We start from the raw sequence: 123,143 nt of genomic DNA on the forward strand, positions 1-123,143 counted from the left end.
GTGTAAATGGAGATATGTATGTTTGTCCTTTTGCTGGTAGTAGTAATGGTAATGTTACAGATAGTATTGAAATTACACTTAAGAAAAACTATGAGCCTGAAATTGAACAGGAGAAGAAAGTAGAATATGCTGTTCTGGATGAACTTGAAGATTTTACCGAAAATGTTATGGATGTCGATGAAGATGGAGCAGAATTTGTATCGGAATCCATTCTCCAGAGAGAGAAGATTGATGAAGAAGCCCTGATATACAGCTATGAGGTATGTTTCTGAACATGATTACAAGTGCATTGTGGGAGCACAACCTAGGCGGTGTAGATGTTAATGGTTACAAAACATACATTTGTTGCCTAATTCTTTCATTCTGTACATTGTGTAGCATTTGGATTCTATTTTTATTTTACTTTTTGAGTTTCACAGCAACTGCAGCTTCCAGTTGAGAGAGCTGAAATCAGTGGTGACCGACTTGCTGCCTTTCAGATTTTGAAACAAATATTTTATCCCAGGGGGCAGCCATTCAAATGAGAAAAGACTCAAGTTACACAGCAGATAGCACATAATGGTGTTATCCAATATTTAACCTGTGCCATATAGCCTTTTTTCAATTTCCTCCATTGCTACACAGCAGCTTGTTTATATGAACTATAGTAGTGTTTCTGAAGCAAACACATCCGTTTAACCAGTGCAGGGCAACAGTGCATGATATTTTCATTACTTTAAAACACTTTCATTTTTTGGTGTTACTGTTGCTTTAATTATGTCTTTGCAAGGGATAAGAGGAAGGGGTTCTGTTTCCCCACACCGATGGATTTGGGGATGTTCCTGATCATTTCTCTTACAGGATGAATTTGATAATGATGTGGATGCACTTCTGGAAGAGTCCCTTCACACCCCCAAAAAGAGAAGAATAGATGAGAAATATGATATTGATAGTGATCACCAATCAGATGGAGAGTCAAGTGTTCAGCCCATGGTGACCAAAATAAAAACAGTGCTGAAAAGTAAGTTATGGCTATTTTTCAATCGAATTAAGTGGTACACAGTGTGGTAAAGGGGTTGTTCACCTTCCAACACTTTTTTCAGTTCAGTTGGTTTAAAATACTTCACCAGAAATAAATATTTTCTAAGCCAGCTCAGAGAAGGGATTGGAGGGGGCACTGACTCTGTAAACTGTTCTAAACGGACACTTTAGTTCAGGGCTGTCCAACTGATGGGCCACATGCGGCCCGCGGCCCCCCTTCTGTGGCCCCCACCTACCTGCTGTGTCTGCTGTAGTCCCCGCAAAACCTGTTCCGCATAATCAAAATACTTTAAACTTAATAACTCACTGGAGGTGCTCCATGTAGGCCCTGCTGCAAACAAAAAGCCTTCTTATACTCAAAACAAAATAGAACCTAGGCACACTCCACATACTGCTTCTACAAAAATTTTTGAAAAAAGCTTCTTTTATTTGTGAGATCCCAGATTTGCACTGATGTTGGGGTTTGGAGGATGCAGTCTAAGGAGAGCTGGCTGTTGATACAAGTAATAGTACTCAGTCAGCTCAGCAAAGTAGTCAGAAAGATCAGCAGAAGAGCAGGGGTCTAGGCTTAGGGAACTGTCATAAACCATTAAAAATCACGAAAAGTCTGCATATTTTTTAATTGACGTATATTGCACAGTTGCTTGAAATTATGTTTGCTTTTCAAAAAGCTTAAGTTATGTTTTTGTGGCGTTCCCCTTTAAACTTCTATTTTGGATAAACAGTCAAGTGATTGAAAAATTCTTTATTTCTGGTGAACAATCTGAAAACAACTGAACTGGAAAAAAAAGTGTTTGGAATCTGAACAACCCATTTAAACAATTGTGTCATATGTGGTCAGTGTTTTTTCGTACCGCGGTCTAGTGACATGGGAAGAAAGGTTAAGGCGTTGGTTTCACTGTTGTCCCAAAGGGTTTCAGGTTTTGTTGGTTGATGGACTTTGACCTTCTACTGTATATATAATATAAATTTTCACATGGATGAGGCATTGGTATCTTGTAAGTGTAAAACACCTCAGGTCTCTGTCACCTTCCATTCCTATATGGTCATTCTGATTACCTGGAGGATGAACATATTACTACTGTTTGTATGGATGTACAAATTACAGCTATTGAATTGTCCTGTATGCCATCTTAATATTGTCCAAAGTCAGCCCTAGTATGGCTACCTGAATTTCATTTCACTTTCCTAATCACATGGAGAAGGTCAGGTCTATTCTGGAGAGAGAGAGGGTGACTATGCCATACCAGGTAGCCATCGTTGATTTTGACAGTTCTGACATAGATGACGTGAGAACCTGCTCAAATGGGCAAGATTATTTTTTGGCTCTGTATTTTCCTGTAAGTTTTGTAAGGTTGACAAGCGTTGTGTGTGTGCCTAAGGGCTATAGCTCACTCAACAAGCATCCAAGATGGCGGCACCCCCATGGGACGCGCCAGACGGGAAAATTTTAAATAGGAGGACTCTGAGGTCACGGGTTCAATGCCCGATAATAGCAATTGCTGTCTTGTGTTCCTAATTTTTAGATTCCTGACCCACTGCTAAGACCCTGACTCTGATACTTGCTGCCTGCCTATTTAACTCTTGCCAGAACTTGACTACGCTTATGCCTGACCCCTTTGGATACCGTTATCTTGGAATTAACCCCTAAGCTTCCTCCTTGGTCCAGACTTCTCCGCTAGGATCCGATAGGCCCCTGACAGTTACTCATTTAAGATGAAACTGAAATCAGCAAGTTGAAGTTGACAACCCTAAAACTCAATTCATCTAATTGTCAGTGAAGAAAAACTTGAACTGATCAAATTGAAAAAGTTTTTGAGTTAAAGTTAAAAACATCATGAAGACTTTTAACAACTACAAATGGTTTAAAGGACCTCTGACTTTGACTCCTACATGACCTTGACAGTTTTTTAGATGGTGTATTATGGGATTTGAGTGATTTCCAGGGTTGGGGTATAAGTCTGGGAAAATTTTAGTTTTTTTTTGTGTTTTTAAACTAATATTTTTTGTGGAAAACACAACTTGAACCGTAATTAATTTGCCCCTTAGTGTCTAGGAATAACTCATATTTCCTGGCAAACATTACAGGGGTTGTTCACATTCCAACACTTTTTCCAGTTCATTTGCTTTCAGATAGTTCACCTTGTTTCAAATTAAGGGTGGGTGTGTTTGAATGGTCCCTGCCAGAAGTACTGTAGGCAAACACAGCCATGCAGAGACAGGATTCAGTTCCCTGTCAGGTCAGCCTAACTGCTGATTGGTTCTTATCCTATAGTGCAGTGTGCTGAGTGTCTGCATTCCCTGCGCAGCCTGGGAAAGGAGGCAGAAGGAAGTGGAAAAGATGGGTTGGACTAGTAAGGTTTTTGGAGAAATTGTCAACACATCAGCCCAAAGCATTACTTTTCTAAGCACAGTCTATATTTATAGGAGTATATAATGCACTGGCACATTTTTGTTTTCATGCGATATGTCTCCTTTAATATATCTGTTTCAATCTTTGAGGTCGAGGCCGCCCACCCACAGAACCATTACCTGATGGATGGATCATGACATTCCACAACTCAGGCCTACCTGTCTACTTGCATCGAGAAACCAGAGTAGTCACCTGGTCCAGACCTTATTTCCTGGGCACTGGAAGCATAAGGGTAAACTATTGTAGCTGTAATATTCAGTTGAATCATATTTTATTATGGTCTGATTATGCAGTTGTGTCACGTTTGCAAATTCAGTTAAAAAATAATAAATCTTTTTTCCCCCCTCAAATATCAATGCTGGCAGTGTGACACTTAATTGCATTTATTCCATCTTTGTCTTCATTCATTGGAGGGCTGAACAAGAGCAAGTTGGTTAAAACTAGAATTCTATCTAGGAATAATATATTTTGCTTATAAACACGGAATATTCATATTAGCCCTATTTGCCAGGGTAAGTCAGACTGGAATCCATTCAGTTTAAGCCATTCTCAGAGGTCCATTCGTTTATCAGCTGCAGTTAGAAGAATATTTCGAAAATCAAATGCGTTTTACCCCAAAGATCACCCTAATTAAGTTCAATATTGGCTCTCGCGTGTATCTAGTACCTGTACAGAAAATAAAAAAGATTTCCAAAATTGTACCCTAATAGGCCTTCAAGAGAGACCCCCCCCCCACACACACACACACAGACACACACTACTGCTCCAGGCCCCTTAGGGGGCTCAACCCCACATTTTGAGAACTACGATCTAAGCGATAGTAGTAGTCTGAGTAGCATGCATTGTAAAATCATAATATTGCAGCTCTTTAGACACTTTTCAAACACTGCATGCCATCATTTAAAAAGATCTATTTGCTCTTTCTGGCCTATTCAATATCTAACTGTGTGTCTTTATCTCCCATTAACTAATCACAGGCTGAATATAATTGTTCCTGACAAAGTTAAACATGTTACTAACTTGGTTGAAGGGATTAATCCTTAATATTTTTTTCTGAATTTTACAGAAACATGACCCACCAATCAGCAGCATTCCTTGCTTGCATTATAAAAAAATGAAGGATAATGATATCAAAGAGCAGAGCAATGATGTCACATCAGCCCTCGTTTCAGTGTCTTCTTCCACAAAGTCCTCTGATACAAGTCACAATTCTGAAGAGCCAGACACCACTGCTGCTGATTCTTTTGTTTCTGATGAGAGGGAGTCTGTGAGTGAAGTAGCCCAGGGAGCACTTGGACAAGTCAAGGCGAAGGTTGAAGTGTGCAAGGATGAATCCATTAGTGAGTAGAAAATCCTGACAATAGATTTTTAAACTTATATGGAATATCCGGATATGTTTCATGCTATCCTACCACTTGTATACTACTCATAGGTTTTTAAAGATGTCATGGCTAGTCACAATAAAGATATAATGCAGCAGTCATCCACATTTGGTTAAAGGGATACTGTCCTGGGAAAACATGTTTTTTTCAAAACACATCAGTTATTAGTGCTTCTCCAGCAGAATTCTGCACTGAAATCCATTTCTCAAAAGAGCAAACAGATTTTTTTATATTCAATTTTGAAATCTGACATGGGGCTAGACATATTTTCAGTTTCCCAGCTGCCCCCAGTCATGTGACTTGTGCCTGCACTTTAGGATGGAACTACTTTCTGGCAGGCTGTTATATCTCCTACTTAATGTAACTGAATCAGTCTCAGTGGGACTTGGCTTTTACTATTGAGTGCTATTCTTAGCTCTACCAGGCAGCTGTTATCTTGTGTTAGGGAGCTGCTATCTTGTTACCTTCCCATTGTTCTTTTGTTTGGCTGCTGGGGGGGAAAGGGAGGGGGATGATATCACTCTAACTTGCAGTACAGCAGTAAAGAGTGATTGAAGTTTATCAGAGCACAAGTCACATGACTTGGGGCAGCTGGGAAATTGACAATATGTCTAGTCCCATGTCAGATTTCAAAATTGAATTTAAAAAAATCTGTTTGCTGTTTTGAGAAATGGATTTCAGTGCAGAATTCTGCTGAAGCAGCACTTTTAACTGATTCATTTTGAAAAAAAATTTTTTTCCCCATGTCCGTATCCCTTTAACAGTACATGTATCCTTTAATATCTTGGAATAAAAAAAAATGAATGTACATAGCAAAAGAGCTTAGAATAGCACTCTCATCAATTTTACATTCACTTATTTTTAAGGTTTATCATTTAATGAAAATATTTCAGAACTACTTTTGTAAAATTAAATATCCACTTAATGGTTTTGTTCTTACTGTGTGTAACAATCAAAAAAATAAACCATGTTGAAATGTGTCTGTATTTACAGATCTTGAGGACTTCCGCAGCTATCTGGAAAAAAGATTTGATTTTGAACAGGTTACTGTTAAAAAATTCCGGACATGGGCTGAAAGAAGACAATTCAACCGAGAAATGAAACGCAAGCAGGCAGAATGTGAAAGGCCTATATTGCCTGCTAATCAGAAACTTATAACCTTGTCAGTGCAAGATGCTCCTACAAAGAAAGGTTAGGCATTATGTGAACTGAGCTGGGGTTCTCCAATGTATTTCATTGCTACTCAGTGAGGATGAACTTATACCTATCTGATTTACTGGGTAGGATTATATAAACCAAACTTAGTATTGATTTAGTTGATGGCAGTGTTACAAGTGTCACAAGTTACTGTAAGTAAGTCAGTGCGCAGTCCATTCAACAAGGTAAAAGCAGTCCTATACAGTCTTCAGTCTGGAACCCTACAGGCAAAGGAATAACCTGGTTAGCCATTAAATCTCCACTTATCGCCAGCTCTCCCATATTCATATTATATTATAATTAAGTTGTCAAGTTTAGTGTAGCTAAGAAGTACTTGGTTAACTAAGCCCAGCCAGTAAGATAATGAGGGGGGACTTTGGCCGCAGCCAATTGCAGAACTATTGCCATTTGGCATAAAAAAATAAGGTATGATGTCCAGATGTGATTGTGGGGATCAGTTAATCTCTGAACTTTAGGTCAATATCCTTAGAGATAGGAAGATGATGTGTCTGGAAATGCTCTGTGCAGTCTAATGGGCATGTAGTAGTAATGGTAAAGGATTTTAAAATGAATCAGCCTGTCCCTTGTAGAGATTAAAAACTGTACATAAGCCCATGGACTTGTCCCATACCTAATAATATCAGGCAAAATTGCTTGCTACTTGTGTTTGACATTGGCAAATGAAGAAGGTATTTTGCTTAAATAAATGACTAGATTTGAAACTAGGGATTGGTTTTCTCTGTTTTCTATCCCTCAGTAAGGGATATGTTCAGCATGGAATTGTGCCTCGAAGGCATGTTTCAGCTACACGTATCTGAAACGGTTGATCAGCTTGGATAGTACCTTCAACTGAACTTGACGGAGAGTGAGATAGGAGAAAATTTGCAGAATCACAAGGCTTTTGCCGGTGTCATGGTGCTTGTAGCACAGGGGATAGTGTTGGTATATTGTACCTTATTAGTTGGCTTCCACTGTTAAATAGCTCAGAAATTAAGTTCAGTTGAAGCTTTTTGGACCCTAGCAACCAGGTTGCTGAGATTGCAAACTGGCAAGCTGCTGAATAAAAAGCTAAAAAACATAATGCATTGTCTCCGAATAGCACTCTTGTCTACATGATACTAAAAGTTAATTCAAATGTGAACAACCCATTTAATTTTCTAAAAAAAAAAAAACATTTTGTGCCCTTTAGAATCTAACCAGCGAAGGGCACAGTTTCAATTGACTGGATGGAGTTATGGTTTCAGAGCAGTTATTTCTCCCTTATATATGAATACATATGCAAATAAATTGTGGTCTCTAGAATTAGCTATGCCAATAAGGTTTACTAATATGTATAGAAAAAATGAGTGTAAAGTCTGTTCAAAACGCTGTCATATTGTTCATTTTTAGAGTTGTAGCACACACAGGATAGTTGTAAACTCATACTTGCTAATTAAGCCAGTTAATATTTAGTTTTAGCTATTGTGCTACATTATTGGAAGTGAAAAAATGTATAATGGTACAGTTAAAAATCTTTAACTGTACCATGTAGTGAGAGCATTGCTGACTTTTGACAATCTTATAGGTGCAGATTTGCTTCTGTCCCGTAACTTGTTAAAATTGCTCTTGTTAAATTTGGTCATAGCGGACTTTGGTTGGATATTGTCCATGCCACAAAATCATCCTGCTAAACATGAACCTACATTTTATAATATATAATCTGTTGAGATCAAATATTGTGCTTTCTTATGTCTTGTGCATTCCACATTCAGCATGAAACAAAAATCTGAGTTGCGTAAAATGAAACTACATCATGCCGTGCTTAATGCTTGCAGCCATGTTGGATTGCAAGTAACAATGTAACAGATATTAAAGCCAGATTTGGACACGTGCAACAGCACCTGACTTGTAGCATGTGATTGGTCTGAGGACACCTGAGAAATTCTCCTGCAGTTCTTAGCCGTTATTTTAAGTCCAAATAAAGCTGGTTATATGGTTTTACCTCCATTTTGAGGAGGTCAGCAGATTGTAATGTTTGTTGGTAAGGTGTCCTTAAAGGTAATGTGCTCACTGTTGAGAGTATTTCATTAGTATTTAGCAAGAGGGACACAATATAACACTACCACTTTGTGATCCACTTGCCAATATTAAAACAATTTTTCATCATTTTAATAAATGGAAACAATTGTGAGATGGGCTTTGCAGTTACCCCTTGACAACAGTGATTTGTTTTTATGGTCAGTTTCTAAAAATCTTTGTCTTTCAGAGTTTGTTATCAACCCTAATGGAAAATCTGAAGTATGCATCTTACATGAATATATGCAACGGGTCCTGAAAGTGCGCCCTGTTTACAATTTCTTTGAATGTGGTAAGTGTATCACTTAGTCTTTGTTCCAGTAGTAAAAAAACGTATAAGCACATGTGAATCTTATGAATACCTGCTCCTAATTTACCTTACTTGGACAAGGACAACCTAATTTTGCCCATAGCCACTAACCAAAGTGGCTGCTGCAATAGGGGACATCATTCCCAATACAAATGACAGAAAGACCACTTAAAGGGCAAGTAAAGTCTAAAATAGAATAATGCTAGAAATTGCGGTATTTTGTATTCTAAACAAACATGAACTTACTGCACCTGTTAGCCAAAAATGTAATGTATAACGGCGGGAGTGACTGGATGTCTAACATAATAGCCAGAACACTACTTTTCAGCTCTCTGACTCAGTCAGAGACTTGAAGGTGGGCCACATGGGACATAACTGTTCAGTGAGTTTGCAATTGATCCTCAGCATTCAGCTCAGATTCAAAAGCAACAGTTGCGGCCCATGTGCCCTCCTCCCCCTCAAGTCGCTGATTGGTTACTGCCTAGAAACGAAGAGAGCTGAAAAGCAGGAAGTAGTGTTCTGGCTATTATGTTAGACATCAAGTCACTCCAGCCTTTATACATTACATTTTTGGCTAACTAACTATATTAGAAACATTTTTTATTTTGCACAGCCTATCTGTTCACCTAGTTTTTATTTTTACACTGAACAATTCCAATTTTTTATTATTTTGCATCTTCCAGGGTGTACACCACTTATTATGGTTTTCTTTATCTGTAGAGAACCCAAGTGAGCCTTTTGGAGCATCTGTAATTATTAATGGAGTGACATATGGTACTGGAACAGCAAGCAGCAAAAAACTAGCAAAGAATAAAGCTGGTAATGTAGCAGTATCCGGAGATGTTTTGTATGTATTGTTACTGTATATTTGAAAGTGCATTAAGTTTTTATTTTATCACTTTATCATGAGTGGAATGCTATATATGCTGTGAATTAAGTTTGTATGTACTGTATGTACTCGGCTGTCCTTCTCTGCAATTGCTGACCAGGAGCAGGTACAGTTGTAGTCAAGTCTTCACCAGCTTCAACTTGGGGACATTGGGTTCACAGAGGCTCAGTAAAATAGTGAAGTGAGGCCTCTAGAGTGGGCCTAGGGTTTACTGCTTACTTTTAATTTATTGCCTCCTGGCTGCAATTTTGTTCTGTGTTGTACATGTGTGTAGCAGTATGTAACTGGTGGTGATGCTAACGTGTTTGTAGTGAACGAAGCATGAATGTGATACCAAATATACTTGCCAATATATCTAAATCAAACATCACTAATTATTTTTAGCTCGTGCTACTTTGGAAATCCTTATTCCAGATTTTGTAAAGCAGACTTGCATTGAAAAGCCCAAAGACACTGATGAACTTGAGGTAAGGACAGCAGAATATTACCTGCGCTTTGCTCCCTACAGTATTAACATTGCTCAATTCTTGCTGTTTTCTGCTTTTCTATCGTATGGAAGTGGCATAACAGGTAGCGATCTGAAGTTTGGCAGCAGAATATTCATAATAATTGATCTCCCATGTACAGGCTTCGCTTACCTATGTTAAATTGATATTGTTTTCTTGTTGCACAGTATTTTAACCATATCAGTATTGAGGATTCACGTGTGTATGAGTTGACCAATAAAGCTGGACTGTTGTCTCCGTATCAAATTCTCCACGAGTGCCTTAAAAGGTAAATTAATTTCAAATTTAACTTCTTTACTCTGGTTTAGGTATACTGCAAATATAGTTCAGATTACTGATCGTTGTATTTTTTTTATCCAGAAATCATGGAATGGGTGACACATCAATCAAGTTTGAAGTCATTCCTGGCAAGAACCAGAAAAGCGAATATGTCATGACTTGTGGAAAGCACACTGTGCGGGGCTGGTGTGAGTACTTTAGACACATCCTTTCTCATATATATATATATATATATATATATATATCTATATATCTATATATCTATATATATCTATATATCTATATATCTATATATCTATATATCTATATATCTAAACCAAATTGCTGTACAAAAAACGCACAACCAGGTCTTTTCAAAGGTGTCCAACACCTTTGAAAAGACCTGGTTGTGCGTTTTTTGTACAGCAATTTGGTTTACATAATTTTTTGAATTCTGCACCCAGGCAGTTGTTGCTATATAACGAGTGCTCCAGTTTTGTGTATCTATCTATATATCTATATATCTATATATATATATATATATATCTATCTCTAGATAGATATAGATAGATATAGATAGATATAGATAGATATAGATATAGATAGATATAGATAGATATAGATAGATATAGATAGATATAGATAGATATAGATAGATAGATATAGATATATATCTAGATATATGATATAGATATATTATTTAGATATAGATAACATAATGAACATAACATAACATTGCTCTCACCACCATCTTGAATTTTTAAGGAGCCCACTTACTAACATCAGATTGATTAGATGAATGATCCAATATATCTTATAGGGGATCTCCTTTTGACTAGAAGATGTATTAGCGCTCACTTTATTAAAATCACCAGAAATCCTGTCTCTCTATATGCAGAATTTGTGCAAAAGGCAGTTATTTTGTTATATTTTTTTTGTACGGGAATCCGTTATTTGAGTGAGCTCTTTAATACATCTGCTAGAAAAGGGAGCCCCCCCTCCCTGTAAGATATATTGTATCATTCATTTGACACCCACCTGCTGGATGAAGACATAATGAAGAGAAACAGATGCTGAGAGAAGAATAGTGAAAATTAACTTGATTATTTCAGAAACAATGCAGAATTTTTAATCGATTGTATTTAGAAAGTTTCTTACTTCAGTATGAAAGAGTTTTTATTAAATGTTCATTTTCGCGATAGTATGGAACCTGTTATCAAGAACGCTCAGGACCTGTGGTTTTGCAGATAAGGGGTGATTTAAAAAGAATTTAATTATTTGGTTTAAAAAGTGTGTATGGGCAATGGCCTTCCCATAATTTGGAACTATATAGATAATAGATCCTATACCTGTATGTAGGCCTCTTCACATCATTCTGTCATTCTTCTTCTGCATAAATTTCTGCACTGTCAGCTAATGCTGTACTATTTTTTGTTTTTTAATTAGGTAAGAACAAGAGGGTAGGAAAGCAGCTGGCATCTCAGAAAATACTTCAACTGCTTCATCCCCATGTAAAGAATTGGGGGTCCCTACTGCGCATGTATGGGAGGGAAAACAGCAAGATAGTGAAACAGGTAAGAGACAAATTCTTCAAAACAGTTGACGGTATGAAAAAAGGAAAAAACTGACCATACCAACCAACATGAAATCATTTACCAAACATTCTTCCTACAGTTAACACAAGCTGCAGGATGGCTGCATTCCATTCAAGTAACATCACAATAATTATATGTGCACAAATTACATCAAGATAATCTCCAGAACATAGTTACTCAGCATTTTGAAGGAGGTTTGCCCTATTTAAACCTCAGACAGTTTGGTGTGCTCCTGACTCTTGAGGTGAGAGTGAAAACCATGGTGAGATCAAAAGAGCTGTCTGATGCCTTCAGAAAGAGGATTGTAGCAGTTTATTAGTCTGGTAAGGGATTTAAAAAGATCTCAAAATAATTTGAAATCAGCCATTTCACTGTCTGGAAAATAGTCTACAAGTTCTCCCCGAGAGCAAACTGCAAGATGTCTTCAAAAACCCTAAAGGCAGAGACACACGCTGCTATTTTGGGAGATTAGTCGCCCAGCGACAAATTGCTTCTTTTTTAGGCGATTAATCTCCCAGAACTGCCTTCCCGCCGGCTAGAATCTAAATCGACAGCGGGATGACACTTTGGCTTTCCGAAGTCGCAGAAGTTTCCCCCTGAGACCTGAGACAACTTCGGAAAACGAATCGTAATCCGGCGGGAAGGCAGTTCGGGGAGATTAGTCGCTCAAAGAAGAAGCGACTTCTCGCTGGGCGACTAATCTCCCGAAATAGCAGCGTGTGTATCTGCCCTAAAATGTCATCATGGGACCTACAGCAGGCTGTTGCTACTGTTGATGTGAAAGTGCATGCCTCTACAATCAGAAAGAGACTGCACAACTTTAACTTGCATGGGAGGTGTGCAAGAAGAAAACCGTTGCTGTCTAAGAGAAACATCAAGGCCAGACTGAATTTTTCCAGAGAAAACATAGACAAAGACCAGGACTTTTGGAATAATTTTCGTTGGACAGATGAGTGTAAAACTGAATTATTTGGAGACCAGAACAGAGGACATGTTTGGCTTAAACCAAATACAGCATTCCAGGAAAAGAACCTCATACCAACTGTGACGCATGGAGGTGGAAATGTCATGGTTTGGGGATGCTTTGCTGCTGCAGGACCTGGTCAGCTCACCATCATAGAATTCACCATGAATTATACTGTGTATCAGAGGGTGCTTGAGGAACATGTCAGACCATCTGTAAGAAAATTAAAACTGAAGCTGAACTGGACCCTTGCATACAGGACCCTGCAACACAACAATGACCCAAAACATTCCAAAACAGGACTGGCTGAACACTTAGAAATGGAGAGTCCTGGAGTGGCCGAGTCAAAGCCCAGATTTAAATCCCATTGTTATGCTGTGGGGTGACCCAGTGATGGAACTAGTTGGGGGCGGGCCGTGCAGCCGGGCCCCGCCCCCACCCTTGTCCGTGCGGCGCTGCAGCCGACTCCAGCCAGCGTGACTGCCGGGGGGCCCTGCGGGGGTGCGGGCCCTGGCCCAATTGCACCTCCTGCTCCCCCTGTAGTTATGCCACTGGGGTGACTTGAAACTGGCTGTACATGCAAAATCTCAAAGCTCAAAGAATTCTGCATTGAGTGGGGCAAACTTTCCTCAGACCGATGTGAGAGACTGATAGATTGCTACTAGAAGCATCTCATTGCAGTTAATTCAGCCAAAGGGGGTAACACTAACTATTAGGGGGTAGGGTGTCCTAATTTTTTCCTCCATTAGAATACACATTTTTGTTGATATCTTTTGTTTAATGAGTAAATAAAGGATGTTTTTTGCTGTTTACCTGCAATTAAATCACTTCCTTGTGTAAATCAAGGATATTTTTTGCTGTTTACCTGCATTTAAATCACTTTCTTTTCCAGAGATAAATAAAAACAAGATTAGACATCGAACACTTCTTAATAAAGAACTAAATATTTAATGGGGTGTCCTAATTTTTTCACAAGACTTTAGCTTTGCTAAAACACTCAAATTGCATAATTGCTCAAATATGCATGCACTTTTGGCGTGATTATCCAATTTGAGTGTTTTAGCAGAGGCCATTCTGATCATTATCTATGGCAGGGTATTTTCTGGCGTTTAATAGCCGCAACAAATAGCACCATGTGTAATTGCCCTAATCCGTCTCTCACCATCATATTTGGCTTTTGGGGGACACTGGGAACTTTAGTGCTATAACTAGTGAGCCTGCTTTTTAGTTAGACTGCTTTTTGCATTGTAGATCTCTGTAGTCAAGCCTATTTTATTCACAGGAAACCGCTGATAAAAGTGTAATAGAACTTCAGCAGTTTGCCAAAAAGAATAAGCCAAATCTTCATATCTTGAACAAGCTACAGGAAGAGATGAGAAGACTGGCACAGGAGAGGGTGAGTTTAAATGCCTGCTCATGGGTTGTTTTACATGGCTATTGTGGCAGAGGGTTATGTCGATTTAAAAAGCAAACACCTTTTACAAAGTTATTGTATTGTCTCTTATCTTTTTCCAACAGACATTGCTAAAAAAAATTATTGCAGTATATCACTATGAATTACTTATAGGAATTGTTCAGTGTAAAATTTAAAACTAGGTAAATAGGCTGTTCAAAATAAAAAATGTTTCTAATATAGTTAATCTATAAAAATGTAATGTATAAAGACGAGTGACTGGATGTCTGACATAATAGCCAGAACACTGCTTCCTGCTTTCCAGTTCTCTTGGTTTCCACTGATTGGTTACCAGGCAGTAACCAATCAGTGACTTGAGGGGGGCACATGGGTCATAACTGTTGCTTTTGAATCTGAGCTGAATGCTGAGGATCAATTGCAAACTCACTGAACAATATGTCCCATGTGGCCCTCCCTTAAAGTCGCTGACTAACTCAGAGTTAGAGAGCTGAAAAGCAGGGTATATTGTTTTGTTAGACATCCAGTCACTCCAGCCTGTATAGATTACATTTTTGGCTAACTAACTTTATTAGAAATTTTTTTTATTTTTATATCTATTTGCTCAGTTTATTTTTACACGGAACTTGTCCTTTAAAAGGGAATCTCATTCAGTTGGGCTTCTGTAGAAAACATCAAACATTTTTTCACACACACCTGATTCCACAGCTTGAAAGGAAACCATGCTAGACTGTTGGTATATTTGCTGGTTTCCCCACAAGAAAGTCCTGGGGGTGTTAAATAAGGGCTCTGATTGGCTATTTGTTTCATGTCATTTAAATATGGTCGGGAAGTTTGTTAGCTTGGTTATCCAACCACCCTGTATTTTGATCAAAGTTGATCTGTTCTCAGTGATTTAATTACAGTGTGACAAAACATTATTTTTAATGAAAAATTGTATTTATTTTTAATAGGAGGAAACACGCAAGAAGCCCAAGATGACCATTGTAGAATCTGCCCAGCCAGGCAGTGAACCGCTGTGTACCGTGGATGTCTAATGTGAACCTATAAAGAAGCAATTAGGGGCCTAGAAAACGCTCTTATTTGAGTATTTGTTGATTAATGTGGTACATAAATAGGGCTGATTTCATTATGCATTTTCCACGTTTGCATCATCTCAGCAATATTACCTCATATGATAGGTAGTTGTTTGTCTTTAATGTGATGTAAAGCAATGCTGAAGTTTGTGTTCTTATATATCACAAAAAGCACTTTCTTATTAGGGACTCATTCAGTGTCTTAACATTGCATGGTTTTTCATTCTAAACTGGAATCCAAAGTGTGAGTCTCTTATGCTTTCTGATGGATTTATATTGTATTTGATATAACCGATGAACTGCATAGATGGGAGGTAAAATAGATGGGCAGTTTCCTAATGCTTTCCTCCCTCAGCTTGTGCTCCAGAGATGCAAATACATGCAAACACGCGTGGCTTTTCTTTAGTCAGCCCTATTACATGTAGCCCCGGCACATTCAACCTTATTCACAGGGTAAGATAATCATTGGAATAGGCTTAAGAGCAGTAACTATTTATGTCTGTGACTGTGAGGGGTACTGCTTTCTTCCATAATAAAGTGTTTTCAGTTTAGCCTACTGTTAGATTGCAGTGATGGCCCATTTTTATTGTTTGTGGCGGTTACGGTCAGAGATGGAAAATGCAAAGCTGGGAATTTTGTGTGTGCAGGAATACAAGCAATTGCCAGAAGCTGCTCTTTTGTTTTTCAGTAGTTTTAAGGGACTAAGGTACCTTTGGTGTAGGAGCAGGTAATAAAGTGGTGCCAAGTTCTTTAGTGACGATTCCAAAACTTCAGGATTTAGTTTTTCACTGGAAAGTACACATAGTTCAGCTCTTTTATGCAACAGCAATATCTTGCTTCAATAAAGCACATTCTGCTGCTTAGTGTCTCATTATAGCACAGACTATATGAACACTCCATTTTCTTGTCTGGTACTTTATATTTTATTCGATATTCGCAGAATAATGCACTGCTGTGTCTGATAATGGAAATGCTTTATGTTGGGACGGTTCTCCCACCATGCATGTGTGTGTATAAAGTGTACGCCCGAATAATAGCTGCATCTGTCTGCTACCCCCCCCCTTGAAAAAAAATGTTACTTCAGTTCTATGGTACACCTAATGGAGCCTTACACTGCCTTTTAACGTGTCACATTAGCAGGAAGAAATCCCAAGCTAAGCACTCTAACATAGGACTTGCACAATTATTCATAAATATATATATATATATATATATATATATATATATATATATATATATATATATATATATGATGGGATGGATTCTCTTACTCTATAAAGAAATAAGTCTTGATTAGTTTCCTTTTTCTTCCTATCCACTGTGTTTATGTTTAAGCCATTAGTTGGCAGATGCCAAAGGGATGGCGTTAAGGACACACACGATTTCCCACACAATCATTTTTTTCTCTGGCCATGTCATCTGATTATAAACCTGAAATCTTTTGGCTCTGAAGTCCTGCCTTTTTTGTTAGGCACCTTGGCACCAATTCAGTAACACACAGCAGCAAATCAGACCCTTGTTTTTACATTTTAGCCACACTGAATCAGTAAACGCTTGCTTTGTGTCACTGCACTGCTGCACAGAAATCTCACAACATGCCAGGTGCTTTTCTGCTACAAAAGCATTATCTGCCATCCGCCATTTCTGTACGCACTTTTTCTGCAATTTCCAAATAGCAAGCGGCTTGAATGAAGCCAAGAAGGACTTCGTGTTTAATCCGTGGAAAGGTCCATGGAATCTGTGAGAATCCTTTGGGATGGATCCTTACTGGAGCAGTTACGATTTATCCGTGAATATGTTGAAGGACTGTTTGTATTAATTTGATTTATCAGTGGTGATAATGCATGGCCAACAGAGATTATACATTGTTTTCTTAGAGGGTTCTGGACTGTTCAGCACAGGGGGTTTGTATGGAAAGGCAAGTAGAAATGCAGTTGTGCCTTTTCCTACTTCATGCACAGCTTTCATTCCTGTAACTGCTTATCTATAAGATAGTGTTGCTGATCTTTATGCACTGGAGGGAGAATGTAGATAAATGACAGCGGGTGTGTATATTTAATCAATTTCACTTCTATTCGTAGAATAAATAAATGAAGGATTTCTTAATAATAAACACGGCGGGTGATAGAACTATAGGAAAACTGCTAATCAGATTTATGACAGAAAAAGCTTTATTTTCCTCATATGAAAGCAAAATCAACAGGAGATTATTGAAAAATGGCATATTATCTCTTTCCAGGATGACATTTAGTCCATTGGCTAGTGATGATATAATCCAATCAATTCCAAATAGGTGATCATTTTCTATATCTGTCATTGCTGTTGTTTTCATGTATTACTTTAGTTTGTGTGGTTCTGTTCCCATAATTAATATTGTGTTCCGCTTCCCCTGAAACCCTTTGTAGTATTTGTGTATCATCATAAGTTAAAAGTATTCTTACCTGTAGTATCTCTTTTATGTATATATCGCTAGTACTGTTTGCTTGGAAGTGTTGTAATGAGGTTGGCTTTGTTTTTGTCACCTTTCGACAGTAGCGCTTGTTGGCAAATAGCAATTATAGCCACTTAAATGAAAAGGCCAAAACATTAAAATGTATGTGATCTTGAGCCGATTCTGGTGATTAAATCTGGGGTTCTGCTATTTAGATGCTTTATAAAAGTGACTGCAGTTAAAAGATTACTTAAAGGGACACTGTTCTACATGAGTTTATTGAATAGGGCGTGGGCTGAACATCGCTTTTGCCTGTTGTTTTAAGTAAAAAAAAAAACAAATCTGTGTCTTTTATTCTTGAGCTATATTTGAGACAACAGCTACTCAATTTTGCCAGGTAGATGATTAGGTTCCCAGTGATCCCAAATTATCTCTATGCCAAGGACCAAACATGGAGGAGCTTCAATTTCCCTATTTAGATCAAGAAATAACAAAAAACATTGTTGCTTTTTTTTTTGTAACTAAAATGCAAAAGTATGTTCAGCACAAGCACTATTTATTCAATTCATGTCGAATAAGGGGTACACTGCCCCTTTATTATAGGCTTGCCCTATCAGTCATGGTCTGATTAATGCTGCAGGCAGGGTGTCATGATATGGGGTACCAGGAGACATAGGGGACCCAGCAGGGCACTAACCATGTGTATATGATCAATGTCTTGTTCCCAAAGGTTTAGGGGGGCCTTAAATGATTTTGTTGGGAGGGTGTAACCAGGAACGTCTAGTTACACCACCAATGTATTGGGCATGAAGCCTTGAAATGGAAAAACTTTAGAATGAAGCATCTCATTGAAATAGTAGGCCTCTTGTTCTAATCTGTTGTAATAATAATAAATAAAGTAATAAATATAAATAAGTAATAAATGCAGACTCCCAAATAGTGTCAGATTCTTGGCACAAGTGATGAGTCCCCCCCCCATCACTTTAAACATTGTATTGGGGGAAGAAGTGTTTGTCAGGTGTCAGCGCTGCTACAGTATCTCCCTTATCACTGGCACCAATGTCAGCTTTGATACCTGTCTGTTTTATTCTATGAATTTGATTGTGTAGAGTCCTGTGCAATAACCTTTTTATGTCAAAATTTAGTAAAAGCCACAAAGTTGTCTAATAACCCGGAGTAACCAATCATATCATTTTGTAAGCCTGTTGGGTATCTCTTTTTAAGCTGTAAACGTGTATGAAAAAACCAGAATGGTAAATGTGTGCCAGGAATACTGAAAAGCAACGATCTGTATTCTTTGTGTATATCTGAATTTATACTTGTGAGCTTGTGATGCCATATTGCCTTTTAGTGCAAAGGTTGTAGCAGCAGCAGGGTTAGTGCTGGTGTAGCCTCATAACAAGCAGTATGGCATAACCTTTATAAAACTGAATTTTACCTGCACTTTTAGAAACCCAAGATCTGTTTCCCTGAAGCTTATGTAAATGTGATTGCTACAAAGTGCTGTTTCATAAAGGCCATAAATCCCAAACACATGTTCCTTATGATCTGAATGTCCCAGCATGCCTGGCCAATAATCACCACAGTTGCTGGAAGTCTTGATCCATTTGCTTTCCCTGTAATATTTGTTTCTCCGGCAGCCGAAGAGGAGTGCAGTTAACAGCACTCCTCCAGCAGAATCCTGCATTTTTCAAAAGAGCAGTTTTTTTTTTTTAATTTTGAAAACTGACATGGGGCTAGACATTTTGCTTGTTTCCAAGGTACCCCAGTCATGTGACTTGTGCTCTGATAAACTTCAGTCACTCTTTACTGCTGCACTGCAAGTTGCACTGATATCACCCCCCCCCCCCCAACAGACCTTCAGCAAAACAATGGGAAGGTAACCAGATAACAGCTCCCTGACACCTGCTAAAAATAATCCCATGATCCCAAATCTAGTGGTAGATATGAGAACAACACTCAATAGTAAAAATCTAAATCCATCTAACCCAAGTCCCAACTCCTCCAGTTACATTAAGGGCAGAGACACAAGGGGAGATTAGTTGCCCGGTGACAAATCGACCTCTTCTTCAGGGCGACTAATCTCCCTGAATTGCCTTCCTGACGGCTAGAATGCAAATCACCAGCGGGATGGCACTTGGAGCTCTTAGTTTTTCTCAAAAGGAAACTTCGGACGACTTCAGAAAATGAAGCGTCAGAGTGCCATCCCACTGGCGATTTGCATTCTAGCTGGCTGGAAAGCAATTCGGGGAGATTAGTCGCCCCCCGAAGAAGAAGAGGATATTTGTTGCTGGGCAACTAATCTCCCCGAATCTGACCATGTGTCTCTGCCCTATATGAAAGCAGTTCCATTGTGAAGTTCTGGCTCTTTCTGAAAGCACATGACCAGGCACAGTGACCTGAGGTGGCTGCCAATGTTACAACTTAATAAAATACATTTATTGGTTCAAAAGTACAATTTTAAATGGTAGAATGAATTGTTTAATGTAGTGTAATTTAGTAATAAAAACTATACCATAAAAATCATGACTGAATCCCTTTGCTTTGATATGTGGGATACAAGGAAGGTCCAGGTTTCTTACCATGAACAAGGAAGAAAATGGGATCACAGAAACCTTTCCCGAATTAACCTCAGATGCTTTTCTATAGTCAGTGTTTCCGATATTATTTTGTGAGTGTGTGATTTAGTATTTGAAGTAAAAGTATTGGCTTTTTTATGTCTTAGCAAATAGGACCTGCATTAACTGCGCAGAACCAGAACATACGGGCACGGCTTTGCTTTGTCTACATTGTGTGCAAAAATGTGAACAAATGATGTGTATGTTGCTATTGCTAAAGGCCCTTTTGTGAGTGGAACAAAAACCTGCAGATTTGGTTGGACAAGCTTATGCAAGCTGTTTTCCCATTGGTCACAACTCTGGGAGTGTTTATAGACCTTAATGTTGAAATGCATGCTTTATTATAAATGAATGGTACAATCGCTTCCCGGCATCCCTCCCTGCATGGAAACCTACATCAGAACTTTTCCGCCTTTTTGATGCCAGAATATGCAACGTTCCACACTAGAGAGTATTATGATTTCTGCCGTGGTGAGTTTGGGCTTTGTTTCATGGCAGCTCAGTTACTGCCGGCAGGTTATGCACAACTAAATGTATCTCCCACATCACCATTTGGGCTCTCCCACCTTCATTCCATCATGTTTCTGCCAGTGGGTGTTTGACTGGTTTCTAGGGAATCACCTGCCGGTCTATTGATGTTCTTTGTATGAATGCTGGTGAGTTAGTTTAATAAAACTCTTATTTATATATATATAATATAATGTAATAAACATATAGTTCCTGGCCAGGGTTTCCCCACATTGGTTTGAGAGCCACTTACCTATGATGCTGCCTGATGTCTTATTGGCTCTTTAATATTTGTATTTCTATTTGATCTCCCTTTAACCAGAAAACTCAATTCTGCCATGTCTCCCTGTGACCTCTTTATCCTGTTACTGTTCAATATCGCAAACGTCCGAAATAGAAGTAAATGTCATTGTGCACATGGGAGTGGAGTTGATGTTTTTGAGTTGGACTGTTCTTTATCTTGATGAAATCATTTGCTGTACATCCTTGTGTGTAATCATGTGGGACTTCAGCTAATTCTGCCTAATGTAATGGTGGTTATATGAATTGTGTGGCGCTTTGGTTTCTTTTGTCTGATTCTTGTGACTGAATTGTTCAATCCCCTCAACTAATCTCCCCCTCTCACCGACTCAAACATTGTATGTTTGCTCTTCAGTACTGTTGCAAATATTTTGTTCAGCATTAGTTTAAGCAATAAACATTTGATATTCCTGTGAAACCAGTCTTGTCCCTTTTTGTATTTATTTCAATTACAGGTATGAGAACTGTTCTCCAGAATGCTCAAGACCTGGGATTTTCCAGATAAAGAATTTTCTGTTATTTGGATCTTTATACCTTAAGTCTACTAGAAAATAATGTAAACATTAAATAAGCCTAATAGGCTGGTTTTGCCTCCAATAAAGATTTATATCTTAGTTGGGATCAAGTACAAGCTACTGTTTTATTATTACAGAGAAAAAGGAAATAATTAAATAATAAAAATGTGAATCATTTAAATAAAACAGTCTATGGGAGACACCCTTCCTGTAATTTGGAGCTTTCTGGATAATGGCTTTCCACATAACAGATCCCATACCTTTATCCAAACCATGAAATTGCGGTTACATTCACATTGTCATTCATGTACCTTAAAAAAGCAATGTATAAGAGATAGGGGTAGCAAAATAAAAAGAAAATCTACATATAAATTATCATTTTTAAATAAAGTTTTACATAAGTCACTTGGGATCATGAGTGCATCTGTCATACAAAAGGTCTATTAGAATAAGAATATAACTGTCTCCAAGCCTCATCTGTAGTGTAAAATGCTCCCCTTATATAGTGTTCACCCAAACATAAAGCATGAGCTTTATTGGGCTGTGAAAAGTGAACCCAGTAGAAAGAAATTAATGTGAACATTTTTTTTTAAATAAGAACCCAGTACAAATCCATTTGTCATGGGGGAGGGGGAGATTGGTTATCTTTGGCAAATATCTACTCTATGGACACATCCAATCCATCTTCTGGAGCTACAAGTTAGAATCCAGTTTCCTCGCTGATCTATACTGCTCTATATGGCAACCGTTTGTGGGACACAGTTCAGAAAGGAGTCTGTGACAAAAGAAAATGTTGACCCATTCTGGACATTTTCCAAAAAAAAAATTACCTTGATCGAAGAATGGAACAGAAACAAAGCCGATTCTCCTGAGGGTTGCTATAGATTCTGCAGGTTATGCAACATCATTTAGCCTATGATTACATATCAGGAGATACAAAACAAATCAGGAATCTAATTTTAAACGGTAAGGCAACCCCAAAATAAAAATTTGCTTCTAAAAGGAAACCTCATTCTAAGTGTTACTATAGCTTAAAATGGCCATAGATGTGCAGATTATTAGCCTGTCAGACGAACGTTAATCCATGCCAATCTTCCAACCTGCAATGGACCAATCAGATTAATATAAAGTAGTAAAGAGAACAAATCACACAATGCTCGGGCCATTAAGTGACAGACAACAATCGTACAAAAGTTATGTATGACAAATAGTAGTCTCCCAGTGATATAGTCAGATAGGCAATACATGCAGAAATATTATTAGTAGACAATATAAATCCTGTCCGATCAACTGAACGACCAATCGCCATAGAAAAATGAAAAATGTCAGGACACTCCACATAGTCCAAAAATCGTACGAACCGACGTACAATGGTATTTTTGCGTCTATGGCCAGCTAAATCCATGTCAAAGCCCTGATATATTGCATTGCCTGATTCTAGCAATACACGTACCAATAAACTTCTATTGTATGTCTTTCAATAGGTGTATGGGGTTATTGGTCCTAACTGATATCCACAAACGATGGACATCTGTTCCCATCAATCGGGTCAGCCTGAATTGAACAGAGACGAGTCCATATTGTGTCTGTGGGTTCATCAGTCAGATACAAACAGTATCCACTTTGTCCTGTACGCAGATCTGGGTTCTTTTTTGAAGTGGCCCAGAACAGACAGGACTGGGTCATTCCCTTAAAGGAACACTAACACCAAAAAAAGAAAATCTTTTAAAGTAATGAAAATATAATGTGCCATTGTGCTGCCTTGGTAAAAGTGACGTGTTTGCTTTGGAAATTCTACAGTAGTAGCTGTGTTGTGTAGCCCTGAGGACAACCATTCAAAGCTGAAAAAGGAGAAAAGGCAAAGGATACACAGCAGATAACAGATAAGCTCTGTATACAATGGGATTCTTCAGAATTTATCTAATCTACGGTGTATCCTGTGCTTGAATAGCTGCCTCCATGGCTACACAGCAGCTTGTTTATATAAACTATAGTTGTGTTTCTGAAGCAAACACAACAGTTTTACCAATAAAACACAATAGTACATTATATTGTCATTCGTTTAAAGCACTTTCATTTTTAATGTTACTGTTCCTTTAACCATTTTTGCAGGGCACAAGTTGCAATGAGAGTCATCCAGAGCAGTGGTTTTCATTGTTTTCAGTTCAGCCCCCTGGATTGCAATAGGTCAGCGATATATGAACCTGTCTAGAACAGCAAGTAATTGCTCACCCTAACTGACCTTCCTGAGGAGAGAGAATTCTTCCCAAAGCTCCCTCCAACTGACCTTCAGGATTTTGCTCTATCCCTGTGGATGAGCCAGTCCCACTAATACTATTTAGGTACCAGTGTAACAGTGTCTCCGTGTCACACAGTGTGTGTTTTGACAGGCTCTGTACATGGCTACCCATTCACTTCAGTCCAGGAGCCAAGGAAGGTTACAATAAAGAGGGGCACACCATAGTATATTTATTAAAGTGTTTACTTGCTGAGAAATCAAAGCATTTTGTTAGCGCCCCCCCCCAGTGAGATATGGAGTCAGGATACTGTAAAAACTTTGGTTAAGTAAAGTATAAGATTCAGTCCAATTTTTCTATGTTTTATTTAGGTGGACACATTCAACACATGGAAATTCTGTGGCTTGGTCCAGTTTAACATTTAAATAAAGTGACTCAAGAAAGAATTCAATAAGTACAACACTGAAATGAATAGCATGGTGCTTTGCTCTAACTCACTGCCGTACCTCAATCACTTTCCATAATAAACCGTCCGGCTGAACTTGGTCACGGCGCAGGAGGCGGCTCGATGCTTTTGGAGGGATCAGTTATGGCTTCCGCAGATTCCATTCTCTCAAACAGAATAACCAATTCAAAATGTGGAGTCTGCGGGAAAAGGTCTACCGCTAAGGCTTTGATGGGTCGAAATGGTCGCCCCTTGACACGATTGGAAGGAGCACGGCACAGGCTGCAACAAATGATTTACAAAATCAGTAATGTTTCCATGCAATGCTAAATTGTACAATACAGTATAACTATATAATACACAAAAGCCATGAATATCCTGTAAATTATATCCTTATAAACGGTGAGTAGTGATGTCATCAGTTATAAACGGTGAGTAGTGATGTCATTTCTGTCACATGACTCACTAAAATCTGTGTATTATAATAAATAAAGTACCCCCAGTTGTAAAATATGAGGATATTAGAAGTTACCTCGGACTTCCATGACCTGTATAAAAACACTCGGCCTTCGGCCTCGTGTTTTTATATGGTCATGAAACTCCTCGGTAACTAATAATATCCTTATATTTTACAAGAGGGGGTACTTTATTCACTATATAGCACCATTACTCTTTTCCTGTACCATTCAGGGTAAGAGTATAGGCAGGGTGATAGGGAATGTGCCAGCACAGATGCCTATTGGGTGAACTGAGTGTGTGCCCACAGTGAAGCCTGCTGGGATTTGTATAAAGAGGTATATACATGAAAGCAATATTTGGTTATGCTTTTCTGCACTCACCTGGTTCTGACTCCTGAAATAATGTAGCAGAAATCAATTCTCCAAGTATGTTAATCTGCTGGTTTCTGCTACAATCTTTCAAGACTCAGAACCATCAGTGCAAACAGCCAGATATTCATTAGCAATTACATTGACTAGGTTTGCATCAAATCCATCATTTCTGGATACAGCTGGATGTAAAATCATTGAATCAACTGTGAACAAATACATGTCACATTCAGTCCTCAAGAGGGGTAGTTCATCTTTAAGTTAACGTTTAGTATGTTAGCCGATCTTTAGCAACGTTTAACTTGGCCTTCATTTTTTTATTCTATACTTGCCTTCTTCAAATTCTGTCTCTTACCAGCTTTCAAATGGAGGTCATGGACTGGCAGCCAAAAAAGTACTGCTCTGTGAGGCTACAATTGTATTGTTATTATTACTTGGTATTACTTGGTATCCTTCTATTCAGGCCCTCTCCTATTCATATTCCAGTCTCTCATTCAAACCACTGCCTGGTTGCTAGAATAATTTGGACCATAGCAACCAGATAGCTGCTACTGTTCTGCCCCTGAGGGTTAGGCAACATTTATTCAACAAAGTTACTTACTCAACAAAGTTGTTCATTGCTGCCTTGGGATTGCAGGAAACGTATATCAATTGCTTTAAATGCTCTGCTTTTCTGATTGCAATAATCACCTTGGAGTCTAGGGTAATGAACACAAAGATGTTTGGGCATATTAGTCATAACGATATAATGCAGCTGGAGGGAACTAACTAAAGGGCCTTTTTTGAGAATCTTCAACATTTGGGTCTAGGCTTTATTTGGTGCAGTAATGGGCTTGTTGTGCAAAACATTATATGGAAAGACAGAAGATGTATTTCCAGGCCTAGCTCACAGCTCCCCATTACTGGTAAAAAGTAGAGCTCCAATCACAGGCCCAAACTGGCATTCAAGAAGGCCCTGGTATTTCAAGTACACAGAAGCCCAAACAGCATTGCACCATGCCAATAAATAGTGACTGTCTATGGCACCTTACAGTAGCCCCTCTGGCATTTGCCCAAATCCACAGATTGCCAGTCCGAGCCTAATCACAAGCAATTACACATTACAGTCTTCCCTGTGGCTATACCTGTAGCAGTGTTTCACATACAATATTGGCACATCTCTCCAGGATGCTTGTGGCACAGCTAAACTACACTTTTGATAAAAAGATTGAAAACATACAAAAAATAAAAAATCTTGTAGCCATGAAGAACAGTACTTACGCAGGCCGGCTCTTGGCGGATCAGCAATAGCCAGTGGGCTTGGGAATGTGAAAGAGTAAATAAGGGTGGGAAAGATGTCCTCAGCTTTGCCACATCGGAACTCTACGTTGTCCAAATCTGTGGAAATATAGGATTCACACTTCACCAAGGAAAGGTGATACAATATTGAAGGGCATGATAGTGTTTTATTATACTAATATTACAAAAATAATATCCTTTTTGCCACTTTATTTTACATTTGGGGAAAGTCTAAAAATAGTACTTGTGATGTGAATGGAATAAAGTACACTTAAAGCCACAGTATTTTAGTGAAAGGGCATTTGCAACTGGCAGTTTGGAAATGATGAATATGCAAGAAATGTTCTTGGGGTTGCATCTTTTACATTCAGGTTTATTTTCATGCAATTACTTACTATTTAGTTGAGCATTGGCCTTGGCATCTGCAATAGCTTCCTGACACAGTTCAATTCCAACAACTTTTTTGACTCTCTATCAAAGAAGATAAAGGAAAGCGTCAAGACTGTCAAGACTGAGTGTCCAATATACAGTCATATGAAAAAGTTTGGGAACCCCTTTCAGTCTGCATAATTTACTCCACTTTCAACAAAAAAACACAACAGTGGTATGTCTTTCATTTCCCAGGAACATCTGAGTACTGGGGTGTTTTCTGAACAAAGATTTTTAGTGAAGCAGTATTCAGTTGTATGAATTTAAATCAAATGTGAAAAACTGGCTGTGCAAAAATGTGGGTACCCTTGTAATTTTGCTAATTTGAATGAATGTAACTGCTCAATACTGATTACTGGCAACACCAAATTGGTTGGATTAGCTCGTTAAGCCTTGAACTTCATAGGCAGTTGTGTCCAATCATGAGAAACGGTATTTAAGGTGGCCAATTGCAAGTTGTGCTTCTGTTTGACTCTCCTCTGAAGAGTGACAGCATGGGATCCTCAAAGCAACTCTCAAAAGATCTGAAAACAAAGTTTGTTCAGTGTCATGGTTTAGGGGAAGGCTACAAAAAGCTCAGAGGTTTAAACTGTCAGTTTCAACTGTAAGGAATGTAATCAGGAAATGGAAGGACACAGGCACAGTTGCTGTAAAACCCAGGTCTGGCAGGCCAAGAAAAAAACAGGAGCGGCATATGCGGAGGATTGTGAGAATGGTTACAACAACCCAAAGATCATCTCCAAAGACCTGCAAGAACATCTTGCTGCAGATGGTGTATCTGTACATCGTTCTACAATTCAGTGCAATTTGCACAAAGAACATCTGTATGGCAGGGTGATGAGAAAGAAGCTCTTTCTGCACTCACGCCACAAACAGTCACATGTATGCAAGAGCTCATTTAGACGAGCTATATTAATTTTGGAACAAAGTGCTTTGGACTGATGAGACAAAAATTTAGTTATTTGGTCATAACAAGAAGTGCTTTGCATGGCGGAAGAAGAACAACGCATTCCAAGAAAACACCTGCTACCTACTGTCAAATTTGGTGGAAGTTCCATCATGCTGTGGGGCTGTGTGGCTAGTTCAGGGACTGGGGCCCTTGTTAAAGTTGAGGGTCGGATGAATTCAACCCAATATCAACAAATTCTTCAGGATAATGTTCAAGCATCAGTCAAAGTTGAAGCTACACAGGGGTTGGATATTCCAATAAGACAATGACCCTAAACACACTTCGAAATCTACTAAGGCATTTATTCAGAGGGAGAAGTACAATATTCTGTAATGGCCGTCACAGTCCCCCGACTTGAATATCATGGAAAATCTATGGGATGATTTGAAGCAGACTGGCCATGCTCAGCAGCCATCAAATGTAACTGAACTGGAGAGATTTTGTATGGACGAATGGTCAAAAATACCGCCTTTCAGAATCCAGACACTCATCAAAAGCTATAGGAGGCGCCTAGAGACTGTTACATTTGCAAAAGGAGGCTCAACTAAGTATTGATGTAATATCTCTGTTGGGGTGCCCAAATTTATGCACCTGTCTAATTTTGTTATGATGCATATTGCATATTTTCAGTTAATCCAATAAATTTCATGTCACTGCTGGAATACTACTGTTTCCATAAGGCATGTTATATAGTAAAAGGAAGTTGCTACTTTGAAAGCTCAGCCAATGATAAACAAAACTCCAAAGAATTAAGAGTGGTTCCCAAACTTTTTCATATGACTGTACCCTTAACATCTGTGTAAAACAGACAAACTACAGCATAAACATATTTCACATTATGGAAAGAAACTAAAAACATCAACAATGCAGCAGACATCTCAAAGCTAATGGGTTGCTATGGGTTACTGCACTGAAGCAAATTTGCCCAATGTTAGTAAATACACCCTAATTATTGCACCTGGTTTTGGGCTCTGTCCAGCCAAGTTTCATAAACAGGAGGCAGTTACAGTTCTCAACACTCCTGTCTGACAGACCTTTTCTTCAGCAACTGATCAAATCAGTATATGAAAAATGATAAAGGTTTTCCCTGTTTTGTAATGCAGAATATAAACTATCTGATAACTCAAAGCCAATGACACTAGTGTCAGCATTGGATCCCTGGCTAATTAGTGTGATAAAAAAACCACTTACTGCACTTACATTTTATGCCAAGATTCTCTTGTTTTATAGAATATGATTTAATATATTGAACAAAGTTCCAAGAATTGAGAATTTTAATCCCACACACCATATTTCTGTAGTTCCCCTTTAGGCCTATGGCCCACACAGTGGTTTTGGAGTTTGTTCCTGCCACATTATAAAGGCAGTTGTTCTGGTTCATTCTGCATTGCAGGCAGCTCACCTTAGCCAAAGAAATGCCAATGGTTCCAGTCCCACAGCAAACATCCAAAACAGTGGTGTCCTGATCCAGCTGAGCCCAGTCTGCAATGGCTGAATAGAGAACCTCAGCTGCAAGTGTATTAACCTGCAAGAAGGGATTCCTTTTAGTATAACATATACAGAAGTTATGTCTTCCACCCTCTGTCATACACCTGTGTCCCTAGGTACAAGTGCCAATAGGACACAAGAAATGGAATACCTGGAAGAAGGCATGGGGTGAAATTCTGAAGGACAGGCCGAGTAGATCTTCATAAATATATTGGTCTCCAGCTATATGTTCCACAGGCAAATCCTCCAGGTGGGGAGACTTCCTGCACAAAACAGAATAGTTATAACGGCAAACTTCTACATTTAGTATTTGTCAGTCTGAAGCAATTAAACACATCACAAACACAACTAACCTTTGACCCTCTTCAACAAAATAAAGGGAGGTGACACCACTTTCCTTCCCCAATCCTTTAGTAAAATAGTCTGATAGAGAAGTTTTTAGCCCTGTAAGCTCCTCCTTGGGCAGTTTCTGAAGGTAAAACAGTGTAGGGATTCAAAAACAAAAAAATTCCAACATAAGTTGGATTACACAAAAATTGTGCTATATCCAGGAGTCATCCTATTATAAATATATACCGTAGAATGTATTAGACTATAAGCTCGATTAGGGCAGGGTCAAATATGCATGAGGAACAAACTGAATAAAACATGATAGTGCTACATATTTAAAGAATAATAAATAAAAATTCTGTGAACATGCGACAATGGCACAGTTCCTAATATTATGATGTTTAGATTTTAAATTATTTCTCTTATGAATGCTAGTGCAGGTATTGGATCAATTATCTGGAAACCCGGTATCCAGAAATCTCCAAATTACAGAAAGGCTGACTCCTACAGACTCCGTTTTATCTAAATAATGCAAATTTTTATTTCCCTTTTCTCTGCAATAATGAAACAGTTCCTTGTACTTGATCCCAACTGCGATATAATTAATCCTTATTGTAAGCAAAATCAGCCTATTGGGTTTATTTAATGTTTACATCATTTTCTAGCAGACTTAAGGTATGAATAAAAGATCCATTAACCTGAAAACCCAAAATCCAGAACATTCTGGATAACAGGTCTCATACCTGTACTACTGTTTATTTGGATTTATATGGGTGGTTCCTGAAAAAAAAGTTTAGGAACTGCAGAAGAGGACTAAATAAGGGAGCATAAAGGCACTATGTCTTCACTTCACTTCTGTGCGATTGCTGGATAACTGATGAGGGATTCCATCTTTTTAACATGCTGAACTACAAAACTATGACCATACGTGGACCTAATACATGATGAATAGGAATTGATACAGTTCAGGCAAAAGCATTTGTTTTCCTTTAAAAGAGCAAGTCAATGATGTCACTGAAATGCCTTCAATTACTGGGGCAAAAAGCTCTCACTGACCTCAATCCAAAAAAAATAACACCAAAATGAATTGGCCCATTATGTTTAGCCTTCAGGTGTGAAAGCTTATTGCACAGCATCAGCATGCAGCTTCAGGCTAAATCTATTGCAAATACAGCATAATCTGCATAAGAGTCAAGGAAAAAGATGTCAGATAATCTCTCCACACTTCTTGTGGCCAAGTGTAAATCAAAGACTCTTGCACATAACGTATAATGTAATTTCTACAAAGAAAGGACCACAATGTGCCAAACTATTGTGTATAGTGGCATACCTGGGGGTTAAAATACACTATTGCCATAACCTGTCCCTTTCTGCTGGTACGGACAGTGAGTTGCTTCCAGTGACCGTCATATGTTTCAGGGCTGTAAACATCATATGGAGTGCTCCTGTGTGAGAAAAGCAAAAATATTCCAATAATTAGCTCATGATTCTGAAAGCTTGTGGCAAGGCACATGCATCAGACCATACCGGATATATTCCTGGAAAGCCTTCACAACGTTCTTCGTAACAGGGGGAATATTAATTGTATCAAATGGCTCTACCACAGCACATGTGCCTCCCTTATATTTGCTGAGCCTGCAGCCCACTGTTTTGTCTTGCCGGTTAACACCGTATCCAATAAGGAATTCAGATTTGTTACGATACTCTGTCTGATGGAAAGAAAAAGTTGTTTTTACTGCCAGTGGCCCCAGAAACCAGTCAGCATTTTTAACTGCAAGTAGGAAAGATACAGAACTGGAAAGCAAATCATTAAAATTAATAAAAACAGCTGAAAATGTGATAAAACAATGACAAATTAAATTCAATTTAAAGGTGACCTTACGTTAAAGGGATGCATACTGTCATGGGAAAACGTTTTTTTTTCCAAAACGCATCAGTTAATAGTGCTACTCCAGCAGAATTCTGCACTGAAAATTTTTCAAAAGAGCAAACAGATTTATTTAGATTTAATTTTGAAATCTGACATGGGGCTAGACATTTTGTCAATTTCCCAGCTGCCTCCAGTCATGTGACTTGTGCTCTGATAAACTTTAATCACTCTTTACTGCAAGTTGAGAGTGCTATATATAAAAAATCTCCATTAAGTAATACCTGTATTGGAGATGGTATCACACGTTCCAGGGGACAGCAGAGTCTATTGTATTTCTGTTTCTGCTCAAACAGCCATGGCATGAGTGGCTTATTATTAACTCCTATTTCCCTGGAATTAAATAGAGGAATGATATCACTAAACTGATACTAAAATACCAGCACCAACAAAAAAATAAAAACGAACACTTACAGAGTGAGAATATGTAAGAGCAAGCAGCTAGGTAGATAGATTTATATAATATATGTCATTGGTCATCAATGTGGAAATGTTTAGTGGTTGCTATAATTGTGTGCTTAGGGTTTTTGTAGCATTTTTCTGTTCTGTATGAAAATAGGGGATGGTGTTTATACTGACCAGTGAATGCAGTGCTTCGGTTTCACTGTGTGCATTTGTGTAAGAGAGTGAGCCCTGTTGTACAACAGAAAGAAATACTAATGGATTACTTTGTTAATTGCTTTAACACGTTGTAACATTCTTCCTCCTTCATTTTCAGCTGATCTTCATATGGAACTTGCCACAAAGGAGTTACTACATCTGAGATCTGTTTACTGAGGGGCTCCTCCTCTTCATCATTGTGTACAGCCTGCCGCTTGCTTTCTGGCTGTTCACCATCTTCTTCCTGCTTCCTTTTTTGCATTATGGGGTCAGCCCTGGGCTTTGCAAGCCGAACACTTAGTTGACGATTCTTCCACTTCACTCCATGTATGACTTTCATAGCTTTGTCACGCTCTTCTTCACTTTTAAAAGTCACAAATGCAAACGTTTGTTTCTTCAGGAGTTTGATCTTATGGGGGTTTAACCCATACTTGCCAAGGAATTTTTTTATGTCATTAAAGCCTATGTATTTTGGCAAGTTTTGTATTTCTACTTTGAAAATCTCTGAAGTGAAAAGATCATCTTTGATGTATCTATAAATCCCTGCTTTATCCTTGCTGTCAGGACAGGCCTCAGCAGCAAATTCTGCCGTTTCACTGCTTCCATCTTCCTCTGTTGGGGGACCTTCCTGACTCACTTCTTCAGAGGTGCAGATGTTTTCATTCTCACAGGGTTCCATCTTCATCTCAGAACTGAAAAGGTTAATATTCACAAGCCTGAGTGCATCATATATGACATTTATTATAAAGTATTATATATCTCTTGGTAATAGGGTTAAGACAAATGGTAAGCTCCTCTCAGAATATACCAAGAACCAATACTATTACACTAAAACAAAACAATGCTACAGGTAGGCATATCCAGTCTGCAGAGTATGCCCTCTGCTTATTTCCTATACATAGTATATTGAATGCCACTCTTTTACCCCCACCTCAATGGACCTGCATGTTGTCAGCCACTTGTTCTACATTTCACTATTCTCTTCCCAGGATCTATGCCATTCTGGTTCCTAGAGGAGTATGGCAGCAAGCTGCTGCTAAAAAAAAGCACCCCCAGGCCAGTGAATTTTTGCGTGAAGAAAAGTGCTAGCCTGGGGTCTGAAGAAGGCAATTATGATCACTAGGGGATGTCTAAAAGCCTAACCCCCCCTCCCAGTGATTCAACCAGAATATCCTAATTATTGCCGTAAAAAAATTATAATGATGTAAAACTATACAAAAGAATACTTAAAGCAACTTTAAAACTTTCAAAATTGAAACAACACTGCCACCTGCTGGTCAGTTCTTCAGACAGTTGTGCAGTTGAGAGAAAAATTTAGAGCAGTGGTCCCCAACCAGTAGCTTGTGAGCAACATGTTGCTTACCAACCCCCTGGATGTTGCTCCCAGTGGCCTCAAAGCAGGTGCTTATTTTTACATTCCTGGCTTGGAGGCAAGTTTTGGTTTTATGCCCAGCTTATTTTACATTTGAATGTTGCTTACAGGTAAAAAAAGGTTGGGTATCCCTGGTTTAGAGGGACAGAGACCTCTTCTGATATTGCTCTACTTAGGAAAGACAGGAGAAAATGTATCAGGTTTCTCATGTGTTTCCTAAGCAGAGTAATATCATGAAGGGTTACCAGTTTTTGTTTTCAAACTTTTCTGCAGACTGACCAGCAGCTGGGGTTGCTGTTTCAAGATCATTATATTAGCAGTTGAGTATTCCCCAATATCTTGAAAATTAGCCAAAAAAAATGTAAAAAATCCAAATTGCATATGCGCCATTGACTAAAGGGACATAATCACAGATTCATGGTTTTGTGAAAATATACTACTATTTACAAAATAACTTCTGATATAGACATTTAAGCTGAATCCCAGACAGGTGGTTGGGGACAAGCAGGAGAATGCTCAAGGTACAGGATACTTTGTATATACTTTTCACCACAGGCAGGCAGCTCAGGACTAGGAAAGTGACTTTCTATAAACACTTTACCGCTTGAAGGGGAAGTAAAGTCTGAAATAGAATAAGGCTAGAAATGCTGTATATTGTATACTAAACATAAACATGAACTTACTGCACCACAAGCCTAATCAAACAAATTATTTATGCTTTCAAAGTTGGCCACAGGGGGTCACCATCTTGTAACTTTGTTAAACATCTTTGCAAGACTGTGCACATGCTCAGTGTGGTCTGGGCTGCTTAGGGATCGTCATCAATTATCAAAACAGCACAAGTCAAATAATATCTACCAGAAGCAGATACAGCAAGCCTGATTAATAATCAGAATAGGCAGACTGCACTGGGTAATGTGTTGTCATGTAATCTAATGTGGATTGTATGGTTTTTGTATTGTTTAATATATACTTTTTCCAATTCTGCAGAACCAGTAGCTGCAGCAAAATAATCCTCCAAATAGAATCCCAGTTTATCTGTTTAAATCAAGCTCCATGATCTTTGTCCCTGCAGCTGGACTTGGAAACAGTAAAAGGTCAAAAGTAAAAAGTCGCAGATTGCTCTACAAAGATAAGTTTCTTTTTCATTCAAGAAAGTAAAAATTGGATTTTATTTTTTTCCCTGTACATGCCCTTTAAAGAGGTCCTCCAAGCAAAAACTGTTTTTCTCTTTTTTTTTTGCACTCTCAATCTTCCATTATATATTACTTAACATATGTTCCGTGATTTTAAAATTAATTGAATACGTAATTGCTATTTAATTATACTGAAAAAAAATGTTAAACCACAGAAACTGGTGCATTAATCAATATACTGGGGAATTGCATAGAATTACAATTTAGTAATTGGGGTGGTATTTAAAGCATCGTATGTAACGTCCCCACGACTCGTCATAAGAAGGGAGACTGCTGGCAGGAATAGAGCTAATGCAAAGCTGCACTGTTATAGGAATATTAGAAAACACAATCACGTGTGACTTTGCAATGGAAATGAGGCTACAGTGAGTACCATGACGCTGTATTCTCAGTGGAAACAAAGTGATGTATAACATTACAAAAGCTTTCACAGTAGGCCAAGAATGGCTTTGTCTATAGCGAAAATGGAAAAGAAGTATCGCTCACAAGACTCTAGCACAGAGCACTTACACAGGCGCTGCCATGCTGGTGATGTAAACGGAAGCTGGAACTAACATCCGCCATGCCGCTAGCGCCTGGAAGTGCTTTGGATGCTGCAGCCATTAAGCTGGCATTACTTGTAGTTCTTTGTTCTGAGGCGGTAATGCAGTATTAAAATGTGAAACACATAATGAGACAAGTAACCAATGAATATCACTGTTTTAGCAATGTAAGCGTATTTTTAATTTTGTTTACTTGGGTTAATCACAGATGGGAGCGGATGTGACGTTGGGGGAGGAGAAAGCCACGAAAAGCCATCTTGGAAGAGGGCACGTAGTGTAGTGAAGCGGCGTAGAGTGCAGAAGAAGCTTTTAGGTACGCACGGCGTTGTGCAGGAAGAGAGGGTGGGAGAAAAAGCAGCGCGAAACCTGCGGACCAGACAGCGACATTGAAGAAATAGGAGACCCACCCGCACAATCTGCCTCCATCCTCTGACAGATGGCCGACACGAAGGTATGGCAAGTCCTATACACCTCCCCCTGGCTCGCCGCTCTTTACAGGATGCTTTTGCTCTGGTCGTTTGTAAACTGGACAGGGAGATTCGCGGCGGGCAGGGCGCCGGATGGGGAGGTGCGGAGTGTAGAGAGAAATAGTGCGGGTGACAAGGCGTGAAGGTGTCGCACTGGGGCAGAGCTGAATGAGGGAACAAAGCAGTGACGTTGGGCCGGAGGAGAGTTGATGCAGTCCAACTGTATGGGATCAAGTGTTTGCTATTCGCTTCTTTCCCTGTTTCAACTCTCTGCACCACAAAGAGGGAGATGAAGTGATTCCCAATGAGGCAATTGTTTGGCCATTCCTGCGGGAACTGCAGCCAATGTCTTTCACTACACGTGTATGTACCGGTACTGGCACCTAATCATGCGCTGGCCTACAGTCCTACCTAATCGACTACTAACTCAACTGCTCAACCCCCGGTGCGTCTACACTAAGGATAAGTGCAGCTGGGATTCACTTGCCTTATCATTCTAGCGTGACACTGCTCAGACACCTACCTGAGCATAGTGAACACCTCCCTCCCCGTGTAGCAAAGGAACAGTCTTACCCTTTAGTGCCTCTCTTCTTGGACATTCAAACAGTAACAGTTTTTTGGGATACATGTTACATTTACACACAGTCAAACTATAGGGAAAACCTATATCTAATCCTGTATTTCATCAGACCTCAGTAAGCATAGGGGGCAGCCAGTGATGACTAATGTCATGTTGAGTAACTAGTTCATGTGGTCTGCTAGTTATTCTCTATACCACATGTCCACGCCAGGGAGCTGTATGTGGCCTCCATGTATTTAATAAGTATGTGGATTTATTCACAGTGCATCCTGGCCTGATTACAAAGAATTTGCTCTCTTGTAAAGGCTGCAAGTTTAGCCACACCAGAGCAGCTGCATGACTCAGGTTTCCATCAGTCACCTTGTAATTTTTATATGCAGCTGTGATTGCAGTTGGACCAGGTATGAATCCTGCTAAAATCTGACCAACAGATGGGTCCAGATCTGTAGCAGTTGGTTCACACTTTTTTGTTTTATATAGCAATAAAACATTGGAGAAGTTTATATTTATAAGTTGCTTTACAGTTATTTTGTTTTTCCTTAGGATACACAAGAAGAGCATGAAACCTCTGTTGACAATACAGAAGAGTCAAACCATGACCCCCAGTTTGAACCCATAGTTTCTCTGCCAGAACAAGAGATTAAGACACTTGAAGAAGATGAAGAAGAACTCTTTAAAATGTGAGTTAGCATTTGGCTGATAATGTTAACATTATATCAAAACGTTATAGCATAAATTATAGTTTCTTTTTTTCTCAATATTTTTTTTGTGTTTTTGTTGAATAAAAGAAAATAACGTAAAAAAATGGGAAAAAAACACGACAAAACAAAGAATACAGTTAGGCATCCAGGCTATTTTAACAGATTCTAGTAAGTATTCAGTATGGAATTGGTTTACAGATAATTTTTTGGACAGACATAATATCAAAGGCTATTGTGACACTAAGCTCTATAGTTAGTATAGGTATGGGTATATAGAATTTAATTAAAAGTAGGGAGGGGTGTGTGTATGGATGCTGGGTTTTCATTTGGAGGGGTTGAACTTGATGGACTTTGTCTTTTTTCAACCCAATTTAACTATGTAACTATGTAACTATAAATGCACAGAGTGTACAGGTTTCTATAAGTGCCATTCTACACATTATTTTCTACTGTAAAAGTATTTGTACATTTGAATCTTACTTGTTATATTCTATACATTGTGGCCTTGGCAGTTTGCCTTTAATAAACTTTACTGATCAACCTGCTGTCATTCTTATTGATTTGGAGTAAAATCTAGGGTAATGGAGGATCAAGAGGGAAAGGAGGGAACAAAGGCAATTGTATTTTCTAATGAAAAATATTAATTATCCAAAGCTTTGTGTATGTTTGAGCAGTGCGCATATCTCAGCAGCATATAGCTGAACTCTTGAAATGTTGCTTTCTTTCAATGAAACTTGATGCTTGTTGTTTATTGTACAACACAGTGGAATATGTCGTCACTTTCTAAATATACATTGATGATAATGTGGTTGCTTCTTCTGTAAAATTCAAGCTGGATGGTAAAAAAAGAAACAATTGAACCCATTAATTTACTGCATTTTCTATTGAGCATACATTTGAGTTCCTACAGTAAAACTATATTTTATTCATGCCATATGTTTTCTGTTTAATTCCAATTATAGGCGTGCAAAGTTGTTTCGATTTGCATCAGAAAATGACCCACCAGAATGGAAGGAGCGGGGCACAGGCGATGTTAAACTGCTTAAACATAAAGAGAGGGGTACAATTCGTCTATTGATGAGGAGAGACAAGACACTGAAGATATGTGCAAATCATTATAGTAAGTTATTGGGCATTTCTTAGCTTATTAACTTGTTCTGTGTTTAAAAATCAAAAACAAACCTCATGAATCCATTGGTTGCTGTAGGGAAAGACACTAGGATAAGCACTGTAATAGAACATCTCCAAAATATAACTTTGATGCATATTTATTCAAGATTCTCTACAATGTTCCTGTAAAGAGAAAATATACACACAATCCATCCTTTTAAAAGGTGTTTTGTGCTGTCACAGGAGGGTGAACTTCCCTTTTAATAAAGCTTTAGACTGAGATACCCTGTGACAATTTACAGTTGGTCTTTTGATTTTAACTGCTAGGATCAACCAGCCTCCGTTGAGTATGTGGGCTGACTTCTTTCTATGATTGAGGACTTACACCAGGGGTGCCCAAAAGGTAGATCGGTATCTACCAGTAGACCTTTAGCTGTTGATCGGTAGATCTCAAGACACTGTCAACAAACAGCTTGTCTAAATCACACTACTGTTTCATGCTTTTTATTCAGATATATGTTGTTACAGATACATAAGAAAGTTGTTTTTTAATATAGTTATATAAATTATATTAATCAATATATTTAAGTAATATTTTCCATGGAAAATAATGTTAACAGTGATATGGATGTAGAACATAATGGGACAACACTACTAAAAGTAGACCACGCATTACTCAAGTATAGGCACTCCTGACTTGCACAGTGGAAGTAATTGTTAGAGGAGGGTTTGATGTTCAAAAAGTAAAAATTCTGAATAAACCCTGGTAAAAGAGAAATTGTTGATGGGAAAGTTAAGAGCTCTTATGTTTTTGGGTTCAGGCATCCAATAGCAGTCCAGCATTTGGCCACACTGCCAAAATGTGCCAGATTCCAAAGGTGGCTAATTGAGATTTTATACATCTGCCTCTTGCTCTTTGCATCCACCAAAAAGAGTAGCTCTGGTGTGTGTTTTTTGTTTTTTTTTTTCTGTGTGCATCTGTATCTACGCACCCTGTGCAGCCACACATAGTACACACCTGCGTTATTCTCATTGATGGCTGGGAACAAAAAGAAACAGACGGCCAGTGCCTGTTTAAATTTAGTTGGTATGCATGCAGACTGGAAGCCAAGTACATTTTCCGGAGATGCACAATATCAAATGTTTTCTGGTTGTTTGCTGGTGTAGAGCATAGCAGGTTTGTAATTCCACAGTCTTCCATGAACAAATAACTGCACTGGATATAGAACTCCAATTGAAAAATTGTAAAATGTAGTTTATTGGAGTCAAAAAAAGAATCCTCTCCAATACACTGAATTTGAATTATGCTTGTCTGCCATGTGCTGTAGATTTGTATCTATTGCACATGAACCCATTATTGGTAGTCCTTGCTGCCAGGGTGTGGCGGGGGATCAGTTTGTACTGATAACACTTCTTAAATTTGCTGTTTTCTGTTTCTCCTTTTTAGTTACCCCTTTGATGGAACTGAAGCCTAATGCTGGAAGTGACAGGGCATGGGTTTGGAACACATATGCTGATTATGCAGATGAATCGCCAAAGCCTGAACTACTGGCAATTCGATTTTTAAATGCAGAAAGTAAGACCAAAACAAATTTATTTGTTATACTGCTGATCGATGTCAATGACATTATTAATTCCTATGGAATATTATGACCACAAACGTTATAAAGCTTTATAAAGAGCTCAGAATTCTGAAACTGATTATGGAGGATAGTAATGGCTCATTCAATGTTCTCAAGATGCCTTGAATCAATATATAGTCCATTGGCTGGCCAGCCTATTGTCAAAGTTGGCTGATGTGTTATGAAGGTTTCAATTTATGATTTTTTTTTTTTTTTTCAGCTATTCACTTGCTAAGACTGATTTGTAAAGTCTGTTCTTCCCTCCGTCTCATGTTTGGCATTTGATTATTTTTATTTTTTTGTAGACGCACAGAAGTTCAAGGCAAAATTTGAAGAATGCAGAAATGAAATGAAAAGGAATAAAGAAAAAGGTAAGATAAATCATTGGTTTATAGTCAACGTAAGTATTGCAGACTCACTCTGTACCTAACTGCAGCCTCCAGTTTTGGTGCTTTTTTAGTCTGCTAAATAAAACTCCAAGATCAACATTTAAAGCTTTCTTTGTTTTGAAGAAATGCTGCTTGTAGATCCTGGGATACTATCTGAACCAGTATACTGTGATTACACTATGATACCTTGTGTATCCAGAAACTTACAAATACAGCCAAAGCCATTTTAAAATACTAGGTATTCATCATAGGTCTTATCCTTGCAATATACAAGAATGCATAGTTCAGTCCTCTGTAGATGAACCTATGCAGGTGTCGGTAGCTTCTACCAGAAGAGACTTTGCCATATGCAGTACTTGGGGTGTCCAATATCAATCCAGTTGGTAACCTGAAGAAAACCATTCCTTAATCTGTGCCAGTCTAATTCTTTTATGGTATTTAAGATTAAGGGATAGTGTTGGGGTCTCTCTAAGGCAGTGACTACAGATTATCTTGCTCTTAACTTGTTTTTGCAGGATTAAAAATAGAGCTACATTGTACAGATACATAGTATCCTGCTACATTTATTGCAGACATTTCTATATTTTATACAATTGAATTGGGTAAAGAAAGTACACTGTATCAGAACCAAATGTGATATTTTCTTAATGCTGAATCAGTGTTATATTTGCATGAATACAACCTTGTATATGCCAACATACTGTATAACCAAACTTGCAAATAGTGTCTCTCGAAATATCCATTACCGGAGCATGTCTTATTTACCTGTTATCAAGCAAGAAAACAGGAATTTATGGCACTTACAGAAGGCTATACACACTGTAAAGTTAAACTCAATTACAACAAAATAAACAATGATAAAATATCTAGTGAATATTTATAAATAAGTGTGGTGCATCATTTTGTATTTACAAGCTGAAACACGGTAACATTTTGCATACGCAGCATACAAAAAAAGTGTATCTGGTAGAATGTACAGAGCAACTAATCTAAGGATGAACTTAAACAAGTCAAGGGGATATGTGGAGTGAATGACTTTAGTTTTAAGTACGGCTTGCTAGTTTTTGGGTTTGAAGAGGGTAATGTGTAACATAATGGGTAACTATTGAATAGCCAGTGAAAGCTGTGTTCATTTGTTGTAACAAACTCCTTTTGGTTTTTATCAGATACAACCAAAAATGATAGTGCTGACAAAGTGGCAGAGAAACTAGAAGAGCTGTCTGTAAAGGAGGCAAAAGCGCAAGACAAGCAAGAAGACGCCAAGCAGGATAAAGCAGAGGAAAAGCAATAAATCATCCAGAGCCTTGTACCTTTTATTTTTACAAGGGACTTTATAACAAAGAAAAAAGAACCAAGTTCAAACATTCAGGTTGTTTTTTCTAAGCTTTTGCCCTTAAGAAAAAAAACCATTCCCCAGTCATGAAAAAATGTACTGTGTTCACTTTCTTTTTCCATAGTGGAAACACTTATTTATAGTCATCCATACTATTGAATAAAGCCAGTTTGAAAAAAAAAAAAAAGTTCAGAGAATCTGACTAATCTCCAATTGTTATGTATAAATGAGATGTTGCAGCAGCAGTGTTTGGGCTGAACAACATAAACATGTCATTTCAATTAACACTGCAAAACTTTTTTTTCAGGAAAGTTTGATTGGATGAATGGCGTGGGGTTTTTTTCGCCCCTTGATAGTATGGATTTAACTGAAAAATAATTTGAGCTGACAACTAATGCATTTTGTTTTCCATGAATGCTAGCAGAGATTAGTATTTTTAGGGCCTCGGCCTATCTGATTTTCTCTTATACATACACAGAATGTTGTGAAGCATCAGTTAGCATTGGATTACCAAAGAATAGGTTGTCTTATGCCACATGTTCTTTCTCTGCACTTTGGGGAAAAGATGCATGTGTCCTTAGCTTAGCCACAGATCTCTTTTTCCACTAACCCTTGTACTGTATTGCTTAAATTTAAAATCCATTTCATATAGAATGCAATGCTTGCAGGATTTGCTGTGCTGAGTCTTAAGTCTAAGTGACACATAAGATGTTTTCTTTTGGAAAAATGTGTTGGTAGTTTGTTCCTGAGCACCCCTGTGTGGGTATGGCCATACATGGTTTGTAAAGGATTGTATAAATAAAGGGGCTGACTAGTCAGTTTTGTGCCTTTACTTTTTTGATTCAGTTAATACATAGTATGCCAATATTAATTAAATAAAAAAAAAAACTTCACATCTTGCAGTGCCAGTAAATGTGCCACATTATGTTTGGATTCGGTCTTTGCTCAGAAATCTCATTTACAAGTCATGCTTTGCTGTCTGCATTCTAATTAAATAATTTTACAACCTTTTTATATGTGATACTAATTTAGTTCAGAATAGTAAAAGCACAAGAACAGGGTTATTCAGCTTCAGATTTTATGGTCACTGTTCAAATCTTCATAAGCGGCAGCCATTGATTCCTGTGGCACTATTTCAATGACAGGTTTGTATAAAACATCATACTTTATAATCCGGTGTGTGTGTGTTCAGCTCAGTGTGAAATTTAAACACTGTTAGATTGAGTGTACTGCTTTTGGGAAGCATTTGATGTGCAGCTCTAGTAATCAAATACAAGTATCATCGAATGTTGAGGACCCCTCTTCCCTACCACCCCTGAGATGTGAACAAGTCCTACAGGCTGGCAAACTGTATACCCTGTCTCCTGCATTGGAACACTCTATGCATAGGGAGCTAAAGTTCCCAGGACAGGCCAAGCTGTAGTCTGCATTATTCCCCTCTAAATACTGTAGTGTATTTACCAGTTTTCATCTACGGGCCTGTGAGGATATATTTCCCTTAGGATCACCGATCATAACTGGAATGAATGTGAGCAAAGGGTTGAATGAAGTAAGTAATTCTGGGTCTTCAAGTCCTGCTATCAATAGTGGATGGTGCACAGGTCCAATGGAAACAAGGACTTCATGTCTCAGAATGCAGTAAATTATAACGGGAAAAGGGTTGAAGCAGTCTGTGAGCCTGTTGGGTTTACATAGTTAAATCGGGTTGAAAAATGACAAAGTCCATCAAGTTCAACCCCTCCAAATGAAAACCCAGCATCCATACACACACCCCTCCATACTGTCACATAAATTATATATTTAGATTGTTCCTATGAATCAGATATTTTCTATAATGGTTTCATTTTGGTCTGTGGAATCTGGAATGTTATATACAGAAGCCCAAAGATTGAACTTGTGTCGAAAAAGTATTTTTCCCCAGTCTGAAGATTTGAATATAAAATTGGATATTGGTTGTCTTCTACAGTAATAAGCAGTTAAAGAAAACCGATTTTACATAAATAATTTGATTATTAAGGTTTAACAAAAAAGGTTACAAGTTTAATATGAAAATAATAAAAATGTTACTATATGAGGTTGTTCACATTTGGCTTTACTTTTATAATGATGTAGAGAGATATTCTGAAACAATTTGCAATTGGTTTTAATTTTCATTTGTGTTTTTTGAGTTATTTCACTTTATTCAGCAGCTCTCCAGTTTGCGGTTTCAGCTATCTGTTGCTAGGGTCCAAATTACACTAGCAACCATGTGTTGATTTGAATAAGAGTTTAGAATATGAAGGAGAGGCCGCAATCAAAAGTAGCAATAATATTATGTTTGTAGCCTTACAGAGCATTTGTTTTTACATGGGGTTAGTGACCCCCATTTGAAAGCTGGAAAGAGACCGCAGAAGGCAAATATTTAAATTATAAAAAAAAAAATAATATGAAGACCAACTGAAACGTTGCTTAGAATTGGCAATTTTATTACATACAAAGTTAATTTAAAGGTGAACCACCCCTTTAAAGCTTTCATGCAAGTTTAATTCAATGATTGTATTGATTATTATAGTGTAATGCTCTATGTAAAAGGGTAAATTAGGGTTACAATGCAAATATCAGGCTTTCTCTGTTATACCCCATCTTGCAGGGTGAATGATTTTGCAGTAGTTGCCACACCACCAATATCGAGGAAGAAACACCCTCTCTGTAATAAAATTAATCCTGCAATAGACAATAGTAAATAGAATAGAATAAAGTGTGCGTTCTAAATCCCTCGTCTGTTTAAGAAACTTAAAGGGGTTGAGATAACTTTTAGTATGATGTAGAGAGTGATATTCTGAGACAATTTGCAATTGATTTTCATTTTTTATTGAAGGTTTTTGAGTTATTTAGCTTTTTATTCAGCAGCTCTTCAATTTGCATTTTAAGCAATCTGGTAACTAGGGTCAAATTACCTTAGCAACCATGCATTGATGTGAATAAGAGACTGGAATATGAATGGAAGAGGGCCTGAATAAAAGGATCAGTAATAAAAAGTAACAATACATTTTTAGCCTTACAGAGCATTTGTTTAGAAGGGAGTCCGTGATACCCATTTGAAAGCTGCAGAGTCAGAAGAAAAAGGCAAATAAATTTAAAAAATAATGAAAACCAATAGAGTAGTATTTGAATGAAAGTCTGGGCATGAGTGTATACTAGAGTACTGTGCGGGTCCATTTTTTGGGACCCATACCGGCAACCTGCATTCTTACCTGCCTGGAACCGCTACCCGACCCTACCCGCAAGTACCTTATCTGCAACCCACTGATCATCAAAAATCGGGAAGTGCCGTCATTGTAAACCGGAAGTGACATCATCGGAAGTTGCCGTGACCAGAAAAACCTCAACCTGCAAGGTACCGCAGGTTTTTGCAGGTACCTGACCCGCTGCAGGACTCTAGTATATACACAGCATCACAGGGACTATTGGCAATCAGACTTATTTTTGGAGTTGAGCTTGAACACACAATTTCTTCCAGCTATTAAGTGCTCCCCCCCTAATGGCAACATGGCATGGAGAGTTATCATTTATATAAAGCTGCTCATTTGATTCTGAATTGCACAATATTCTGACTTCTGTGCATCCACTCTGACTGCAGTAAATCAGAAGTCAAATTGCCTGAAATAACGGACTATGCCATGGGTCCAACGGGGTAAAGTGCCAATATTATTGAATATGATACATCAGTGCAGGCTCAGCGTCTTGTGAAATGAACAGACCGTAATGCTGTTAAGTGCTGGTAAAATAATTGGACTACTACCCATGGGAAATGTTTCTTTCAAGGGTAAAATGGTTTATTGTGATACTCCCATCCAGGACCTTGACAAATCAGTAGGTAGAAATTGGGCAGATCAAGAGCAGATCGATAGAATCTGAGTTTTACGGGACTGGGACGGGTGTAAGGTGATTTATAGATAGTAGTACATAGTAAGTAAGGTTGAAAAAAGACACGTCCATCGAGTTCAACCTTTTTTTTCTTCTTTTTATTAACTACCTATCTGCCAGTTGATCCAGAGGAAGGCAAAAAACCCATCTGAAGCCTCTCCAATTTGCCTTAGAGGGGGAAAAATTCCTTCCTGACACCAAAATGGCAATCGGACTAGTCCCTGGTCAACTCGGACTATGAGCTATTTCCCATAACCCTGTATTCCCTCACTTGCTAAAAAGCCATCCAACCCCTTCTTAAAGCTATCTAATGTATCAGCCTGTACAACTGATTCAGGGAGAGAATTCCACATCTTCACAGTTCTCACTGTAAAAAACCCCTTCCGAATATTTAGGCGGAACCTCTTTTCTTCTAATCGGAATGGGTGACCTTGTGTCAGCTGGAATGACCTACTGGTAAATAAAGCATTAGAGAGATTATTATATGATCCCCTTATATATTTATACATAGTTATCATATCACCCCTTAAGCACCTCTTCTCCAGCGTGAACATCCCCAATTTGGCCAGTCTTTCCTCATAGCTAAAATTTTCCATACCTTTTACCAGCTTAGTTGCCCTTCTCTGTACCCTCTCTAATACAATAATGTCCTGTTTGAGTGATGGAGACCAAAACTGTACGGCATATTCTAGATGGGGCCTTACAAGTACTCTATACAGTGGAAGAATGACCCCCTCCTCCCTTGACTCTATGCCCCTTTTAATACAGCTCAAGACTTTATTTGCCCTTAATGCTGCCGACTGGCATTGCTTGCTACATGTATGCAGGTATGGGAACTCTTATCCAAATTGCTCAGGACCTGGATAAGGGGTCTTTCTGTAAATTAAATAAACCCAGTATAAATTGTTTTGCCCCCAGTGTGGATTAATTATATCTTTGTTGGGATCAAGTACAATGTACTGTGTTATTATTACAGAGAAAAAGTAAATCATTTTAAAAAATATGAATTATTTTAATAAAATTGAGTCTATGGGAGATGGGTTTCCAGATAATGGATCCCATACCTGTATTCTAAATACTGTCACAACCAGGGGAAACCAGACTATCTATCTTAAAATTGGAAGATGACAACCCTCCACTTATTGGTAATATATATATATATATATATATATATATATATATATATATATATATATATATATATATATATATATATATATATCTGCTTTTTCTTTCATGAATATCCATAAAACTATGTGTTTAGTATCAAAAGGGTTAAAACCATTTTTAAGAAGGTAGGAAGGAAAGCAAAAGGAACAAATATCCATTGCACTCTTAATTAGACAAAGATAAATTAAACTATGGCCTTCTGTTATTCCTGTTTAAACCAAATTAATTCATCTGATCTGTTAAAGCAGCTCTGAGTAGTTTGCTATCATTTAAAGGTAATTTCCCTTCATTCTGGAGAATTTGCAGGTGCAGCACAGTTAATTATACAAGATAACAAGGGTTTGAACACATTCAATTCTGAAATGTTTTCCTTTGAGTTAATGACAAATATATTTTACATTACGAGTATGAGAGTCTGGTAACTGGCAGAGCCACCTTAAACAAAATGGCTGCTTGCTATCTTAGAGGGATTTCCTGTCTTAAACTGCTTGAAAATCATAGCACAGTAATTGTCTCGTCTCCATCTCTCTCTCCAACACACTGATCTGGATTTAAGTATGGGAGAGGCTAATAAGCTTATCTAGAAATACTCAGATAATTTACCAGTGCCTTTATTCTACAATAAATCGACTGGAATCCATTTCTCAGCTGTGTCATTTCATTGCATGTCATTTGGTTGCACAGAAATGATGTGATTACTACAAAGGTTAGAATACGTACATTAACCTTGCGGACTTTATTGTTTCATGATTAAAAGGAGACAGAGGCAGACTATTTAGGACACCATTCTGAATTTACAATACCTTGTTGTCGTTGGTCTTTCCCAGTGATTCTCAAGATGGGCATATGTACACAGATATATTTGCACAGACTGACAGATTTCTGCATTACTGCCTGACCATCTGTGCAATTGTGACCCTGTCTGTACTTAGTTTCAGTAGACTATTAACCGGCTCCTGATTGGAATTAAAAATAGGTCTTGGAATTTCTAGTACACAAAGGTCCAATAAATTGTGACTGTCTATGGCATCTTACAGCAACCACTCTGGAATTTGCCAGTTTCCACAGATTGCCAGTCTGGGCCTGCTTTAAACCCACACTCACTCTGGGCAAAGAGAAAATCTGATTTGTAAATGACTCATGTCATTTGCGGCCCATTTATCAATAGTGATCAAATCACTGATCCCCGCCTCAATGCAGATTTAACCAGTGTTGATAATGGCTGCGTCAGGTAATTAACTATTTTCTTATCAACTTGTTCCTAGAAGCCATCTGCAGTATAAAGGTATGCCAAGCACTGCCTGTGGCACAATTCTGCCTGCTTAGCAATTATATGGCGGGTTAGAATATGTTCAGCTCATAACATTAACCTTATGGACCTTAAACTGCATTTTTCCTGCTAAAACAGAGAATCTTTATATTTTCAGAAATGATTCTGATTTCACAGTAGCTTGAGCATTTATACACAAATATATTTGCACAGACTGTTTATGTGAACAGGTATGGGGCCTGTTATGCAGAATGCTCGGGACCTGAGGCTTTCCTGATTTATTTCCGTAATTTGGATCACAATAATTTAACTATTACATAAACCCTATAGAATTGTTTTGTTTCCAATATGGATTAATTATATCTTAGTTCCTATCAAGTACAATGTATTGTTATATTATTACAGAGAAAAAGGAAATTGTTTTTAAAAATTTTAATTATTTGATTAAAATGGAGTCTATAGAGATGGCCTTCCTGTAATGCAGAGCTTTGTGGATAACTGGGTTCTGGATAACGAGACCCATACCTATACTGCATATTAATACAAGCAATATGCAGCACACATACTACTTGCAGTGGTTAGTAGTGATGTGCAGGTTGGGGTGGGACTTGTAGGTTTGAACTGACCAACTGCCCCCTGTAGTGGGTGGTGGGCCATAGTAATTGCTAGCCACCCCCAACCTGTGGCTTCAGAGATGGGCTGGTTAGGATCATGTATATAAATTAGAGTGGAATTGTGTGAGTCAGGCAGGGTTTGGGTTGGGTTATGGCAGGTTAGGGTCAGTGTTTTTTTTTTACCCTAACCTGATCTGCACTTCACTTCTACTTAGCATTGCTGCGGATCCTAGGTTCATGTTTGACTGCAGAGGTTGGCTTCAGGAAGCCTTGGGTTTCCATAACTCTTGCCTGGTTCTTATTTTATCGGCTACAACTGCTTATACAAGTTTGGACTGATGGAAGTATTGATATGGCAAATTGCTATACAGATATATATATTTTTTTTTCACATGTAAATAATGTGTCTAATTTGTGTGAGTTCTGTGAACATATTGTACTAATACCTGCAGTAATTGGTGTGTGTCAGATTAGATCTCTTTATACAAATCTTCCACTTCAGTGGTGTCCAACTAGCGGCCCTTGGGCCACATCGGACCCCCCCATTGTGTGCCCCCCATATGAAAGTCTGCCTGTTGCGACTGTTTACCATGTGCAAGCTTTAAAAGGCATCAGAACTGAGATGAATTGACCCCTGCATTGTTTACACCTCACATTCAGACAAACTCCTGCACTGTTCACAAATGTAATCCCCCATTCATTGTTCACACCTATAACACCCTTATTGTTAACACCCATAAAGCCCTGTATTGTTTACACTTCACACCCAGACTGAAAGTGCCCACGTTGTTTACCTGTTCACCCCTTGCACCAACATTGTCTCACTGTATGTAGCACAGTATGAACTGTTCATTTTAGAGTCCTGATAGGTTTCCTGTCTCCTGCTGTATTCTGCCTGCCCTATGCTCCCTGTGTGTGCCATACTCTGCCTGTCCTATACTCCCTGTGTGTGCCATACTCTGCCTTCCCTATGCTCCCTGTGTGTGCCATACTCTGGCTGCCCTATGCTCTCTGTGTGTGCCATACTCTGCCTGCCCTATGCTCTCTGTGTGTGCCATACTCTGCCTGTCCTTTACTCCCTGTGTGTGCCATACTCTGCCTTACCTGTGCTCCCTGTGTCTGCCATACTCTGTCTGCCCTATGCTCCCTGCGTGTGCCATACTCTGCCTGCCCTATGCTCTCTGTGCGTGCCATACTCTGCCATATGCTCCCTGCGTGTGCCATACTCTGCCTTGCCTATGCTCCCTGTGTGTGCCATACTCTGCCTGTCCTATACTCCCTGTGTGTGCCATACTCTGCCTGTCCTATACTCCCTGTGTGTGCCATACTCTGCCATATGCTCTCTGTGTGTGCCATATTCTGCCTGCCCTATGCTCCCTGTGTGTGCCATACTCTGCCTGTCCTATACTCCCTGTGTGTGCCATACTCTGCCATATGCTCCCTGTGTGTGCCATATTTTGCCTGCCCTATGCTCCCTGTGTGTGCCATACTCTGCCTGCCCTACGCTACCTGTGGGACGTGAGCCTGATAGGGTTTTTTAGCATTTGAAAATTGTTGTTTAATGATGTGCTGGGGGGGTGTGCTGTGTTATCTACAGGGAAGAAGGAGGCATATGGATTTAAGGGTATGTCTTAAAGGAGAAGGAAAGCTACAGAGACATTTTATTGCCAATAGATTAGCTGCAAAAGTGCAAACTACACTGCTATATTTATTCTGTAGAATGTTTTAGGATAAGCTCTAGAAGCTCTCTGTTTCTTTAGGATAGCAGCTGCAGTATTAGCTTGGTGTGACATCACTTGCTGCCTGAGTCTCTCCCTGCTCACTTATAACTCTGGGCTCAGATTACAGCAGAGAAGGGAGGGGGGAAGAGGAGCAAACTAAGCATGCTCACGCCCAGGAAGTCTGATACAGAAGCCCCTGTGTACACAATAGAAGGAAATAAATGCAGTGTTTCTTTTGAACAGCATTACTTTGAGAGTTTACTGGTATATTTAGGTGGACCTTGGCTTACTTAGTTTTAACCTTTCCTTCTCCTTTAATATGACTTACATTTTTTACATATGAGTAATGAGTGATATCCCTGCAGTGGGCACCAACCATTTCGTTTTTTGGTGTCTGGATATGGTCTTAAAAGTTCTTGTGGTAACAGGGATGTGGTAAAAAGTGGGTATGGTTTAAAAACAGGGAATGATCAACACTGGCTTCCATTATCGGTCCTCCACCACATAGGCCAGAAAAATTTTGGCCATCGATACCACACAATTTGGACAGCACTGTTCCACCTGACAGGTTTGACCAACAAGGACCAAAATATGGCAGCCTAGCCAGACTGTAGAACACACTGTAACACTACTTATCTGTATGTTCTTTAATATGCAAAAATGTAAAGTGTTACCTGAATGACCTGCAGTTCATAGTATTTTAGTTATACCAGGGAGAACAACAGATTGATTTTCTGAAGGGCAATATGTTATCTATACATGACTAAGGCTTCTTAGGTTGAAATAAGGTGTAAGATATAGAATACAAGAGGTGTGGCTGAAACCAGCGTGCCATCACTTGTACTCTACGATCCTGATTTGATGAGTGTACAATAGGTTTCGCTCACAGAAAGCATGAGGCATTCTTAGCACTGATATTATCATCACCTGGCATGCACTCTGTAATGATATGTATTTACATTTTTTTCTTAAAGCTTAATGTGTTAAACCATATCCCTTGCATATCTAAATTGAAATTTTACATTTAAATGAAAATTGTATTCTGTAACATGTGCCATTGGCTATGAAACCCAGCAATTTTATGTATTAAAGTCCTTCCATGCTTGTGCACTAACAAACAAAATACACAAACATGCTAGATTTAATCAGCCAATGGCCCATTCCTGACAGGTGTCCTGTGAGAGAGCATGACAAACATCATAAAATGGTTGCTGTAAAGGCTGTAAAACAAAAATATTTATTGATATGTATGCCAATGTGGGTGTGTAAGTGTTAGGAGTTTAATGTAATATTGTGGTGAATCCTGTACTGAAACAGCAAAAAAACATATAAACCTGAGAATTAATAGAGTCTCTGGTCTTCGGGTACTGGTAATGAAAGATTCCTCACGAATCCCAGGGGGAGCTGACCCACACGCTGACAGAAGAGTAGCCTGAGCTTCCAAGAAAGTCTAACTGTAGCGGGAAGATAATTCTGACAGGATTTAGGTGGTCTTAATGATGAACTCTTCCTACAGATATCTCGGAGAAATGGCTCCTTCACAAGGTGAACCTCCTTACCGGAAGAGATGGAGTTAATCCACACAGCTGTGAGGTACAACGATTCTCAGAGGTAAGTAATCATGGACCGTTGGAAACTTGGGTAAGTATTCAGTCCCAGGTTTAGTAGCCAGTCAATGATGTAAGCCCCCCACTTAGGTAGATAACCATGCAGTCAATATAGAATAATGCAGTAATAACCCAAGCCAGGCAACACAGACAAGCAAGGTTTAACAGCAGAGTCTTTAGTAGGAATAAGGTGCTTTGCTAGAAAAACAAGCGTAGCGCAGCTGACAAGGGTTAATGGCACCGTCTTGACTAAGCTGATAAGGGCTTGCAACAGTTAATCAAAGTCTTGCAATATAAATAATAAGCAACGTTTGTTTGGGCTTGCAAGGGTTAACCAGTGCTAGAAACCTCCTTTGAAACAATATTTAAGTCGAGGCAGAAAATAATAAGAGATTGAGTAACTTTTAACTCACTAATAGGCAGGAGGAATGAAGGTAGAGCCGTTGCTCTAGGTAACGGAGCCGACAGAGAGTGAGAATTGCCAATGTCAGAGACACGTCAGGTCAAGCATGAAAATCCGTCCAGCCGAGCTGAAGTACAAGGGGAGAAGAACCAAAGCCAAATTTGAGGACAAGCCAAAGATCAGAACCGAAGAGTTTGCGGAAGCGGAGACGCTGAAGTTACCTCCAGGTAGACGTAAGTATAACTGCGCATGCGCTGCCCTTAAATAGCTGGAGAAAGGCAACCGCAAGCTCCAACACAGAGCTGCTGGGTGCCTTACAGTAAGACTCTTTCATAGGTCACATATAGGGACTGTCTGTTCATTTTTTTCTTTCAGAACATATATACATTTCAAATTTAATTTTATGGGCAGTCACCACCTTATATTGTCCCTACCCTATAAAAGGACTAAGTGCCATCAACTAAGTGTACTGTGACTCACTAAACACTAATATATGAGCTAATAATTGGATTAATTGACAATAAGCAGAGCTGTTTAATAGTGAGACACTCAGTCTTGGCCTCAAATGACATGATTTTTGGCAAAATGATACAAAAATGAAATATGAAGCTTAATTAGTTATTCTACTGCCAGAAACAGTTACAGTTGAGACACTCATTGCAGAATCTTGCAGAAGTATACACCAAGCATTGGGGGACAACAAACCATAACATGTTCTGCTGGACATCATATATAAATGTTGATATTGCTGCAGTATTTGCTATAAAAATGCTGTGATTCTTCCAGTAATGCCATGGGTGCCTCCCTTATCAGCTGCCAAACCAGGTCTGGACTGGGAATTAAAATAGGCCCTGGCATTTCAGGTACACAGAGGCCCAATCAGCCCACACAGAGGCCCAAGCTGCCCCCACAGCCCACTAAATACTGACTTTATATGGCACCTTATAGCAGCCCCTCTGGCATTTGCCAGAACCCACAGATTGCCAGTCCTGGCCTGTGCCAAACCCAGAGCTACATTATGCAGAGCTGTTTTGGGGACAGAGCTACCCATGAGGCACTTGATTTAGAATTATGGCATGCTAATACTTTTGATGAAACCACTGGCAATTTGCCACAGGACCAGTGGGGTTCCGAAAAGTTACTTGTTCCCACAGAAAAGTCTTTTAAGGCCATCAAACCTTCCAGGGCAGGGCCCACTACTCTCATAGGGTCTACTTTCCTTATGAACACTCCGCTGCAAAGGACTTTTCTCATTGACAGCAGCAAAAAGCTCAGAGATTTAAGCCACTTTTGTTGTGGTCAATAGAAAGTCACCCATAGCAATTCATATTCATTCTGAACACAATTAAAACGCATAGTCTGGCATAGCCATTCACTGGCAGATACAGTATATGCTGCTGACTCACTGCCCTTGACACCGTTGGCAGACCATTGTCATGATGCTCTCCTCAGTTGATAAGGCTGATAGAGCTCAGCAAGATCGATCCAGGCAGATAATTCTGTTTTCTTTGGCCATGGGACTTTTGTTATCTGATATTTTGCCTGATGGCTAATAATCCAATTTGATCCGCCCCTAGTGTATACAGGCAGCTTTAAGGCAATAGCACACCAGGAGATTGTCAGCGATAAATCTTTGTTTCTGCAGGCGATTAATCTCCTGTAAATCGGCAATAATGTGAATTGCTGGTGGTAAAAGTTTCCTCACTTCAAGTGATTTTGGAAGGCTGAAACAACTCACAAGTTTTACCACCAGCGATTCACATTATTGCAGGTGGGAAAGCTTTTAAAGGAGATTAATTGCCCGCAGAAGCAGAGATCAATCTACTGGCGTGCCATTGCCCTAAACAAACTAACGCCTGTGTACTGCCTGGGGAAGGTGATCTCAATTTACGTTTCTTTCTCCTCCAGATAGTGGAGAATTGTAGACATAGATAACCTTTGGTACCTAACATGTCTAAATAGGTCATAATTGAAGGAATGGACATTATTATGAAAAACTAACAGGTAGTATTAATGTCAGGCAAGGAAAACAAAATGGCTAGCTATGCATACAATTCAGGCTGATGACACATGGGGAGATTAGTCTCCAGCACATTTTCTCTACCGTGGGCAACTAATCTCTTGAAAATGCTTTCCCACCAGTAACTTGAGGAGATTTGGAAAAAACTAAGCAGCGTGTATGGTTTCCCACCAGCAATTTACAGTTGGAAAGCATTTTCGGGAGAATTTACACATGAAGAGATTAAAGGAAAGTAACTTTATACTTATGGGTGCCGAAAGTTTGGCACCCCTAAGTGAATGTATTTACTTACACGACACTCCAGACCAGTGCTCCTATCAGCAAAAACTGCACCGACCCAGGGTTCTTCCGGTGAGTACAACGGAGCAATCCTCTTTCTGCTTCTTTGCTCTTCAAATTTTCCGGGGCACATGCATGAATGTAGAACAAAATAGCCGTCTTTTTCGTTAAGGTTCGACATTTTGCTCTACTGCGCATGTGCAGCCACGAGCTGAAAGCAGGAAGAGAATCGCTCTGTGGTGCTCGCTGGAAGACCCCCAGGCCGGTGCAGTTTTCTGTTGATAGGAGCACAGGCCCGAGGTGTCAGGCTAGCACATAAAATCACTTGGGGGTGCCTAACTTTTGTCAAGTATGAAATGACTTTCCTTCTCCTTTAAAGGTGGCCATACTTGTGCTGATAAAACAACAGACAAAGCTTATTGGGCAATGTATGGGGCCCTCCGACGGGCTTCCCTATCTGATATCTGGCCAAAAATCGGCCAAATGACAATCCAGCAGTCTTAAAATTCCAGTCGGATCAAGGACTTCATCGGTTTGTTAATGCAGTCCTCGATCCCACTGCCTGCATTCCTGTCCTTGTGATCACATTGTGGGTGGGCATATCTGTGCAAGAGCTGCTCGTTTGACAACTTCTCCAAACAAGCCAACCGGCCCATGTACCGAGTCATTTGACTGTTTGAAGCTTTCCTTGATTTTATATTTGCCTGGAATTTACACTATTTTCTTTCGGTCCCCATGACATGTAAAATGAGGGTTCTGTTATTTGTGCTATGTTTTCAGGCACAGTGGAAAAGATTATAGGAAACAGCCAATTCTCTTTATTTCTTGTTCAGATTACATGTACCATTGAAACAAAATAGATGTAGCAAGCTCTTCACCTTTAAATAGCTTTTAGAATGGTGCAGACAGCGATATTCTGAGTCAATATGCCATTAGTCTTAATTTTGTATTTGTTCTCTGTGTGTTTATTTTTAAAATTATTTAACTTTGTGTTCTGTAGCTCTCCAGTTTGGAACTGCAGCAACTATCTGCATACTAGGGTCCAATTTACCCTAGCAACTAGGCAGTCATTTAAATGAAAGCCTATAACATAATGATTTGCAGAAGGTGTATGTTATGTGAATTATTTTGACGGATATCTTTGTACCATGAATATTGCTCAGTAGAGTCCTGCAGCAAAAGGCGGGTAACCTACAGGTTATGTGTAGGACTTTTGGATTCAGGTATAGACGTGGATTGGTATGTTGGGTTTAGGGTTGCCACCTTTTCTGTAAAAAAATACCGGCCTTCCTATATATTAATCTTTTTTCCCTATTAATAACATTGGGATCAACCATCATTTTTACCGGCCAGGTGGCAACCCTAGTTGGGTTGCAAGTCTCATCTATAACAGGTTTTGCTCCTTTACACATTCTACTCCCACTCACTTCTGGTTTGCAGCAACAGTACTCCCTGTCTAATGGTGATCAGTGGGTTGGGGAAGAGTTGCGAATAAGACAGTTGTGGGTCCAAGCAGGTAAGAATGTGAGTTGCGGGTCCGGGTGCTGGTAAAGGTGTCAAGAGTTGGTTCCGCTTAGGACTCTATTGCTCTGTACCTTGACTAAGCAATCTCTTTTGTTTCTACTGTCATATCTACTACCCTGCCTACCTATCTGTCTTCCTAGTCACAAAGACTTTTCTGAGTGTAAGGGCAATGGCAGATGGGGCAGTTTCTAGTGCTTTATCTTCCAAGCATTCTCTTGTCTAGTTCTCTCCAAAATGCAGCACTTTGACACATGTTTGAGTAACATGCACTTGGTGGTGATTCCCATTAAAGGGGTGGTTTACCTTTTAGTTAACTTTTGGTATCTTAAAGAAAGGCCAATTCTATGCAACTTTTCAATTGGTCTTCATTATTTATTTCTTATAACTTTTGAATTATTTGCCAACTTCTTCTGACTCATTCCAGCTTTCAAATGGGGGTCACTGACCCCATTTCAAAAGAAATGCTCTGTAAGGCTAAAATATAATTGTTACTGCCACTTTTTATTGCTCGTCTTTCTATTCAGGCCCTCTTCTATTCATATTCCAGTCTAGCAACCAGAGTGCTGAAACTGCAAACTGGAGAGCTGCAGAATAAAAAGCTGAATAACTCAAAAACTACAAATTAAAGAAAATGACAACCAATTGCAAGTTGTCTCAGAATATCACTCTCTAAATCATATTAAAAGTTAATTTGAAGGTGAACAACCACTTTAACTTTGATTGGGTGATAATTTCTATTGGTCCTCCTTCAAAATGCTAAAAATTGCCCAGTCAAGCATTACCCTAACAAGAGTAAGTCACGTTAAGGTTACTGGCACATGAGATAACTCACGGGCAACTAAGCTCCTTGTGTGCCAGGACCCTTAATGGTAGGTAATAACTTACTGATTAGTTACAAGTGGCATTGCAGCCTGGGACTAATGGATTATCTTGTCTTGTAATCCATAGCAACCAGTCAGCAGCAACTTGTTTACCAGTTTAAAAAACATCTGATTGGCTGCTATGGGTTACTAGAGGTAGGCAGAGTAAAGACATTACCTGGGCAGAAGTGGAAAACAGACACATTCCTTTGGTTTTAACTGCTGTTGAAATTCTGTATCTGGTATGGCATTTGGGACTTTTCTGGGAGCATGAGGAAGAACTGGGTTTGGACAGAAACTTTGGACTATTTTTCCATCTGATTGAGCACAATGGATAAAAAAAAGACCACCCCAGCCAGTTTATAGTGCCATGCATCCACTACTACCATCACAAGACAACCCAGAGCAAAAGACTCTGTTGTGGGACATACCATTATAGGAACAACACAGACATCGGCACAGTAAGAAGAGAAAGACCATCATGTTTAATTTCTACACATTTCCCCCGCCTCGGGCAGTATTGGATAATACGAGCAAAACTTCTAGTAGAAAGACTAAGCCAACTGTCCCTTCTCAGAGCAAGAGAGGTCCAGCCGCACCCCGTCCCCGGGTAGTTGTGAGTAGAGAAAGCAATAATGGTTGCTGCTCAGTCGTTATTACACAGCATTAGCCGGAAGCTACGTGAATGATGATGCGTGTCGCTTTTCTATCCAGCCAGGAGCAAGTAGTCATTAGCAGCATTCTTTCCTAGCTCACTGCACTAGCCGGCACACCGCGGTGAGACACCGCGAATCGGAACGTTCCACCTTAAGACGCTCCGGGGCGGCTGAAACTGGGCAGGGCCGCGCGGGGTGGGATTTCCTGTTGTAGCAGGTCAGCTGTTCTCTCCCTGTCTGCCTCTTCCCCCCTCTCTTCTCTCCTTCGTGGATCGTGCGGTCAGTGCCCCTCTCTCCCCCCGGTGCCTCTCTCTTGGGATGTGACTAGTGATGTGTAACCTACAGAATGCCCAGCAGTACTGGAAAAAGGTTTAAACCTACCAAATACATCCCAGTCTCCACTGCAGCCGCCCTACTAGTTGGATCTACCACTTTGTTTTTTGTTTTCACGTAAGTACAGCTTTGTTCTTGTTGGGGCCAAGGGTTGCGGGGGTGTCGGAAGTGGAGCGGCCAGTGTGAGGCGAGGGCTTCAGTGTGAGGGGTGGGCTTCCCCTGACTGACTGAACTACCACTCCCAGCATCCTCACAAAGCCCAGGGCAATCGGGCGGGGTGGTGGGAGTTGCAGGTTCTCTCAGGCCGCAGGTTGGACGTCGATATAAATGAAAGGCTACAATTAAGGAATATGTTAAAAAGCTTTAAGTCGGGGGTTCCCTTCAGGATAGTAATGTAGCTGTGCTCAGCTCTGTGGGTCTCCAGCATTATGTGTCCTGAAAGCCGTACAGACGCCTCATTTACGTACAGCGTGTAGCCTCTGCCTCCAATCCTCTTATGGCAGAATTAGGGCAAATAGAATGGCCAGGGAAGCATTACATGAGTGTTATCCTGTAATAAACTGCTCTTTTGTTTCCTCTCCTCAAGATCGAGGGCCCTTGTTTTGGGGGGAAGGGAGCACAAAAGGGGATCCTATGATATAGCCCAGGCTTTATATTCCTTTACTGACACTTTTTGTTGTCCATATATGTATACATACATTCAAGAAACCCATTAGGATTAGTTAGGATCAAGTACAAGGTACATTTTTTTTTTTAAAAAAAAAAAAGTAAAATTTTTATTAAAAGGGAGTCAATGGGTGCTTTCCAGATAAGGGGTTTCCAGATAAGGATCCCACACCTGTGTGTGTATGTGTCAAACAAACGGGTACAGGATCGTTCTCTCTCTCAAACACACAGGTATGGAATCCTTATCACATACACACTCCCTCACCCTCTCTCTCAAACACACTCATACATACACTCTCAAACACACAGGTACGGAATCCTTATCACACACTCACTCTCAAACACACAGGTATGGGATCTTTATCACAAACACACACACAGGTATGGGATCCTTATCACACACACAGACTCAAAACACACTGACACACACACTCAACACACTCAAAACACACACTCAACACACTCAAAACACAAACACACTCTCAAACACTCGCACACACACTCTCTCTCAAACACTCAGGTATGGGATCCTTATCACACAGACACTCTCAAACACACAGTATGGGATCCTTATTACACACACGTATGGGATCCTTATCACACACACGTACGGGATCCTTATCACACGCGCGCGCACACACATATGGGATCCTTATCACACACACTCAAACACACAGGTATGGTATCCTTATGCCCCACACACATGTATGGGATCCTTATTACACACACACTTAAACACACAGTTATGTGATCCTTATCACACACACATATATGCTCAAACACACAGGTATGGGATCTTTATCAGGAAACCCCTTATCCAGAAACCACCCATGTATAAACAACCAAAAATATAGAAGCAGCACTCGGTTCATGCAAAATATGTGTAATTTATTTTGCTGCTCACTCAAGATATTCCTAGATTTATTGAGCATTTAGCTGCCTTTGATAGAAGGATTGATCTCTGCATTGATTTTTCCAGTTATAGCTTGGCTTAGAATCATTGCTATATGGAGCAAGCAAACACCCAGGGTTTGTATTACAGTTTTCAGCGAGTGGGAGATATATATAAATAAGATCTTGTGTGCTTTGTTTTCGTGGTCACAATGGTTAAGTTCAGGAGTGACCCTGCCCGAACAGAGATTGAGTTGTTCAGATTTTATTAGTTATCATAATACCTATACTTATATCCATTCTGTTTCCTTTGCATGTACATGTATGTAGGAGCCTTTGTAAAACTGCATTCAGCAAATTACCAACTTCCACATAGAGAAATCCAAAGCTGTTCCTTCAAGGCCCGTTTTCTTCTGTAGTTTTGTGGAATGGTACTTTTAAGAACGACTGATTTTTTTTTTTTTTTTTTTTTTACAAGTGAAACTAAATCACTTGTATAATAAATAAATAGATTCAGTCGTTCTTAAAAGTTGAGTCTGATTTGATTTTGGTGCAGAAAATGTAGTGCTCGTATTAATTAAAGTAAAATGAATATGGTCACGGCAAATAAACGGTAAAGCAACATCCTATAGCAGGGATTTTTGGCCTATGTGTTGGGTCCCGATTAATACAGTGCTATCACTTCCCACAGCAGAAAATAATGAGTTATGTTATTGTTATTTGTAAAGTTCCAACCTATCCCGCAGCCATGTACATCAAATCAATATCATTTACCCTGCAGATATGAGGTATATAAAATAGTTAAGGCATATGTTCGTATTCTACCCTGTTTGATCCACTCTGTTTGCCTTTTCCTCTTTAGGATATTAGGCTGTTTTTCGTATCCAGTTTTGCTTTTTTTACATATTATTTGTTTTGTGGTTAAATACATATTTTTACTGGGTGTGCTTCCTATAGAAAGAAACTTTTTTTGATCTGTCTGTTTTGCTGTGATTTACGCAACAAAATGAAGTTGAATAGACTTAGTTTTGAATTTTTTTTTTAAAAAAAAATAGAAACACTGACCATCAGATGTAGACACATGATAACAAGAACCACCAAAATTTATTTGAAGAGATTTTGCAATAGTGCTGAACTGAGACTTTAGTCGGTTAGGCTTATCCTTTGCACTGAGTCCCTTCCTGCAACTGTACGAGATTTTGTGTAATACTACGCAATCTGATCCTTCATACTGTAATTAAAATCTGATCGGATTATCTCTGATAGTTTCTTGTTTTCATGACTCTACATCCGACAGTCATCTGTAAAACAAAAATCTATCCAACTTTATCCTGGTGGATGACAACTCTGCATACAGTATTCCTTTCCGAAGGCAAGTTTTGTCTGATGGCAACATTTTATGTAGTTTACAGATGGCTACATTTTTAAATTTGACATCTGATCTGTTGGTTGAATGTTTAACAAATGCTGTAGTTTAGCCCTTTTAGTTTTACTTAACAAACTCCTCTTTTTGTCTCCTTTGTTCCTATTAATATCAAATCATTTTATAGTTCTTGAGCTCATGGTTAATACTTAAACTTGGCATGTTGTAGTTCACACAGGGGTCCCATGGCTAACGGAGTAATTACATAGTAATTATGAGTAATTTATGCAGTATGGCATTGACCGATGTATGGTTCATCATAAAAAATACTTCCCTATATCCAACAAATCTGTTTTCTTTTACACAGTCAGTAGAAGTCTACTAGATTAGCAGGACATAATCCTTAAAACATAAATCTATGCTGCTTCGGGTATTATAAGTCATTGCCTGGCTCTTCCCTGCTAACCCATTTGTAAAATGGTACAACATGTGCAGTTCTTCAGTTATCTGAAACAACACTTGTCAATAATGACTGATTTCTGACAAAGTGCAAACCTAAGCACAATATGAAGATATTCCCTTGTACATATAATCGATAATGTGCCATATACCTATCTTATTTTTGATTTAAGACGCTAAAATTTGCCTTTTTCCGAACAAATCCATATCTTCTGTATTTAATGCTGTTGCTTTTATTAGTAGCTTTGAATTAGTAGCTTTTTATACATATGAATTTCTGGTTAGCATATCATTGTCTCCTTAAAGATACCATACTCAAATAATTACCTCCATTTATGATCCCCTTCTATAATTGTACATTGTTTTACACAAGTATCAGTGCAGCAAATGAGACATTACCATAAATGGGAAATTGATCCTACCATTATTTAGTTAGACAGGTGCCCTGAGGGTATGTGTAAATTCTGCAATAAAACAAAAATTGTTGTTTTTCTGCAAAAAAGGAAGTACATGGAAATTCACTGCCCTGCATGTTTATACTATGTTTCAGAATATTACATGTTCAGTATAATTAATACAGCTTCTGTTACACTGTGCTGTTAAAAGCCCAACTAGCTTTTTGTATTATGCAAAATTATTGGGTTTAATTAGAAATAGGGGTATTGGGCACTACAGAAAAATTTGAGACCCAGTCCAATTTGTAGGTGTTTGGAAGCTTATGTGATTTACAGGCGGCAGATCTCTGGTTGTTATTTTAATCTGATATAAATATTCTGTATTTTTTACATTTAGGGCTAGTCCACACGGGGAGATAGCGACGCGTTTGCGGTCGCGGCGACAAAGCGCCGCGACAGTCGCCGCGACCGGCGCAGGCGACAGTTTTGTATGGGCGCCTATGTAAAAACGCCTGTGCTAACCACACGAGGCGATGCGCTTTTCAACAGTCGCCTGAAAAAGCCTGGCGAGGCGACTGTCGCCGCGACCGCAAACGCGTCGCTATCTCCCCGTGTGGAATAGCCCTAAATGGCCTACCTGTGATTTTGAGGACCCAGGGCAAGTGCATGCTCTCTTGAAAATAGATTGGCTCCTACACAAGCTTAATCTCATAGATAAGAACAGGCCAGTAATTACCTAAAGAATGCTTTAAACATGAAACTTTTTTTTTTTTTAATTGTCCAATCATTCAAATTTTTTTATTGGGACGTTGGAAAGCATGCAAATTCAACTTCAAATAAGATGCTTGCTGGGGTGGGGGAGAGGTCCATTAATTTTCTCGATTTTGGATATTTTTATATAGATTATTTTGTTCAGGCCATGAAGATATCCTTTCTAGATACTATAGTGCAGTGATCCCCAACCAGTAGCTCGTGAGCAACATGTTGCTCTCCAACCCCTTGGATGTTGCTCCCAGTATCCCCAAAGCAGGTGCTTATTTTTGAATTCCAGTCTTGGAAACAAGTTTTAATTGCATAAAACCTAAGTATATTGCCAAGAAGAGCCTCCTGTAGGCTGCCAGCCCACATAAGGGCTACCAAATAGCCAATCACAGCCCTTATTTGTTATCCTAAGGGACTTTTTCATGCTTGTGTTGCTCCCCCAATCTTTTTACATTTGAATGTGGCTCATGGGTAAAAAATGTTGGGGAACCCTGCTATAGTGTGTGGTAGAGACCTGCATCGTGTTGGGCACCCAAGTGTTCAGGTTTTGGTTGGAAAGTCCCAAATTCTCTGAATGTGCTGTTGGTCTATGTGTAACCTGCTTAGCTATCCGGGTAAAGTGCACATGTGTTCCATACCTACAACCCCTGATGATGATGATGCTTTTTTTCCTCTTATCTGGTTGATCTGCCTCAGTAGTAATGTTACTTCTGAATTGAGAAAGCCCATTGGATGACTGGTGAAACCTTTTCAAGAAAAAACACAGCAAGTCCAGTTGATTTGACTTCTTTATTCAGATATGGCTGAATAGCAGTTTCCGTAGTGATTTTTTTCAAATAAGCTAACTTCCAGAAGTTTTTTGGGCCCTAAAAGGAATTTGCGGTAGGGCCTGGTGACTTACAGTTATATCACTTGAATAGTGTTTTATTTTTTTCCTATCTAAACTAAAACCAGCACATAAGATCCAAAAGTTGAATGGCGTATAATACAAGTGAAGCACCCAGCATGATTGGCACTGAAAGGGTTAAAGGAAAATGCTCATGTTTAACAAAACCCATAAAACAGCATGCTCATACTGAATCTTCCATTTAAAGGGGTTGTTCACATTTGAGTTAAAGGGATCCTGTCATCGGAAAACATGTTTTTTTCAAAACGCATCAGTTAATAGTGCTACTCCAGCAGAATTCTGCACTGAAATCCATTTCTCAATAGAGCAAACAGATTTTTTTACATTCAATTTTGAAATCTGACATGGGGCTGGACATTTTGACAATTTCCCAGCTGCCCCTCGTCATGTGACTTGTGCCTGCACTTTAGGAGAGAAATGCTTTCTGGCTGCTGTTTTTCCTTCTCAATGTAACCGAATGTGTCTCAGTGAGACATGGGTTTTTACTATTAAGTAAAGGTGGCCATACACGGGCCGATAAAAGCTGCCGACAGACCGCGTCGGCAGCTTATTGGCCCGTGTATGGGGCCCCCCGACGGGCTTCACCGATCAAGATCTGGCCGAAAGTCGGCCAGATCTCGATCGGATGGGACGAAAAATCCCGTCGGATCACGGCCGCATCTGTTTGTTGAGGCTGTCCCGCGATCCAACCCCCGTTTCCCATGCGTTAGGATCAGTCCCATGACAGTATCCCTTTAACTTTTGGTATGACAGAGATAGTGAAGTTCTGAGACAATTTGCACTTGATTTTTTTCATTTGTGGTTTTTGAGTTCTTTAGCTTTTTATTCAGCAGCTCTCCTTGCAGTTTCAGCAGTCTGATTGCTAGGGTCAAAATTATCCCAACAGCCATGCATTAATTTTAATAAGGGACTGGGATATGAATAGGAGAGAGCCTGAACAGAAAGATGAGCAATCAAAAGTAGTGACAACTACAGAGCATTTTAGCTGATATCCGTGACCCCCATTTGAAAGAGTCAGAAGAATAAGGCAAATCATTAAAGTATATAAAATAAATAATGATCAATTGAAAAGATGCTTAGAATTTGACATTCTATAACATACTAAAAGTTAACTCAAAGGTGAACCACCCCTTTAAGGAATTTGGTTTATTTTAATTTATTCAGTTTAAGAATGTTTTTAATTAAGCCATTCTACTATTTAAAATTCAAATTGGGATATTCTGGAAGAAACAGTTTTAGTTGCTGCAATGGAATGTTGGAAACTGGCACAGAAAGAGAGTTGTCAGCTTTCCTAAGTCTTATGGCATATGCAGAGCATTTCAGCCAACTGAAATGTGCTTGATATTGCCCCCTCGGCCCACTTAAAAAGCACCGTGTGCCCTAAGCCTCTGAGTTGGATCTTAGAAGCAGCTTTGTGGTAATATTAAAAGAAGCTACAGCAGCAACTGTCAGTGTTGAACTGTCACTGTTGAAAAGGAAATATTGAACCCAACTATATGTGACTTAATTGCAGCTACTAAATCTCAGGAGTATGAGCTCTTTGACCTGGGCCACACCAGGTATGTGGCCACCTTGTTTAAATGTGGCCAAACCTGAAAGTGGTGTGTAGAACAGGCCTCTATTTGCCCCGTAGATCTGGAAACTTGGTGCTTGTTAGTACAGTATTCACTCCTCTGCCATTCATTCTCTTGTACATGCTAAATGATGCACTCACAGTCAGGCATCTTAATTTAGCAATCCCAGTTCCCCATAACCTTTGAATACACAGCTATATAATTGTTTGCTTGGCCCAGATAGCTCTTGCTTATCCATTCACACTTCATCGCTAGGTGTCTATTACTGCAATTAGCTGTGATATGTTACAGACTTGTCTGCATTGACTGATGACTCAAGACTGATAACTACACAATAACCTTTTTGCATACCATCGCTTTTTCTTTTCCATTTTTTTTATTTTTTTATTTTTGCTTGTTGGCTTTCAATCTAAGCATTCAATTGGGTGCATGGGGGATGCTGGGATGGTAGCAGAAGCCCTACAAAGCTGCTTGCCATAACATTCAGCACTTGTTCTTGGTGGAGATGGGTGATATAGGAGACAAAGCATATGGATGAAATTAGTTTAAACATCAGAGCTAACAAAAGTTTTGCTCATTGACTGAATGCTGAGGTGTATGTTGTTTTCCAGCATAGAGTCATTTAGGAAACTATATTATTCTATAATACACACCATACCATGGGCCAGATAAACACACACATCTGCAGATCTTGCTTTCTCTTCTTATTCTCTATATTAACAATCACACATGAGTGATACACACATAGGCAAAGTGAAGTGCTGAGTTTCAGTCCCTGCTTCAGCAGACTGCGTATTGGCCGGGAAGCCCACAATTCCACTGATCTAAAGCATGAGTAAATTGTCTTTATAAGGAATAGAAACTATTTCTTTCCATGAAAGACTTTATGGAGCATGCACATTCCCATGTTTCAGCATTAATTTATTGAATGGGGTGTAACAAATATATAAAAATGCCAATCATTGCCACAATTATTGAAAAATAGAGGACACTTTGCAGACCGTATATTTTGGTGGTTCAGGTATGGGATCCCTTATCCAGAAAGCTCCGAATTATGGGAAGGCCATTTTCCATAGACTCCATTTTACCCAAATAATCACGATTTTTAAAGCGATTTAAAGATTTTTTTTCTCTGTTATAATAAAACAGTACCTTGTACATGATCCGTACTAAGATATAATTAATCCTTATTGGAAGCAAAACCAGCCTATTGGATTTATTTAATGTTTAAATGATTTTCTAATAGACTTAAGGTATGAAGATCCAAAATTACAGAAAGATTCATTATCTGCAAAACCCCAGGTCCAGAGCATTAATGATAAAAGGTCCCATACCTATATCTACCTCCCTGGGTTGCTTCTACCTGGTTAAAATAGTCTAATATCTTTGGTATGTTTTTTTCTCCATTCATATTTTGTGCAGTGAAAAGTTATAAAGGGTTCCATGTTCAAGAAATACTTTACCCACTGTAATTTATATTAAGTATTAAATATATATTACTATGTTTTATGTTTCATTAAGAATGAGTATACATACTAATTAGAGGTTTCATTGCCTTAAATAATTATAATTAGCTTAGTCTAATTTGCTAATAATTATTAGTCACTTCCTTATATGCCCAGTAATAAGTGGCAGCTTTTGGCAGTGTATTATCAGTGCTGGGTCTGCATAGTCACTGCAGTGATTTGTTCAGTTTACGGACCCTTAGACCTGGGCATTTCTCCCTGTGATGGATCTCTTCTGCATGAGAAAAGCAGCCCTTTATTTTGGATGGCTGAATGCAGGTGGAACGCAACTTGAGGTTAAAGGGCTGCTTCACCTTGAAGTTAACTTTTAGTGTGTTGTAGAATGGCTACTTCTAAGCAACTTTCTGTTGGTCTTCATTATTTATTTATTTTTATAATTTTAAATTAGTTGACGCTTCTGACTCTACAGCAGTGATCCCCAACCAGTAGCTCGCGAGCAACATGTTGCTCCCCAACCCCTTGGATGTTGCTCCCAGTGGCCTCAAAGCCGGAGCTGATTTTTGAATTCCAGGCTTGGAGGCAAGTTTTGGTTGTATAAAAAACAGCTGTACTGCCAAACAGAACCTCAAGTAGGCTGCCAGTCCACATAGGGGCTACCGATAGCCAATCACAGCCCTTATTTGGCAGTGCACCCCCAGGAACTTATGCTTGTGTTGCTCCCCAATTATTTTTACATCTGAATGTTGCTCACGGGTGAAAAAGGTTGGGGACCCCTGCTCTACAGCTTTCAAATGGGGGTCACTGACCCCCCCATTTGAAAACAAATGCTCTGTAAGGCTACAAATTAATTGTTATTGCTACCTTTTATTATTCGTCTTTCTATTCAGGCCCTCTTTTATTCATATTCCAGTCTCTTATTCAAATCTGTGAATGGTTGCTAGAGTAATTTTTTTTGTAAAACAACAGACAGAGATTGTTCCAGTGCGTGTTACTTAATGCAGGGAGGGTCTATTGTTGCTTAGCAATGTGATGTCATGATTGACCTGTAACCCTGTGTGATTTTCTTCTTCCTCTTCCTGTGTATGCTCTCTATGAAAAGTTCCTGTTGCAGACATGTTATGCTGAAGTGTTTATGCGGAGTTACATAGTTACATAGTTACATAGTTAAATTGGGTTGAAAAAAGACAAAGTCCATCAAGTTCAACCCCTCCAAATGAAAACCCATCATCCATATAGTTCTATAAAGCAACTAAGTTACTGTTCACACAGAAATTGGAGTGTCTGTCCTCGCTTACAGAGAAGCTGCACATGCAGTTCAGATCAGCTCTCCGCTAACAATTTGGACCCTAGCAACCAGATTGCTGAATTTGCAAACTGGAGTGCTGCTGAATATAAAGTTAAATAACTGAAAAACCACAAATAAAAAAAAAAAAATGAAAACCAATTGTAAATTCTCTCAAAATGTCACGGTCTACGTTATACTTGGTTAACTTAAAGGTGAACAACCCCTTAAAGGGGAGCTCTGAGCGGATGATCCATTTTCCTCAGTCTGTGTTTTGTATGCAGGTGAAGGAAAACTGATTTGCTATCATATGCTCCTTTGTGCAGCCCACTATTGGCAGGTACAATATGAATGGAGCTACATTAAGGGGATATCTGCATAAAAATGCAAACTTCTGCAAATCAGCTCAGTGCATCTTGAAACTCTGAGAGATATGTCAGCACTCACTGGACTTGCAGAAAGCTTGAAAAATATACTCGCGTTCGTCAACATTTTGGCGTACAACACCACTTCATGTCTGATGCTCGTGTAATATATGTCAGTCCCAAACAGGCGATGCACATTTAGCTTCATATTCATTTAGTAAATATACCCTTTATACATTCCATTTCTTAAAATCATGATGAAATGATGATGAAATTTTCTTTAATTAGTAACATCTCTTCATCGCCACTCCATCAGCAACGAACAAATGAAAGGTTTTAAACGTGTTAAATACCTTTAAGAGTTCAATGCGGATGTGGTTAGTGGGGTTTTTAAGACCTTGTTAATGACAATGAGACATGTCGTGAGTAGCATGAAATGTGTAAGTACCAGACAGAACTGCTGAACATTGGTAAGGAACTGCATGTAGCTGCTCAGCGGCATTTGACTGGTCAGGGCAGCCCTGTATGTACAAGCTACATAACAAATAATGGATTCCATTAACACGTGCATTTCCCTGTGGTAAATTGGATGAAAAAAAAAAAGTGCATGGAGCACATTTTAAAATGTTAGTTTTACAGCATTGTAAAATAAAAACTATGCTATTGTGGTTAAATGAGCTAAACGAAAACAAATTTGTTTTTATTTTCATTAAAAAAACTGACTGGCTAAATTAACATTATAGCAAAGAAAAGTAATTCACTGGATATTGAATGTAAAACATTTACACCCCCCACACACATGAGTAATGTGCAGAGGTGTTCTTTAGAACTCTTGTGCAACACAGTTATGTGAGCTGCTGTGGTTTGAAAGGTTCACATGCAGTATCATGGTGGCGTGTGTTCTGTTGTACACCAGTGGAGTCATATTTTCCCCACCCTGTACATCTGGGATACTGACGGCCTAACGCCAGTTGACTAATGGAATCCCCAGGCAGATTCATCTGCCAAAATGTGAAACTAGTTTGGGAGTTTTTCCTGAAAGAGTTTTTGATATGTTTTCACTTTATATACTGGAAATTCAATGGTCAAAATGTATCATTAGATTATCGGCATGTGCTAGGCAGTGATCTCCCTTTTGTTTCCCCCCTCATTTTTTCGCACTTGCAGTGTTCACATTTTTCTAAATAAAAACATTTATATGGAAGCATGCTGAAACTGTAAACTTGCCCAGGGCTGTTAAGGACAAATCAATGGAAAAAGCAGATTCTAAAATGTTTATCGATAATTTCCTTGTGATTATGTTTTAACTTTGCTTACATTCTGAAAGGGCCTTTCAAATTATCCTAGAGTGTTCTTTCTGTTTGCTATGATAGATCTATATCTAAAATATATCATTCATATGTGTTTGTGTTTTATATGCGAACACATATACCAGTGTTCTGCATTGCGATTTTTACTATATTTTGTTAAAGGGTTTGTCCACCTTTAAATTAACTTTTAGTAAGATATGTGATATTCTATGACCATTTGCAATAGGTTTTAATTTTTTTATTTGTGTTTTTTTGCGTTATTTAGCTTTTTATTCAGCCGCTCTCCAGTTTGCAATTTCAGCTATCTGGTTGCTAGGGTCCAAATTATCCTAGCATCAATGCATTGATTTGAATAAGACTGATACATTATCCAGAAAGCCCCAGGTCCCAAGCATTCTGGATAAGAGGTCCCGTACCTGTATATTAATAAGAGAGGGACTGAATAGAAATAAGTAATAAAAACTAGCAGTAACAATATATTTGTAGCCTTACAGAGCATTTGTTTGAATGGGGTCATTGACCCCCCGTGTAAAAGATGGAAAGAGTCAGAAGAAGGCAAAAAAATAAATAATGAAGAATAATTGGAAAGTTGCTTTGAATCAGCCATTCTATAACATACTAAAAGTGGAGTGAACCAGCCATTAAATAGAATAATTAATTTAATATAATATATGGATTGTGCACCTAAACTTGGTATATTTCATGCTGTGGTTGTCTTGTGCTTTCTTGAAGGGCAATGTTTATTCCTATTAGCAGTGATGTGGCATTTTTGGTATTTTGGGGCACAGATTGGCTTTATTTTCAATAATTCCCAACCTGAATAGAATTTTAGAGATTGACTTTTAATTCCCAACCTGAATAGAATTGATTCCCACTCTGCGGACAGCTTGCATATACTTACTCCACCTTGGAAGCAGTAACATAAGTACTGTGAACTCTCACATCCACGTTTAATAAATCTCAGATGGTTACGAGTGTTCCAAGTTGTTGGACTAAACTTGGTTACCCTACAGCAGGGCTGTCCAACTGGCGGCCCGCGACCCCCCCCCCCCCCCTTATGTGGCCCTCCATATCAAAGTCTGCCTGCTATGTCTGCTTACCATTTGTAAGATTTAAAAGGTATCACTACAGAGATTAACTGGCCCCTGCATTGTTGAAACCTCAAATTCATACTGTAATCCCCTTTATTGAGCACACCTGTGATCCCCCTGCATTGTTCACACTTGTGACACCTCTATTGTTCACATCCTAAAGCCCTGTACTGTTTACACCTGAGATTCAGACTGAAACTGCCCACATTGCTCACCTGTTCACACCTTATACAAAATTTTATGTTTGTATGTAGTACATATTAGAGTGGTCCTGATACATTTTCCTGTCTCCTGCTCAGTTCGGTCTTCCCTATGCTCCCTGTGTGTGTCATACTTTGCCTGCTCTTTGCACCCTTTGTTTGCCATACTCTGCCTGACCTATGATCCCAATGGAACATAAGCCTGGTATTTGTTCTGTGGGTTTGTTAGCATTTAAAAATTGTTAGGGGCCCCTAAGGTGTTTAATCATATTCTGGGGAACTGTATTATACACAGGGAGGAGGAAGCATATGGATTTAAGCCTTAAATTTTATGCCTTAACTTTTTTTTTTACTTATGAGTGATATTCCTGCCAGTGCTGGTAGTTTGGCACCCTAGGCAAGAGTTTCAATCAGCGCCCCCTGTCATGCATTACCATTTAACTCCTTACCATGATGTTTTTTAAAAAAGAAAGCAAGAAAATGTATAATACTTAAATGTATATTACTGCCCCCTGTACCTGTACCAGCAAGCCCAGCAGCCATCCATAATACAGCCCCTCCTGTACTTGTGCCAGTAGCCATCCATCATACTGCCCCCCATACCTGTGCCATCAGCCATACATTATACTGCCCCTCCGTACCTGTACCAGAAAGCTCAGCAACCATCCATCATATAGCCCTCCAGCAGCCATCATTGCCCCCAATCTTTACCAGTGCCAGCAGCTGCCAAAAATAAATCTGATCCACCCGACTGAGTGACCATGATTACTGAAACAGATTATTAAATAAATGCTTGAAAAATAAATAAATAATACATTAAAAGTGTGCCCCTCAATGATGGCGTCCTAGACAGCTGCCTACTCTGCCTACCCCTAGTTCCAGCCCTGATCCTTCCATTATCGGTCCTCCACCATGTAGATTAGAAAAATTCCGCCCCTCTGTACCATTTAAGTTGGATAGGCACTGCCCTACAAGGATCAATCTACAGTGCAGGAAGGACTCTTAAAGGAGAATGAAGGGCAAAAATTATGTAAGCTTTATCAGAAAGGTATATGTAAATACACCAGTAAACCCTCAAAGTAATTCTGCTCTGAGTCCTCTTGTCAAAAGAAACACAGCATTTCTTTCCTTCTATTGTGTACACGTGGGCTTGTGTATCAGACTTCCTGTTTTCAATTTAAACCTCCAGGGCTAGGGCTTGAGCATGCTCAGTTTGGTCCTCTCGAGCTTCCCCCCTCCCTGCTGTAATCTCAGCCCAGAGCTATGAGTGATCAGGGAGAGATTCGGGTAGTAAGTGATGTCAGACTAAGCTAATATGGCAGCTTCTATCCTAAATATCCTAAACAAACAAGAGTTTCTAGAGCTGTTTACTCAGATGTGATTTAAGCATTTTGCAGAATAAATATAGTGTTTATAGCTTGCGCTTTATGTAGTTAATCTATTAGCAATAAACTACTTTCGGGGGGGGGGTGTGTGTGTGTATATATACATACATACACATCTATATATATATTAGATTGTGGTACTATTATAACATGGAAGATCTACAACTGGCTTTAATTGCATGACTATGGATACTGATGCAAAATATTGATGAGAATTAAGGGACTTTATTTATAATTATACTGTTTTTTAGGGTGCCATGTGCCATGTGGATCATTGCATTCAGTATATAAAATATGCTATTTTTAGCCCTATTCATTTTTAGGGTTTAGTTCTCCTTTAACCCACATTGCCCATGTTCTTTTTGAAGGCAGTACAGGTAGATTTCTACAATGGCTCACAGATGAAAATAAATGGATGGTATTATGAAAACAGTCTATGTGAAGTAATAAATCACTTTATATCTTTGGAGATGCAGTTGATGGTATAGGCACAGTCGTTATTCAAAGAGAAAGATCCAGAAATCTCCTTTGATTATGTCTGACTCATGATTACTGAAAATCATAGCTTACCAGCATCAGGAGAATGAAGCCACATATATTACAAAGACAATTGCAAGGATGACTTTTTTTTTTTTTTTGAAGGTTATTAAACCAAACACTTGGCTTAGTCTGCTTAAACTGCTGAAATGATTGCTGCGTAGGACAAGTGTGCATTTATGAATGTTCAAGTCAGATAAATATAAAACAAGGTACAGGACTCTCCTGTACTTTATTTTTTTTTTTTTAATGCAAATCTTTGTTACGTGTATACATGTCAATGGAAAATGATATAGGATAGCACAATACTGGACTAACAAGAGTGGTGCATTTTAAAAAAAAAAAAAAAAGTTTATTAAAAGAAGAAAATTATACAAATGATAGTCTTGCGTGTTTCATGCCTAAGGGGCACTTAATCATTGGCTATGATCATAGATCCTATAATTAAGTGCCCCTTAGGTACGAAACGAGTAAGGCTATTATGTGTATAATAGTTTTCTTTGAATAAACTTTTTTAAATACACCACTTTCTTGTTAGTCGAGTATTGTGCTAGCCTATGTAATTTTCCAGCCTGTGTAATTTTTCCATTGACATTTCTAAACCTTGTTATGGCTTATGGGGCCAAAGTGTGTGCACCTGGACACTACTCTTGTTTTTTAAGAATTTCTACCAGCTTGAATTTATTTATCCACCTTTGGAATCTTTTGCTTTAAATTTGCTTCATGTGTAGTTTATACACCCACTTATTGCACAGTGCTGCATGTGTGTGTGTGTTTAATAGTAATACATTATTTTCTCACTGAATGTAAACCCCAGAAAAAGTCCAGTGTTGTCCCGCTGCATGGGCACGATTGTTCAGTTGACTTTTTGGGCCGATCCTGTTGCCATTGATTACATATAAATGTGATGCAATGTGATCACTGCAGCAAATACACACAGGTTTAATTATGTTCTCTAGCACAAAGTTTGTGAGAAGATGATTGGGTTGGAGGTTGGAAACCCCTAGAGCAGTTCTGTGCATCATTTTTGTACATATAATAAAATGAAGATTTTTATCATTACAGATGTTTGAGGAAGAAGTTCATGAAGTATACTTCAGGATAATTTTTTCTTTTATGTCCTTGAAAAACATTTCACAGACCATTTCAGTTGTTTATAAACTGTGCTGCCTGGTATTCTTTGGCTATGAGCTGGTTAATGTGCTAGGTCTTCGAGAAAACAAGTTTTCTATTATTGTTATCACAGCTCAAGATGAAATCAGGTGCTTGCAGGAAGTGAATGTCTTGCCCAGGGCATATAATCAGTTTTCTCCCTTAATCAGATCGTAAAAGCTTAAACTAATAATGGGTGGAATTCTGGCAAGGATGAGTACATTTGGAAGGAAATATGTATTTTTACCAGTATATGCGCTATCCCAACACTTGATTGGTATCTCTTCTACCCATAGAAAAATTGATTTGGGAACCACAGGCTGGGACTGAAGCTAAGAATCTAACATGTTCTTTTAAAGTCGCTTAGAATGCTCATATGGCAGTCAGTACCCCTATAGACTGCCACCCCAGTGCTGATTAAAAGTTCTATTAAAAACTGCCGTCTCTACCCCTACGTACAGAGTCTGCAGCTTATTGGCCTGTGTACTAGACCACTAACATGCTGGCAGACTAGTATATGGCTGAAAACCGGGCAGATATCAATTGAACAGGTTTGAAAATTCTGTTGAAAGATGGGCACATTGGTCTCAATCAGTTCCAGTGCATGAACTGATCATCAACATGATTTGGCATGTGTAGGTGGTCCAAATGACCCCAGAGCTGCTGGTTTGGCGACCACACAAAATGAGTAGATCTGGCCAACTGGTATGGACTAAACTATAAAAGACAGACCAAACTGCAATAGTGTGTTTTTTAATAGGTAACTTTTTATTAACATTTCCAAAGGAAAAAAATAAATAAAAGGGGATACAGAAAAGAAAAAGGGGGGGGGGGAGGTACAGCAAGTCCATATGCAACTATTACATTCCATAAGCACACAGAATAACATCATACAGAATTCAAGGCAATGTTGGCAAGTGCACATCAGTCCAAGGGTCCCAAATATTCCCAAACTTCCCAGGGCATCCCCTGGCTTCATAGGTCAGTTTGATCAAAGGGAGCATGTTATTAACATATTGTACCCAGTCACCCTGTTGTGGAGGTAAAGGAGCCATCCACTTCATAACAATTATTTTCCTAGCATAGTAGAGGAGGGATCTAACTAGAACTCTTGTTCTGGTTGCAATAAGAAAATCATCCACTAGGCCCAGCAAACAAATCTCAGGGGAACAGACGGAAGGAAGGTCAAGAATGTCCTGAATATGGTGTGTTACCGCTGCCCAATATCTATTGATGACTGTACATGTCCAAATCATGTGCCAGTAAGACCCATCCTGCTCTCCACACCGCTTGCATAGTGGTGCAGGGAGTTTCCCCATGCGATATAACCTGTTGGGAGTGAGGTAAGTTCTTAGAATAAATTTATGCTGAATAAGCTTGTCCCTGGCACTAATGAGGAAGCTATAAAGATTCCCTGTCACTTCATCCCACTGATCAATACTGAGATTCGGAATATCTCTTTTCCACGCAGCTAAAGCTTTATCAAAGGGTTTGGGACCAGTTTCCACTATTATGGCATATAATTTGGAGATCATTTTGGAGGTGTCCTCGCGTCTGAGCTGGCTAAGCACCCGGGGTTCCTCTAGTACCATGTCCCCTGTCCCAAACTGAGCCCGAAATACATGGCGGAGTTGGAGATACCTATACATGGGCATATTTGGGGTCCCAGTTTTGTCTCTCAATGGGTTCATATCAATAAAGGTCGAACCATCCACCAAATCTGCCAGATACCTGATTGCCTTGGGTGCCCAATATCTAGTGATCTCTGTATCTAGAAAATGGTGCAAATGGGAATTGCCCCATAGGGGAAGTGCTGAGGATACAATTGGAGGTTTGGTTCGGGTTAGTTTCATTACTGCCACCCACGCTAACCAGGGAGCTTTCATGCAAGGTGGAAGGTGTGGAATATCCTTCTCTTTTCTAAAAACACAGTTCCGTAGAGCCTCCAGAGAGCCCACATATTTGGCTTGCAGAATTACATTGGGATTTTCCAGGTCCTGTGTTAGCCACCAATTAACGTAAGCCAGCTGGGCTGCCAGATAATAAGCATAAAGATTGGGCAATCCCAGTCCCCCTCTATCATACGGTGCTATTAACGTGTTCTGCGACACTCTCGGAACTTTATTACCCCACAGAAAAGGTCTAATCAGGGCTTGTATAGAGTCTAAGGTGTCTTTAGCTATGCTCAACGGTGAATTATGTAGGACATATAGGTACTTTGGTAAAAAGATCATTTTGATTACGTTAGTTCTGCCCCAGAGAGTAAGGGGAAGTGAGCCCCAGGATATCAATGCTGATGTGAGCTGTCTAGTGATAGGGGAAATGTTTAGGGGTACAAATTGCTCTAAGTCCCTATGGATGTGGATCCCCAGATACTTGAAGGTAGTGACCCATTGCAGTCTGTGGTCAGCTGCCAGACCAGGGTCCAGGTCTTGTTCCAGAGGGAAAACTACAGACTTGACCCAGTTGATGCGTAAACCGGCATACCTAGTAAAAGTATCAAACCGGTCTAGTACCCCTATCAAAGAAGGACCCGTGTCAGCTAAGTATAACAATACATCATCCGCGTATAAGGAGATTTTTTCCTCAATGTCGCCATATTTGAGCCCTTTAATCTGCGGTGAAGTTCTGATCTGTATGGCCAGCGGTTCAATAGCCAGCGCAAAGAGAAGGGGGGACAGAGGGCACCCCTGCCGGGTCCCCCTTCCTAGCTGAAAACTATCAGTTATAAAATCATTAACCTGTACTTGGGCCGTTGGATTTTGGTATAGGAGTTTAACCCACTGAATATACCGGTCCCCAAACCCATATTGCCTCATGATTCCCCATAGATAGGCCCATTCAATAGAATCGAAGGCTTTTTCTGAGTCAAGCGACAGTATCACCCTGGAGCCTACATTGTCATGTGGGACCTGCAAATTAAAGTAAAGCCTCCTTAAATTTACATCCGTAGCGCGATCAGGCATAAAACCCGTCTGATCAGGATCTACCAATTCGGTGATAACTAGCTTGAGCCGGATAGCCAACACTTTCGCTAGGATCTTAGCATCTACGTTGAGAAGGGATATTGGACGGTACGACCCACAGGATTCCACATCTTTCCCCTCTTTATGTATCAAAACAATTAAGGCATTACTAAATGATGGAGGCAATGCACCCTGGTCATAGGCCTGAGCTAGAATATCACACAATGTACCAGTCACTTTCTTTCCCAAGGCCCTATACCATTCTACCGGTAGACCATCAGGTCCAGGAGATTTCGAGGTCGCCATTGCACTGATCGCCTCTTGAATTTCGGCAGCCGTTATAGGACTATCTAACAGAGCAGCATATGCGGGATGAAGTTTGGGGAGAGGTATGGTAGTTATGAAATCGTCCAACTGCGTCTGGGAGTAGTTGGCTTGGGTACTGTACAAGTTGGAAAAATACTCTCTAAACTGGTCAGCTATCTGCTTAGGATCAGTTAGGATACGTCCCTCATCAGTCCTGATTCTATGAAAATAGTGTGTTTTTAAAGATTGTTGGCAGATGAGCTCTCGGCATATCATAGGTGATGTACAGGACTGGTTCATGGTTTGCACTGTCCCATCACAATGATTGTCACCAATAATTCAGTCTGTCCAAGTTGGCCTTTGTAAATTGATATGGTGATTAGCAAATCCTCTCTTTCTCTGGGAACAGAGTGTCCCTCACTAAGTTACCTTCTGTGGTCGCTGATTGTCTCTGCTATCATTCACTAATGTGGTACAGCTATAGGACCTGTTATCCAGAATGCTCGGGACCTGGGTTTTCCGTATAATGGTTCTTTCCATAATCTTCATACCTTAAGACTATTAGAAAATCATGTAAACCTTAAGTAAACCCAATAGGTTGGTTTTGCTTCCAATAAGGATTAATTATATCTTAGTTTGGCTCAAAAGAACTTTAGAAGAAAAGAACTTTAATTTGAAGCAACGGCTTGGATGATTTTTTGGACGGACATAATATCAAAGGCTATTGTGATAGTAAGCTTTATAGTTAGTATAGGTATGGGTATATAGAATTTAATTAAAAGTAGGGAGGGGTGTGTGTATGGATGCTGGGTTTCATTTGGAGGGGTTGAACTTGACGGACTTTGTCTTTTTTCAACCCAATTTAACTATGTAACTAAGTACAAGGTACTATTTTACCACTATAGAGAAAAGGGTAATCGTTTTTAAAAATGTGGATTATTTGGATAAAATAGTCTATTGGAGGAGGACCTTTCCGTAATTTGAAGCTTTCTGGATAACAGGTTTCTGGATAATGGGTCCCATACCTGTGTGTCCTAACAGGCGTATTTACTGGTTTTGGCACACCATATATGTGATCTGATTTGACAAAGATCTGCTAATTTGGCAACCTTGCCCAAAGCACGAAGAATTGATCTTCCATTGAATGGCCAGCTTTAGAAATAGTTGCAGGAACATCTCTGTGTGGGTTCTGAGTTCTGTTTTGCACATGATTTTTTTTTCTTGCCAGATAAGCTTATATTTAGCATTGTTATCTCTCATGCTTTGCAAATTAAAGCTGTTAAGGCCTTTCCTTGCTGCACTTTTGTAAACAGAATTTTTCTGCCTTCCCAAGAGACTTCACTGAAAGCTATGACATAAACTAAACCAGACTCCTGTTAGTAGATCAGGCGAAAGTGCATCTATTCACGTGATTTGAGAAAGTACGCTGGTGAAGGCAATATGCAGTTAGATGAAAATATAAATGAAAATGCAGCAAATAAAAAGACTAGAAAATTGACATGTATTTTTATATATCCTAATATCGGTTATTCTAACTCTGCAGAAGTCATTTTATTCAGAATGCTTTAAAGTAGATACAGAAGAAAGTCATGAGGTCTTATGCTTTTCCACAGCCTTAAAGCAGCATTTCTTAAAGATGTATTGTTGATAATATACTGAACATACCAGAGATTACATTAATACCTGTAAGGACCAATATTCATTTTTTTCCAATTAATTTTCACTTGTGCATCTGCTTCATAATTGCATTTGGTTCCTTCATCTTTTATTATTGTATAACAGTGTTATTGTATACTGTGCATGTGAGACCCAGAGATACTCAACCTGTGCTTCTCCTGCATGCTGAGGGTGCTTATTTATGAAATTGTGGCTGTATAAGGGTCTCAACATGGTCTGAGACTTGGTTATATTGATCTTCAACATATTCTTTTAAGTAAATGCAGGCCAGCAGTGTGTGCCTTCTGCCTCTTTCTTTCCAAACTGATTGTTTAGATCAGTGATCCCCAACCAGTAGCTCGTGAGCAACATGTTGCTCTCCAACCCCTTGGATGTTGCTCCCAGTGGCCTCAAAGCAGGAGCTTGTTTTTGAAATCCAGGCTTGGAGGCAAGTTTTGGCTGCATAAAAACTAGGTGTACTGCCAAACAGAGTCTCAATGTAGGTTGACAATCCACATAGGGGCTACTAACAGCCCTTATTTGGCACCTCAAGAACATTCTTCATGCTAGTGTTGCTCCCCAACTCATTTTACTTCTGAATGTTGCTCATGGGTTTGAAAGGTGTGGGATTCCTGGTTTAGATAGTATCCATCCGAAAAGGTGTGTGTGTGTGTGTGTGTGTGTGTGTGTGTGTGTGTGTGTGTGTGTGTGTGTGTGTGTGTGTGTGTGTGTGTGTGTGTGTGTGTGTGTGTGTGTGTGTATGTATATATATATGTATATATGTATATATGTGTATATATATGTGTATATGTATATATATGTGTATATTTGTGTGTGTATATATATATATATATATATATATATATATATATATATATATATATATATATATATATATATATATATATATATATATATATATATATATATAATACACAAAAGCCATGAATATCCTGTAAATTATATCCTTATAAACGGTGAGTAGTGATGTCATTTCTGTCACATGACTCACTAAAATTTGTGTATTATAATAAATAAAGTACCCCCAGTTGTAAAATATGAGGATATTAGAAGTTACCTCGGAGTTCCATGACCTGTATAAAAACAGGTTTTATATGGTCATGAAACTCCTCGGTAACTAATAATATCCTTATATTTTACAAGAGGGGGTACTTTATTCAATATATATATATATATATATATATATATATATATATATATATATATATATATATATATATATATATATATATATATATATATATATATATATATATATATATATAGAATATATATATATATATATATATATATATATATATATATATAGTAAATAAAGTACCCCCTCTTGTAAAATATAAGGATATTATTAGTTACCGAGGAGTTTCATGACCATATAAAAACACGAGTCCTCTGCACTCAACCAATTATCAATATATTTAAGACAGCGACATTTTGTGCATACTGCTACTAAAAAATGCCTTACCCTTTAAACAAAACAGGGATTGTTTGTCCATATATTGCAATATATTTAAGCTGACCAACTACGTCAAAGTCATCCCATATCTGGCCAGTCCTATGCTCAATTTTATCTGATTCATTAAGAATTCTATTGCTTCATTATACATTTTACAAAGGGACTAGGTTTTACCTGCAACTTACTAGCTGCTTTCAAAGTAAACCTCCATACTCGGCTGCGCTTTTATTAGACACCAGTGGGATCACCTGACTATAGCTGGGAAGGGTGGGAGCTACAACATGGAGCTGGTCACTGCTCCTGTATAACTATAACAAACAAGGGAAAGTTGTGCTCACCACTATTTTTTTTTTTTTTAAAATATATGTATGTGTGTGTGCATATATATATATGTATGTGTATGTGTATGTGTATGTGTATAGATATAGATATAGATAGATATATATCTCTCAGCTGCACAGTTAAAATGTCTGAAAATAACCCACCCGGAATTAGCTTGTCAAGGAGGGGTTGGAGTCTTAAGAGCAACCATGCCTTTTTTCATTTAGGCACTCCATTATAAGACATAAAGCAAAAAGTACACAGATTAAATTCAGGCAGAATGTTTAGTTGCCACAGTTAATACATTTAGTAAAATATTATTATAAAAATGCTGGTTTGTTTTATTGTACTATGTTCTAACTAAAAAAGTTTTACACCACTATTTTATTTGTTGACTTCAACATACATCTTTGTCATATTTAATTTCATATCATACATGCTGGAAAAATGCACACACAAGATTTGTGTATTTGTTAGAAGGCTTTTATTGGTTATCCATCTCTACATAATTGGTAACACATAACTGTATTGCCAGACAAGTGAAATGTTGTGGTTGTGTTGGACTTTAAATAAAAACAGAAAAGAAAATAGTATTACAAAATAATTGTCTATTTAGGAAGAGTGATTATTTCTCTACTAGCACCCAGACTGATTGATTGTGAGTGGGGTGCTGTCTCCTCTGTGCAGTTCATTCTCGGTAAGGGGCAGCGTGGAATCCAAAGGCCTCAGACTTTACTTTTCATGTACCTGGTTTGGTCATAGATAATTGGCCATATATAATTGTGGGTCTCTTAGAAGCCTCAGGGTTTCCTGCCTGTATTATTACATTCTTGTGCCTGAATATTTGAGCTTTTCTGATTTAGAAAGAGAGTAGTCTGAAGTGGAGGGATTTTGGATTAATGATTGACAGGCATATGTAAAGTAGAAGGATGGGTTAGACATCCCCCAGTTAATATTGTCAATTACCTGAATACAACACAGAAAACTGCACTGCCCTGAGGTAGTTCTGTATGAACACAATGGAGTGATCATAATCTTTCACTTATTCATTTTTTATTTTTTCGGGCCAATGCATGCACAACAGAATAGCTGACATTTGCTTACAGTTTGAACTTTTTACTGCACATGTGCTGGCCCAAAAGAGAAGAGGAATTTGTGCAAGAAGATTGCGCACTGGCCTGGGCCTACGCAGTTTCTTAAATTTCTAAGGGGCCTCAAGTTAAGTATTTACTTGACTTAAAACCCTTGTTTAGAATTAATAAGGCACCGTATTTTAATTATTGTTGCCTATTGTGTAACAGGATTAAAGGATCGCAAGGGGACTCGGTTTTGGGTCCCAACCCGTAGGGGAAAAAGCAATCATATGTTGAGACACACACACACACACACACACACACTCCATAACAATCTTATAAATATTTGATCAGACATGCAATTTAAAACCCATGTTGAAATCTGCTTTACGTAAGCCTCCATCCCACCCATGTGTTATTCTGAGTCAGCAGCTTGGCAGAGTCATATTCTAGGTATTGTTCTTACTGTACAACCTTCTGCCAAGAAGTGAGCTTTCACCCAACACTCACTACAGCTTCTACAGGAGACTTGCACACATAAAGGAGTTCCTTACTGCTTAGTGAATTAATGGAGCAGAGAAGACCTTTTCTGTTCTTGCAAGATTCTTTTGTAACCTTAGAACAATGGTTTTTAGCATTACTACATTGCATTTTTCATTCTGCTCCTTAAAGTGGAAATCTGCTTGTAAACAATTTACCTAACAAAAATTTCCACTAAGCCACTTTCCAATGTACGGTAAAATTCAGAGATATTAGTTATTTGTAATTGTATTTGTTTCTGCCTTTCTGTGACACTATTGAAACTGATAAAAAATATGCAAGTTTAGCTAATGCTAATGCTGAAGCCATAAGGGGCTGATTCTTGACCTAAAGATTTACATTACTTCTTTACTTCCACTCATACACAAGCTCTGTAAAATGCAAATATATGATTCCTGGTGTGTAAATTATCCCCACGGTGCTGGTGCACATATGCAAGTCTTGCCAACATATGGTTTTAAGTATTTGTGTTTAATCAAATTAAGGTATTCTATCTCTTGTCCAGAAAGTCTATAACCTGAGAGCTATGAAACCCGATAATACAAGGCTGTTTCCTATAGACTCAGTTTTCAGCAGTCTATTAGGTTTTTTTTTTTTTTTTTTTACATTACCTTGTACTTGATGGTAACTAAGTTGCATACATTTATATTGGTGGTAAAACAGTATTGGCTTAGTTAACATTTAAATCTTTATTCGTGGCAATCCAAATTACAGGAAACTCCTTATCCAGAAAACCCCAAGTCCCAAGAATTCCTGATAATAAATCAGTCTGTGTATGTTCATAGTTCAGTGGAAGGTATGTATGACTCTTGAGGTGGCCATACACTAAAAGACCCTCTCGTTTGGCGAGCTTGCATTATGAGCAGAGGGGGATTGTATCCAAGGGCCAAACAATTGGATCACAACAAGGGTAAATGTAGGCCATCTGGTTGAAAACTACATCAATGAGCCAATGCTTCCTTACCCTTAGGCTAGGGGCACACGGCGCGATTTCGCCGCGATTCTGCGCTGGGCGAGTTGTCGCTGCGTTTTTTAAGCCGAAATAGCTTTGCTAACTTTGGCGCTGGCGTCAATGCAAATCGCGGCGAAATCGCTGCGCTAATTCACACGCGGCGATTCGTTTTCTATTGTCGTCCGAAGTTGCCTCGCTGGGCGTTTCCGGGCGACAGTAGAAAAAGAATCGCCGCGTGTGAATTAGCGCAGCGATTTGGCCGCGATTTGCATTGACGCCAGCGCCAAAGTTAGCAAAGCTATTTCGGCTTAAAAAACGCAGCGACAACTCGCCCAGCGCAGAATCGCGGCGAAATCGCGCCGTGTGCCCCTAGCCTTAAGGGAGTTTTAAACTCACCCTATCAATATCTGGCCTATTTTTGTTTAGATATTGGTTGGTTGGGCACATCAGAAGGTCTAAAACATGGGAACATACACTCCGTCCTGAAGGTACAAATTGGCAGCTTTTATCAGCTCGTGTATGGCCACCTTTCCTTGTTGTGCTGCGTGTTTATATCTGCTTAATTTTCATTCTAAGTGAATGGGTAACTTTTTACAGTATTTGTAGGTAGTTTTTCTTTTGTATGTAGCTTTGTTGTCACTAGGGTTGCCACCTTTTCTGGAAAGAAATACCGCCCTTCCTTATATATCTTTTTTCCCTATTAATAACATTGGGATCGACCATCATTTTTACTGGCCAGGCCGGTAAAATACCGGCCAGGTGGCAACCCTAGTTGTCCCAGAAAGTAGGTTCTCTTGGTAGGACTAATGAAGCAGTATATTTTCACTTTTATAATTGAAATATGTAAGAGGTTAGAACAATGTATGTGACTTGAGAGAGAGGATCAGGGCAGCCCCATTTTATTTTTTTTGTTACTTTTATTTCGCATATTGGCCGGGTGATCTGTTTTTTCAGTGGTTTAGTGTACGTTGCACTCCACTTTCGCTCTGTGCCCCTAGGTAGACAGGTATCCAACTAGGGACAGCTATCTTGTCTCTGTGAGGGCCAGGGTTATTATTCAGTCCTGAGTGGCCATCACAGACTGTCTGACTTCATAGAAAAGGTTTTAGACAAACTGATGGCGAGTGAAAGTATGGTGGGACCTTGCCCTAAGCATTCAAGGTTGAATTGTTACCTTTTTGAGGAGCATCCTGTTTTTTGTGATAGAGTTGCTATTAACTAGCAAGTGGAGGAATAGCAGGAAGGGGTTACCTGACACTTTAGCAGATGATGGTTCACTTCAAAAAAAATTTCAAGATTCCTCTAACAGGGTGGAGTCATTGACCAGAGCAGTGGTTCACACTCTGCAGTGGAACAAAGAGTTCCAATAAGGGAATATTGTTTCAGCAACACAAGGAAGTTGTTTTTCTCCACCCTGAATGTTCAGATATCTGCAGTGTTGGCCTTTTATTTAGCAAATAATGCAGAACTTGGTGATGTATGAATTTTCATTCAGGGAGTCCAATATGTATCTCTGCTCTTTATTCAAATTCCTTGAAGTAATTGGCAATCTGAAGTCCTGATAGTTCAGTTTGTACAACTTTAATGCGGCTTTGTTGTCTCCTCTTTCTTAAGCGGCTTTTTTTGTTGGCCGGCAGACAGTAGCATTTGATTATCCCTGTGTATGACATTTAGGTTTAATGGCCGCTTTTCATTCTCGCAGCTACATGCGCAACTCTCCGATGGAACTCCCCGTTGAAAACTGTATAGAACATTTTCCTTGAGAAATCACCACTTTGTGGAATCACTGTTTTCTGATGCCACATTGGTATCCTATCAATGTGAATATATTGACTAGTACCACTGTAAACACCTTTTGATTGGGCTTTGGTGTTATCCGAAACACTAGTATCATCAGTATTTTGTTTTCGGTAGTGAAGGGGTTAATAACAATACAGTATTCTTCATCTCTGTTTAACATACTGTAAAATATTCCAGACAGACCGCATTTGGTTTCAGTGAGATCACACTCGCTGCAGCATTTTTTTTAACCCTCTCTGATTTTAAATCCACTACTTTCTAATGGCAAATGTTGTTTTTCTATGTCGTTGCTAGGACTGATGTTTGTAGAAATCTTATTTTTTTTTTTTTTTTTGGTAGTAGAATCTTACATTTGCAAACTTTAATGCCTTGTTTTTTGCTTTTAGTCTATTAGAGTAATTTAAAAGTTTAACCTGAATTTATTGTATGAAAGAAAACTCTACTCTGCTGCATAATAGGTGTGATAACATTTACAGCGATACATAGGCAGGAGTTGGCCTGATCAGATCTCTTTAGCCATTCCATAGGAAATGGAAATTATAAAAATCTGCATATTTTCCATGTTATTCATCAGTTTAGTAGACAGAAAAAAAACCTTTCCATTCCCTAGAAACAAAGCAAAATGGAAAAAGAAAGAAACTGCTGTCTGAATTAAAAAAAAAAATGGAAGTATCACAGCTTCATCACGGCAAAAACAATTCTTTTCTAGCGAATCCCTTTGTGGTGGGGTGGGGGGACTTTCTTGCATTGGGCTGATCTGACCCAGATATAACAGAGGGATGTTCAGACCTCATTATTTCCTGCCCGGTCCTATTGGTTGATATTTGATTCCCTTAATTAGTGGAGGCATTTTACGTTCAATATTTATTCAATATTTGTCAAGATGGGTGGATGCAGAATATTTAAAACGATTTACAGCAGTTCTTTGCTTTCCTTTTAATATGCAGAACCCCATGTGCCAGTGTTTGGTGCACAAGTCACTAAGTCTACAAAAATCCAGCAGGCTCATGCCCTGCTAAACTTGGTGTAAACATTTCCCAAGGACCAGGCCTAAAGCACTCCCTAGGAACCAGCCCAGAACACAACCAGAATTCATTAGAATTCAGAATAAATTAGTAACTGCTGCTTGAGGCTTGCTAACTTGCTAACCACAGCAAGATTTATTTGTTTCCAGTGTGGAAATTTAATGTGGAGCTAGCAGTTGTTCTCTCCCATAGGAATCCATGCAATCTATTTATGGACAGTTACAAATAGAATCTACAAATCTCAATGCTTGACATACACTTTATGTAGATTATGTTAACAGAGACTGGACTAGTGAACGGAAGACAAGACTGTGTCCTTAAAAGGATATGGACTTTCCAAAATGTATTTTAGAAAGAAGATTTTCACTCGTTGACTGCAAGTTCTCTATATAATGCTCCTAAAAGTAGCTGGTTCTGTTATTTTTATGACACACCATGCATTTTTCTTCACTGACTGGGAAAAGGCAGATGTCTGCCAAAATTGCCTGCTGTGTGCAGTGAGGCAAATGTCATCTACCTGTCACTGCACACTGCGGCTGAACACTGCCACTACTTCTGTTCCTACAGCAACTAAGCATCAATTAGCCCAAACTAGCTGGAAATGCCAGGAACCCCTATTTCGAACTATTTAAAATCTTCCCACCTTTAGCATTGCTCCATTTGGACCTGATATAGCAGCTACATGAAATGAAACCATCTGGGAATATACAATGAAGCTCCTCTGATAAAGGGTCCACTGGTGCAAAACGCGTAAAGAGGGAGTAGCTCAGGGACCCTGAAGCAATATGGTACCTCTGTCCTTTTAGTATGGTTACATTTTTTTAAAAAAATATTTTTGTTTTGTGCACCAAATGCAAGTGCACTGCTACTTGTATTAAAGTAATGTTTATTCAGGGTCTAGGGCAGTACTCATGTATCAGGTGACTTACTCCTAAGTACTTTCTGTAATTGATTGTTGTGTGAGCAAAAACTACTAACTTAAGGCGATGCACATGGTTGGTGTTTTTCACCATGCTAAATCTCCTTCAGCATGAGTGACCTAATGTCAGAAAACACTTATGGGTAGATATTCTGGCTCAGTCAACCTTTGCTGGATTAAAGGCATTTACTATTCTTCTTTTTCTATTAGTATTCCAATGGAATATGGTAGTCTCTTCTATCTATCTATCTATCTATCTATCTATCTATCTATCTATCTATCTATATCTATCTATATCTATATCTATCTATATCTATCTATATCTATCTATCTATATCTATCTCTATCTATATCTATCTCTATCTATATCTATCTATATCTATCTATATCTATCTATATATCTATCTATATCTATCTATATATCTATCTATCTATATCTATATCTATCTATCTATCTATATCTATCTATCTATATCTATCTATATCTATCTATATCTATCTATATCTATATCTATCTATCTATATCTATCTATATCTATATCTATATCTATATCTATCTATATCTATCTATATCTATCTATATCTATCTATATATCTATCTATCTATATCTATATCTATCTATCTATATCTATCTATATCTATCTATCTATATCTATATCTATCTATCTATCTATATCTATCTATCTATATCTATATCTATCTATCTATATCTATCTATATCTATCTATCTATATCTATCTATCTATATCTATCTATATCTATATACACCTATGCAGAAGGTGATATGAAGGGGTTTATTTGCTAAAATCTCAATTTATCTCATAATTAAAATAAAAAAGCTCAACCAAACGCCCATACCCGAATTTGCGTTATTTCTTAATAAAAAAACCTCGGATTATTGGGCTAAACCCAGAACAAACCACAATATCTTCCGATTGGCACAGGGACATCTCCCAGTGACTTATACATGACCTTGACAGGTCAGAGATGGCGGTTTTCTGATTTAGGCTTTTTGCAGCATCACAGTGTAATAAAAATTCTAGTTTTTGTCCCAAAAAACCAGACCAGATAAATTCTAGCTTAGTAAATAACCCCCTAAGCCTAAGCGTAAACAACCCCCTAAGCCTCTTCACATCAATGTAGTCTGATTTGAGCCATACATTGTAATTCGTAATTACATCTGCAGTCTATAATCACGTAATTTACTACTATTTGCATACTTCCCTGCAGATGAAAGCCCTTAGATGTAGCTGGAAATAATTCAGAATTTAGCTAGTGGGCCTAGAAAGGGTTATTAATCAGACATACCTTAGCAGAATGAAATGCCCCTGTGTAAGTCTGTTGGGTTGGTAATGCAGTAAGACAGCGTGTAGGACCTGCCTGTGTGTATTGTCTGCTCATAGTGTGTGTGGGCTGATGGCCTTTCAGAAAATAGATTCTGTTGTTTTATTCTCCATCAGGGTTCAGCACACTCGTTCCAAGAGCTTGGAAATGTGCACGTTGTTGTTCCCCACACAATATCTGTCTGTCTTGAATATATCTAACTATTTATTGATCTCTGCTTGTAAGGATGGGAAAGGGGGCAAAAACAAATTTTCTTAGGCTGCCATCACACATTAGCTTCTATAGGTTTGGGACTTGTAGTTAAATGTTTCTACTGTATTTCCTACTGCGTGTTTATGGAAAAAGTGTGGACTGCCACCCACACAGCCTCGTTTTTATGCAACCCAAACATACCAGCGCTGCGTGTCTCCTGAGATCGGGGCATATCCGCTCTTCTCTACTATTTCTGCCATCTGCTTTGGACATGAAGCTAGGACATTTCTTTTTGGCACAGGTATGGGATCTATTAACTGCGGTGTTGGGACCTGTTGTTTTCCAGATAGGGTTTATTCTGTAATTTTTCTTTCTGCATACCTTTTGTCTACTCAATTTAATGTAAGCAATAAATAAGTTTGCCTCCAATAAGAGCTTATTATATTTTAGTTGGAATCAATTGCAAGGTACTGTTTTATTATGGTATGTTATTATGTATTATTTACACAGGAAAAAAGGGAAAATAATTTAGAAAAAAAAATGTGGATTATTATTTTGGGAGATGGCAGTGAATGGTTAAGGAGCATTAAATCTAAAAAAAGATGTAGCTTAAAACAAAGATATCTAGAGTTTTCTAGGAACAAGAAGTTGCTAGAGGTTTCCCTGTGTTGGATTCACTTTACAGCCTTAGCTAGGAATTATAAATGGGTCCAATGTATGTATAATATAAATAGAGAAATATTCCTTTAATTTGTATTTTAACTTTGGAAAATGTCATCTGATACAATCGTCATAGTGTCCTTCAAACTTTTTCCTCTGGCAAGCTGTGAAACCTTTGGTATATATTAGCGACTGGCACAGTGTGACTTTTATGTAAGATTTGCAGTTCATTTAGCAATATGTTGCTTTCATATGAACAGTGTTGGGAGTTTATGTATCTGCAAGCCTCTGACCTGACAGATTGTAAGTTCTGCTATAATCTTTCTTACGCCATAAGGGTGTGGTTACATTTTCTCCACAGTTTTTAAGGGGTAGTTCATCCCTTCTTTCTAGTATGAGGTAGACATTAGACTTCTAATTCTGCGATTTTTCATTTTTTATTTGTGTGAATTTGAATTATTTATATTTGTGCTGTGCAGCTGTCAGGCTTAAAATGCAGCCTGGTAGCTGGGGCTTAAATACTCTAGCAATCCGGCAACAGTTTGGAAGTCAAAATTAAAGATATAAAAGTCTGAAATTGAGCAATACAAAAAAAAAAGGAAGTCCCATTCAGTCTGTTTTGTTGTTGCCTGGCCAGAAAGAGGTAGATTAGGAAGGCTTCTAATGTAAAAAATAAAGACTATTTGAAAGGATGCTTACAACAAGGTTAGCCTATAACATGCTAAAAGTTGTTCCATTTTTACAGTGAACTTTCACTTTATTGGTAAGGATGCCTGACTATTGCAAAGCATGGATATTGCAACATGATTTCTGAAATAAAAGCGTTGCATTTTTATCCTTCAGGCCACAAATAACTTTTGCTAAAAACAAAAAAAAACAAATCCAGTGTAGAAGGCAGTAAAATAAAAAATGTGGCATTGCGTTTTTATGTGTAGTGTAAGAACACAGAAGGAAAACTTTACCCCCCAAAATGGAAACAGTTAAGCTGCCCAGTAAAGGGGGGTTCACCTTATATTTAACTTTTAGTGTGTTATAAAATTGCCCATTCTAAGCAACTTTTCAAATTATCTTCATTATTTATTTTTAAATTTTTTTTTTTTGCCCTTTTCTTCTGACTCTTTCCAGGCCTCTCCTATTCATATTACTGTCTCTTATTCAAATCAATTCATGGTTGCTAGGGTAAATTGGACCCTTGCAACCAGATTGTCAAAATTGTAAACTGGGAGCTCTACATCATACTAAAAGATCTAAAAGGTGCACAACCCTTTAAAGCACAGGCTTGGTATTACACTGGGCAGTTATTGCCACATAATGTAGATGTAACATAGTTCTGTGCGGTGAGACTTTGTATTGTATTCAGTATATGTGTTTGTTGCTGAGCAAATTTCTCTGTGGGTCTGTTCAGCTTGCCATGTTAGCCAACGCTCTGTTGTTGAACAGGTTTGGAGTACAGGTCTTTGTATTGTGCCCATGCATGCAAAATGTTTGTGTTCTGAGAATCATGCATGTGCTTGTGTCCTACTCCAATAACACCCATTTTACCTAGGCACAGCTTATGCACCATTTATTAACTGGCGACATTGGTGTGTCCAAAAATGTAATCTTTCGGTGGGTGCAGTTTTGAGAAGAATGCTTTGTGACAGAAAAATCCAAATTGATTTTGTTTGTTTTTTTTCTTCTCACACATGGTGGCTGTTTGTAAATGAAACACTTTGGGGGTTATTTACTAAACTCCGAAATTTTTGGAAAAGTGTATTAATAAATGGGTGGAAAAAAAAGTGCGGATTTGGTCTGTTTTTTTTAAATTTAATATTGAGATATATTCGGACTTTGATAAATAACCCTCTATATGTGCAGGGATGATTTATAACACCTTTCTGTCTACCTTTAGTACAGGTATGAGATCTGTTATCCAGAAATCTCCGAATTACAGTTGGCCTTCCCCATAGACTTAATTTTATCCAATTAATCCAAATTTTTAAAACTGATTTCCTTATTCTCAGTAATAATAAAACAGTAGCTTGTACTTAAGCTATGGCGATCCAAATTACAGAAAGATCCTTTATCCGGGAAACCCCAGGTCCCGAGCATTCTGGATAACCGGTCCCATACCTGTACCTAGAATTAAATGTGGTACTGTTCTCTCAACCGCTTATATGGAGTTATTTACAGCATTGGTTGAAAGGCAATTCAGTACACCATTTAAAGGGGAAGCATAATAGTACACTGAAAGTAGAAAAAATCACAATTTGCATATAATCACTGAAAACTTCCATATGTTAAACTACTTCCAGGGAAAATATGTATCCTCTAAGTCCAGAATAGATTGCATTAGTTTTAAAGCTATAATACATTTAATGCTCTGAACATTTCTTCAATACTTATATTGTATTTGTATTTATGCTGATGAATGGGAGGAGTTTATATGCTCATCATGGCTAGCAATTGAAAGTCCCATAGTTCAGTCACTGTTACCCTGGAGCATTGCATCCTAAATGGCTTAGTCCATCTTGAAGTTTACTTTTCGTGTCCTGTAGTATGTATGTATGTATGTATGTATGTATGTATGTATCTATGTATGTATGTATATCTTTATTTGTAAAGCACTCCTTGATGGCAAAGCACTGTACAGCAAAACAATAAAGTAGTAGTAACAAACAAGGGGTCATTGGAATAAAAAGTAACTATGCATTATTAGAAATACAATTCACATAAATTTAAAAAAAAAAAATTACAATACAGATTAAGTGCTCAGTGTCAAGGAAACAAACGGCTAGAGGACCCTACCCCGTAGGGCTTACAGTCTCAATGGGAGGGTAACATACAGACACAATTCAGAGGGGTAGTATGTCAAGATTCTTAATACGTTTTCAATTTTATCTTTATTTTTTATTTTATAGTTTGATTTCCTCTTTTCCCTCAAACTTGCAATTTGAAATGCTGTCTGGTTGTTGGGGTTTACTGGCCTTACAGTAAAGCTACAATTTTATTTTGTTGTTACTTTTTATAACCGTATGTTCTATATTTCTATTCAGATGATCCCCCTGTTCATCTCCATTATTCAAACCACTACCTGGTTGCTAGGATAAAGTCAAACCTAATAACCTACAGTATTCGGTTTGACATTCCAATCTGGAGATCTGCTGAACAGCAAGTTAAGTCCAAACCCATGAAAAATAGCAAAAACCAATAGCAAAGCCTCTTAGAATATCCTTGTCAACGTCATATTAAAATTTACTTTGAGGGTGAATTACCCCTTAAAGGGTGAACAAAAGAGTACAGGCACCGCTTAGTTTGTTTTGGCTGCCAAAGCTGCTTCCCCTGTGAAGGCACAAGGCAAGTCTAGTTTTATGGCTCAGGACTGAGAGGATAAAAGGGAATTGCAGGGACTGGCAGAAACTGTACATTCGTGGGTAGTGTAAAAATGAGACGATTTAGCAGTGAGTAAAGCTTTTCCATGCTCTTTGGCCTCAGGTTGGCTTTATTTCTTTGCAGAACTCTGAGGTAACACAGGGGTTATTTTGTGTTTAACCACAATCAGACTGGCTGAGGCAGCAATACATTTGTCTGTGGATTCCATGGAATCCCTAATAAGTTCTTTTGGCCTTTTTTTACTGGCCATTGTGGATTTCACGTACCTTATTGAGTTCCACATGCTTATCCTTGATTTAGAATATGTTGTTTCTTCTGTTTTTAAAAATCTGTTTTGCAATAAATATTGGTACAGGTGTAGGATCCATTATCCAGAAACCCTAATTATGGGAAGAACAATAGACATTTATTCTGATCATTAAAATTTTAAGAACTTATTTCCTTTTCTCTTTAACCAACGAACCTGCATGAATCCATAGTGGTGCAAAACAACCCTATTTGATTTATTTAACGTTTAAATATTTGTGGTCGACTTAAGGTATGGAGATCCAAATTATGGAAAGCTCCCTTATATTGAAAACCCCAAATCCTGAGCATTCTGGATAACGGGTCCCAAAGTTCAATGAATCCCCCACTGGTCACATTATTTGGTATAAAATCTGAACACTAGCTGGATGAAGCAAGCGTCTCTCTCAGAATAATAACACATTCAATTCATCCAGTTCCTTTTGGAGGTTGTAGCATGAGTTAAAGGTGGCCATAGACGCACCGATAATATTGTACAAAACAAATTTTCATATGGTATTCGGTGCATGCATGCTGGGAGACGTGCCGACCATTATCAGCAGAAGACTTGACTTCAAAAAATAAGTGTTTTAAAGTAATGAAAATATAATGCAATGTTGCCCTGCACTGGTAAAACTGCTGTGTTTGCTTAAGAAACACTACTATTGTTTATATAAATAAGCTGCTGTGTAGCAATGGGGGCAGCCATTCAAAGGAGAAAAAGCTCTAGTTACACAGCAGATAGCAAATAAGCTCTGTCTGTCTAATGGTGTTATCTGTTATACACTATGTAACCTGTGCCATATAGCCGTTTTTCCGCCATTGCTCCACAGCAGCTTGTTTATATGAACTATAGTAGAGTTTCTGAAGCAAACAGATCCGTTTTGCCAGTGCAGGGCAACACTGCATGATATTTTCATTACTTTAAAACACTTCAATTTTTTGGTGTTACTGTTCCTTTAAGGAAAAACATCTCAAACGGTAGCCTTACATATTTCGTGCCTTGTGGGCACTTATAGTACGGTTTGTGTCAGCCCATGATTAAAGATAAGTGTCTCTCAGAAGGTCAGATTTTTTTTTTTTTTTGTATGTATCAATAATTGGGCAGTAACTGTCTCTCTAAATGTATATTTATCTGTACTGACAAGCGGTAAAAGGGTGTCATAAAAACGGTAAAAGGGTGTCATAAAACACTTGCAAATGGCTTCCATCTGGTGCATAATATGTTATAGGTAATCTATTGTTTCCACTGATCTTTATCCGTCAGCATATTTTGTACCGTCTCTGAGGCAATCTGATTGATACATATAGTGAGGTACTCACACAGCTGCCCTCTGAAGTTACTTGTGCCATCTTAATTTTAAGTGCCCTTTCATAGGACTGTTGATCTGCTGTCTGTAGAAATGGGGGCCAACAGTTCTAATGTTATGTACCTCACAGACCAATAACATTCGTGCTCCTGTTATATTGTGGTGAAGTCTGCCTCTTCCCATGATGCTTTTGAGTTGACATAGGTCCTCTCTGGAATGTGCAAGTATACATCAAGCTAGTTTATTCAGAACTTTACAGTAATAATCTCTTGTTTCCTCACAGGTGTCCCTGGTTAACCAGAGAAATATCACCGGCCATCCCTGTGTACAATGGACTCGTGTTCCTGTTCGTTCTGGCAAACTTCAGCATGGCCACTTTTATGGATCCCGGTATCTTCCCTAGAGGTAATAACTATATGCTGTATCATGTAGTACACTCTGTTTTTACACATTGCACTTGGTCTTCCACTGAAGGGCATTGCATTCCCTCTGCTGAGTCTTAAATTATGACTACAAAACATGTCGTCCAACAGTTGCTGTTAAATATGAATCTGTTGTTGCTCCTGCAGGTTCTTTGCCATTTGATTCCCATCTGTTAGAAAAGAGCAGCAGTAATATGCAAGCAGACCTTGAGCTGAAACCATCATTAGCGCCATACAATCGATATAAACAAGCCTGTGGGTGCCGAATAGCGGAGCTGAACAGGACATGAGCTTTTTTAGCAAAGGATATTAAGGATAGAGATGTTTGTTTTTTGTTTTTCATTGTTTATGCTTTGTTATTGCCTCATACATTGCAGTGTTAACTCTCTGTTTGTCACATCCAGGCACATAATTGAGTTGTAGGTAAGGGAATTGCAATTACTAAACATCTATAGATTTGGGGTTCAGTTCATGATTTATACATAAATAGTAGATCTTATTGTCTGTGTGCAGTCACAGTCTCTGTACAGCTCAGGCAGTGTAGCTATCAGATTGCCCACAATGTATATAACATAGGGGACATTTTCTACAGTGCTAGTCCATACAGATCACACTGTAATTACAAGGGCAATAAAAGTCACCATCTAAACTGCAATAAACCGTACACTAGAAATAAATACAATATGTTTTAGGGTAATTGCATGTGGGCCAAAAAAAGGGGGAAACCGTGTTTTGTCCCCCAATCCATTTTTCAGAAAGGGACAAAAAGTTATAATTCGCCCCTATTATTTGTCACTGGGAATCACTGGTGTGTATGATGACAGTACCCAGTGCCTACCAGCAATTTGCACTGACACAGACAACTTGGGAAATCGCCCGTTTGCCATTATTCTAAACTTTGTGCTTCCATTGTATATCCGCTAATGTGCTCCACTGTTTCAATTAGCTTTTTTCCAGTTGTAAAATGAACTACACTGCCTTATACACATGTGGCTTTCTGTTGCATGCTCCAACTTCAGAATGACTACACTTCCCTAGTTGCACTTTGAATTCTTACAGGAGACAATCGATTTCAGCTTTTAGAAGCAGTTTGCTCTTGATGGTGTAATTACCCGTATGTCAGTCAAATAAAGTGTTGGGTCCTGCTTATATGAGCGCAGAAGTATTTGCTACATCTAGCCATCTATTATTCCTCAGCCAAATAGTCTTATGCTGTTGCAATCAAATGCCCCAACATATTGTACTCCCTAATTGTTTTCCTGTGTCAAGGCATGTGCAAGAGGTCTTCAAAGCAATGGTTCCTCTAATTCAGTGGTTCCAAAAAAGTGGGACTGGCATCTTGAAGGGTGAGATTTGGGATGAGCATTTTATTTGCTGTCGTAAATATTTTTGGTGTGACAGATACACAAATGTTTATATCTGAATCTGTAACCTTGTTATGAACCTAGTGGGGCCCTGAACGGGTTAGATCTTAATGTGGACCATGAACCAAAATGCAACAATAGTGCTCTAAATACTAATGCATACAAAGTAGGGATGCAACGAATCCAGGTTTCGGCCAAGATTCTGCGTTTTTCTGCAGGATTCAGGTTCGGACACATTCAAGTGCCTGGCCCAAACAAATGTGAATCCAAAAAACCTTGTTTTTTTGTCACACATAGAAGGAATTAAAAATAATGTAACCACTCGTTGTGCGCACCGTTTTTTCCCCCTCATCCTCCTAATTTACATATGCAAATGAGGGTTTGGATTCGGTTCGGCAGTTGGCTGATTCAGTGGATCCCTAATACAAAGGTTATCTTTTCTGTGCACTTAAAGGGGTTGTTCAGCTTTGAGTTAACTTTTAATATGATGTAGAGAGTAATATCCTTTTTTTTTTTTTTGTATTAAGTTTATTGGTTTTTCAAGTGCAAATTACAAACACATTTATTTTGGCTCACAATTCTAATAAAACCGATATCTACCAACAATTTATAGTCTATGTCCTAGATCAGCACTTTTTTACCTTTCTCCTGCCACTATTGGGAGAGAATACCGTAAGACCTGCCTTTTTCCTTTATAGAGGGTAATATTCTAAGATTTGCAATTGGTCATGTGGATTTTTCATTGTTTCACTTTTTGTTCGACAACTTTCCCTTTTGGCATTTCAGCAATTATCTGGTTGCTAGGGTTCAAATGAACTAACTAAGTGGTTTGAACAAGAGTGGTATTTGAATAGGAGAAGGCCTGAATAGAAAATAATCAATAAAAAGAAACAAAATAAAAGTGTAATCTCACAGTTTTTTGGCTGCTGGGGCCAGTGACGATGGAAAGAATCAGAAGAACTTTTTAATGAGTAGAAGCACAATAACTGGGTGAATAGGTTTTTTTTGTGTAGCTCTTAATTATTACTGAATTATGTTTTATTCTGAAGTGTAAGTCTTGGGTGTTCCAAACATTTTTGAGTGTACTGGACACATAACCTGTGTGTACTCTCAGTAGAGGGAGCATTACTACAAACAGGTGACCATGAAATGAATTGCACAAATACATCTATAAATTCTTTAATTCTATGCCGGTCTGGTACCTGAATTTACCAGTCATAATCTGCAGGCTGCAGTAATAAGTGACATTTATTAAATTGGGAGGCACATTTATCAAGGATCCTATTTCAAATTTATGCGTGTTTTTTCAAACTTCCTTACATTTTATTGAATTCGAAATTCAATTGTGGGAAATTTATTTAAAAAAATAGAATTGTTAAAACAACCGAAATTTAACCAATCAGAAAATTTGAATTGAATTATACAAAACTCAATTCGAGTTTTTTCTCCGAAAATGTCAGGAAGGCTACAGACATCATCAAATTGATCCCTGGACCTCTCCCATTGACTTATACAGTAATTTGGCAGGTTTTAGGAGGCAAATGAGTATGATAAATCTTGAAAATCAAATTAAAATTTTTTAAAAAAAACCCACAAATTGAGTTTGGATAATTCCCTATTCAAATTTGACAGTAAAAAAAAAATTAGAATTTTCAATTCGACCCTTACTAAATCTGCCCCTTATTGTCTTGCTTTAGTTTGTGTTTATATCACTGTTAAATATACGCAGCTGTCTCATGCTATGAGCCCAGTTTTGTTAGACTCACTGCTGTGCTTGCTGCAAGCTTTGTGACAGAACGCTTGTTGTCATCAGGAAATGTGGTGTCACCTTTGATTAAACCTTTATCACAGATATTTATAGTTCTGATGAGTTCCTGAAACCTGTCCATACAAATTCGTGAATGCTGTGGCTATTTTTGTTTTAGGCTTCGTATTCTTTTTTTCTGCAAGAGTGCATTGCATCACTTTCTATCTTGGTTCATGTGCCCTAATGAGCACACCCAGATCAAACTTTGATGGATGTCCTTAGCCTCTTTCATGTCTCTGTCCTTACAGCTGATGAAGACGAAGACAAGGACGATGATTTCCGAGCTCCACTCTACAAGAATGTGGAGATCAAAAGAATACAAGTACGGATGAAATGGTGTGCCACTTGCCACTTCTACAGGCCGCCCCGTTGCTCCCACTGCAGTGTTTGTGACAACTGTGTAGAGGTGAGACCTCTCTCTGTAGCATGAAGCTTTTATCATAAAAAATACAGTGTCATAGTAGGGATGCCACCGCCCCTTAATAGTGTAATACTTGTGTGTGTGTGTATAGCACTCCTAAGACACTGTCAATTCTGAAAATAATAAAAAAAAAGTATTCATTCGAAGTTTCAGTCCCTTGAAAGCATCTGTATCAAGCCAAACAAGTCTATGGGGGCAGATTTATCAAAATGGGAGTTTGGAATAAAAACTCAGCCATTCTTATGAGATTTTTAGAATTGTATTTATCAATAGGTGAAAGTTAGAACTCACAATTTATAAAAATCCCATAGGAATGAATAGAATCTGAGTGAATTTTCATTTTTAAGCTCTAAACTCAGGTTTTGATAAATCGGCCCCATGAATGCTCCATTTATGCGTGTGTTAATGTTGTCTATCTGTTTAATTACACTGGAAACTGAGGTCACCAACCCTACATCGGGCAATTTATATGTAGCTTTAAAAAAAAAACAAAAAAAAACACTACCACTGGCAAGTATAAATGTGGTTGGAAACTATTGCTCTTTTTAGCAAAGATAATGACAGGCCATTGGGCTGGGTACATGGTTGCTAGTGAGTTAGATATTTTTATGGATAACCAACCTTTAATATTAAAATGTTGTTGTTTTAAAAAAACGGATTGTACTGTAAATTTCTAGGCATCCTCTATTTTAGGATTCAGCCGAATCCTTTGTGAAAGATTCACCCGAATACCAAACCTAATCCAAACCCTAATTTGCATTAAGTAAATTATTGGGAGATGTTAAGTAAAGAAGTAAAAAAAACAAACATTTTTTTATTTCTTTGTGTGATGAAAGGTCACCTGATTTTTTTAGATTCCAGGCACTTGGATTTGGCCGAATCTTTCTGAAATAGGCAGAATCCTGAATTCGGTGAATCCCTATAAATTTCTGCTGTTGCATATTTCTGCTTTTTACTGTAGCTTTGTGCCTACATCATTTTACTGGGTGTAAAGAGCAGAGCTAAATATTAAGTAAATGTAATGAGGTTGGTAGGAGCATTAATAGCATGTATTATAGTGTGAAAAAAAGTTTGCATTTGTCTAAAAACACATAACAAAAATGATTTTCTCCCTACAGGATTTTGACCATCACTGTCCTTGGGTGAATAACTGCATCGGGCGCAGAAATTATCGATATTTTTTCCTTTTCTTGCTGTCCCTGAGCACCCATATGGTTGGGGTTTTCTCCTTTGGTCTGATATTTGTTTTACACCATTTAGAGGTGCTGGGAGAGGCTCACACTAGCATCACGTATCCTTTATATGGTACATGTAAAAAGAAATGTCAGTTTCTGTGTTTGCCTTCCACTTATTTTCAGGTTATTCGTTAAGTATTTTACCTGCACTGCTCGTCCTGACCAACAAAGCAATGGAGCAGCAGGCAATTCTCCTCCAAGACTCAAGTCCCATGATGCCTTGCATGTTGTATGGTTAAAAGCTCTTCAAACAAGGAGATTTATGGAACTTTAAAATAATTTAAATAGGTGTAATTCATATTGGAAGTATGCTAGGAATCCTGTTGCTTTTTATTTTGTAAAATTTGGCCTTACACCCCATTTTAGTGAGGTGATGGATCACCAAAGGTGTTGTAGTTTATACAAAATGGGGGGTGTAGAAGCACTCGATAGTTTTAATGCACATTCCCTAGTCCCCTGTCTCAAAAGTAAGTTTACAAAACAGGGGTTTTTAGTTTCAGTGATGTTTTGTGAGTGTAATTTTGTTTCAACTGTTTTGTTAATTTCCAAATAGAGAAGCAGAATAAGACAACTGACAGGTTGCTACTAGGTTAAACAAAAATATCTGCCTTTCTGATATTGCAGAGGTCCTGGCGATGTCACATAATCTTGTTGTGAGTGTCATTTCAATGTAGGGACCATGTGATAACGCGCTTGGGAACTGAAAGTGCTCTCACTGCACATTCGGATCTCTTCCTCCATAATACTTGACTGGATAAGGTTAGCGAAGTTCCTTTGTCCCTAAACCATAAAATACATCATGTTGCAGTTTATACTGCACTAATCCATAATAAATACAAAATACTGAATAAAATAATGAATCCTAGGAAAACAGCAAGACTTTGACTGATAATGTTTACTATTAAGACATTCCTTAACGCGAGTGCTCAGAATAGCGGTGATGTGCGTAGCTGGCCTCTTCTTTATTCCTGTTATTGGTCTCACAGGTTTCCATATTGTACTCGTTGTACGAGGACGTACCACAAATGAACAAGTAAGTGATGAAAGTCAGGAACGGAGTATTCTTATTTTCTTTTCCCAAGGATTCTTATGTAAGGCAGTAGCAAACCCATTGACCTTTTTAAACTACCGTAGTCTTAACCTTAATTTTGTGAATTTGTTCTCATTTATAGATACATGTTTTGTTTACAAATAATATTACAAATCAGTAGGAAGGTTTAGCGCAATGGCCCATTGGCAATTCAGGGTATTGTGTTGTCCGAGCAATGTCCAGAATTTCCAGCTTAGAGGGAGCAAAAATGCTTTGTTTATTACAATGAATAACACAGAGTGCTAAAACCTTTCTAACCCTGCTGTTTGTTGGCTACTGTCTTAGAATCTTAAGTTTGAAAAGTTTTGTGTTCTGACTATATTTTGCTTCCACTTAGGTGACAGGGAAGTTTCGTGGAGGAGTAAATCCCTTCACTAGGGGATGTTGTGGAAATATACAGCATGTACTTTGTAGTCCTTTGACTCCCAGGTAAATATATGGCACAACAGCATTTTTTTTTCTGTATATCATCTGCTAGGTCACATGCATGGATTTCAATTGCGATACAATCTGTGCACTGTGCAATTACTACTCATGTATTAATACAGAATAGAAATGGTCTGTTAACCAAAAATGCCATAGTACATTGTCTGTTTATAGGAGACTAAGTCCAAGTTAGAAATGGGTTATGTTATTCCTTTAAAACCTCCCAGCTTTTTGTGTTAGAAGTGTGCAAACACACATTATAAAGGTATTAATGCCGATAGTTTCCTCTCCATACAAGTATACTCTGCTCCACCTAATGAATATTTGTGACACACCTCTCATTCTGTTTTGTGATGTATCATTGCCAGATGCCTATTTGCATGTAATACTTGTGATATAATGAGTATCAGAGTCAAAATAGATATAGCATTTTGTGCCGGCCATTTTGTTAAGGAAAATTTGTTGTTAAGGCTTGGGGTACATAATCTTTTAGGAAAAACTGAGACTTTTCATGGGATTTTGTTAAGGTATATTTCCCCTGCTGAAAATCATGGCACCATTATAACACAAGGTTTTAGGGTAATAATTTTTTTTTTTTTTTTCTATCTAGGTATATAGTCGATCCAAAGAAGAGGCCTACTGTAGCTTTAAAGCCTCCTTTTATCAGGCCAGATGTGCTGTCTGAAAGGCAGATAACAGTCAAGATTAGTGACAATGGAATACAGGCCAATCTGCATCGCTCTAAGGTACATTATATGTGAAAGCAAATTAACTTTCCTACCTTAATTGTTTCTGAAATCCACATGCACAACATATTTATTCCAGGGACTCTTAAGACACTGCTTCCCCCTTGTCTTCCGCCTACTACAATGAAAAAATGCCTGCGGCAGTGCACTCGCGGCATTTCGTTTTCCGAAGTTGCCCGAAGTTTCCTCGTGATGCAACTCCGGGCGACTTCGGAAAATGAAGCGCCACAAGTGCCATGCCGCAGTTTTTTTCATTGTAGCAGGCAGAAGACATGGGGAAGCAGTTTGGGGAGATGAATCGCCACAAAAATGAGGTGATTAGTCGCCGGGCGACTAAATCTCCTCGAATCTCAATGTGTCCTTACCCTAAGAGCTGGAAACAAAACTCCTTATTCTAATTAGGGTGGGTCTTTTTCCCCCTGAATAAAGTGAAATTGCCTCCTACAGTTGAAAATAGTCATTAAGACAAGGCGCATAACCTAACTGGTTTGTTACTAGGAACATCTATTCTTATACCTTTGTAAGCAGCATTTTCTTAAATACATGATATTATAATCTTGTTCCTCATTGCTGTGCATTGTATATTAACCATACATCACCATATAGCAATATAACTGGCTTGGAGGGTGGCAGGAATAAAATATATGACTCTGTATAAATGGACTATATCATCCCAAAATAAAGTTTGTATGTTAGACTTGGAAATGGTTAATTTTTCTCAGAAAATGGGAAAATATTAACATTTTTGTGTTTGGATAGGGAAGTTTAATCAAATAAGTTCTTTCAGGCTTTGTGCTTGTATATAAATGGGAATGTTTTGTGTGCCCCACCCCAATCTTCTTAACTGTATTTACAATTGATTTTCTGCTCCGCTGCTCCATTTTTCTGCTATTCAGTAATACACAGTACATTATTTATGTCTTTTATTTGTTGTCTTTTTTGCAGTCAAAGGGAAGCCTGGAAGGTATTAATGATAAGTCCCTGGAACTCCAGACTATGCTGCCAAAAGGAGACACCAGCAAATACTCAGACATGAAGGGGTCTGTGGTAACCAGTGAAGGTAAAAAGGACAGAATCTAAGAGGAGAGCATAAAAACGTCTGTTTGCTTTGGGTGGCAATAGAAATTCAAAACTAAAAAGAAGAATTCCAGAGCCCAAAGCAAACGATCAGTGTCACTGGCTCCGTTTAACGTTAATGCTAATTGTGCTTTGGTGTGTTGTACTAGAAAAGATTGTAAACATAGATTATTTTTTTCACAAATAGAACATTTTAATCTGAGAAGCAACAGTTACAGAAAAAAGTAATAAGTGTGTGTGATAAACAGTTCTATCTCCGTTATCTACTTTATGCCGGTCGCACAAGTTTATTATGTTTTTTTTCTTCTCCCCCCTCCATCTCTCAGAAAGCAGTTTGTCTCCAAAAATTATAAACCCATCAACTCCAGCAATGTATAAGTACCGACCACCTTTCAGCACCAACTCCAAAGTGCACTACCATATGGCAACTGAACAGGTGGGTTTGGGAAAAAGCCCTAATTCTAAATTGTATTGTATGTATGTGTGTATGTATTTAAAACTAAATTACATTTATGTCTGGAAGTTCAGACATTGGGTTTATGTAGAAAAGGTACATAAATAAAGCAATGAACTCTTTAAAAAGGGTGTTCTTTCCATTTAAATACAAAGTTGGAGAGCTGCATGATGATGTATGTTCCTTTTGCATGGTAGTGGAAGGAAACCTTGATATTGATACTTCTAAATTGTACTATTTTTCCAGATTGCAGTTCAAGAAGGTCTAAAAGACAATGTGTTCCTGGAAGATGATTGTCGGAGTACTGATTTTCAGTCAGAGCCAAATCTGGACATCGCAGAGTACCGCAAGAACTCTCTTCACAAATCCTACCAGCCCTCGCCTCTACAGATTGACCACTTTACTGCAAACTCACGGTCCCTGAGCCTAAAAAACTCTGGCCGCCGTGAGTCTGAAAAATTACCTTTACAGCTGGTAAAGTCAGAAGGTGGTACCATAACACCATACAAAAGCGTCTATTCTACAAATGCTTTGTCTAATCGCAATGGAAGCCTATCTTATGACAGCTTACTAAACCCTATGTCTCCGGCAGCTAAATGCACTACACACACTGCTGCAGGTTCTGTGGGTTACCACTCCCCATATATGTCTGCCAAGATGTGCCATTTGCGAGGTGGAGAGCGGCAAGTAGGACATGGATTAAGCCCTATGCTAAGCAGGGCAGCTGAAAATCAACGGGAACCTTCTCCTGTCCGTTATGATAACCTCTCTCAATCCATCATGGCTTCAATTCAGGAGAGGAAGGAGATGGAAGTACGGGAGAAGCTGCTGCACTCTCATACGGATTCTGTTTTTGCAGACTCTGGGGTCTATGATACTCCAAGCACATACAGCCTGCAGCAGGTCAGCTCTCTCTCTGAGAACCCCCGTCCAGGACGGTATGGGTCCAAAGACAATCTGCTAGCTGGAGCGCCCAGCTTCAACTCCAGGAACCCTGTACTTCAGTCTTCTGTATCGTCACTTTCAAGTGCAGTCTCCCGAGCCCCTAGGACTTCCACCACCTCCTTGCAGGCTGACCTGGCCAATAACAATATCCAGAGTCACCAGCCTTTGCAGGCTAGAGTGAGCAATGGATCTTATAAGTCCCCTGGTCACCAGGCCCCTTCATCACCTTCTGGTATACCCAGATCACCTTCTTATGGGGGAGCAAAAGCTGTCACATTTCTCAACACTATGGAGTTTGGGGAAGGCATGTCTATGTCAATTCAGAGGTAAGAAAGTTGTGTCAAGAAATTAGCCTAATACAAATTTCTGCTGAACCCATCAGTGGTTGTAACTAGCTGAGCACAATATATTATTCTCTCTTCATTGATGTTGCACTATGACAACATCCCACCTCTGCCATAATGCTTGCTCTGTCACAGGCATCACTGTTGTCTTTTATTCCATAGCCATGTAATGGTCATAAATAGGTGATGCAATCAATACTTTACAAGTAAAAATATGCAACAAAATGATTTGTGCTCAAGATAAGTTATTCCTTTATATTTTACTATTTATTTAAAAATATTAGAATATATTAGAATAATATTAAATATTAGGGGACAGTTTTTGTGCTTTTTTTTAAGGCTGTCTTTGTGAAACTGCAGTTGTTTGAAGTCCCACTTAACACATAACAAGGTTACAAAAAATATTTCATGCAAATCATTCTGCTGTCGGTCCAGGATAATCTAGAAGTGCAGGCTGTGCCCCTTTCCACAACTTTGTCTCCACCATATGAGATCCAATGAAACAGAACATTGTAAATGAGCTGAAAACCAAAAGAAATGGAAAAAAAATTCCATTCTAATTGTGGTATAAGAGTTCAGCTATCAGTCCCAGTCAATACAGTACCATGTAAGCCAGAAGATGTTTAGTCTGACTTCCGTGTTTATCCCATATATAAATTGATATACTTGATATGTAACATACAGGCTGAGACCTAAGTATTGATCTGCATTGTGTTGTCCCTAATCTGTGACAAATGTTATGGGAAGGTAACCCCACAAATTAGACTTGTTTTATATATAATATAGAAAGCAGTCTAGTTATGGAAGCCGAAAGACAAATTAAATCATTCAGTATTTTCTTTGTTACTGACCCTTAAATAATCAGGTGATTAGTGGCTGCACTAGATTACCATTAAATAATATCTAGCTATGTGCACTCAGCAGACCAATCTATTATTCCTTTCCATGATCATGTCGTATACTAAACTTGCTTTTGATACAGAAGGTTTGAGGCTGTGTGAGAAGAGAACCAGAAAACCAGACTTTTATGAATTGTGGTTGGCCTGCTGTACTGAAATAGACTTTAAGGGGCAGATTTATCAAAATGTGAGTTTAGAGCTTAATAGATAAAAACTCACCCACGTTCCTTTCATTCCTATGGGATTTTAAGAATTGTATTTATCAGTGGGTGTAAGTTAGAACTCACCATATGATAAATACGGTTCTAAAAATCCCATAGGCATGAATGGAATGTGGGTGAGTTTTTATTTATTAAGCTCTAAACTCACATTTTGATAAATCTGCCCCTAAAGCTGGCCATAGATGCAAAGATCTGATGGTTCGAATCCTCAAACGATCCGACGTCCCCATCTCCCGACCTGCCACTAACCATTCCGATCAAATAAAGTACAAAAGAACAGATCAGCCGATGGTCTGCCCCTGACAGCAATCGTACGAAAGTTATGTCCGACCAAAGCTGGTGAAAGTCTCCCACTGAAAATCGTACGATCGGCAATACATGCAGAGATATTATCGGCAGCTGACAGAAATATTTTAACCTGGCCGATCGACCGATCTCTGTGGGACGAAAAATGTCGAGACTCTCCACACACGGTCCGAAAATCATACGATTCGGATCTTTGCGTCTATGGTCAGCTTAAGAGTGTATCCTATGTTTAGGGCCTCAGGGAAAGGCCTGTATCTAAAGTTATTTATACATCATTATAGTAATTCTATCAGATAAAATTCCCTTTTTGAATTTCACACTTTGTTGGCTCATTAACACAATGGACAATAATACTTTTTTTTACGGGGTGTGCCTCATACACGAAAATATTGGAATCGTGACCATGTAGAAATTGATACAATTCACCCACTTTAAAGCTGGCAAAAGCAAAACGACATTTGCATCTGTATTGGTAAATCACACACAAGTGCCGACTCAGTCTGGGGGCCACAATTAACATTTCAATTATGGCAACTAATGGTGCATTGTTGGTAAAGATATGGCAGTTAGTGTCCATTTTGCACTTTAATTTGTAAACAAGTCCTAAGATATCTTGCTGATTCTATCTTTTTTTTTAAAGGTTTTATTTAATTGGATTGATTTTCTGTGCTTCCATTAACTGCCACCTTCTGTTTTATTTTTAGGGAGGATTTGCAGGTGAAACCACCTCACGGTAAAGTAAATGGACAACCAAAGGGTTTAGCAAGGGCTGAATGTCGACTTGGATCCACTTCTAGCTCCCAAGGCATCACAGTCAGTCCCTCCAGACATTCAAATGTTAAGAAGGTCTCTGGTGTGGGAGGCACAACATATGAGATATCTGTGTGAGAGACACAACCTAATACCTAGGGCACTGTAAGGACTGCAGGCAATGAACTAACATAAAAAAACAAATTTCATTCTGCTGGCCCCTTTGGTCAGTATGCTGGAACATTGATAACACAGGAACTCTATGGTCGGATGTACAAAAGGATAGCTACACACACAAATATTAAGCCATTGTATGTGTGTCTGTCCAAACTACGAAGACATTATTTTAAAAAGTTGTGACGTGAGAGCAATGGAACAGCTCTTTTATTATTAATTTTTTTTTAAATTCTTTTTCATTTTGGTTGGGAAGTTGCAGTGTGTGCGTGTGAGGGATGGGCACCATGTCGCACTGAATACTGGAGAAAATAAATGGGCAGGATCTTTGGTTCAAGTTAGAAGAGGAAAACTGCCACCTTTTGTCATAATCCCAGCCCTGGACCTGCCCTCCCTGTGTGCGATTTGTATGTTGCTCCTCCCTACCTTTGTGCAGTGTGACCCCCATTTAGTCTGTGTGCATGTGTATTTGCCAGATAAAACCTAGAAGGTTTACAACTGTGTCTAAAAGTCACATCAGTTGTTTGCACCTGAGAAGTGCCTACACTAGGAATGTGCAACCTCGGGCTCTCTGGAATTTGTCAAATCATACCTGCCGACTGATAAAAAAGTTTGGAGTTTCAGTGCAACAATATTTAGAGGGTTGCCATTTCCTCATACCTGGGCCAACCGCTTATAACAAAAAAAAAATCACATTGTGATTATCTCAGGAGAGAATAAACCCTTCTAGAATGGATACCTGTAAAAATAACAGAGCCAAGGAAATCTGTTCAGAACATTGTAGATCAGGTGTGTGTTTGAGCTGGTGCTCGCAAGCTTCTCCCATCATCCTTCAGCTGCTGGTAGGGCAGGGGTGGGACATCCCTGATAAAGGGAGTATAGATAAGTTGTGTTCTCTATGAGATGGTTTTGGGTTGACTTTATATTTAAATGCTTTACCACAGAAAATATACAGACAGGAATTGCAGTAAAACCACTTCTGTTCCTCTCTTGGTGGGACAATAGTATTTTTTTATTTTTTATTTTACATTTCATCTTCATTTTTTACATGCCATTTTTACATATTCATTTCTACATATACCGAAGAAAGCATTTGCCTGTCAAGTAAACCAATTGCTCAGTAACAAGAGTAAGTGATCTTAAAGAGATACAGACGCCAGAAAATAACCTTTTTTATATCCATCATAACATTATCTTTGAATGCTATTTATAATTTATCCATAAAAGTATTTGCCTGATGCTTATACATTACCTTTCTTACCCCCATGTTCCTCTATGAGGGGGCTGCCATATTTGTGCAGCAGTAGTCAGTTAGCATTAGAAACTCTAACTGAGATTGTAATGGGACAGTCAGGTTGGCAAAACAGTCAAGTTTAGGAACATCAAGTAATAATTACTTACAAAAGCAGAACTCTCGGCAAACAACGATCAACATGACCTATATGTAACTTTTAATGTAGATTAATATTTTGAAAAGAAAATGTCAGTATCACTTTAAATCAGGATCCAAAGATAAGGCATATGCCACACTGGGAAGTTAGATTAGTTAGTTGGCTATAAATCAGGTCATTGTCTCCTGGGGGGAATAGATTGTTGTTGCATTGGGGGAAACAATCCAATCTGTCAGGCAATTATAGGAAGGAGCTGCTTATTTTGCAGTGTCACATTAGGCTGTGTAACAGTTTGCAATGGTTTCCCATTTTGAGCTGTTGAAATCCCATTTCTACAATAAAACAATTGCCTATATGATTCCCATTGACAGTTGAGGGGATCATGACATGCATGTTCTCCTTTTTTAAGATTATATTGTGATTAGGGTTAAAATGTCTGTAAATTGCTACGTGGGTCATAAGCCAAAGTTGTGAACCAGTGCAACATTATTGGGCAGATTTATCAAAGGTCGAATTGATGTGATTTTGTTTTGCTCTAATAAATTTGAATATACTCGCATTCTTATTTAAGAAAAAAAATTTGGTTCCGACCAGAAAATTTGAATCCTATTCCATTCGTATTTGAATAGAAATTAAAACTTGAAATTAAACTCGAATCTCAGGAAGGCAATTAACATACTCACATGGTTCAACGGACCTCTGCCATTGACTTGTCACTGAACTAGGCAGGAACTGTTTCCGCATTCGAGGTGTGATTCAAATTGGGGGATTAAAATTTGAATGTGTGAATTTTGACACCAAAAAAACTATTCAAAAATTCGAATTCATTATGTGACCCTTAATAAATCTGCCCCTAAATATTTTTTCTGCCATTAAATGCACCTCTAAATCTGGTAAGGATATAAAACTAAACCATAAATTTAAAAAGACATATCTAACTAGTAACATGGAAAACGACTCCTGAAATGCCCTGTAGTTTTGCTGAGTGTGACCATACTGTAGTATGCACTTCTATACAAAACTATAAATATATTGCTATGCTGTGGGCTGTAAAATCTTTGGGACACCCAAGTGACTTAACAGATGTAATTTAAAAGAGTAAAATCTATTCTGTATGAATAGAAAACAAATAGGGGTAGGCCATAGTGAACACAAGAAATATAGGGTAAAACTAGTGAGTGCAGTGCAACAGATGTTCTGGTTATAGAAATGACTTTATAAGGGGGAAGAAATGTTAATACTATTTAAACTGCTGCTGTGTCTAAATGTAACCTCAATATTGCATAGAACTCTCTCGGCGTAGCCTCTGCTCTGTGAATGTGTCCTCTTCTTTGTTACATGAATGGGCAAATATGGCTGGTAAATGCAATGTGCAAGATAAGGGATTGTTTTGTATGTAGAACTTTCAGGCAGGTTGTGTGACCCCAACAGCAACAAAAATCATCAATGTTACAGCTTTAAATATTTTTTTTCTTTTAAGTTGAGTATTAAATCCTATTTTCCAATGCCTGCTGAGATCAAGCTGCTCACTATGGCAACTTCTTGTTTGGTTTCCCTTCCTATAAGTGATAAATAATGAATGTAAAATAACATAGTCTGTCTCTTCTACTCTGCATTTTAAGCCAAGTCCAAGAGTTATTGGGACTCATTGGTGCTGCGATTGTTTTCTGCTATGGTGGCAGACATAGGTAACGTATCTCTCACCCCATGTCACCTGTATGTCACCTGTATGGGGTCATATAGACCTGCAGGAGTGGTTGGCGTACACAAACCCTGCAAAGGTGAAGAACCTTATGCTTTCACAGTGGCTGCACCTCCCTTCCTCTGTTGATATCTTAACTGCACAGTGGGAGAAGAAATGGCAGATGTCCCCATGAAAGATCTGAGCAAATGCATTACCCAGCCAGTATCATTATATAACATTAACTGGGGTAGCAGATATATCTTAACCCTCTCCCCCACTTTCTCCACGGTAAAACTCTGTTGATATCAATGCCTATGTCCTATACAAAATTGTAGCATTGAACACTCCTTTTCAAAATAAAGGCTTTTTTTTTTTAATTTTTTTGCCAGAAGCAAATGTCCTGGCAGTTGAGCACACAAAGGTATTTTTGTTTCTTCTGCTGAACAACAGTGAAAGTGGAGTACACCACAGGCAGGGGCAATGATCCTCATGCAGACAGTCTCATACACTGCAGTTGTTATTCTAAAGAACAGGGATGTGCCTGTGGGCTGCTAATGGAATGATGTTCTAAGAGCCATCTGGTCATTATTGTGAGAGAATGAAAACAGAGACCGTTCCTGCTCAGGCAGAACTGAAATTTTACCCAAATATGTCCCGTTGTGCAAAGGAAATGCACTAACATTAGGAGCGTTGCAAAATTCCCTTCCACACCATTGCAACGTGTACCGTATCATTTCTCTACTCTTACTTTTTTTTTAAACCCATTTACTACATGGGCAGTTGAGAACACAAGCTCCGATGCATTGGATTTTTAGATACAGATACAGAGGTGATTAGTTTAAATGTGACCATTTTGTATTTTAAAGTCTGTTTCACTTTGGGATGCTCCGAATCCAGGATTCGGTTTGGGATTCGCCAAGGATTCGGCCTTTCAGCAGGATTCGGATTCGCCAAATCCTTGCGCCTGGCCAAACCAAATCCGAATTTGCATATGTAAATAGCGGCGGGTAGGGAAGTCATGTGACTTCGTCAAAAGAATATTTTTTCACTTTTTCCTTTCCTGCTCCTAATTTGCATAAAGCAAATTAGGATTCGGTTCGGTATTCAGACGAATCTTTCACCAAGGATTCAGGGATTTGGCCGAATCCCAAATAGCGGATTCAGTGCATCCCTAGTTTCACTATAGAGCAGGGTAAAACAATTGCATAAAACTTCATGTACAATTGTGTATTGGTTAACAAAGCACAATACGAGACCTTGAAAAAAATGAAAATAAATAAAAGAGAATAAACTACCAGTGAAACTACAGTATCATTAAGTGCTTCAGGCAGGGACACACAGGGGTGCTCCCCATAGCAGCAGCTTTCCCTAAGATATTTTTGCCCCCAAAAAATCTTAAAGGTTTGGTTCACCTTTATGTTAACTTTAAGTATGTTAAATTCATTATTTATTTTTTATAGGTTTAAAATTATTTGCCTTTTTCTTCTGACTCCTTCCAGCTTTTAAAATGGGGTCACTGACCCCATCTAAAAAACAAATGCTATGTAAGGCTACAAAGTATGGTTGCTAGAGTAATTTGGACCCTAGCAACCAGGTGGCTGAAATTGCAAACTGGAGAATTGCTGTATAAAATAGCTTTTTATTCTGCAGCTCTCCAGTTTGCAATTTCAGCCACCTGGTTGCTAGGGACCAAATTACTCTAGCAACCATACTTTGAATAAGAGACTAGGATATGAACTCAAAAACCACAAATAATAAAAAAATGACCCCTAAGGGGCTATGCAATAAAAGGCACTAAGTTTACCCAGGAGCAGCAACCCATAACAACCAGGAAGCATTTACTGGTCACGTAAAAACATCTTATTGGTTGCTACGGTTACTGCTCCTGGGCAAAAAGTGCATTTTATTACATATTTTGGCGAGTTGTTGGGCTTAGCACATGTTGCAGCACACCACACTGCATAGGAGACTACTTCCACAGTACGGGGACAACACAACAACATTTCTAGCCCCTGGGCAGTTAAGGCAAACTAAACTGTATAATGTGAACACTCCAGATGGTGGTTTTTAGAACCTTTTTTTTTTCTGCCCTTTTTTTCAAAGTTGTGTGTATGTGTAAATAGGAATTTGCATGGGGTAATTTAACTGTTAAAGCAAAATATTTATTTTTTACTCCCCTCTTGTATAAGAGCAGAAGGCTTATTTGTTCTCCAGTACTTGTAATTAACCCGACATGTAACTTTTTTCCTGTATTTTTTTCTTTTAAATTTATAATGTTCTGTGTATATTTTTCAGTTATTCCCACCAATAAATAGTTTTTTTTTCTGTGCTATTTTTATTTAAAAAAAAAAAAAACCCTCAGACTTAAAGAATAAAAGAATAACATGTTGAAGATGTTATAAAGTCTCAAATGCAATCATTTTTGTTCAAACATAATTCAGATGCTTTCCATTAAAGATTGTTACGCTTTTCTTTTGTTGAGCCGGTCAGGAGCCTATAAAGCTGGAGGAATACAGGGCCAATATCAGTTGCTGACTGTGTATAGGATTTGCCTGACCAATAGGCAGGTTACAAAATCCTATCCAACAAGGACTGGGTATGATCACTGATGCGGTCCTTGCTCTATGGGTCAGCTTTATGATCAGATTGAAAGCAGGGGGACCCAATGATTAGATGGAGACTGACCTTAAACCAGTTTTTCTGGGTCCCAGCAATTGGGATACTAATCCCTACTGTAAGGCATTGTAAGCTGGTTGCATCACATTACATACATTCTTATCTTTGGGTGATATTGAATCGATCAAACTAGCAGCCTCAGGCTGTACCGGCTGCTGGGCTATAACACCCTGTATACATTGAAACATTTGTTAAAGGGGACCCATCAACCAAAAAAATTATTCAAAATCCTATTTTATCACATTAGTCAAACAAAATGAACTTTATTTACACTATATAAATTGTTTGAATGTTGTTTCCTTCAGTCTAGGAAATCATAAATATATCAAGCAGGCAGGAGCCATTTTGTGGACACTGTTATAAAGGCAAGCCTTGCATCATCTCAAAATGTTGTTTGTGCACCAGAATAGGGAACCTGATGTCCATTCCCATGCCCTGGCTACACAATTAAATGGTGAAAAGAACAGGGGAATGTGGGGAGAGTAGTGACATGTAGGAAGTGCTAAATGGAAAGTAATTGTCTGTCCCTAAGGCATAGAGGAGGGGCAGACAATATTTGATTGACAGCTGAGATTTTTAAATGAGCTTACAACAGCTACGAATGCTTTAATAAAAAATAGAAATTGGATTGCATGTTTAATTTGAAAAGGACCTTAATTATACAGCATTTTGTGTCTGAGTGACAGGTCCACTTTAAAGCAGATCAATTCCTCCGTTCATAGTAACACGATGAACTTTTGAAATTAGTCAAACAGGTTCTGAAGAATTGATAAACTGACCTGGTCAGCGAATAGTACAATTCAGTTGTAAAGAAACCAGGCAGCTGTGCTGGATTGTAGGTTGGATTCTTGTTCAGTAGCATCCCCCCAGTGGTTTTACTGTATAGAATTATGAGGTTTACCATCCAGTTCATCCATCAAGTCCAGTTCTTGAACGACACCTACCAACATTTGCTGATAATTAGTATTAGTCTTAATCGGAATCCTCCAAAAGTGCTGGGATCCTGGACTTACTGGAGGTAAGGTGTCCCTGTTTGTAACTTTTATGTCCAGAGTACAGTTCTCCCAATCTCACCAGTAGTAATGTGTGGACCGGGCCGAAGCCCACGGGACGGTTCGGGCCAACTTGTGCTCAGTCTTCTGGCTGTGGACTGAACTTTAGCCTACATCCACCCTGTCCACAACATTCTACTGCCCCACTTTTGCCTCCATGCATGCCCTTCTGTGACAGCACATCAGGGCAGGTATATAAATGAAGGAGTGCTTCAGGTTAGAGTTGAGTGTGGGCGCTGCTGGGCCAGGTTACCCACCACCCCAGGTAGACCCCCCAGGCTAACTACCCCCCCCCCCCGGGGAAATGCCCCATACTCCATACTTACCCCTCGCCGCAGATTCTTCCAGCAGAGTTGCACACATCCATCTCCTGCATCCTCTGTAAGATAACAGCCATGCTAACCTAGACTAAAGGGAGTTTGGCTTTTACTAATAGGTGACGTGTGGGTGGGACTCCCAGGGCCAGGGGCATAACTACACAGGAGACAAGACCCTGTGGCTGCAATGGGGCACAGGAGGCCTAATTCAGATACAGTTTCAATAAATATTGGTAAAACTGGTCAACCTCTGTGGGGCCCAGTAATATCTTGTTACACCACTACCAAGGGCCAGATCTAGGTTTAGGCAAAAGAGGCATGTAACTAGAGTGCAACGGAGGAAGAGGGTGCCAGACCCCAGGGCACATACCTCTTTTGCATTCTGGAAATCCAGCCCTGCACATCAGCAGACAAGGGGAGAGTTTGTTGTGTGAGTTTCTGAGTGGTGGAAGGTTAATGCTGTAGTAGTGACAGATAATGGCAGTGTTTGCCTTGGGAACTCTTACCTATTTGGCCAATACTGGGAACAGCTGTACCCCTGGGTGTCTGCCTTATGCTTTATAGAGCAGATTTGACTTTGCAGGACTGTAATATCTCAAAGGGATCTACATTCTACAGCCAACAACTGGTTTAGCATATAAAATATAAAAATAGAAAATATAATTCTAAACAACTATTATACATTAGTTACCAATTTACTGTCATGTTTATGTAGTTATTATTCTGGTTTTAATGTTATTTTTTACATACAATCATTTCAAGACAATGTCTGTTTCTATTTCCTGCACTGCTGCTTCTGACTCTCTAACCAATAAGAGACTTTGATGGGAATGGACTTGAACTACTCTGTTTCTAGTCAGAACCAGCAAAGGATAAACAAATACAGATTTCAACAGCAATTACATTTGTAAATAACTTTAAAGCCACTGGCATATTTTTGCCATAATGTTGCTTAGAATTAAAAAATAAATAAATATCGTACATTAGGCAGAATGAGTGTTTTTGTGTGGAGTTCCCCTGTTTGTGTAGGACACAATCCGTGCCCATGATGACAGCTAAAGTAAACAGCAGCTGCACAAAACCCAGAGAAAGCGAAAGGAGAATGAAAGTTACGATTGGAGGGCGAGACACCACGTGACGTCAGTGTGGTGGAAACTCCAATTCCCAGTTTGCCTTTCGGTTTAGCTTGCCGCTTCATCCGCCTGAACCTGTGTGTGTGAGCGAGAGATTCACAAGCTGACGATGTATCTTCGTAGGGCTCTGATAGCCGGTGGTTCGGCGGCTGCAGCGGCGGCAGCTATTCTGGGTGCGGTGGCGGCAGGCAAAAGCAAAGGAGGCTCAGACTTGGATATTGTCTCCGTGCCACCGCCGTTGGCAACTGGGCAGTGGGACAGAAACTGGGACCGGTGAGACAACTTGTGCGCATGCGCAAATATATGTCGTCATTCACAGCCAGGGGAGTGTTTGAGGGGATGTTAGTGGCTTCTCTTGTCCTGCTGGGCCCCGTCCCACTGAGATAATAGAGACACTGCAGCCTTCACTGTTTGTGTGGTGACTGGCCATTCCACTTTTTCAACAACAGGCCCAATTAAAGGAACAGCACCAAGAGATAATCAAAGGGTTATGTATGCAATTAAATGATGGGCAGTCTATACCCCTTTGTTCAACTGGAGGACTATTTGCTTAAATGGCATGTAAAGGCAAAAAGAAATAAAATACCATTTGTACTTTCTTCAATGAAAAAGAAACCTATCTCCAATATACTTAAAACGTGTACTGTTTTTATCAAAAACCTAAGGTATGCAGTGACATTCCCCCTTCATTTACTGCTGTGGATAGGAATTGTCAGATGGTCCCTAACTGCTGAGCAGGGAAACAATCATACTTATAAACAGCAGGGGGAGCCCCCGCCTTACTTACCAGCCATGCAGAACTCCAGCAGCTTTGTTTGTTTCCCTGTAGAGCAGTTGGCGACTGTGAAGAGATTTGTATTGGATTTTATTTTTGCCTTTACATCCCCTTTAATGTTTCCAACTCCAACTGCAGGGACAACGATCATGGAGCCAGATTTAAACAGATAAACTGGGATTCTATTTGGAGGATTATTTTGCTGCAGTCACTGGTTCTGCAGAAAAACTATACAATCCACATTAGATTACATGACAACACAGTACCCAGTGCAGTCTGCCTATTCTGATTATTAATCAGTCTTGCTGTATCGGCTTCTGGCAAATATTATTTGACTTGTGCTGTTTTGGCAATTAATGATGATCCCTAAGCAGCCCAGACCACACTGAGCATGTGCACAGTCTTGGTCTTGCAAAGATGTTTAACAAAGTTACAAGATGATGACCCCCTGCGACCAACTTTGAAAGCATAAATAATTTGTTTGATTAGGCTTGTGGTGCAGTAAGTTTATGTTTAGTATACAAAATGCAGCATTTCTAGCCTTATTCTATTTTAGACTTTACTTCCCCTTTAACATACTGTTTGTCGATTGTTTAAAGGGGACCCTTCACCCCAAAAAAAAATTTCTAAATCCTATTTTATCATGCTAGTCAAGCAAAATGAACTTTACTTACACTCTACAAATTATTTGAATCTTGTTTCCTTCAGTCTGGGAACTGAAGGAAGCAGGCAGGAGCCATTTTGTGTGTTATTAAGGCAAGCCTTGTATCATCTCAGAGTCTTGTTTGTGCACCAGAATAGAGGACCTGATGTCCATCCCCATGCACTGGTTACACAATTAAATGGTTAAGAGAACTGGGGGAATTCCCAGACTGAAGGAAACAAGATTCATTAACTTATAGAGTGTAACTGAAGTTCATTTTGCTTCACTAACGTGATAAAATAGGATTTTGAATATTTCTTTTGGGTGACGGGTCTCCATTAAAGGAGACAAAGCACCTGTGGTAGAGTGTACGTAGTAAGGCAAATTTGATGCCAGGACTGAAGGAGGCGCTCTAATGTATTTGCTGTGGGTGCCAGTAAACCAGAATAACCCACCAGTACTGAATTGCTTTTCTGTTATATGAATCCGTGCAGTCCATCCGTTGCCTATCGTTTGAAGTGGTGCCAGATGTGACTACCAACAATAAGATGAGGGTTATTCCCCAGCATTCCAGCTCCCAGTTTAAGGGCACTAACTCACACAATGACAGACATTGATTTGTATGGCTAATGCTGAATGATGTTGCTGAGCCCATGCACCAGCCATTAGCATTTCTTCTTCTCTGTTTGCCAAATTATAACATGTCCTTCAGTCTCTCTCTCTCTTTTTATTTTTGTTAATTTAAAAAGTCGGGAACCTATCTCTATGTTCAACTTGAGTAAGATCAACGGGGAGACTGGGGAGGAGGAGCTTCAACTCCATCGGAACAAGCACAAGCCTAAAGCCACTCGCCATATTTTCCTGATCCGACACTCACAGTACAAACTGGATGGGAAATCTGATTTTGACAGGGTCCTTACACCTCTTGGTGCGTTATTATTTTACCTTTTTGCTAAATGCTTAACATAATTCTGGAGAGGAAGAACAACAAAAACTATATGTTTATGTATATGTGCCCTATATATATATATATATAGACAAATACAAGATTCCTCTGCACTCAACCCATTATCAATATATTTAAGACAGAGACATTTTGTGCATACTGCTACTGAAAAATGCCTTACCCTTTAAACAACACAAAAGCTAGTAAGTTACAGTTAAAACTTAATCTCTTTGTAAAATGTATAATGAAGCAATAGAATTCTTAATGAATCAGATAAAAATTAAGCGTAGGACTGGCCAGATATGGGATGACTTTTTGCCATCAAAGTGAAAAAGGTCTCGGAGGAGTGGCTTTCCCACTGGCAATAATGTAAAACTCCAGTGGGAAACCATGAAAGTTGCTTTGGCTTTCCTAAGTTGCCTGCCTCTTCATTTGCACCCAGGTAGCTTGATCCATATGGTAATGGGAGTGCTCCTCTTAGGACTTTTGCCATATTTGTATTTTTTATTGCCATAAATTGTATTTACTTGTTAGTAATTGTGTAAATCAACTATGGATCCTTTTTCTACTTTTCCCATTGATGCACCTGCCCTAATCGGAGGATGGGATTTACTCTGTTATCAGACAAATGTGCTGTAATTAGTTTTATTGTTTTCTGCTTGAAGGGCGCCAGCAGGCAGATCTAACAGGGCAGCGACTGGCAAGTTTAGGATATAAATACACCCACATTGTGTACTCGACAATGACAAGAGCAAAAGAGACAACAGAGATCATAAGCAAATACCTGCCAGGTGAGGCCTGAAATGTCTGTTTTATTCTCTCTTTAAAGGACAGTGAATACATTTCTATATTTTATCAGCTCTGGTTCAAATAACCAGAAATCTTAATGCCAACAAACTAATTGATGGGGATGCTGAGCATGTGATGAAATTCAAGTACAGATTGAAGGTCGGAAAATCCTCTTGCACATTGGCATTTCTTTTGTGTGCGGGAAACCAGCAGCTAATGAGAAGCCATTCATAATGTGAATTACATGCCAGCACATCTGATCCCTCATGTCATTTGTTCATGAGAAAGATTTAGATCTGTGCTTTTTGGAACGTTCCTTCAATCACATACAATGTTATGTTTGCAGATGTGAAGAAATCCAGCTCTGATTTGCTTCGGGAAGGAGCCCCCATCAGACCTGAACCCCAAGTTTGTCACTGGAAGCCAGATTTTGTGGTAAGAAATAGCGATGCCTTGAATGTGACGGTGGGTCTGTTTATTGAGGTTATATGACTGTTCAGGTTCCTAACTAGTTACTAATGATACTGTATTTAATTTAAGCAGTATTATGAGGACGGCCCTCGGATTGAGGCTGCATTCAGACAGTTCATTCATCGCGCTGATCCCAAGCAGGAAGAAGACAGTTATGAGATCTTAATCTGCCACGCCAATGTTATTCGTTATATAGTATGCAGGTAACGGACTAATTCTTTTGTTGTGTGATTACAGGAGAGAGATTGTTCTTGTTTTACTATGCAGCTCAGTGTTTGGATCTGCTAGATCACTATTCAACCAAAATACAAATTGTAATGAAAAGTGGTAGAAAAAAAAATGTCTTTTGCTTATGCATATGAACACAGTCACATGATTGAGGAGAGAAACATCTTTAGACCACACTTTATTTGCTCTTTATATGGTTTAATGCTGTTTTGTCTCCCAACAGAGCTTTACAGTTCCCTCCCGAGGCCTGGCTCCGCATCTCTCTTAATAACGGCAGCATCACTTCCCTGGTAATCCGTCCCAATGGCAATGTCTCTCTCAGGATGCTTGGTGACTCTGGCTTTATGCCTCCTGAAAAAATTAGCCGGACATGAGGAGCAACCCTATTCCTCAAAGCTTTCCCACTGCCTGCCCAGAAGATTTTTAGAAGATGTTTAATGCTGCACAGTTACCAGCATCTGGCCCATTCTGTGCCTTTTTTTCTTGGGTTGGGCTGGACTTTAACATTCCTTAGTCAAACCTTTCCATTGCTGGAGAGAGTGCAAGCATTTTCTACCGAGTGATGTATGCTGCTGGATATAGTTGTAGTAGGGACACAAGTTTTCACTGGCCGGATATGAAAGAAACACACTGGGAGGTATTGTGCTCTCCATGGCATCCGGTTCAGCAGAATATTCTCAGCAAAGAAATCGAAGGCATTGCAGTTAATGTGTGGCTTAATAGAAGTACAGTATAACCCAAATTTACGTCCCCGGATTTAACGGTTTCCCGCATTTTACATTTTTTTCCTGTGGTCCCATCATTTTCATTGCATTTCTGTTTTATGTTGAAGATTTAACTTGAAATGAACGGTGTAGATTTTTTAGCTGAATTCTAATTCGGAACATTAGTATATAATGTTGAGTGTTGGGGTGAAACTCAGCCTGCGGATAAGCACACGCTGAGAAGCAGCTCCTACACTACAATCTGCACTTCCATTACAAATGCATTGTGTCCCAAGCTTCTCTTCATTATACTGGGCTGGGGTAGAGGGATACACTGATAATGTGGAAGAAGTGACTTTACAGGGTATATCTGAAGGATATCGGCTTGCACTGGGCTTTTTTTGGAGGTTAGAACTCCCCTGGTGGATTATATTGGGCATGAGATTCTCCTGTATCTACATGAAACACCAGTCTAAGAATGTGCTAACTTTATATTTTGTGAAATACCGTTGGAGGGATACATTTCCCTTAGAGAGTAAATGTAAGTTTTAATATATTTTCAATAACCGTGAATAAAACATTATTTCTATGTACTTTGGTTTTGTATTGTAAAAAACTGCATCCTCCATCTTTATTGTCTCAGCTCAAAGTTTAATAATCCTGTTAGAGAAAAACTCAAACCGCACTAGACTGAACCAGAATCCACCTCTCTATGCATCACAAAAGGGGCGAGAGTATAAAAAAAGAATGGCGGAAGCTGTCAGTGTAAGGTCACGGGCAGGAAGACGCGCATGACGAGAACCCGCCACGACCAACAAAGGGTCTGCGCGGGTCGGGCCAAACCTGCCTGCGGGTATGGAGCTGGCCTGTCTATTACTAGATCCTATGGAGTATATTTATCATACTTAGAGATCTCCACTGTCCACAGAGTGGAATTCCGCCTCTCTATTCAATTCTATGGGATTTTAAAAGGCGTATTTATCAAATGGTGAACTTTCACTATCACCCATTAAATATGCCTTTAAAAATCCCATACGGAGTCCAGAGTTTCACTCTGGACTGCGGAGATCTCTGCACTCTTTGCTAAATCTACCCCTATGTCTGGCAGCTCAGTAATCCAGGTACATATTCTGAACTGTTACAATTTTGCTACATTAGTTGATACGTCTCAGCAGTATCTCTGGAGTATTAGCAACTATTGTATCAATTCTAACAGCTGCCTGTAATGAAACTCAGATTCTGCCCATCAGGGACAAAGATAAGAGATGTATCAACTAAATGTATCAATTTAGAACAGTTTACAGAGTCAGTGACCCCACCCTCCCCACGAGAAGCTGCTTCAGAAACACATAAGGTGAAAAATAAAATTTTAAATTTCAATATTAGAAAACAAATAGAAACGTTATTGAAAAAGTCTTATTTCTGGTGAAAACAACTGAACTGAAAAGTGTTAAGATGGTGAACTTTTAAACCTTATGCTAAATCTGGTCCATATTGTGTTTCAGTCTGGTTGCCTGACATGCTTTACAGGGGCTCCTTTATCAACACTGGGAAGTTTGCACCTCGGCAGTAATACCATAGCAACCAAATATTTGTTTTCATTTCTCTACCTGCAGGTTCAGCCACTGATGCTGTTCATACAGGGTCCGACTGGGCTCCCCTCTGCATTACACCCCCCTACTTACTAAATAGGCTTCAAGCCCCCCCCCCCCTCAACACTGCAGAATAGGGATGTACTCAATCTTTCCTGAATGCTTTGTGAAAGATTCGGCCGAATATTGAGCCGACACCTAATTTGCATATGCAAATAAGGGGAAAGATGGCTGAAGAGAGAACTGCTTGCAGTTAAAACATTTTTTGACTCATTTAATTGTGAGACAAAGTCATGCAATTTTTTGGTTTTGGCCAAATCAGAATCCTACTGAATCCCAAAGCAAATCTTGGATTGGCTGCATCCCTACTGCAGAGTCACCATCTTTCATACAGGAGGTCAGAGCAGTCTCCCTCCCACAGCCTCAACTGAAAACAATTCACATTCCGAGTAAATATGCAAAGTTGGCTTTTATTAAAACAGTTAAGTAGTAAGGCACACGGAAACTGGTGGTAGATATCGCTAGTGGAATAGGATTGCTTCTAGGAGGACACACTGAACAGAAGGTTTATGGCCCTTTTCTATTGCCCCAGTGTTAAGAGGTAGAACAAGTCCATGCATTTAGACTGAACTCCGTTATTAATGGCAGCGAGTTTAGTGAAATGCTTTCTACAGGGGTCATTGGAAATTGCTTCTGAAGTAAATTAGAGGAAGCCATGTATATTTGTTTGAGTACCAACCATGTGAATAATTGCTTTATTATTATTATTAACCAAACCAGCATATAACATACTTCAGATCCATAAATATTTAAACCACACAGATTACACAATAAACACAAATGTTGGCACCTTCATTTTAAAACTAAACATTTAAAAAAAAAAAAAAAAGAAAGGGGGGGGTTTTGGGGAGTTATTTACACTTTCACCTATACTAAAAAGTCCAGGCATACTGTGATGTTTTTCAAAACATCAGTTAATGGTGCTGCTTCAGCAGAATTCTGCATTGAAATCCTATTGACAAGGGGCTAGACATATTGTTAGTTTCCCAGCTGCCCCAGTCATGTGACTTGTGCCTGCACTTTAGGATGGAACTACTCTCTGGCAGGCTGCTGTTTTTCCTTCTCAATGTAACTGAATGTGTCTCAGTGGGACATGGGATTTTACTATTGAGTGCTGTTTTTAGATCTACCAGGCAGCTGTTATCTTGTGTTAGGGAGCTGCTATCTGGTTACCTTCCCATTGTTCTGTTAGACTGCTGGGGGGGGGGGCCAGTAAAGAGTGACCGAAGTTTACCAGAGCACAAGTCACATGACTGGGGGCAGCTGGGAAACTGACAATGTCTAGCCTCATGTCAGATTTCAAAATTAAATATAAAAACATCATGTTTGTTCTTTTGAGAAATGGATTTCAGTGCAGAATTCTGCTGGAGCAGCACTATTAACTGATGTGTTTTCTACATTGATGCCTTGCCAACATTGTTTAAGGGGAACAATCATGAAACAAAAATGTAATATAAACTTCAGCTTATGGAAAGACATTTCCTAATTCTAATGAATACAATAATGTACCCTTTAGAAGATATTGATGTTCACTCTCCCCTCCCAGCCGTCGGTCATTATAGGCAGACTGTGTGACAGATTATTTGTATGGAAAGTCAGCTCACATACATGAGCGAGGGGAATGGGACACACACCAGTGCTGTACATCAAGAAAGGAAAACTGCCAGGACAAAGCTGCATGTAGAGAGACTGCTGAGACAGAGGGGGAGTCACTGGATTAGAAATGCTACAGAATTTAAATTGATGCAGATGCAGTTTATGTTTAATTTTTATTTGCATAATAATCCCCCTTTAAAAAAAGAAGTCCTTTTTGTAAAAGCTGTACTATCATACTCCAGATTACAGCACAGACAGGAGCTTGCTTGGATGGCGGCTTATAATAGAGATGAACAAAAGCCAGGATTCCACTAAATCGGTAAGTGTTCAAAGAGAATCTGAACCCTAAGTTGCATGACTTTGGATAACTGAATGATTATCATTTATGCAAACTAGGGATCGGATTCAGTTTGGTATTTAGTCATGTCTTTTATAGAGAAATAGGTACTTGGCCAAATCAAGTATTTAGTATTGAACACCCAGATATCATTTGTGCAATAACTGGAAGTGCTCCCATTCAACTGTTGTGCTACTCCCTGACTCGATCCCTAAATTAGAGTCCTGCACGGCTCCAATTGGAAGGATCTGTACCGACCCAAACCTGCACCTGCCACCAAACCCATCCCCCTACCCAGAGCCACTACATAATCTGGACCATATAAATCAAACTATTCGACCTGGAAGGGACATCATCTCAGATTGGAAATTATGTCACTGCGTTGTCATTGATCCAGAAAGGTAAAAAATAAGTTTCCTTGCAGCACCAAGT

The 123,143-nt window shown here is 38.8% G+C and overlaps 5 protein-coding genes and 1 non-coding gene across 12 annotated transcripts in view; 5 read left to right on the plus strand and 1 right to left on the minus strand.

The window, feature by feature from the left end:
* The window catches only part of dgcr8.L (DGCR8 microprocessor complex subunit L homeolog), a 23,314-nt gene extending 7,679 nt beyond the window's left edge, over window positions 1-15,635 (plus strand). For 3 of the 4 annotated variants that reach the window (XM_041579680.1, XM_041579684.1, NM_001091574.1), the window contains 13 exon segments: window positions 1-260; window positions 841-1,000; window positions 3,523-3,665; window positions 4,500-4,773; window positions 5,809-6,006; window positions 8,258-8,359; window positions 9,098-9,196; window positions 9,651-9,733; window positions 9,940-10,040; window positions 10,133-10,239; window positions 11,477-11,604; window positions 13,872-13,985; window positions 14,954-15,635. The exon segment at window positions 1-260 is cut by the window's left edge. In XM_041579680.1, the coding sequence (XP_041435614.1) occupies window positions 1-260; window positions 841-1,000; window positions 3,523-3,665; window positions 4,500-4,773; window positions 5,809-6,006; window positions 8,258-8,359; window positions 9,098-9,196; window positions 9,651-9,733; window positions 9,940-10,040; window positions 10,133-10,239; window positions 11,477-11,604; window positions 13,872-13,985; window positions 14,954-15,037 (1,853 nt within the window). In that variant the 3' untranslated portion in view covers window positions 15,038-15,635. 4 annotated transcript variants of the gene reach the window in all.
* An 8,390-nt stretch (window positions 15,636-24,025) lies between these two features.
* trmt2a.L (tRNA methyltransferase 2 homolog A L homeolog) lies at window positions 24,026-35,243 on the minus strand. Of its 2 annotated transcripts, XM_018262168.2 has the most exons (12): window positions 35,036-35,234; window positions 32,026-32,649; window positions 31,582-31,690; window positions 30,958-31,139; window positions 30,761-30,875; window positions 29,454-29,569; window positions 29,252-29,363; window positions 29,015-29,137; window positions 26,630-26,705; window positions 26,217-26,333; window positions 25,558-25,654; window positions 24,026-24,411 (listed from the first exon to the last, which is right to left on the minus strand). In XM_018262168.2, exons 1-12 carry the CDS (start codon window positions 35,080-35,082, stop codon window positions 24,231-24,233), a joined length of 1,899 nt encoding a protein of 632 aa, XP_018117657.1. In that variant the 5' UTR covers window positions 35,083-35,234; the 3' UTR covers window positions 24,026-24,230. The 2 variants fall into 2 exon arrangements, with proteins under 2 accessions (XP_018117657.1, XP_018117661.1); XM_018262172.2 differs by lacking the exons at window positions 30,958-31,139; window positions 31,582-31,690 and having other exon boundaries at window positions 35,036-35,243.
* A 206-nt stretch (window positions 35,244-35,449) lies between these two features.
* Window positions 35,450-42,087, plus strand: ranbp1.L (RAN binding protein 1 L homeolog). 2 transcript variants are annotated; one of them, NM_001088108.1, is given in 6 exon segments: window positions 35,450-35,518; window positions 36,658-36,794; window positions 37,778-37,935; window positions 39,373-39,501; window positions 39,853-39,918; window positions 41,103-41,456. In NM_001088108.1, coding segments are annotated over 6 exon segments (630 nt in total). In that variant the 5' UTR covers window positions 35,450-35,503; the 3' UTR covers window positions 41,228-41,456.
* Window positions 39,957-40,090, plus strand: LOC121396261. The gene has a single exon (XR_005962922.1). It is a non-coding gene; the product is annotated as a small nucleolar RNA SNORA77 (small nucleolar RNA).
* A 14,923-nt stretch (window positions 42,088-57,010) lies between the features above and the next one.
* zdhhc8.L (zinc finger DHHC-type containing 8 L homeolog) lies at window positions 57,011-110,226 on the plus strand. Its single transcript, XM_018262180.2, has 11 exons — window positions 57,011-57,749; window positions 93,920-94,041; window positions 97,478-97,635; window positions 98,769-98,941; window positions 99,816-99,918; window positions 100,313-100,404; window positions 101,012-101,147; window positions 102,093-102,207; window positions 102,551-102,660; window positions 102,925-103,949; window positions 106,098-110,226. The coding sequence occupies exons 1-11, from the start codon at window positions 57,646-57,648 to the stop codon at window positions 106,279-106,281; spliced, it is 2,322 nt and encodes a 773-aa protein (XP_018117669.1). The 5' UTR covers window positions 57,011-57,645; the 3' UTR covers window positions 106,282-110,226.
* A 4,299-nt stretch (window positions 110,227-114,525) lies between these two features.
* Window positions 114,526-119,719, plus strand: pgam5.L (PGAM family member 5, serine/threonine protein phosphatase, mitochondrial L homeolog). 2 transcript variants are annotated; one of them, XM_018262192.2, is made up of 6 exons: window positions 114,526-114,843; window positions 116,738-116,916; window positions 117,600-117,725; window positions 118,070-118,158; window positions 118,264-118,397; window positions 118,646-119,719. In XM_018262192.2, exons 1-6 carry the CDS (start codon window positions 114,680-114,682, stop codon window positions 118,794-118,796), a joined length of 843 nt encoding a protein of 280 aa, XP_018117681.1. In that variant the 5' UTR covers window positions 114,526-114,679; the 3' UTR covers window positions 118,797-119,719. The 2 variants fall into 2 exon arrangements, with proteins under 2 accessions (XP_018117681.1, XP_018117689.1); XM_018262200.2 differs by having other exon boundaries at window positions 114,531-114,843; window positions 118,267-118,397.
* Window positions 119,720-123,143: the final 3,424 nt, after the last annotated feature.

The sequence above is a fragment of the Xenopus laevis genome, chromosome 1L (assembly GCF_017654675.1).
Source record: "Xenopus laevis strain J_2021 chromosome 1L, Xenopus_laevis_v10.1, whole genome shotgun sequence".
In the NCBI taxonomy this organism is placed as follows: domain Eukaryota; kingdom Metazoa; phylum Chordata; class Amphibia; order Anura; family Pipidae; genus Xenopus; species Xenopus laevis.

What these genes read in the sequence shown, in the direction of transcription:
- zdhhc8.L (XM_018262180.2), top strand. Translation starts at nt 57,646, where the DNA reads ATGCCCAGCAGTACTGGAAAAAGGTTTAAACCTACCAAATACATCCCA. An exon ending in TTTGTGACAACTGTGTAGAG is followed by an intron (nt 97,636 to 98,768) that starts GTGAGACCTCTC and finishes TTCTCCCTACAG; the next exon opens with GATTTTGACCATCACTGTCC. An exon ending in GACGTACCACAAATGAACAA is followed by an intron (nt 99,919 to 100,312) that starts GTAAGTGATGAA and finishes GCTTCCACTTAG; the next exon opens with GTGACAGGGAAGTTTCGTGG.
- ranbp1.L (XM_018232467.2), top strand. An exon ending in GAAGAAGAACTCTTTAAAAT is followed by an intron (nt 36,795 to 37,777) that starts GTGAGTTAGCAT and finishes TTCCAATTATAG; the next exon opens with GCGTGCAAAGTTGTTTCGAT. An exon ending in TCGATTTTTAAATGCAGAAA is followed by an intron (nt 39,502 to 39,852) that starts GTAAGACCAAAA and finishes ATTTTTTTGTAG; the next exon opens with ACGCACAGAAGTTCAAGGCA.
- pgam5.L (XM_018262192.2), top strand. Translation starts at nt 114,680, where the DNA reads ATGTATCTTCGTAGGGCTCTGATAGCCGGTGGTTCGGCGGCTGCAGCG. An exon ending in TGGGACAGAAACTGGGACCG is followed by an intron (nt 114,844 to 116,737) that starts GTGAGACAACTT and finishes TAATTTAAAAAG; the next exon opens with TCGGGAACCTATCTCTATGT. An exon ending in ATTCGTTATATAGTATGCAG is followed by an intron (nt 118,398 to 118,645) that starts GTAACGGACTAA and finishes GTCTCCCAACAG; the next exon opens with AGCTTTACAGTTCCCTCCCG.
- trmt2a.L (XM_018262168.2), bottom strand. Translation starts at nt 35,082, where the DNA reads ATGTTAGTTCCAGCTTCCGTTTACATCACCAGCATGGCAGCGCCTGT. An exon ending in TGATACCATCTCCAATACAG is followed by an intron (nt 31,140 to 31,581) that starts GTATTACTTAAT and finishes TCTTTCCATCAG; the next exon opens with ACAGAGTATCGTAACAAATC. An exon ending in TTTGTTGAAGAGGGTCAAAG is followed by an intron (nt 29,364 to 29,453) that starts GTTAGTTGTGTT and finishes TGTTTTGTGCAG; the next exon opens with GAAGTCTCCCCACCTGGAGG.